At 42.3% G+C, this 104800-nt stretch overlaps 2 protein-coding genes across 5 annotated transcripts in view; one reads left to right on the top strand and one right to left on the bottom strand.

Moving 5' to 3' along the window:
- Window positions 1-5636, bottom strand: part of ATP4B (ATPase H+/K+ transporting subunit beta) — a 6658-nt gene extending 1022 nt beyond the window's left edge. Inside the window, exons 1-5 of the mRNA XM_010394304.2 lie at window positions 5525-5636; window positions 3981-4109; window positions 2709-2822; window positions 1705-1904; window positions 316-378 (exon numbers count right to left, since the gene is read on the bottom strand). Coding sequence (XP_010392606.1) covers window positions 316-378; window positions 1705-1904; window positions 2709-2822; window positions 3981-4109; window positions 5525-5636 — 618 coding nt within the window. The remainder of the gene's footprint in view (window positions 1-315; window positions 379-1704; window positions 1905-2708; window positions 2823-3980; window positions 4110-5524) is intronic.
- Window positions 5637-35909: 30273 nt separating this feature from the next.
- TMEM255B (transmembrane protein 255B) lies at window positions 35910-101483 on the top strand. 4 transcript variants are annotated; one of them, XM_039549577.1, is made up of 9 exons: window positions 35910-36015; window positions 44480-44622; window positions 49229-49291; window positions 66201-66290; window positions 86057-86137; window positions 89932-90017; window positions 92795-92954; window positions 99062-99205; window positions 100882-101483. In XM_039549577.1, exons 1-9 carry the CDS (start codon window positions 35958-35960, stop codon window positions 101047-101049), a joined length of 993 nt encoding a protein of 330 aa, XP_039405511.1. In that variant the 5' UTR covers window positions 35910-35957; the 3' UTR covers window positions 101050-101483. The 4 variants fall into 4 exon arrangements, with proteins under 4 accessions (XP_039405511.1, XP_039405525.1, XP_039405516.1 ...); XM_039549591.1 differs by lacking the exon at window positions 100882-101483 and adding an exon at window positions 100528-100849; XM_039549582.1 differs by lacking the exon at window positions 49229-49291.
- Window positions 101484-104800: the final 3317 nt, after the last annotated feature.

The raw sequence follows: 104800 nt of genomic DNA, 5'->3' as shown, positions 1-104800 counted from the left end.
TAGCAGTTGGGAATTCAGTGAGTTGGACCTGCTGAGAGCCTGAGGGAGCTGCGCTGAGGCATGGACGTTACTACAGGGAGCTGAAAGCAAACAGCAAATGTTCTCTGCTGCATGAAAATACACATTTTCAGATTATTTAAAATAAAGCAAACTTGGAGTATTTTTCCTTAGCACGTCTGCTAAGGAAACTGAGAATATTCAAAGTATTTGGGATCTGATTTGCAGAGTTGCAAGTGTATTTTTTCTGGTCCCCACTGCACTTTCTTGCTCTCTGAGCTGGCAGTGCTTGAAATGTGTGGGACTCAGACCTCATACCCTTACCACATATGTGCAGTTCACCCTTGGTGCAGTGCCATTGCCAGGGAAAAACTTGATAATCTGAAAAAGAAAACACATATTTGGTCAACTTGGAAATTGTTTTGAGATAAAACTGAGCAAGCAATTATTTGAGAACTGAGCTTCAAAAGATGCTTAGTATGTTCTTATGTAAGACTCTGTCAAACAAATAATCTCATTTATGTAGATGAAAAACTGTTGTGGCTAGATACTTAGGAAGCAGGACTCAGCATTACCTGGGATGGGCACTGCAGATGGGCTCTAGCCTGGCCAGAGCAAGTAGCACTGCACCTCCTCCGAGTCCAGCTCATTTACCCACCCATACCACTTGCCCTTGCTGATGCCCAGGCAGCCAGGGGGTCTCTAAAAGCAGTTAATTGTGTGTCAGTAAAGGAAAAGCTGAATCTCCATGCTTTTGATCTTACCCTTCTTAGAAAACCTTGGTTATGGCAGAAAAACCCTTGGGCTGGTTTGATCCTATAGAGCTAGTGGGGTTGCATCCTGTAACAGCAAAGGTGAAAGGAGGTGAAGTGCCCTGGTCACTATCCACGTGTCTTTTCCCTGCTGGGGCTGGCACTCAGTCTTGCTGAAGAAGGCATTTTTGGAAAAAGCCTGTTTCACCTGCCCGAATCAGGGGCACAGTTCCCCTGTCAGTTAGGGCTTGCACAGATTCTTGAAAATGCCTAAGGTGCAAGCCAAACAAAAAATGCAATGATTTTGTCTGTCAGAAACTGGTGGAGAATTCGAGCTCTTCACTTTCTACTGAAATTGAATCAGAAGGCTCAGAATTTTACCCAGAAACAAAGTGCTTATGCCTTTGTCTGTGTCCTGAAAAAAATTAAAGCATTGAAAATTCCCTTTATTCCTCTCCAAAAAACATGTTGGTGGTTTTCCCTGAGAAAAATATCTGCCATTTTTGAATTTTGGTTTTATAGGTTCTTCTAAAGATTTTCTTTGCCACCTGGAGAAATAAGATACCACCTCTCAGAAACCGCATCAGTTACTGTAACATCCTGATGCCTCAGTGGAAGGCACAGGGCTGTGGTATTGCAGGAGGAAACTCTTCTGGTGCTAGTCTGTGGGATGAGAGCCTTACAGAGACACTAAACTAAACTAAACTAAACTAAACCCAAAGCTGTAGAGGGTCAGTTCAGAGATCACTGCCCTATGTTACTTTCCTAGAGATGATGAAAAAGTCTCAGGATTTCCCTGGTGACTCCAGAGGTCTGCCAGGGAAAAGCACATGATTTTTGATTCCCAGTACAAAGCAGAGTTTAGAACCCATGGCAGCAGAGACACAGCAACTCCCCAGTGGAGACTCAAGCTACTCTTAAATTTTTCTGCTCAGCACCTTGAACTTGTACTTACCCTGTTCATTTTTATAATAAAACAGGGTTTTCCTTCTGGAAATCCAAAAGTTGGATCTGTGATGCCGGAGCAGTTTTGAAGCATATCTGAGGTAAATTTGCAGGATAGTTTTGTTTTATTCGGGCCATCAAAGGTGTCCTGGATGAAGTATGTGTTATTGGTGCAGTTGATGTTCAGATGCTGAGCAGCTGGTGTATATGCTAGATGTGTGAAGGAAGAAAGAAAGAATCCCCTCTGAAGCTTTTCATATGCAAATTATACATCCCAACATCAGGCTGGAGATTCTATCTTGGGAGACTGTCCTTCAAGTGAAGTTGGGATTAGACGGAACAAGGAAAGTTTAAACTGTTTAGGGGTTTGGTTCAGTTTTGTTGTGTTTTTTTAGAATATCCAAGCAAAGCAAAAGAAAAGGGATCAAATTGAATTAAGACTGGCAGTTTGTGTTGATAGCTCGGTATAAAGTCAATTTCAAATATAATTTTTCTCAGTATGTGCATGAGAAACATGAAGAATTACAATATTAAGGCTCAATAGTAATATAAATGTGCTAAGACATGGACAGGCAAATGGAGCACATAACCTACTTTGACTGTATTCCCTCATGACACCATGCAACAGCTTTATGAGATATATTGTGGCATTTTGATGTTTCTAGTCACACACAAATTAATTAGATTAATTTAGATGAGACTAGTTTTGAAGACTTTTTGTCCTCCATCTTCCTTCAGACTTTCTATTGGTCTATTTTATTAAGTCTGTTTAGGATTAAACAAAGTAAAAGCCCTGAAGCAGAGCCTGGATTTTAATAGATGTGTACATATGTTTGATTTATAGATTCATGAGGTGATTTGCTCATCCCTTTCAGAAGATGCACTTTCCACTCAAAATCTGTGATTTGAGAAGGACAAATGTAAAGTGGAAGCACTGACTTAAGGTGCTCAGACCTAGTATGGGAGATAAGGCAGCACCTTTTTTCACTTTCATGCAAGAAACTTTATTTTTACCTGTCAGAAAAGTGTGAAGAGTTGTCACTAAGCCTTCCCAGGTTTTGTTGTCGGATACATTGTAATAAATTTGTAGTCCTCTATCCCCATAAACATCGGGTCGTAAGGTTACACCTTCACGAGGAAGAAAAGGGAAGACAAAGCAGAGGAGAGGTGCCACGCACAGATTTGTTTATTTAAATTGACAGTAGCAATTATGCTGCATCAAGACTCACTGTGAATGTAGAAGATCACCCAGGCTTTTTGGGGAGGATTTAACAATGTACAGAAACCACCTCAGCTGTGAGTTGTTCAACCAAAACCCTAAAGCCTGTGCTGCTGCTGAATTATTTTCTTTTCACATATATCCATGCTGTTACAAGAACAGCTTGTAAAATCATTCCAGCAATTGCACTGGATTTCCCAGGACTTGTTAGCAATAACAGTCACATCAGGTTAAAGAAACATCATAGGCAGCATGAGAAACAGCTTTTGAAAAAGTCACATATAGTTTGTCACAGGAATTATTTTCCCAACAAACACCAAACTTGCTGAATACTGGGAGTGGAAACTTCAAAATACAAAAGCATCTGACAGAATAATTTTTAGGGCTATTTTTTCCCCTCCCATTGTGAAAACAAGCCATTGGGGTGTGAAGTTTTAGCAGTGTGCACCGATGGTGTCTGATCATCTCCCCTATCTCTTTTCACGTCTCACAGATCTGTGTTCCTAATCCCGCATCTTTGTCTTATTTTTACTTCCTTGACCACTGGCACAGCACATCCTGCTGGGCAAGGTATTCCTGCTCTCCCAGGGACTCTCCATGGTGCTGGCAAGTGTGGAAATACCCACTCCAGGCTGCTCATCCCATCGCCCTACATCTTGTTGGGCACCCCAAAGCCGTCTGTGATGCTTGGGGGGTTGGAGCAGAACCTAGGACTTCCCCAGGGACTGACCCCTGCCTATGCAGAGTGAAGGTGACCTGCTACAGGCAGGCACTGGTCATCCCAATAGCAAGATGAAATAAATGAATAGATATATTAATTTTTCATATTATATATTCATAAATATATTAATATATAAGTATATTCATATATCAATATGTAAATAAATGTGCCAGATTTATTTTAAAGCCTGAAAGTGTTTTCAGGCAGAGGTTAAACTTTGCAGGGATTGTTTGGGCAGAAGTAACCTGATTTATTCCACGTTGGCCCACCCTAAGCCCTGGGCTCTGCCCAAATGCCTCTCAGCCCAGCCCAGTCCTATGCAGCTGCTGCAGGACGCTGGCAGTACCTGGGGATTTCAGCTGGTCTTGGTAATCCGGCTCGTATGGATTAATCGTCCTCATTAAAGAATAAATGGAGAGTGCAAACAGCCCCGACATCACCACGTAGAAAGCCAGGTAGTAGAGGCTGATCCACACTGTGAAAAAGAATAAGGGCAGAATTTCATGTTTTGAGCAAGGCCCTGCAGTGCTCTTTCTGCAGCCAGGATGATCCCAGCAGCAGCAGCCGTCTCCTTTGCACCCTTGTCCCCAGGGAAGTTTTACCTGTATAGGTGCTTTGGAATATTTTCTCTACACTCAAAGGAATATTCTTCTAGCAAAAAAATTGTATAGTTCTACAAGGATTTTTGAAGAAGCTGGTGCTGAGCTCAGATTATTTAAAGTTTAAAGGTTATGTGGCATCTTGAGGTAATTCCACATATTAAGACCATTTATCTACTTACTACACATGGACAAAGCGACACAGATGATGAGGTATTTCTTTGACAAACCCAAGTTTCTCCTTCTGTTATTTGGATGACAGATGTCAGTACTTAATGTGTGTTGGGTTTAGACCCATATCACTGCACTGTTTTATACAGCTGAAATCACCAACAGCAAAATGTGCCATCTTGCTACTTTATTCTGCTGTGAGATAATGTGAGAGTAATGTTGTGTTTCTGTCTGTATGTGTGTAAAGTGTCTTACACATGGCTGGTGCTGTACAAGCAGCCAGTGATTGTTTTCGGGGGGGTGCTATTAGAAACCTGTCCTTTTAATCATAGGTGCCTTGTAACACCTTCTTCTCTACCAACTGGAAAGCTCACATTTCAGTTGCATTGTCTGTAAAATTCTGGTTTTAGCCAATAAGCTACACACACAGGCTTTGTGACAGAAAAAAATCACCTGGGAACTTGCAGCTACTCTTACAGTCTGTGGGAACAGTATGGATCTTCCTTACAATGGTCCAGGCTTCCCTTCCCACAATGTAGATCATGATACAGATCATCATTGTAGACACAAGTTTGGCTATAGGAAGGGAGGCTCAGCTGGAATACTTGCGAGTATAAAATAGATGCTGGTATGAAATACCTGCTAGTATGAAATAGATGCTACCATACAGTGATAAGAAACAAGATCTACTGAGCAGACAATAATTCAGAAGTGAATTTCAGAAAAACAAAACTTCTTTCCAAAGAATTGGACAAACTCACCAAGTAAGCAAATTTCTCCATGAACCTGAACCCCCTTTTAATTAGCAATGTGAAAACCACACTGTAACCATCACCCCTAGCTATTAGTAAGGTACCTGTTAACATGTTAATTTTTCTCATTTTGAAGTGCTTGGTTCAAAACCACTTTGAAGTCGTACATTTGCAGGAACTACATGGATCAATGTTTTGATCTACTTGATCCAGCTCATAGGGCCACCCAAAAAGTGGTTTAGAAACACGTATGAGAACTGCTGTCTTCAACATATCTACATTGTGTCCCACTCATTAGGATGACACCTCCCCCCCCAGTTTTTAAATATGCCAGAAGGAAGAGAAGAATCTTGCACATGAAAACCTACCCCAGTTAATTAAGGACCTTCCCATGAAGAGCTTTGTTTCTGGATTCCAGACAAAACGCCGGAAATCTGCCATCCGTTCACTGCAGGTCTTCTTTTCATTTAAAGTTGCCATTTTCTTAAAAAAGCTCCCAAAAATGTGTCCTGCTTGGAAACTAAGAAATTCAGCTGGTGCCCAGACAGTTGACCAAGAAAAAGACTTTGGGTTTTATACCTTCTTTTCCACTGAAGGTCACCGAGATTGCTTCCTGTGCCAATGAAAGCCCCTGCTCACCACTATCAACCTGCTGCAGATACAATTCTTTATAAAGGGTGTTGATAATGCTGGCAAGGGAAAGTTTGTTCCTATCAAATGCCCTTCTCCTTTCTCCTGACTGCCTTAGTGGGTCAGCATAGTTACGCATTTTGCCAAGTGCCTGTAGGGTTTGCGATAGACTCTGCGTGATAGCTGCTATCTGAACAGATAAAGCAAAGGAGAACTTGTTTCTCTCTGGTTTTCTTTTTTTTTCTTTTTTTCCAATTAACCTGAAAGTAGTAGATATAGTTATCCCACTACAATGTGTAGCCATGTGTTGGAACATAGGGTATTGCAGGGGGACAGTTAGAAAATAAGTAATTACTTGTTAAGTATGCAACTACTTTTGGAAGCTATTAGCAAGCAGATGGAAGACAAGAAGGTGGTTGGGATTTACTAAGGGTGCACCACATCCACCAGTCTGTGAGACAACTGGACTGGTGAGCAAACATGGAGGCTTTCCAATTCCACATCAGCCAGTTTGACATCAGCAGAGCTGGTGGCACAGCAGCCAGGTGGGGAGCTGTGCACTGGCTTGAGAAGGGCTGGGGCGATGGATGGCAGCTGGATGACAGCTGGGACCACAGTGCAGCACCCAGCACGTGGACATCCAACTGCAACCAGTATGGAGCAGTGTTCCTGAGGGGCCAGTACTGATACTGGGACAGAGCTCAACGCAGTCAAGCCAGAATCAAAATCACAGAATGGTTTGGGTGGGAAGGGACCTTAAAGATTACCTGGTTCCATCCCCCACCCTGCCATGGACAGGGACACTTTCCACTAGGCCAACTTGCTCAGAGCTCCATGCAACCCGGCCTTGAACACTTCCAGGGATGGGGCACCCACAGCTTCTCTGGGCAATCAGTTTCATCGTCTCATCACCTTCACAGCAAATAATTTCTTCCTAGTATCTGATCTATACCTGCTCTCCTTCAGCTTAAGGCCATTACCCCTTGTCCCTGAGCATGCAATAGGTCTCTCCTGTTTCATATCACAGAAACCCCCTGTTGAGCTGCCCTCCCCTCTTCCAAAACCCAGACCTGGGAACACATGCAAAAATATTAATTATGTCTTTGGTGAGATCCAAGTGGCAGCATGAGGGGGCCAGAGGGGACACTGGGCCACATGCTGCATGCTGTGTATATGGACAGCCTGCTCCCAAGCCGTGTCACCTTCATGGACTTGTCCCCTGTCCCTCCTCTATTCTGCAGCAGCAGAGACCATGGAGAGAGAAGGGCCGTCAAGAGCAGCACCTTCTTAAGAGCAAGTGTTCTGAGTGTAGAAGTTTCCCATTGGGAACCTGGGGATTTTCCACCACCTTGCAAACAGGCTGACCTGGAACCTGGTGAATTGCTGGATGCTCGGCATGGCTGAGCCATGGGCAGCCTCCATGTGCAGCTGTGACAAATCTGTGATTCTCTTGGAAAGTTTGTGCATGAGTGAAAATGAGCGCTGCCTGTCTGAAGTGGTTTATCAAGGTAGGATGGAATAATTGCTGTTCTATGGACTCCTGGACACTGCAGTAATTTGTCAGGACACTTGTTACTGACCAGTGGGCAACTTTTCATGGCCCCACAGGAGGGCTGGTCTAAGCTCCCTGTTGCTTTATAGTCCATCAGGATTCATCCAGTGCCCCCTTTCCTCACCTGCCCCTGCAGGGCTGCCCATCAGCGCCCATCTCTGCCACAGTGCCCTGGCACTTGGCCATTGCAGCCAGCCCTGGTCCCAATGCAGTGCCAATCCCTTGACCCAGAGCCTTTTGTTGAGTTTAATGTACCCAGAGCTGCTCAAAGAGGGACTAATGTTTGCTTTTCTTGGCTGGTTTTTAATGCCTGCACCACTGACCTTGGGCTGGCCACCAAAGGGAAGGACGGCTGAGAGGGAAGGTCACACAGGAGAGAGGGAAGGTTCCTCAGGAATCTGGAGTGGCACAAGGCTGGAGGTGAGGCCATGGCCTGGCATCCCCTCCTGCACAGCCCAGGCATGGTGGTGGGCAGGGCTAGGCAGGACCCATTGCACTTTTTCTCTTGCTGACCAAGGCACCAGCAAGATAAAGCCTAGGCTCAGGGAGACCAAGATGCTCCAAAAGAAACCAATGGAGAATGTGCTTGCAAGGGTCACACTCCTGTGACCAGAGGTAGCTGAATTATATGTACAAACAGGGAGGTGAAGCCCTTTCCTCTTTCTGTGGTTTGCACAATTAGGAATTTGAGTAATAAGTTTGAAGGCCACTTTTGGAGCACTGTGCCTAAAACGTTAGATCCAGGCTGAGATGTTACCCCTTGGAGATGTTGTCCTGAGCAGACCTGTGTGCCAGCAATCCTTGGCACACCAGGCTTGGCTTTATCCCAGGCTCCTTCCATGCCATACCAGCTTGAACTGCTCTAAGTTCACCTGGCACTGACTGGGAACTCGGTGTCAATGTTAATAAAACATTAACTTTGTTTACTTGTGATAAGGGCACCGATTCCTCCCTCTTGCGGAGGCTGTGCAGGTGGTGGTGGTGGTGGGGAATACCAGGAGGGACTGGTCACTGCCTGCAGCCTTACTGGAGCATTGCCAGCACCACTCTGGGTGATTCCATGATGCTGCCTCTCCAAGCGCCATGATTTCAGCCTGTCTCCTGAAGGAGGTGTTCATCCCTTGATGCCTTAGTGACTGACTCCCCAGTGTGGAGCATGGACGGCATCAGCTGGCAGGAGAATCCATCCTGGTGTAGCAAGGTGTGGGGAAGGATCCCATGGGCTCCCTCCCTCATGTACCTGGGGCTTGTATGCTAGGCTGGCATTGGAAGTTCATCTTCCTTCCATGGTAGAAGTGAGGTCTATGCCTTTGGACCATGTCTGTCTTCTGTATTAAAAAGTCAGAAGGTGACTGGACATGTCAGGCTTTCTCTGCCTTTCTCATGGAGAGGGCAAAAATCTTTCCTGAAAATTTTCTGAAATAAAGAATTTAGAATGTAAGAGAATCCCAATCCCTCAGATGGTGTAGCACAGTGAAAGAACACTCTTTGCATCCAGCTTTCTGAAACTCCAGTTTCAGAGTTTGAGGCGTGATTTTTTTTGGTGTTTTTTTCTTTTCTGCGTTGTGTTTCACTAACAATCCCTCTCTCTTGCCTCTCTCCTGTATTTTGCAGTTTGACAAAAGAAAATATACTGGCGTTTTTTCAAGTTTGGGGAGAACAGTTATTCTGTGTTTGAAATAAAGACATCTGATCTGCAGCCTGAGCAATTCAGGGAAGCAAAACAGTGAAAACATCTTGAAGTTGAACTGAACTGATGTTCCCACTGTTTTCAGCCTCAGGGAAAGCAATAAGAGCAAGGGAGGGTATTGGCAATAGTGCTGTGCTGGGTTTATGATAGCACAGCATGATCAGGCAGTGGAAAAGGCAAAGCAGCCTTTCTTCAGGGCTTGGCTGGTCTCTGCTTTTCTGTCCTGCTCTTGTTTTGTCCAAGGGCTGCTGACCCCACCATGAGCCTAGCCAGATCCCTCTACTCCCCCTCTGCCTCCTGAGAATCCAAAGGAAATTACTGCTATGAAAAACTGCTAAAATGAACTCAAAAATAAACCTAGCAAAGCCCAATGGTGTTTCTTTCAGACATGGTTGAACACCAAAGCCTGCTGGTTTGGGGCAACTTACTACTGCTTGTGGTGTCTTCCAGATGATGGCAAATAATGGAGTCCTTGGAAACATTAAATGTCCCGTGAAACACCTCCAGCAGTTCTGACCTCATCACCTTCCACAGAAGGGAAGGTGTCTCTGTCTGCACAGGCTATCGCAGGCCATAGCGTTTCATGTGGTGTTGCAAGAAAATAAGCCACATGCCCAGCTGAATGCCCACCTGCAAAGCTGCACCCTGGTTCTCATTACATTCAAAGTCTTGTTTGTGGACAAAAGGGATGCTCATCAAGTAAAGCCGAGAATTTACTGATAACATAGCTGAAATTTTAAGAGTTTAATCATTATTACTCCAAATCTAGCTGTAACAGGAAAGAATAACGCCGTTAAAACCATACACACACTTTTCAGCCTCTGCACTTTTTTCTTGATATTGCATTTCCCCTTCCACTTCTTCTTGGGGTCCTAAGATGGTGGGGCATTGTGGGTGGCAGGGACAGCCAGAGGCAGGGACATCCAGAGGCATCCCTCAACTGACTCAGCCTTCAAACCTGGGCTTCTCCCAGCCTGACCTCACCATGGCTGTTGTGGCACTGTCACCTTGTGAGATATTGCTCCCCTCTACCTTTTGCTCCTTCCTTCATGCCTCCTTACTTCAAAGACTGTTGAGATACTGCTTAGCCAAGGTATTAATAATTGAATAACTCCTCAGTCTTCCTTCCTGAGCCAGTTATCTTAAACTATGTTACTGCCATTTTGTTTTGAACTCCTCCCAGCTTGTCAGTGACTTGGGGGTAATAAGGTGTCCAAAATTAAATGGTGGTCAAGATGTGGCCTCACCAACCTCAATTCCTCTAAAATCCATGGCAATGTGCCCACTGGCTTAAGTTTGCTTTGGGATCTGGCCTAAAGAGAGGAATGCTGCTTTGTCAGCTTGGTAACAGGATGTCTCAGCACGAGCCACTCAAAATTACATATGGGTTGTTTGTTTTTTTTGTTTGTTTTTTTTTGTTTTTTTTACCACAGCCCTATTAAATTGCAAATTCACGTGTGTTTGGAGAATGTAACCTGGTGTCACCCAAAGTGGACACTCCCTGACCGTGGCGGAGCCTTGCCAGACCCTGGTGAGAAGATGACTGTTTTCTTTGTCACATCTTCAGAACCTGGTCCCCAGCAAGCACTGAAAGCTCCTGCCCCACTCAACACCACGGGGAGCCCAACTAAGGTAAGGGAGGCTGGAGCCATCAGGGTTTTCCTGCACACAGCAGGTTTGCAAAGCCTTCAGCAGTGTTGGTTTGGACCTTACTCTGCATCAGACTGTGCAGTGAAAGGTCAGCTCCAACCAGGTGAGAAATCAATACAAGTGGAAAGCGTCGTCTCAAGCTGTGGGTGTTAAAATGCCACTGGGAAAATCTACTTTTACAGATAGCCCTCTTCCTCATTGAAAATTTCCTCAAATATGCATGGCCGATTCCTCCATTGATGTCAGTCTGATTAACACTGTATTTGTTAAGAGCTAAATCCTTATAGGCCTTATTTCTCCTACTAATAAAATCATTTTTATATATATTTAACAGAGTGTTGTTTTTTTTTTTTCCAGGCTGCTATCAGGAAGCAAGGCCAGCTAGAAAATGTAGAATTATCTTCCAGTACAATCACAGTGGCTGTTCAGCTGTTAATGAGCTCAATTTAACATGCACACATTCTTTAACAGTCCTTGTCTCTCTGGAACTGTTGTTACAACAACAAACCAATGCTCTTTTTATTGATGTGGCTCCTGTTGCTGGATAAAAAGAGACTTGGTTGAATAAAGTATTCTGAGCTATCAAAAAGCATACGGAATGGTGTTACGATATAAAGGACTCAAAATTCTGGTTTTTTCCCAAAGACTCAACTCTCACCACCTCTCACTACAGCAGGGCTGACAGTGGAGCTGTGTGGTGCTGTCCTGCACCCATACAAGTAGCAGCAGCAGGGTGCTGGCATGAGCAGCCACTGCAGCATCCCTCTGGGGCTGCCCATGAGGATGGAGTGCACGGGGATCAGCCCCAGGGTCCTCCGTGGTGACCTGCACATCACTGCACAGCTCTAGAAACCATGGCCAATCTCACCTTGCACATCTCCAGAATGAGTCATGCTGAAGGGCATTTTTAAATGGTGTCTAAATGATTCAGGAAACAGCAAAAATAATGCATTCAGTCTTCATCCAGAGGCAAAAATATTTCTCTTGTTCCAGGAAATGTTGGTAAGTGGGAAAAGACAAGACTTTTCCTGATAGAGTGATTTTTGTTGAGAATCTTTTGCTAAGATTCTCAACAAAAAAGGAGGTGAGAGAAATCTGAGGACAAGGGCTGAGAACAAGCAGGTTTTAGTATCAAATTATCTCTGTGTTGTACCTACTTGTAGAGACATTAAACCACCAGCCTAAGCTACACTGTCTTATGAGAAAATCTTATCTTTAGCAACCTGGCATTAAAAAGGTACATGGCTAAAGATGAAAACGTTCTACTTTTGGCTACTTAGCTACAGGATTTAACTGAGTCTTCAGAGAGAAAAAGTGAACACTTTTAATGGAGATACCATTAATTCAAATGCTATCTGAGTCAACATTTCAAAAGAAGACCAGACTGAGAAAAATTACTGTAGAACTGAATATTTCACTAGAAGAGGTTAGGAGCATTTATGACACTGTTATGTTTAGCTGTCATCCTTCTGGGATTGGAACATTTCAGAATATGGCTATGCATTAGAATTTCAGTATCAGTACATCTTTATATTGATCTGAGTGCCTGGGATCAGCAACCATAATGGATAATGAAGCTTGTGATCCCAAGGCACCCTTATGAAATACCACTATTTAGAATTTACTATTGCTATAAACAGAAGTTGTGGAGATACTTGTGAATGCCGGGCCTGGGTCTCAAAATATATTCCAGTTGTTATAAAGAACTTCTTCTGTTTGTAAGCTATAACACCGGCACAAAGATGTACTGGTTGCATTTATCACAGTTGCTGTGAATGTGTAACTAGATTTCCTAGAAATAAATATTAAGATTGGTGAATTTGGCAGGATCTGTGGCACAGATCACTGGCCACCTCAGAAAACAATGAACCTGCTTCTGATCTGACACATACAGCATTGTCAGAAAGCCAAACTTGAACATGAAACCCTCAAACAAAGAGAGAAAACAACTGATTCAGCCTTCAATCTACCCCAATGACTTCAAAAACCCTGAGACTCATGAGAGAGAGTTCAATGAAAATCCCACTCCCATCACCACTCATCCTCCACTCCTGCTGGGTAGGACTCTTCTTGCCAAGGGTATTCAGTGAACTGAGAGACATCTGTATAATGACAGTCCTCAGAAAACTGCAGTTATCAAGGGGAAAAAAAACAACAAAGAGCAGGAACGTGAGAGACCACAGAATTGTTCACTGGAGTCTTTTAAATAAAGGAGCTAAGTTTATCTTTTTAAGTAGTTTATACAAACTGTAAATCAACCAGAGGCACACAGAGATGTGATCCATACCAGCTGGGCAGGTGCAAAGGCTGTCAGCTACTCCTGCAAAGGATGGCTGGGGTCTGAAGCTCCACCACGTTTTGCTGCTCCCCTCCTGTCACCTACGCAGCACCTTTCCACAAGCCAGGTGCGCTCTGTGCTGACCCTCTCCAGCCTGTCTCTCTCCATCCGGGCGTCGTGGGCTGTGCTCCCACCTCTGGTGATGCCAGGCAGGCACCGGCAGCACCCAAAGGTGAGAAGCCTGCACTGGGGTCTCCTGCTGGGATCTCCTGCAAGTCAGGATTTTTGGTGGCCTGAGGAGGGCAGCTCGGGGGTCTGGTCTGCCTCCTACACAGGAACATTCGCATGGCACCCATGGCTTTCTTTGCCCAAAGCAGGGATTGTCTGTGCTCAGGGGAGGGGGCTGAGCTTGCATTTCACAACTCTTAGATAAAAGGGTGCCCTTATGAGTGGGGTTCACACCATGCCAGCCATCTGCTTTTGGTCCCAGGGCAAAGCCCCCCATTACCCTCATAAATCTGTGGAGCACGATTTGGCCTCCTTGAAGTTTCCTAGTCCAATGCTGTGTACTCTTAATGAGTAACAGCCCTGCCTCATGCACAGCAGCAGACATCCACTTAGCCAGCACCCTAAAGCATTCTCAAAGAGGAGCCAGCACCCTTAGGTAGGTTTATTGGGGGGACACAGACACAGCAGGCATTCATGAGACTTGTCAAAAACTTATTTTGGACATGGCCATGTTTGATGATTCTAGAAAGGCTTTTTCCAGTCCTGAAACACACATGCCCAGAAATAGATTTTATGTAGTATTTTTATTTTCCTCCCTGGCCAGATTTTCATAATGTCCTAAAATTCAATTCCAATCTCTCTTCTGCAGCTGTGACAACAATATCATCATTCAGTGCAGCAGTACAACAGAGCTGAGCAGGCTATTCCTTACCATGGCCCCAAGACAGCAGCACCCTCTTAAGTGGGGAGGTACACGGCAGAAGGTCTCACTGATGATCTTTGATTTCTTTGCCCCTGTAAACAGCTGCTTTTTCTTGACTCAGTAAAGTCACTATAAATGCCAATACTGCATAATGCAGTTATTGATATATGAATCATTAGCAGGAGGCTCTGAGGATGGGTAACATGATATGGAGACTTTCAGTAAGAGGTCACAAGACCTGAGCTGAGGCCAGGGTACTCTTGGGGACGCATAGCATTGTGGTCTGTGTGGTTGCCTGCTGGGTCCCAAAGCTGGGCATGGGATGCAGCTGGGCAGGTGCAAAGGCTGTCAGCTACTCCTGCAAAGGATTGCTGGGGTCTGAAGCTCCACCACGTTTTGCTGCTCCCCTCCTGTCACCCAGAACTACTGCACCTGGGACTGTTTCCAAGCCCTCTTATGTCCCAGTGACCCCGTTTACCTCAATGCACTTAATTGCCACTTTTTTCTAACCTTTTATTTCCATCGAGGTGTTTCTGCTGCTGGACTGGGAGAGGCAGTATCTGGCCATTGCTGAGTGGGTGGAGAGAGCGTTCCCCTGACCTTTGGGACAGCAACCTGGCCTGCAGCCCTGACTGGAGCTGTAGCGGCAGCGCTGGGGGCTGCAGCATTTCCTCACATCGCCTTGTTCTTCAGGCAGTGCAGAGCCACAGGGGCACTTCCCCAGGGCCCCCTCACAGCAAGAGGCACCCTGATTACAATGATCACGTTACACACGTGTGGCCAAATAACTGTGAAAATGTGGGTTATTTCTGATTTCACACACATCCTCAGGGACCCAGAGCTCTGGCACTGAGACCTGGATGAAGCTGATGAGTTTTGAAAGAGAAAGGAAAGCTTTCAATGCACCTTGAGGATAGCAAAGAATGCAGTTTTGCTCCCTGATGAGGTCGCTCATGCTTTCTCCTCATTTATCTTTCTGTTGCTCTGTTTCTCTCCTTTGTTTCACCTTCTACTTCCTTGCCTCTCGCTGCTGCTTTTACAGCTGCTCAGAGATCCTGCCGCTCATCCAGTGTTCTCTCCCACCACATATCCCACTGGTCTTTGCCTGTCTCCAGCTGTGTCTTGTGCTGCTGCCAATGGGGTGCTTCTAATAGGGGTAACTGGCCTTGTTCCTGGACACAGCATCCATCTTCACATCACAGGTGGTTGCTGGTTTCTGGGTTTGGGGATTTCCATATCAGTCACATTAACTGTTCCAGGGCAGTCAGAGCCCAGAACACAAGGCAAAGTGCATTACCTGTGCTCAGTGGGCAGTGTTCCCCGTGAGCTGCCACCCAAAAGCCCTGCAAAGAGGATGCACTTGTGCTAAGCAAGTGAGAAAATGCTTGCTGGCAATGCTTATGATAGAAAGTGTTTGCTGTCTAAGTGCCTGAGCAATGTGGGCTCACTAAAACTTTGTCTTATTTAGAAGGTAATCTAAAATAATTTTTGGAAGTATCCAGAATGTTCCTAGTTGAATGTCTATTTATATCCCCAACAGTGCACCACAGGGCCCAGTTACAGATACCAACACTCATCCAGAGCTGCCACATGCCCCAGGCATACTGGACAGAAGCAGGGTAGCTGTGTGCATACATACACACCCACTGCTGATTCCTGTGTGGTGTCATTCCACTGAAATGCCAAAAGTCTAGTTGTTTGGATCCTGTATTGCTGGAGGTACAGGAGGGGGATTATGGATTTAGGCTGACGGCACTTCTCTATTTATGCCCACAAGGAATGCATGCACATGTATCTGGGCCTTCCTAAACATTTCTGCAAATACATTTATAAACCAATGTCATTCCAGACAGACAGACAAGAGGATCAATATTCACTATCACTCAGTATCCTGACCAGCACTGATCCCCCTCATACCCGCACAATAGGGAGTAAAAGCTGAGCATGTGTGGTAGCTGTTAGAAGTTTCCTTTCAAGTGATATGTTTTAAGAGTGCACATGTGCAATTCTACTGATCTGAATAATTTGGTGAATATATACCTTCCTCCTAGACAGTGAGAATGGATGAGACAGCAGGTTGTAATCTACTGTCACGTGTGTTATCTGGCACTGTACTTCCAGACCAACAGCATCAGTGAGAAGGTTCAGGGTGAAGAACAGCAGATGGACAAAACTGTCAGGTAATTTTTGTCAACACGGGAGTAATAGCTGCTGTGGGAGGGCCCACCAGCAAAATCTGACCTGCTTCTGGAGGTGAGGACATGCCTGTACAGGTGACCTGAGCAGGGATCAGAAACACAGAGCTTTTTGGTACTGGTGTGTTTGACCCTAATTATTGGTCACCTCACAGAAAGGACATGATTAATAGAAAAAAATCTGCTTATTAAGTAGATCCTTAGTTATTAAAAATTGTAAAGTCCTTTTTACGTTGAAGCTGCTTTTACTGCTACTTAGAGGACTTTACTGTTTTAAGGATAGGGGAAATTAAATTTCTCTTGAGCCAGATGTGAAGTACCGAGTATCAACGTTTATATGCTTATGCTCTCCTTGGGAACTTTATCCACAGTTTTCCGATTCAGTTGTAAATGGCTTCTGAGCCCTAAGCTATGAGATCACTGTACAAAGACTGGGTAGAGTTTCTCGGCGTGTGTTGTACTGCAAGGAGTAGGGACAACCAGGGTGGCTTCTCTATCCTCCAACAGCAGAATGAAGCCATATGGAAAGGGTGAGGCAGAGTCTTTCAGGGACAGTACTGATAGCACAGCCTCTCAGCATCCCTCCCTTTTGGCTCTCAGAGCTGATCTTGAACAGTTTCCTGTTGCCAAACCAAACCAATACAATCAGTAAATAATGTCAATCTGGCTATTTGAGGAGCAACCTGAGCAGGGCATATAAGATGTCACCAGTGCACACGTATGGGGTGCCAAATGAGCTGAACACAATCACGTGTCATTTGGGTCCCAGGAGCAAGGCTTGGAGGCTGGCATGAAGGGACAGTCTCCCCAGCACACACACTTTGCGTACAAATTACGTTTTGGGGTTTTTTGTACAAATGGTTTGCAGGAAATCTCATCAGCTGCAATGTGGATTTTTCCCCAGCTCTAGCGGCTGAGCCCTGTGGGGACTCTCGATCCAACACCCACGAGACAGGGAACTGCTCTGCATCCTGAGAGTCCTCTCCCAGCAAGAAACAAGAGGGGACCCCTCTGGCCTCATTTAGCCCCACTATGTGCCACAGTGTTGGAAGCCCTGCTCAAGCAGCCACCGCAGGCTGGGCTGGGAGTGAGAGGCAGCCTATCTGGGCATAAGATGTGGACCCAAATGACTCCAAGGGGTAAGTGGACAGAGGGAAACTTTTCCCATCTGAACCAGTGGTGATGACTCTCTTTTCAACTGGTCTGGGTGCTTTCTGAGCCCAGGTGACCTTGGAGCCTACGAACAAAAGGTCTCTGCCAAGTCAGCCCACAAATGACCTGCATATCGTGTGCACAGGTATTTTTCTGTCCTTTGAAGCTTCTGCCTGACAGTGTCACTTGCTGCCCTGTGCTGCTTGGATTAGAAGAGACGGCTGGCAACTGTTCCATGCTGGCTTTCTTACTGCCTCTTGTGGTCTTATTGATCTCCCTGAAGCCACCCCTGCTCATCTTCTCTTCAAACAGAAGAGCCCTCCTGGATTTATTGATTTCTGGTGCAGAGGCCTTTTTGTACCTTTGATTATCCTCACTGATGATGCACTGGTTAATCAGGAGCATCTTTGCATCTTTTCCAGTTCTGCTGTAGCTTTCTGGATGTGGGGAGAAGCACACAGTATCCAGCTTAAGAATCATCTGCCCCGAAAATCAATGTGTCTGGTCACCGCAATATTACTGGTGCCTTTTGGTCACATACAGAGCAGAAAGCAGGATGCATCCAGGAGGGGCAGACAGATATTCAATCCCATTAAATCCCAATAAATAATAAATAAATAAATAAATGGTACATTGCCTAGCAGAGCAATCTGGGCTATCAAATGTCCTTTCATAATAAGGGAGTGTAAAGCCTTCTCTCCTTATGGGAGAAGGTCCCCCTGCAAGCAGCACTAACATGCCTGGGGAGGTATCACCAGCTGCTGTGTGTCACTTTGCTGGGTTCTGATGGGAAATTTTGCCTCTCCCTTCCTATATCTAGATAATTTCTTTAAATGAGTTTCAATTTTTTCAGGACATTGATGAAATATTGTGACACAAATCAGCCTATTTGCTTTCTATTCCGGAAGCCACCCATTATGCCACCACTTTTGCTCAACATATGCTGCTTGTGTACAGAAGAAAAGTCATCCTGTATAGTGGGATAAACAGAGAAACCCAATCCGTGACGAGAGTGGAAGGAAACCAACTTACTTTTTACAAGACATCTCTTTTCTGGAAGTGCTTGGTTGTAAGACCTCAGCAATTGATTCTTGTAGGGACCAGCACCAGGGTTGCCTCCTGACCACTGTCTATTAAAGTTGTTCACAGAAGATCAAAACTGATTTTGTAGATAAAAGAAAACTGAGCTGGACTGAACTATTCCAGGACACCCCTCTGTTTGTGAATCTACTGGAAAGCTGGACAGGAAGTTCATCTACGTGCTGGCTTGATGTTGTCTGTGTGAATGGTCCATCTGAGTTTTTGAAGCTAACACTCCTCAGACAAGCTGCTCCATGATGAGCAGAGTCAGCAGTGGCTGTTTCCCATGTTTCTATCCCTGTATAACTTCTCTGTTGCTTCCCAATGTGATTGACCTCTCCTTGAAACCCTTCTGCAGTGAATGCATTTACTCCCTCTCCCTTCATTGTCCAGTTGCTTTTTCCCCCAGATATGTTATCCTTGAGATTGCCAGCCCTCTGCGAAGTGTGTTTATGTCTGGCCACTGGGTTCAAGTGTTATTAGAGGAGGCTGATAGGCACCACAATTGCCTAAGTCCCAGCTTCAGGAGGAACAAAGATAAAAATCACCTGGAGAGAACAAAAAGGAGAAAAATAACTTCATTTAAGAAACCTTCATGCGTTCATTGGTTAAAAGCAGAGTCTTCCCAGGGAACTTCCACTTAAAGAAGTGGAAGAACATCCCTGCAAGTGGAAGAACATTATCACATGGGGCAAGACCTTCAGATGTTGTATTAACAGATATGTTATCTGCATACCAACTAATAACCAGCAAAAGAAAAGGGCCTAACAATTATTCATAACATAGAGACTCTTAAAAACCCCATGTGTTAGGTGCCTCTGATGTTGATTTTGGAGTGCAAAAGAATGGTAGGCATATCACTTAGTGGGGCCTCAATTTCAAAGGGGCCAAATCTCTCCCAGGTCTCAACAGGCAGATCAGATGTATGGAGGAGTTTCATTTGTAGCTGCACATGGAAACCCCTGTACTTTATTTACCTCGCCTAACCCCAGCTCACCAGTCCTTGACCCTGCATATGTATGGGTGTGCCTGTGCAGATGCCAATGTACTGAATAGTCCTACACCAGAGAGGTACTTCCGCTGGGCACTAGCTCCTCTCAGGGGGATGTCAGGCCTCCTCTGAATGTGTGGGTTTGTTTTCTCAGTTCAGTAAATGTGAGTCTGGAACCAGGGTCCAAAGGACCAGAGCATTTCTGCAGGTGAGCTCAACTTCTCAGTGACTGGCAATCTGGGAGGTAGGTAGCTCTGCTTTCACACAGGAAAAAGGGCAGAAGATCTCAGGTTCCTTCTGATACAGGACAAAAACTCATTTTTTCCATGCAACTGATTCTTGCTTTGTGGCCTTAGAGCCTCTTTCTTCAGTGATGCCCTTTAGAGCATATAATGTACTAAACTAAGGCTTTCTAAAGGAATGAGATATGACCCCAGATAGTCTTAGAGCTCCTAACTGGCAACATAAGCAGACCAGCATTATTTATAAATGAAAGCAAAGTAATTGATAGCAGCAATACAGACTTGGTATTCAGTTTCTCTGTCTGAAATTTCTGGCATTGCTGTACTCAGCACTGCAACTCAGAGCTGGCCGTCACAGGGTATTTAGTGATCTAATAAGCAACATTAATGTTATTTTCATTGAGTATTTGCTATCTATTTGGGTAGGATACTTCCAGTACTTAGGGATTTCGGGTATTTTTGCTTCTCCGGAGAAGTCTTACTCCAGTCATGGTCTTTCATGCTTGTTTCCCAACTTCCAGACCAGTTTCTTACGTGGCAGATGCTTGCCAGTTTTTCCCCCTTCATGATCTGTAATATGAATAGAGGGATTTATTATCTCTTTCATTTATTCCTTTACTCCAGACTCCAAGTGATGGCCTAATCACCTTCCTAGCAAGAAGGGCTGTCTGTCTCCTAGGATTTTAAAAAATAAATGTATTTACTTCAATGACTTTGAGGCTATTCCTGTCTGGCTGTGTGGAGGGTTGATGTGATGGTTTTTAGAAGACAATGACTGCATATATGAAGCATTTCTTAAGAGTGCATTTCATAACCTGTGGCATGCACTGCATACACTATGCCAGAGCCTCTGGACCATGATTCAAAAATCATTGCTTCACCTAACATCTGTGGGCTGGCAGCCACCACTACATTTTGTATTTGCATTGAGGACAGGCAGGCCAATGATTCCCATTTTGTAGCTCACAGCACCTTTGCTGCCTGCAAAGCTGTTTGAAGACTGCCACCACATGAAGGTTGGGCTGGTTCAGAAACCTCATCCCCTATCACCAGTGCCTGTAGGAACTGCTTCTGCTCTTGGACAGTGCCAGCTCCCAACAAAGTCAATTTCAGTCAAGGGGTGAGCAGCACTAAGATGAAGGGAGCCACCAAAATCCCCCAAACAATCTGTTGCACTCAAAGACAATAGGAAATAATTCGTGGCCTTGAGGCAGGTCAGTTGCAATTATAGAGAAGCAATGCAGAAATGAAAAGCAGATAAGGGAAGAGATGGAGCATGATCAGAAGCAGTGGTTAATAATCTGATAGATGGTACAATTAAGAGGGACTGTTCTGTGATGCCAAGTGGAGGAAGGGAGATAATCCAATTCCAGTAGCACTGCCAGAGCACCACAACACTCTGCCTTCCATTTATTTAGGCAGCAGGAGAGCACTACCAAAGACACATCATCATTATAGAAAGAAGTGTTCATTTCTCTCTTGTTCATTGTGCAATTAATTAAAATTTATCCTTTATTTGTAAAGTCATCATAAGGTTGGGGTCAATTTATGTCTTACTGGAGGTACAGTTGCTATTTGAGGAGTTAAAACAGCAGAGCATTTATTACCCATCTCCCTCCTGCTTCTTCCTCAATCATTCCTCTAGCATTCTCCTTCCCTGCCAAGGTCTTGCCTTGGCCTCTTGTCCCATATGAGACTTCGTCCCTCATATCTGTGGCACACCCTCGCACATATACACCCTGAACATGTCAGAGGGTGTTCGGCCACTTGTGTTATGTGTCTGAGCTGAAGTTCAGGCGTCCCCCTTTGGCCAGGGTTCAAAAGTTTTTAGTGAAACACCTCCCAGAAAACACTTGCAGGCAGCATGGATGCTTCAGCCACATTTCCAGAGGAGAAAATCAAAATTGAAACCTCTTGAGTACACAGCACCAAGTTAAGATTTTCACGTCCTATTTCCTTTCTTTCCATTTGTGTTTCTCCTCGGGTTTAGGCTTTCTAGAGTAGACTCTGGTCCTTCTTTTATCCTCGCATGAGAAATCAGTACATGTTGGGTGTGGCATAGGTGAAAAGAATTTTCCACAAACAGCTGTCATATACAAATAGATGAAGAGGGAATATTTAGATTAAAGACCTGGTATTCTTGCTTGGTGGGGGAAATGTAGGATGCTGTGTAGCAGAACATTTTTAATAGAATTAGAAAATTGCATCATATAAATCAACAAGCAGCTTCTAGTTAAAAACCAAAAGTCTAAGTAAGAAGTAAAAAATATAACAAAGTATTCTAGGAAGGAAATTTTTCATGTTAAATGCTTCATGTTTTTATTTATGTCCACTATAGTTGAAAGGGCAAAAATAAGGAAGACATTGATGTCCAAAGTGGAGCTGAACACCCAAATGCATGCACATGAAGAGCTTGATGATAATTAGAAGTCTCTGAAGGCTGGGTTACATTAAGCTTTGCTGTCAACAAGTGGTCCTAATCTTCCAGACTGATGAAGACAGTTTTGTTCAAATGTATGGAAGTCCTCTAGATTAATAAGGATTCTGTAGTAATTAAAAGTATTAAATGTTTATGTACAGAAAGAACAATATAAATAAATCAGAAGTTTTATATTTTTCTTTGACTTCTTTCAAAAGCTGTTAGCATTATAATGGGAACCATGGTTTCATCTCTTGCTTTATTCCTATTGCTCATACTGCTTTAATATAATTTTTCAAATTAAATGGTTTTTTTCCCAGTGAGCTGGAAAGTGGCCTTGTGTTTATCTTAGATAACAACCATGTACATGAGCAAGGCAGGAATCTGATATACACATAAAATTTAAGCTCTAGTTCAAGCCATAGTAAAACGGATGTTTCCCCATGAGCTGAAGGTCCTTCAAATTCTGCCCAAATTGAATTCAGACCTCTGAAACAGACGTAGCCCAGGAACTTTTATTCAGAGTATATGGAGTTAGGCCTTCCCACATGGCATCCCAAATGCTGAGCACACTGAGGCGAAACCATGAAAAGTGATTTATAGCCCCCAATGTAGTTTCAGTTCCAATCCTTAAATTGATTCTCCTCACCCTAAAAGACTATGGCATTTCATACTGAGTACTCAAGACCAACTTAAAATGACCAACGCAACAGAAGGAATCTGGCTTTGCAGGTTGGATTTTGCAGTCACCATAACATAGAAACATATAATTTCTCAAGTTGGAAGGGACCCATAAGCATCACCAACTGCAGCTTCCTGCTCCTTGCAGGAGTACCTAAAACCAAGCCGTATGACTGAGTGCATCACCCAGATGTTGCTTGACCTCTGACGGGCTTGTTGCTCCAACTACTGTCCTGGGGAGCCTGTTCTAATGTGAACCCTTGCAGTGAAGAACCTTTTCCTAATCTGAACTTCCCCTGACAGCTTCATTCCATTTCCTTGTGTCCTACAGTAGAACAGCAGAGAGAGGAGATCAGCACTGCCTCCTCTGCTGATGCCCTTGAGGAAGTTGCGGACTGTGACGAGGTCACGCCTCAGCCTTGTCCTCTCCCAGCTGAACAAACCAAGTGACCTCAGCCAATACTCCCGAGTCTGGCACTCAAGGCCATTCACCACTCTTGGTCACCCTCCTCTGGACACAATCTAATATTTCTCCTCTCTTGTACTACAACTGAACGAAAATGGGGCTGAGTTTCTGCCCAGAGATGCTTGTGCCAGAGACATGTTCCAAAGGCATCCAGGAGAGAGAAGCTCTTGTATTTTTGTATCTCACCACAGTCAAGGGCTACTGAGGACCTGGATCAATTGTGTGCCTGCTGTTAATGGTGAGTACAAACCAACATCCTGTGTCTCTCAGATATCTGCTGCTAACAAGGTAAGCATAAGATTTGAGGAAATAATTGCCAGGAGCTTGCAGAGAGGTTTTCTCATATGCTGATATTAAATAATTTTCACATTAATATCACAGTTTATGAGTGACTTCTGTTGGTGTTCCAGCTTAGTTGTCTCTGAGTGCATTCAGGAAACCTGTGCTCAGTCTGAACTCCGAACGCCATCAATACCTCCCTTGTTTTGTTCTGACCTGTGTACAGCTCTGGTTTCCAAAGCTTTACGCTTACCTCATTTCATTTTGCCAACCTGAACTGTGCCAAATTCTGACATCATGTATAAAAGCTTTAGTGTAGAGAAAGGACCAGAATCAAAATCTTGAATTATCCTAAGTGTACTGCCAGAATAGAGAGCCCTTGGAACTGATGCCTCTTCCCTCATGCATGCCATCACCCTTAGCAGGAATTTGGATGCAAAGGAAATGAAAAATAAAAGCAGACTTGGTTTAGGACATAAATGCTCTTGAGTCACTAAAACGTGACATTGGAAATGTTCATTTTTAACCTATGCTCAGGAAGCCCTCCAGGGACAAGGGCCAAGTGAATCAGTAAATTTGGTTATTTATTACTAAAGGAGTTGTGCTGAGAGAAGAATGCCTTTACTTGAAAGAACCTAAATCAAAATTTAACAGTGAAATGAAGGCCCTTCTGAAAGTTTTATGAAAGGACAAAGCAGTAAGAACCTGTTGCTATTGACAGCTGTGATCACATCTACTGACTCATTTGGACTTTCATGTAAGTATTATTTAAAATGAAAGACAAACATAGCATGTGGAGATCTGGCTATTCAAATGCAGAAAGCAGCTATTTTTAACTAGGTTCTGTCCTCTTTCTGTCTTGTGCAGCCCAACAGATGCAGAGAACCACAAAACTGCACCTTTCCCCCAAATCAGAGCTCTTTATTTGTAACTATTGACTCAATTCAGTTGAATTCAATGATCTTAGTGGTCTTTTCCAATCTAAATGATTCTATGATTCTAATTCAGGATCACTGCAAGGTTCCAGTTTCAAGATCTGCTGGTTTGTTCTTCTTCATAACTGTTCAACATCCATCTTTTGTTACATAACTTATTTATCTTTTGTTCATAACTTTTGTGTGGGTGAGGTTTTTGTTTACACAGGTGCTCAAGAAATGGCTATTCTCTGAATAAACACATATATTGATGAGCGCAAAATAGCATATGGAGTATGTCCAATTGGTATTTGAGTTAGTCTTCAAAGTTTTATTTTCCTGGGCAAGGTGCAGAGGCACAGGGGCAGGAGCAGGTATGATTGTGCAATGCAGGCTGAAACCTTGGGTTTGGGAGCCATCAGGTCTTTCTCCAGCATGGTAAGGAAGTCTTGTGTCTCCTTGCAATCTGGCAGGCATAACATGAGGCTGAGGGTGTTCAACACCACCAGGGGAGAATTCTGATGGGAAGTCCTTCATTCCTTCCTTCTGGGGCAATCCCATGCTGTGACCATAGGAAAGCCTTGGAGGTAGATGACTGATCACAGACGACAAGAAAAGAACAACAAACAGATCGAGTGAATGGCTTATTTCTCCTATTAAACAGTATCCTTAGGATTAATTATGGTAACAAATATAAGTGTAGAGCTTAGGATCAATTCACAAAGAAAAAGTCAAAGCAAATTCAAAGTTTTACAGTTAGAAGAAATTGTATTTGCTCTGAGGCCAACTAAGGACTTATGGTACGGCTCATGTTTTTATGAATCCAACAACACATTTTAATGGGACATGTGAGCATGCCCGTACATACATTTAAATACAAATAGATATGAATATATGAGGGAGTTACAGCAGTGTGGCAGTTTTAGCTGTGTGAAGTTACATTTCATTCACTAGGCATTTTTAAAGCCTCATTTGCACCCTGTCCCACTGATCAGTATCCTCAGGGCCCAATGTGCACACTGTAAACTCCTGACACTTTGAAACTGCTGCTGAGGCTGAACAAGTGAAGCCCTCCCATTATCAGGAGCTCTCAGCAAATGTTCCTTTTCCAAAGATGGATTTTTCACTGACTCCATCTCCACAATGCTTTTCTGCCTGTCCTCACACCCTTCCCCATCCCTGCCAGTGACTCAGGCAGCAAGGCAATATAGAATCCTTTCCTTGAAATCACAACATGCAACAAAGCCAGGACTGAAGGCTTTGTGCAAATGGAAATGGAGAGTCCCACCTTTATAGTTGATCTTCTGACTGATGGCACAGCTCCTAACACTAAGGTACTACTGCTCACAGAAAAGCAGTTATAAATGTCAGGGAAGTCAGAAACTTACCAGTTAGCTTCCCACTGTCTTTTGAGTCTGGTACCTCTGTAGTAAGGCAGATGCCTCTGTAGTAAAGCAGCAAAAACTGTCAGTAGCATAGTTGAAGTGTCTGCAAAGAGTTACCTCTAGCAGTTTTTCTACAACCATCTGCTATAAATACCATACCCTTCAGATACTGCTGGGAGACGGTACATGTTCTGGATGACCTGTCTGGATGCCTCCAGGCCTTTGCCATAGACCAGTAGCTCAGGCATTTGCCCAGTCATGCTAATAAAACTTTATTACTGCACTTCAATCAGTCCTCTCTGTATAGATTGTGAAAATAAAAGCTTGTAAGATTAGAGGACCCAAGTCTGCACTGAGCTGTGTTCAAAGGGCATTTATATATTTTAGACACCCTCTGAAGCCCATTGGCCAGCTTGAAGTCAGAAGAATTTGTGACTTGGTTTGAGGGACCTTTCTTCCTCACAGTACAGTAGAGTTGCTGGGGGGATGTCCATGGAAGTCAAAGGGAGGAATTGTAGGGCAAGATGTTAAGCAGATGCCTACTAGGTTGCTGTATCAAGAGTTTTCAGTATCTATTTCAATGGCTTCATTGATAAAAAAACCATTTAAAAAATAACCCTTTCAGATGTGACCTGAAAAATATATATGGGAAATCAAGATGTTACAGAACTGTGTGATAAGAGAGGTTCTCTGTTTTATCAACTCAGAGTTTCACAGAAGATGAGAAGATACAGGAAAACATAATAATAAAGACATACTGCTGACATGGTATAACAGTTATTTGTGAAAACTGGATAATATCCAGGTTGTTCTTGGAAAGGGAAAGGTTTGTGAATATTAGCATAAATATTCAGTGTTGTATTGTATTGAAAGTGGTCATCATCTTTTTCTAAAAGCTCCTTTGCACAACAAATCCACTAGGAAAAAAAGAAAAGGTGTTTGAAGATGACTTATGAAAAAAAATTGGTTTATTGCAGCTTTATTTTCCTTATCAACATACACAAAAACTCAATTTGCAGATAAACAATCATGGTCTTGTAGATCCTCAGGAAAAAAGGCCATAAATCTACAAATCATCTGCTGCTGTTGCATTTATGGTGGAACCAAGCAGATGCAGTGGCTAAGGGAATCAACCTGGGAAAGGATGTCTTGATCAAAATCTGGGAAGGACCTGTGAGGGACCTTGGAGGCAAACCTGTAATGGCTACTTGCCACCTTAAGTCCACACTTGCTTGAATGAACTGTCATGTGAGTGGACAAAGTTAATGTAATATCAGATGTAAACCACCATACAAGGTCTGCGAGGCAAAAGGAATGTCCCATTTATCATAGCATCTGTTTACTAGGAACAGTCACCTCATCTCCAAATACAATCTACTTTTTCCTTTAGAAGTCTATGAAATCAAGCAGGAATTTGGGCTCCATTTGCACCTTTATGTTCACAGGGGTTCCAGTGCATCCAGCCCACACAATTTCACCTCTCACTCTGCTTTTTCCCCACCCATATTTCAGTGACCTTTTTTTTTCACTGACACTGAAAAAGCACAATAGGGAGACTGGTTTCCTGCTCTCAATCTGTTCCTCTTATGTATCTGCTTTCATATGTGCATAGGCAAAGAATATGCCTCCTGTTTTTCTGCCCAATGCTGTAGTTTGTTTTCTGAGGAGGAATAGAACAGCAAATTAAAAGGGGGCTCTCTTCAGTGGCTGCACTTGGAGAGTCCACAACTCCTCCTATGCCATGGCATTTTGTCACATTTTGAGCTGATCCTCCCACTCCCCTGTGCAGGGCTTTTTTCCAGGGTAGCAGAAAGTTCTCCACGGAGACCAGGCACAACTGAAGAGATTTGATTTTGTCCTGCTCCTTCAGGAGCACCCTCTTCACCTCTGCACAAAATGCATCTGGTGACTCGAAGGCTCCATCTGTGGGGCTGCACAGACAGGAAAAGGGGATGTATTACTGGGGATGCAAGCCTTGCAAATACCAGTCTAACTCATGGACATTTTAATCCAGTCTCAACATCTATTCATGGCTTAAGTCTTCTCAGTTTAGAGAGGTTTCTCTTGGTTTCTTGTGTGTGCTGTCCTGTCCTGTTGAAAATACTGTTTTTGTGGTCTTACCACACCAGGCACAGGGACTCTGCTGCTGCTGAAGTGACAGCTCTGAGGTCAGCAGAAGTGTCTATGACTGAGCCCCAAGGGAAACAAAAAGATTAGGGGCAGAAGAAACATAGAAGTGATAAGTGCTTCCTAGACTGAGTTTATTGCTATTATTAGCATCAAAATATGATAATTTCACAGAATACTTTGGACAATGAGGTCGAAAGGAAATAAAGGAAGACATGTAACATGTTCCCCTTAACCACTCTGAATATGAGGGCCTTAGAGCTGTAAAAACAAAGGGGGGGGGGCGGGCAGGGACGGAGAACACTATTAAAAATCTCCAAATAAAGTTTTCTGCTATGCTTTTTTCCTCTGTGAAACACTTTGGACTGCAATGCCTCTACATCTTTTGTCCTCTTCTTGTATGTCTAAACATCCACGCCAGCAAGCCACAGTCCATCTCCTGGACAGTTAAACCTCCTTGGCAGCAAGTCATGGTCCACCAGCTACTTTTAACTCTTTTTTCTTTATTGACAGCATAGCATTTTACAAAACAAAGTACAGTAAGACTCTGAACTGCTGCTGAATGTGTCTTAGCCCTGAGCATATAGAATACATTTTAAAACCTGTCAGCTTTCTTAATTTCAACCCTACATCTCCTCTTTATCTCCACAAGCAGTCCATGCCACCATATGCACCATTAATTCTGGTACTTTCAAATCAAGCAGAAGAAATAAACCAGGCTGCAGCCCTTCCTTTGTGCTGCCATAATGAACCAAGATAGGCATTGGGAAGACAGAGTGCTGACATTTTAACTTTTAATTGAAGAATTTCTTTCCCACAGAGGTATCAACAGCGAATGGAAGATCATCCTCCCTTTTAAAAGTAAAGGCCAAGTTCCTCAGCTGTTTTTGACCCATTGTGGGTACAGCCACCAGTGGGGTGGTGTAGAAGTGACTCTTACAGGGCTGAAGGCACAGCTGAGCTAAAGCAGTAGCCACTGTAAGTCACTGTTCTGACTGAACAACCTTGAATCTGACACTCAGAATCCACTTGCTGTTTGCATATCCTGTAGTGTATCCAGCTAAATTCCAGTGATTCAGCTCATTCACTGCCTTATTCTGTCAAGTAGCCAGGAATCTTCATTCCCCCCAGCATCACACAATGTCCTGCAGGAGGACCCAGCCTCCAAGTCAGGTTTTATGGTCTTTTGCTGTTACACCTTCACATCTTTATTAAATCCTAAACACAAAGTTTTAAGAATTCCAAGCTGCTTCTCTCACGTGTGAAAGAAATGCTGCAGTTGTGATCTTTCCAACGCATGTGAGTGCTGTGAAAATGCTGAAACACTGGACTGCAGTAAGAGCCTACCATCTTATTCCTCTCTTAATAGGTAGGTGGTTCCTAAGGACCCTGTGAGAGGGAGAAAGAGACTCACTCAATATTACAGGGATACCTCTCCAAGGCTGGAAGATTTCTTCTAGAACAAGCTTCCAAGGTTGACCCACCTGTCTCCGGTCACCCTCTCCTTCTTCTCTCTGCTTTCCAGCTGAGCTACCACATTCTACAGACTTCACTGTCCTCCTTACCAAGACATTTTTGATTCAGTGGAAACAGCAGTGCACATCAGAATATGGCTCTAATTCCGTATTTCATTGTCCAGAGTTTATGAAGAGTACAGTGAGTTCTTGAAGTTAAAGGAGTACATCAGTAAAACAATTACAAGATCAGTTTGACAAATGTTGCGGTACATTACAGCTCTTGAGGGGTTGTCAGCGTGGAACTTGGCTCTTGACTCTCCTCATTTTCCATTAAACTTGTAAAACTGCCTGTCAAGGGAAACGAGAACTTCGTAAGCGAGACTTTAAAACTCAACCAAGCAAAGCTGCTCAGAATATACGGAGGAAACAACCTTGCCTGGATGGGACAAATGAGGTGCAAGGAGCCCTTTTTCCTCACTGAGACTGTACTACACATTGTCCGGTTATAAAAATTTCATTTCTACATCTGCATTCCAGATTGATTTATTCTTTTGGAGATGACATAGTTTTGAAATTTAAGAGGCATTTTCCAGAGGAGTTTCCTCATGCATTCCAAAAATCGATGATCTGTTCCTGTTTGGACTGCTATAAATACCTCTATATAGAGGCTTTTACCTATACACAAATTAATGTAACTATTCTCAATACCAACCAAGTTTTTCAGTTTTTTTCTTCAGTCATGCTTCTGATGTGTTATTGTTGGTACCTTTCAAACACACCTTTATTAAACATTGCAGAGGTACATATGCAGCTTATATAAACTGAGGCTCGAGCAGTATAACAATATTTCAAAAACAGGCACTTCTCTGAACATCTTTGTTTTACTTCAGTTTTCAGAGATTTGTTGTCTTGATATGGTTATGAGCTACAGCACAAGAATGTTCTCCAGTACATCATCCACACAACTTTTCATTATCTAGCTTTATTAACAAATAAGTAACACAATGGCTTTTGGTATCATGTAGCAATTGTTTACTTGTTGTTTTGTTGGGGTGTTTTTGTAAGGGCAATGTACCTTTTCCTCAGGTACATTCTCCTATGACTTTAAATATACCTGACATTTAACTTGACTTTTATCTTGCTCTTTTCAGTTTGCCTCTTGTTCCCATTGGGGTATCCCACCTCTTCACACAGCACACATGGAGCTCCTTGTCGTAACATGTTGTGAATGATAAAAGTTCATCGAGTTCAAAAACTGACTGCACAAATTAGTGGGTGAAAAGTCTACTGAAGGCAATTAAAGAATTTAAACCTGCTTTTGGCAAACATATACCATGAATGAATGTCATTCACTTATTTCCAATGCCTCTGAACAATGCTGTACACACCTATACCTTTTCAAGTTCCTTTTAAAGAAGCCAGACAGATTCTTTTAAATCTTGTGCTAACAAAACACACCCTGGATATTGACTGGCACCAGGAAGAAGAATTTTTGAAGACAATTGCCCAGAAATTGTCTTTTAATAGCCATATTTTAGTCAAATACTTAGTGGCCATTTATCTCAACCTCAAGGCCACTTCTGTTGTTTCTTTCACCTTCTGCCTGATTCCCTTATACTGCCCAGCTGAACTAAGGCAATATACTTCTCAAGGGATTGTACCATGCCAATAAGCACTATTTATAAACTATGAACCAAGGAAATTTACTTGCTTTTTTTTCATGACCCTGTGTGACTGGGCAAGCCAGCTTATTAAGAATCCTGGGTTTAGCTTCAGCAATGACTGGCTTACCTTTCTGCTGGGCATTCAAATAATGAGAGGAGGAGACAGGTCCCAGAGTTTTTGGGGAATACAGTAGGAGTCCAAGTACTGTGGTGAAGAGTTAAGTGAATTGGGGTCATTTAAGCTGCTTCACACTGGTAGTCTCTGTGACTGATCTCTGAGCCTGTAGCAGTCCCTTTGCAGAGAAACAGTGTAAATTACAACAGTACTGAAGGGATGAAATAAGTAGCTGGAGAGTCATACCTGTCAATGGTCCCAGAAGACAGAAAGTGCTGAGGTGCTGTCTGGTACTGTTCAGTATGGTCACTGATGGCCTTGGATATAAAGCTCATTAAATTTACAGAGGATATAAAGTTGGGAGAAACTGTTGAGTATTTTGGAGACATTGTGCTGGTAGACAGATTTAAAATTCAAAATTACTTTGAATAATAATTTTTTTGGTTGTGCAGTCTCCCTCACTGGAGATATTCAAGAACTGTCTGGATGCACTCCTGTGCAATGTGCTCCGGAATGACCCTGCTTGAGCAGGGAGGTTGGACCAGGTGATCCACTGTGGTCCCTTCCAAACTGTGGTTCTGTGAATATTGCCCAGTCATTGTGCATCACCCTTAAAGAAAGATGTGGCCTACACAGAGTGTGATGACACAGAGGCTAGAGGGAATCAAAGGGAATGTCCACTAGCCTAGAAAACATGTCCTGCAAAGAAAGACCAAACAGATTGATTTTGTCTAAAATAAAGAAGAAAATACTTCAGGAACACACAGGATATAAATCTCTTGTGTGACCAACCTCAGCTCCAAAGAATGCACCACCATAGTGATGACATGTAGGAAAAAAGGCAAAATCCTTCAAACCTGCAGTGTGCCACAGTAAAAGAGAAGAAATCAAGGGCATGATGGAAGCCTTCAGGCTTAGTGCTGACAAAGCACTTTTTAGGTGAGAATGCAAAGATTATCTTGACCAATACACCACAACACACACATTTCAAGAACCCTTAAGAGCCCTTGCCAGCCTAACCCTGGAGTGTGGGAACTCATTCTGGGCACAGATCTAGCAAATTATTTAATTTTGACATTTGTACAAGGTACATGAGCCAGGCATCTGAGAGACAAAGATCTTAAGAATACTAATTTAAAAAATTCAGGTCCAAGTTACACATCAAAATGGTGAAAAAACCCACAACTTTTTGGCTTTGGAGACACTCAGCAACATAAATATAAAAAGAAGTACTCCCACACTTACCATGCATTGAACTATTTAACAAGGAATACATAACACATCCAGAACGCACCTGTTGTGCAGAATTCCCATTGGTATCATGCAGTGATACATAGATCCCTCCTCAATTTCACTGAAGTGGCGGGACTCCAAAATTACAATAAAAGCTCCTACTGTTAGTTTTTAACTGTGTAAGCTCCATTTCAACATATTTTTAACATGCTAGTACGCTCCTGTTCCCACTGCCCTCAGTAACAGCAATTGTGATAGCAGTAATAGAATTGTACCTGCCAGCTTTGTGATGGCCACACACGTCATGACCACACATACACTCCTTAAACCCAACAACATCAGTGATTTTGCCTCCAGACTGGTCCTTGTGGTGCACCTCAAATGGCCTGCCTGTATCTTGGCTTCCCATTTGCAATTCCCGTACCTGATGTTGACCCGCACTCTCAGCTGTCCTCTCCATGTTAAGACTTTCCCTCTAAAGGACTCTATTAAAGTGTAGACATCCAGAAAGATTTGCTTCACTGCAATGCTTTTGCCTCAGGAATCACTTACCTTATCAAACATCTTGGGAGTCTGACATGATCTAGCTTTGATGAACCATAATGTAGCTGAACCCATTTTTCACTTACCTCAAAGAATTTTCTCAGTCAAATTAACAGGGCATGGAGTTGCTGCTCCTCTCCCTCCCTCTGCCTTTTTAGAAGACAGGTTTCCTGTTCTCCAACAGTCTCCAATAACAGTGCTTCACCCCCAGCTTTGCTGATTTTTCAAAAGTGTTGCTCAGGACTTGACACAATAGATACCAATTTTTTCAACATTTGGGGTGCAATTTTCCGGGACCTCTCGCAAGAAACAGCCTAACTTATGCTTCCACTTCGCATCTGCTAATATCATTATCTTGGGGTGACTTTATGATGTGTATCCCATATCGCTGCCCCATGCCCAGAAATTAATTTTTGTACCTTTCTATGCCTTTAAACTGAGCCTGAGAGGGGGAAGGAAAACTTGAGCAAAACTTTTTCAAAGCAGTTTGCAGCTTGTTCAAGGTCACACAGAGATAAGAGACTTTTTTTCCCCAGCTGCAGCAGGAGAGCAGGGGAGCACCCGGCTTGCTGCTTTCCAGTCAGCTTTTGGCCAGTGGTTCAGCTTCTTTTTCTCCAGAGAGAGACTGAGAGTTGAACTTTTTTTTTCCTTCCCTGGAATTTCGGATTTTCTCCCTTTCCTGCTCGACTGTTTCTGTATCAGAACACATCAGGAGGACTTTCCACCGGGCACAGAGGGCCTGGCCCTGGGCCAAGCCCCAGCTCCAAGGAGACCAAAGGGAGGACTCTAACACTTTCCCAGGTTCTTTCTCCACAGCGAGAGATTTTATTATTTAGCATTATTTTCCTTCTCCCGTGTGTTTGTTCAATAAATAGTTTTTGTCTCTTTCACTTTCCTTCGGGGAAAATTTGTTTTTTTCCCGAACCTGGTGGGGGAGGGATGGTTTGTAACCTGCCTTCTCTCAGAGGATATATTTCTAAATTTGGCCAAACCAGCACAATCATCTTTCACATTATCTTGCTTACTTTATGCTCTCTGCAAATACCCTCACCCTACTTTTTCTTTTCATTGAAAACTGAGGCAATGTATTTATTCAATATTTGGAGCAGCCTTCATCTCGTCCCTGGCATTTAGCCACCTGTATCTTGCTTCTTTGAATACTTTTATTTATATAGTTGAAGAATTCTTTGCTATCTGTTATCCTTTCTTTGCAGCATCTGGTTCAGCTAGATTTTTATCCATTCTTTCTCTCTGATCCTGCAGTTTCCAACCCAGCAAACTGTACTTCCCCTGTTTCCTGTGGGCTCATTCATTTTCAGGTAGTTACTGATCCACTAGCACCACAATTATTCTTGACCTATTCCAACCTCTTTTACGGGATGAAAGTGGTATACATTGTTTTCCATTTTGCATTTAAAGTAAGTCCATGATTCTTCCACACTCAAATGCTAGGTCCATGCAGCCTCACCAACAATTTTTCATAGTTTCTTAATGTTTCCCCTCTTATATCCAGGACTGTAGGATATTCTTGTAGATCTATTCTTGGTTCTCAAGAAATTTGCAGTAAATAATGTTAGTCATTTATCAGAGATTATTGTCTATAATCAAATTATTTCTTAAAGGAATTAGAAGATCCTTATATTTTACTGAAAATAATTATAGAACAGCTTCCCTTTAGGCTGTTGAGTTGGATCTATGGCTGCTGGTAAATGAAAAGGTTATTGCCCATCACACCCAATAATACATGCTGCATAGGGTCTTTGTCTTGCAGCTGTCTAGGGAATTGAAGTCTTCCCCAACCATGCTGTTATTTACTGCTGATGGAAACCTCTATTCATAGCCATCCCTGAACCTGAGAGTCTTTACCAGATTTTGGGGCATTTCTATCACTCTTATCCACTACCACTTTCAAATAAATTTCTAATCTGCACCATCACCATCTCTGTTTTCTCAATCTATTACTTCATTAATTTCTATTAAAAATAGTAATTAATAGTACAAATACTACCTCTATCCTATTTTTGCTCCTTTCTTCAGCCTCTTTAGGTAAGAGGATGCAAAGAGAAAAAAGTAGCTTTGTGTTTGGCCTTAGCTCCTGGCTTACTTATCTTCATAGACTATAGGGCTAGTACCTGAGAAAATTGCCTCTTTCCATCTAACCATTTCCTGGGGAAATCAGCCAAAGACTGAATATCTTAAATGTATATACACGCATACATTTAGAGGCTGGAACAGAAGAAAAACAAGAATGTTAAGTAGAGTTGTGCATTTTGCAAGTGGGAGAACACAACATAACCAAAGCACTTGGCAGCCTGTCAAAAGCATTATTCACAAAAAGAATTTATTACGTTCTCTGCTATACGGAAGTCAGGCAAAAGGAACAGCGGACACCAAAACAGCACTGTGCCTTTGGCTACTTCTTCTCAGTTGTTGCTAGACTCTTTCAGACAGAAGTCACACAATCCTGCAGTCACTAGCACTAGAAGCAACAGCTGGCAGTTGCTGAGAAGCAGCAAGACAAGTGTCAGAATCTGCAGAGGGAATAAAAACGGAGACAGTGAGATTGAGAAATTAGATAGACACCACGTAAGAAAAAGAACAGTCCTGCAGCGTCTCTTGACTATTGACATTTCCTGTCTCTAGCCTACACCTGCCTTAACCTACATCTCTGAGATGCCTACATTTGTAATTTAGTTAGTATTTCTCGTTGCTGTGGTATTTTATTTCTGATTTTTATATATAAATGCATTTTTTAAGGGAAGAAGAAAGCTGAAAGGGAAGTTTGGGACAATTCTGATCTACACCAGGTGTCAAACTGGCCAAGAAGAGATCCAGAAGCGACGCCAAGGCTGAGACACGGGTAGGACATACAACGAATTAAGCAGCTGATGGCTGCACTAGTAAAGACCTGGCCCGTGCTTCCTCCGAGGGCGGCAGGACCGGCGGCGGGAGCGGCGGCGAGCGGGGCCCGGTTATGTTGGGCGGCCGGGTCCCCGTGCGGCGGGGGCAGCGCCGCTCGCCCCGCCCCGGCCCCGCCGCGCCCCGCGGGGCGGACCCGCCGTCCCCCCGGGCAGCGCCAGCCGCGGAGCGGAGCGGAGCGGAGCGGGGCCGGCGCCCGCGGGAGGTGATGGCCCCGCCGCTCGCCCCCGCCGTGTCGGGCCCGCTGGCCGTGCTGGACCCCACAGGTGAGCCCGGCGCCTGCCCCGCCGGGTGCGTGAGCCCCGGGGATGCGGCGGGGAGAGCGGCAGCCGGCTGGACGGCCGGGCTGCCCCGGGCCGGCGCCGCTGCCCCGGCGCTTCGGTCGGCGGGACGGGAGGGCGCGGGCGGGGGCCGTGCCCGGGCTGTGCCCGCAGAGTGGCGGCGCGGGGGGCTCAGCCCGAGATCATCGCCGCCGTGCGCGCTGCCGCTCGTCCTCTCGCTCGCCGAGGTGTTTAAAAATACCGGCTCTTCGCAGAGCTTTCAGCTGCGCTTGGTGAATCCCTCCCTGTGGTGGAGGTTTAACATTCGGAGGAATGGCTTGGTGCGGGACGCGGATAGGAAATTAATGTAAGAGCCATCGTGCTGTGCTCGATGGCCATGGCCGGTGGCCGTGCTGGAGCAGGCGGTGCCCGCAGGTGCGGGGCGGGCTGGGGACAGGTGTTGGGTTAGTTTCCTTCCTCCTGGTTCTCCTAACTGAATGGTGAGCTGCTTGTGTTTACAGCGTACGTCCTGAAATACAAACACATCGGCAAAAAAAAGGTCAAGTATTTCATTATTCCAGCGGAATTTGTTAAAGTTTAGAAAATACAGAACTTACTGCTAGGAATTACTCTGTGTAGCATTTGAAAGGATAAGAAGAGACTTTGCTATGCACTCAAGGATCTTAACAGCTGGATAAAAAGGTGTATCAGATCTTAATTTTTGTCTTAAACTTGAAAGAAAAATTATGTTGGTGTTGAAAATGTGGCCATGGAAGATGTGCTGTAACTTAAAAACATTTTCAGGTAGTCATTGGAAAAAGAAGAATCTCTATGCTAGCTTTAAACTAGTGATTAGCTGCTCATTAAATTATTTATTGGTGAAACAATTGCTGCCAAAACAATGAGGTCATAGTGATACTGCATGGTATCACTTACTATAGCCATACTACATAGTCTGTCAGGGCTTGTGGGATTGCTTTTTCATTTTGTTCAGTATGAGTATTTTGTAGTACAATTGTAAACTGTTTCCCATGGTCTTGAATATATAATGCACTCATGGAATCTTACTCAACAAATTAATAATAAAAGTAAGAGATGGGCCTGATGAAAGCTGCTGTCTTGAGGCTTGAAATGAATGCTGTTGCATCTGGTTTAATTAGTTCAGCACTCTGGACAAGTCAAGCATTTAATCAGAAGAGGGAAAGTAATCACCAACAGCAGGTGTGAGTATCTCTTTTAAGCATCTCAATCCGTCACATTTAATTTTGGGAGGCAAGTAGGATTAATTCAACTTCTCTGGCATGAAACAGTTTTTAAAATACGCAAAACTGTAGTTGAGAGAGAGATGGCACTGAAGTGAGCTTTGCAGTAATTAAAAATTTATAATTGAGATTCAAAGATCTCCTAAAAATTTTCTCAATAGCAGCAAAATAGCAGATACCTTTGATACAAAAGCCTGTCTATGGTGAATTTCCACTTAAATTATCTTATTCTGTGTGCTTAATGCCACTCTCTGAAACATGTCACAGTTTTTAGTAGTATTCATCACATAATAAAAATGCACTATTTTTTCCTGTTAACAAAAGCTTCCTTCTTTTTCTCATAGTGAGACACTAATATACATTGGGCTGGGCATTATTTGAAACAAGTGTTTCCATTTAGATCACCATAACTAGATCAAAGAAGAAGGTATGGAATTATGTAGTGCTAATATTTAGCAAATGTGATTGTAATCCCAGCTGACTGCTACATCCTACACTGACTTTTTTCCTCACCAAAATCATGCCACACTTTTTGACAGGCTTTGTGATGTCTGAAGATCGATTTTAAAAGAAGTAGTGAAGTTAGCAAAGTGTAGTTTCCTTCATCTAAGTGTAGACTTTTTTAGTTCAGTTGCAGATCGTATGCAGGTTTTCCAAGGTGGAGAGATGCTGTTTCATTCTATTCTTTCTTGGCCTCTGGACACATTCTGTGCCATGGGCATTTTTCATCATTAATTAGTTCATCCTCCTTTTAAACTCACTCTTTTCTTTGTTCAAATCCAGACCCTACTATTCATCATTAGATCCACTACTTTGCAGTCTCCTATGTACCCTCCCCAGAAAGCCATCCATTTTTCCATAGTCTTCCTGCAAATTTAACCCCCATCCGTTGCAAACAGAGCATTGTAAATATAATTGTTTTCTGCAACTGCTGAATGGACAGAAGTTTTTTCTGAGTGCAGCGGAGTGTGGTCTTCAGCAGGTACTTTTTCTTTTTGCTCTCTGGAGGGTGATCTCAATTTCTCTCCTCATGGGCCTTTCTGTGTCCCAGGGAGGCAGCAGTCTGGTGTCTCTCCTCCTTGTACTGGTGATATTTTCTCTCCTTCCATTGTCGAAACAGGGCTGAATGGCTCAAGCAGATAGTTTGCCTGACAGATATTTAGTGAGCAAAGCAGAGAGTGTTTCTGTGACTGTTCCTTTTTGTGCACAATTTAGGTCTGCGCCAGGCAGAGCACAAGCCAGTCATGTGGAAGCTTTGTTGCCTCTCTAAATTATCTGTAATGCCTATTGCTGCAGTTAATACTGCAAAAAACTCAGTGCCCAAGTCAATGCTTCACTGGCCAAAACTGCTGAAGAATATTGCCAACAGATGTTAATAACGTATTCACACCCTCTGTTCACCCCAGCCTCAAGCTAATGCTAATAAGGATATGACAAGGTTTCTTCCTACAAGCTTGGTTTTTGGTGTGCTAAGTATAAGAATTTTAAGTTACAACTAAATTGCATTAAGGTCCAGACTAGGACTTTAATAATATTCATACTGAATCATTGTTAAATAAGTTGAAGGTCATAAATGTCAAAATTATTCTGAGAGTTACTTCAGTACTAAAAAATTGGAAAGTGAATAGCCTCCATTAACTGTTTCCTGCACTCCAGGAACACTGGTGTTGGAAGAAAATTCAGGCTACAAATTTTGACAGCAATGTTTCCTCTGCTCTTAATTTAACTGCTGTTCTTGTATATGGCCAGCCTTCGGTCCAAGCCTTGCCACAGAGAGTGTCACAGAAGAAGGCTGGGCCAGGCACACTGCCTGAGCTGGAGACAGGGCTTCTGTGTCTGGCATTGGGTTTTGGCTGGCAGGTACATTAAAAACAGATCCAAATAAACTGCACGGCAACTGCTACAAACAGCAGTAAACAAAGGCTTGGAAAATCTTGGGACCCAACATGACTGAAAATGCAAAAGGAAGCTAATAGTAGGAACCCTTTGCAGCTGTAGCTTCTGAAGATATTATGCTGCTTTGCAAATATTACATAGGCCTCCCAGTATGGTGGTGGCTTATATGCATGTAATTACACATATTTTGCTAGAGCAAAGATTTTTATTGTTGTGACTAAGGAAAGCCAAACAGCCATGATAAAAACCAATTTAGCCATGATTTCTACCCATCTTCTCTGAGCATGTGGAAGTCTTTGAGAATAAATCTTTGCACATGCCAGCCTCTTCTCCAGAAAGGGCCTTTCTGTGCTCCTGCACATATGTCATCTCTCCTAAGAGTGGAGTTCATAGCTAATGACATGTACTTACTGTAGTTTCCAAACTGGACTATGAAAAAGGGGAGATATGATTGGATATTTGCCACTATTTTGAGATGCAGGTGGTAAAAGATCAATGAATATGAGGGTTGAAGGGTATTGCATTCATAAATTTCTTCTGGCATGTGTAAATTTCAACATCAAAATGTAGTTCAGACCAAAAAATGTCCCTACAAACAATGACGTCCTTTTCTGTTCTGTCTCACTAAGTCCACATCAGATTTACTCCAATGACAAATAAGAACATGCTTTTCCTAAGACATTTTCCAGCAAACTCAGTCAGGGTAATCAAGCTCATGTCTTTCACTCTTCGTAACCAGAACTCAAGAGGGTGGGTTGGACCCATAGTTTATCTCCATGCAATCTGATCAACCTTTGCCAGTACAGGTGCTGATCTGAGGAAAATGTGGAGGCTTGGCTCCTCAGGCGCTCTTCAGAAAGTGCTCTGTGGTTTCAAGAAGACTTGGCTGAGGAGCATCTGCCCCACTGGCTTTGGGAAGGTTTGTGTTCCTATGTCCCTTTAGAGTACCTTTAGAGTTTACATTGCAGCTGCAGTTTCACGTCAGTGGATATGTATTGCAGTGGGGATACTGCAACATACATATACCAAACCAGGAGTCCCGTGGAAAGGAAATATATATGGACAGACAGATTCTTGCTAGATGTTTCAGAGAGATGTTTATTCCTCCAGCCGCACGGCCAGAGCTCTGCCGAGGAACTGTTCCAGTCACGGGACCAAGGGTCCTTCTGCCCGCGCAGGGAACACAAACCAACCAACGGGAACGAGGCTGAGCAGGGACAGGGAAACCCTGTGTCTGTGCCCTCAGGGCCCCTCTCCCAGGGCTACATGGCAGGGGAGGGACCCCAACAGATATGAGCACACATACCCAACCCACTTTTAGTCTAGCTGTCTTGACTATCATAAAACCATAGAAGAATTCAGGTAGAAAGGTACCTTTGTTGAAATTCCAACCTCCTCCTCAAAGCTGGGTTACCTATGAGGTCAGGCCAGGTTGCTCAGTGCTTTTTCTGTTTGAATTTTGAAAACCTCCAAAGTTGGAGGGGACACAAGTTCTTTGGGCAACCTGTTCCAATGTTTGACTGTCCTAATGTTGATTTTTTTTTTTCTCCTTATACCCAGTCTGAAACACTTTTTTGTATTTCAGTTTGTCTGCTGTCTTTTCTCCTCCTGCTGTGCACCATTATGAAAAGCCTGAGTCTGTTCTCTTGACAACAACTCAAAGGAATTGGAAGACTGCAACTAGCCTTGCCAAAAGTCATCTCATCGCCAGGCTGAGCAAGCCTTGGTAGCCCGTTAACCCCCTGATTCTGTGATGCCATCTTCCCCCTGTTCCTTGCCCTAGCCCTGGCCACTCCCTTGGTTTCTCTCTATTGGCTCCTGTACCCCAACCCCACCCAGGGACCGCCCCTGAGCCCCTGACAAAATCATCCTGCATCCAGACCACGAGGTCTCTCTCCCTCTGAACATCACAGGGACAAGATGTGATTAAAACCATCTCAAGCCCTCATGAGAGACCCTTCTCTGCCTTCTTTACCACCAGTGCATTGTAACGCTGCTGGCTGCCGGAGCCAGGTCGCAGGGCTGTCCGAAATGGACTCCGGGATGCGACTGATCGCATGGCCCTGGGAAACCCCCGCTGTGCTCACAGGGAGCTGCAGCCTGCTAGGCAGAGTCCAGCGGTTACAACACAAGCCCTGTTCCCTCAGCCTCTTCTCATACAGAGATTACCAGCCCCTGACCTTCTTTGCAGTTCTCTGTTGAATTCGCTGCAGTTAATTTATGTATTTCCCTATACTAAGGGCCCAAAACTGAGTGTAATATTTTGTGGTCAAAAAAGTGCTGAATAGATAGGTGTAGTTGCTCCTCTGATCTCCTAATGATGCTCCTGTTAGTACAGCCCAGGATTCTGTTACTAGGGCACACTGCTGGTTCATGTTCAGCTCATTGTCTACCAATACCCCCAGGTCCTTCCCAGCACAGCTGCTTTGCAGCCTGGCAGTCCCTTACCTGTTGGAGAGGATGAAAGTTTCGTAAGAAAGTTTCACAGATATGTAGGCTTGGCAGAAAGATCTCTGAATGTAGAAACTGAGGATGAGATAGAAATGAAAGCAAGTTTTGATATAGAATAAAAGATGTTTTGTTTAACCAGTGATCACTGAATAACTGAGAAGGCAAAGGTAGGAGATGAGTTGGAAGGAGATTTTTATGATTAGGACAAAGGTATGTGACTACAAACAAAGACGTTTTTCACCCAGTAAACAAGTATCAAGAAGAGCATAAGTAAATAAAAAACATGTTTTTACCAAATGGAGAGAGATCGCATGCAAACAAGAAATGTCAATGTAGCAAGAAGAAGAGAGGTCTGAGAATTTTGCATTGTAAGCTTAAATTGTAACTTACTTACTCTTGTGATTGGATAATAATGACTATAATATGGTGATGGTAGTAGATATGATAGGCTATAGGCAAATGTAAAGGTATTGTGTATGGTGCTTATTGGTTGTTATGTATTAAGATACTCAGCAAAGAAAGTATATAATGCTTTGTAACTTGAACAGAAGGTGGCTTCAGGTATGCCTACAAGCTGGAGCTGGCAGCTCTGGATACCCATTCCCTGAAATGCTGTAACTTCGCCTGTGCAATAAACAGCTTTCAAGAGAGCTGCCTGAAGTCCAGACATCCTTCGTGAACCTTTCTCCTATACTTACCTGTATCATTGCAAGGCATTGTTCCCTCCTTTGCTCAGGACTTGGCATCATGTTAAAACCTTGCTAGAATTAAGGTAAAAGACAGCCACTGTTCCTCAAGTCCAGTCTTTTTGCCGTAGCAGGCACCTGGGCTGGTCAGACATGACTTGGCTCTGGTAAATCCATGCTGACTATTGCCAATCACCTTTTCCTTTTGTGCCCAGAAATGTCTTACAAGAGGACTTGCTCTGCATTTTTGGTCCCAGCATCCCAGGAACCAAAGTGAGGTTGGTTGGTTTGTAATTCCCTGAATCTTCATTTTGGCCTTTTTAAAAACAGGTGGAGCATTTGCCTTTCTTCAGTTATTAGAGATTCCCTGATCTCTGTGACTTTTCAAAGATCATAAAGTATGACAAGGGCATCAAATATTATTTAAAATCTGGTAGATGTATTGAATGAATCAGTTTATAGGAATGACAGCTGATTTGTGGAGCTGCACATCTGAAATCTAGTTTTCCCTCTTGGCCACGTGAACTGGCTTCACTGAAAGAACTGTCTTTAACCCCATACACTTGGTGAAAAACTGACTGCTAGTAAAGAACCTCTTGGCTTCCATGTGCCCAGTGACCCTCCATGGATTAACAGAGAATTGCCAGAGAAAGACAGCAGAGATGTAGGCTGGAGAAGAGGTGTTCGGAGAGTCTTAGGAATTATTTCTTGATCTTTAGCAGGAAGACTTTGTACATGCAGGTGAAAGAGACTTGTGTAAGCTCAATAGATGGTATTTGTCTTCAGAAAAGTTTTTCATACTAAAAGACTGGAATAATTTTGACTGGTTGTTCTACTGGAGAAATGTCAGCAAACACAGCTTTTTATTATAAATTCTTTTTTTTACTGATTGAAATTATTTGACTTGGTTTGCAAACATCACTAATCTAGTCTGACTTTTGAACTATAACCATTTAACTGAGTTACATGACTTTAAAATGGCCACAAAAATTAAGTGACTCATTGCAAATGGCTTCTGCTTGCTTTTTGTCTTTCCTGCGTTTCCCCTGCTTTTGCTTCCAGCAGTGCCTCCAGAGCCTGACCCACACAAGCCTGCCTTCCCCTCTCACCTCCTCCTTCCTGCTGAGGGCTGCTGCGTCCGGTCTTCAGAGCAACATCACAGTCTCTGCCTTCTCCCAAGGCTGGGCAGTCAGGCAGCTTCATGAGGCTGCAGAGGGAGAGACACTGGTCCCGCTATGGCCAGGCTGTGCTCTCTCAGGAACTCCATCCTGCCCAGGTGCAGTGTATGGTACCATGGTATTGCATGTCCCAGTGCTACAGGGTGATCCTGCACACTCCTGCCTTGCCTTTCAAAGTGAGAATACCAAAAATGAGGACCACAGTTTGATTTACTTGGGTGTCTTTTGTTAGTTAGAGTCATGTATCAATGGCTTTTTAAAATCAGTCTTACATAAAAGTCTGTGCTATGGGCTGGGGCCCTGGTGTGAGTAATGTTTGGCTACAGCTCAGATCTGCCACTGGGATAACAAGGTTGAATGCTTTGGAGCAGGCTGCAAGCTGAAGGTGAGCATACTGGTTTTCACTTTGGGGTATCTGGATCCAAATCCCAGCAAGACTGAATGTATTTCACTGAGCAGCTACTGTTAGACAAGTCTCATGTATGAGTTTCACCTGATAAACTCTATTGCTTTGCTTCAGGGATACAGATTGATTACCCCAGTAAATATGAAGAGCACATTCATTTTCATGATAGTATGCAGAGTGCCTTCTAATCTTGTTTAAAATACTCGTTTTTATGTTCAGGCCAGGTAGAGTCAAATTGGCACTTCACACAGGTAAGAATTTAAGGCCTGCAGGATCCAATTTACCAACAGGAACAACACTTAATTAAATGTTACTGAAGACAAGGCATAATTATCACTGTCACTGACTTACAGTTCAGTTTAATAAAAACTCGTCTCATGCCTGTACCCAATGCGTGTGCATTAAGCCATACTCTAGCTAACTCTGTGGTTTTTAATTCCTTCTGTTGTCTGGCAGCAATTTCCCTTAGTGGGAGAACGACAGTGGGTTATCAACAGAAAAGATTAACAAAAGAAAATCTTCCATCATTTTCTATTTGTTCTGCCATGATTGCAATGAAAGCTATTTTTTTTTCCCCCCCACTCCCTACAGGACAGTTTGCAAAAAGGAAGAAGACTTCACTTTGGTTCACAGTCGCACTGCTGGTGGTGTCTGTTTTCATACTGACCATAGGTCTGGCAGCTACCACACGAACAGAAAATGTTACTGTGGGAGGCTACTACCCCGGCATTGTTGTAAGTAAAAAAACCCATTTTAGAATATTAGGTACATCCAAATAAATTATTACCAGCTGTAAATGGGAAGTTCTGATAGATTGAAAAAAAAAAAAGAAAAAAGACAATTAGTCCTGTTGATTTCACAGGAGAGAGATGCTGCTTTGTTTTGATCTAATTCTAGTGTGTTGTAAAGCAGGGGGGTAACCTACTTTTCTGAAGTGCCCTGAAGGGGAGGCTGTTAGGGGGCAGAAGGAGGTCAAGGTTGCACTGCACTGCACTGTGCTGGTCTCAGGGAACTCTGTGAAAACCTCTGCTGGACTCCTGCTGGTCTCCATTAAAGGTGGGTATCGGCACGACTGGACAGTGGGATAGATTTGAACAACCTTTTAGAAGTTTACTACTTTGATGGCATGAAGAGCCACTCCACTCTGGTGTCCGTGTGCCAGGAATTCTGCTGTGTCCATGGCAGGGAAAGCCCTGCAAATGGACATGTGGAGGTTCTCCGTAACATCCTTTTGTGCAGGCTTGCTGCCAGTTCTCTCATACAAGATCCTGTTTCCAAAATCCTTACTCTTGTTTTTGCCTTGGGAACAGAGTGCTTAAAAACATTCCTGCAGTGGGCACAAGGTTCGAACTCTACCTGCTTTGTCCTGTGGTGCCTCTGTGACTTCTGGGGAGGAGTAGCCCTGCCAACTCCTTGCTGGTTCAGCCCCCAGGCCCTTTCTGATCTCAGGAGGAGGGATTAATTGTATCCAAAAGTGTGGAAATGCTTGGAGTAAAAAAAAGTAATTTAAATTCCTGGGCTGAGTTTTAAATACGAGGAATATAGGCAGCAAATAGAGAAGGGCTGAATCAGCCAAGGGGAGGTAGAGGGTGCAAGGTGAAGAAAGAAACTCACGTGCTTAGAGTCAGACACTGCTTAGGTGTGTGGCTCCACTAGTGCCAAAATGTGTTGTAAGGTACCATTATTTCTTGCTCTCTATGGAATGAAACGCCCAGAGAAGAGGGATATGCATCTTCTAATACTGTGCATACACCATTAATAATTTAAGTTAGAATTGTTCCTCCTAAACAAGTCATCTTAAATCTTAGTGTTACGTTGAGAACAGGATTTCTGAAAGATAATTTTAGGATAATGATCTATAAGGAGCAGTATTTTAAAGATAGAACAAAAAGCAGTTCTGAGAATAAGACCTTAGAAGAATGATTTTCCCTTTCATTAACCTAAAATAGATTGATACAGATAAAGGTCTCTTCTTCTGAAATTTGACATGAAATCTTTTGTAAGACCACATTATCTGCATTCATCCTAGGAAGAAGTTTCATTTTTAAACTGCTGTCTTTAACAAGTGTAATAAGTAATAAACCCATGTGCACAAAACAGGTCATTTCAGCATTTAGTTTCTTGTAGGAATAACACAATGTCTGTTCACTCATCTGAAAAATATCACCTGCTAAAATATTTTTTTAAAATCTTGTTTTCATTAATAACCAGATAGAAAAGCAAGGATTTATTAGAATACTTTGAAAACAAAACTTTTTATTAATAATTTTCTCTTTCAAAATATTATTGGAGCCAAATAATTTTCATAAAATTCAGAATTCTTTTTGTGCACACATGATGGATTATTGAAGTAACTGAGAAAGAGTGATGGATAATTGTCAATGTAAATGTCATCGAGATATTAAATATCACAAACATTTAGCAAGAGTTAAAAGCGCTATGCAAATCTTACATGGTATCTTGCCAAAAGCCTGGTCAAAGGTGTGTGACAGAACTGTTGTGTTTTTGCCTCACTGCCAGGGATGACTGACTCCAGTGCAGCATTGGCAGACGGACTGTCATAGAATCACAGAATGGTTTGGGATGGCAGGGACTTTAAAGGTCATCTCAACTCCCCTGCCATGGACAGGGACACCTTCCACTAGACCAGGTTCTCAAAGCCCCATCCAGCCTGGTCTTGTACACTTCCAGGCGTGGGGCACCCACAACTTCTGTGTGGGCAACCTATTCCAGTTCCACCACCTTCACAGTAAACGATTTCTTCCTAATGTCTAACCTAAACCTACCTTCTTTCAGTTTGAAGGCATTACCTCTTGTCCTATCTCTTCACATTTTCTTGTAAGGCACCTCTAGGAACTGGAAGGCAGTAATAAGGTCTCCTTGCAGCCTTCTCTTCTCCAGGCTGAACAACCCAAACTCTCTCAGCCTGCCCTCATAGGAGAGGTGCTCCAGCCCTCTGATCATCTTTGTGGCCTTGCTCTATACTCACTCCAGCAGGTCCATGTCCTTCCTATATCGGGGGTCCCACTGAAGGCAGCACTCTAGATGGGGTCTAACCAGAGCAGAGGGGTAGAATTCCCTTTTACCATCACCTGTTTCAGAATGTACAGAATGGCCCTCAAAAGGTGCTTCTCTTCTCTGCTGACAGTAGAGGGAGCTTAGAAAACCAGCAAACCCTGATCCCAAACTTTTAGATGCCTAAAGCTAGGGAATGAATTTGTCACTAAATATTTAACTGCTGGGCTCAGAGAAAAGCAAGAATATGAGGAGAGACGGTGTTAATTTCAATTAAAAATAAGGTCTATTTCTCACAGACTTCAGTAGTAAAATATTAATTTCACAGCTGGTAGATGAGATTAAATCTCCAGTGACCTTCGGTAAGAAATTTTGGTCTTAAAAAACATGCAGAATTTACCCTGCCTGAAGACACCTGTGAAGATGAGTAACACTATCCACTGGCATAGATTTGCTTGTATCTAGAAGTATTTGCAGAACAGGTCTTCAGGGTTAGATCCATAATAGTTTGGCTTCTGCCAAGTTCCCACTGGCTTCAAGAAGAGTTAAGTGCCTTGATTTCCCTGAATATTGGTCTCTTGTAATTTGTTTTGAAAAAATCTTTTTTCTGAATATGTCTTTATAGTGCTTGGTATTTCCTGAACTTATGCATCCAAAGTAATTGAACATAAAATATTTCCGTGTGTAGATGAGTTAATATAATGTTACACTTTAGAAGGTGTCTGCATTTAATAGATTACTGCTTGATCATCTGTTTGGACTGTCTTTTTGGAACGGTCTGCAAAGACAGAGTTGGAACTGCTTCAGCCTCATTTCCTTATAAATATTTATACTTAAATACTTAATGTCACTTCTCTGGGACTACTTACTGTATTATTTTTGTTTGCTAGTTTTATACTCTTTCAACAGGGTCCAGTTGTCCCAGCACCACACTGACCTGGCCTCCCAGAGTTCCCAAATAGCCTGTTGTCTAAATGGACAAAAACCTAGCTCATATGACCCTAAAACAGTCTCAGTAATGCTGTGGCTTTCATCATGATCTCTATTGTTCTGCTCCTTCTGATTTAATTGTTATTCTTCTGTCTTTGGTCATTTTTTTATTCTCATGGATATTACTCATTTTGTGTTCCCTACATCAGCCATAAATGAGGCTTTATGGATTGTTCCTGTTGGAATGAAAAATGGGGTTTGGAACCAGATGTCATTTTGATGTAGTTATCTTAATTTACAAAGTTGCTGTCCCCTGAACAGAGTGTCCTTGCTCATGGTTCCAAGTATCTCTACTATTTAGCTGTCAGCATGGGTGCACTTGCCTACTCTTTCAAAAGTCTCTGCTTTTAGTCCTTGTGCCTCCCTTTCACATAAATTTTCCCAAAGCACTCAAGAGCAAATCTCCTTTCCCTACATTCGCTTTCTTGAAACTGAGTGATGGATTCCTCTTGTGATACTGAGCGAGTAAAGTGCTTGCAGGGGATTTGCTTTCTGCTGTGAGCAGTTGTGCGTAACAGCAAGGAATTTACGGGCATTGCTTAAGCCCTTGGCTGGGACATGTAGTCCTTAAAAACTTAATTTGTGCTTGGAGGAGAGGCTCTGAGCTCAGTCCAGTGGCCTCATTACAGAGAGGGGCTGGAACCATGAATCCAAGGAGTTTCTACTGCTCCAAACCTTCACGTGCCCATCATAAGGAGGACACTTTTCCTACCATCCCGATGTTGAAGCAACACTGGAACATTAAGGCCAGCTTACTTCAGTGTCCTTTCCTCCCCTCTTTCCTGTGGCTGTTGGTAATGGAGCTGACTGTACTGATACTTTTAGCATTTTAGCAAGGAGTTTTTCTGGGTTATGTGATAGCACCTAATCATTAAAATCAAACAAGAGTAAGGGTTTGAACTTGGGTCATTTGCATGGTGGGAACGCATCCATTTTTTGAGAAAAGCAGTCTGCAATTGCCTAAAGCTTTACAGCCTTTCAAAATGCTGATATGTGGACTAAAAGTAAGTGGTTTTTTCTCCTACTTTACTTAGTTTTTGCTTAACGGTTTGTAAAACTGTACATGACAACAGTAACAGTAGTCAGTAGTGTGTCTATACAGACTTCTGTTTACTACATGACAGATTTTGCAGTGAACTATCAAAGAGCTGCAGTCCTGGCCATTTCCCATTACATTATATGATTTATGTCCAACAGTAACTTCCACCTTTTCCCTTGACCTGCCCATTTAGCCCATCTGTGTGGTGCATTAGCTCAGATATCACTGTATGTGTTGGTGTGTTGTCCAGATAAGCTGACCTCATGCATTTCTGTTGGTTTTGTTCTTTGCCTTAGCTTGGCTTTGGATCTTTCCTAGGGATTGTTGGCATCTACCTGGTAGAAAACAGAAGACAAATAGTAAGTAACAGCCCTTTTAATTTTTTTTTTCTTTTTGTATCAGACTGTATTAAACATGAAAAGCAGGGATTTCCAGTTAAAACTGCTTCATCTGCCTCGAAATGTTAGTCATTTGTTTCACCACTTCTAAGAAGTTTTATAGAAGCGTGAATGGGCCAGTAACTTCCTTTGAACAAGGCAAAACAGAAGCAGCTTATTTTGTTTTACTTTGCTGCTGGTTTAGTGAGTTGAATTGATAGAGGGCAGAATCACTTAAGTGCCAGAGCCTGGCCAGGACCATGTAACTGGGAAAAGGATGGGAAGAGAGCAACATACCAGTCTGAGCAGCAACAAGGTACATAATCAGCTCCGCCCTAGCAGATGATCTCATCCTGCACAAGAAGTTTAAGTCAGGAACAGTTTCCTGAAACTATATGTGTTAAATAGAAGAAAAAATCCAGAGCTCTTGCTGTCAAGATTCCCTGGCTATGACAGACAGGATCTGAGATACCATGTGATTTGTTTGTAGCTTTAGCTTGGCTTTCCAAATACTTTGCTTTTATTTATGTGAGGAAGTCATAGAAAGTCCTTGGGGCACCCAGGTAAAGGAAGGTGTACTAAGAAGGATGAAGGAATTTGTAGAAATTTTTAGCACTTTCCTTCCTCTCTTTGCGAAAAATAGCAGTCTTGGTTGAATAATAGCATGTCCAATGGGCACTTCACAGTAGACTGATTATAACCAAGCATCATGAAATATGATTAATTTCATAATGCAGAGCTTTCACTGGTGTAAATCAAGAGTGGTATTAAGCTCAGAGGAGGAACTGATGGATTTAGCTTGCATTTTGCTAACAAGTAACTACTTTACTTACAAGTAGTCATAATATCACTCCTTCATAACATCACTCTTCTTTTGCATTACCTGTAAGTGTCAGTAGTGTATATGCAAGTATTCCCTTGCTTTTAACTTCTGTTTATAGCTGGGTTTCACAAAGAAGATTTATAAAGCTGTAGTATTTGTCTTTTTCTGTTCCCTATTCTATGTTTTTTAATGTGTTGACCAATTTCAGGCAAATTCAGGAGGGAGGTAGAGACTTCAAATGTGTGCAATTTCCTCAAGTTTCAGGAAGATTCACAGGTGGGTAGAGGAGAGAATTATGACCTAGTTCCCCCATGGTGGTAAACACTGCAATGTCAACTCACCACTGTTTAAAGTAGAGGATCCAAATGGACATGACGTGTGAGACAAAAATTTGCAGTAGGTCAGGTGTCATTAATTTTGCTAGTAACAAAACAGCTTATTTAAGACAATTGCTCCTGATTTCTGCATCAGGGACCAGGATGAATAGCAGGTTCCTAGTTGCAGGCTCAGTGCTGATGAAAATAGCTTTGTCTTCCACACCATTCATGCTACCTTACTAACAGACATAACATTTTAGGGTTGTTTGATTTTTCACTTTTCTGCCTCATGGTTTTCTGTGCTCTGTCCTTAGCAAAAGTAAAATGTGTGAGAAAGCCATAAGGTGGGTAAGCAGTGGTTAAAGTATGTATTCCTCGATGTGCTGTGTCATTTACACAAGGACTGAGGAGACATTAGTGTCCAGGATGTTTGGGCTTAGTGCCTGCTTGCATTTCCCAGCATGGAACAAGGAAAACTGCTTTCTGCTTGTAACACTTACATATTATGGCTGTTGGAAGGTTGGGTTTCTGGGGAACAGACTAAGAGAATAACTAGAAAGTTTAATTATGCTTCTTGCCTTGGGAACCATCCACAGTGGGTCTTTTAACACTGTCTGTGCTGAGGCTGAGCTGATGGTTTCAAATGTTGTGGAAATGAGATTGAAAGGTTTTACAATGGAAGGCAGTAGTTATTCTCTGGGACATAACTGAGTATATTTGATTGGAAGGGTTTAGGGCAGCTTTAACGAATTTGCAGCCATCAGTAAGATTGTAAAGACTTATATAAGCACATAAATGTAGCATAAATGTTATATTCCTGTACCTAAAAATTATATACTTTGCAGCAGGACAGAAGGCAGTGGAAAGGAAAAGAAATTGCTTACTCAGTTGCTTCTATTTTAACTAGACTACCTTTGAGCAGTTACTGCAGTATAATTTGAATTTAACCCAGTGTAGCTCTGACAATTATCTGGCCCCTGAAATGACTCAATACTTCATTTTTTATTTGTTATTTAAATTGAAACTGAATACAGATGCAATTGCACTAGGGAAAAAAAGTCTATTTCAAATTGACCATTCTACTTAAATCTATTTCTCTTTTTGTCTTGAAGTTCTGTTTCACTGTGACACATCAATTATAAGTCCAGGTTCTTTCATGGTTGATGAAATGCTAAATGCAATATAAAATATATAATAATTAGCAGAACTAGTACAGTAAAACCCCAGCACTCAGTAACTGATGAGCATGGAGTTTGAGAAAGAACAAAAGCACAGTTAGGCAGAGTGGGCAATGGTTTGTTCTCAAAACATGACATTAATAATGTTGCACTTCTTTGACCTCCTTCTTGGCATCCCAGAGCCCGCAGTGGGAGTTCATTGTGCTGACCAAGGTATAACCCTTAATTCAAAGGAACTGCTGCTTGAAGAAGCAGGCTCTGCCTCATTGACTAGCATGATTTCACTTCAGCTCTTAGCATTTGTGCTTGGCTGTGATATGCAAAGCTTGGCACCAGCAGAACAAAATCTCCCTGTGACTAAAGATTTGCACTGATTTGGATGTTTCTAACTGGCAGACAGAAGGCATTTCAAGCATAATGTGTCAGTGTCCCTTTTTGCATCTCCTGCAGTCTGCAAAGCAGGTTATGGATTGAAGAGCAGTGTGTAAGGCACACTTAGTCCAGCCGGATGGGTGAAAAACATGATACTGCTCAAATCAAATGGATTTGATTGTAAGACATGAAGTGTCCTCGCTTGTTTGCTTGCTTGCCATCTCCTCGCATTACAGGACAAAGTATTTCCAGTTAGGAAATGAGATGCTGAAATTACATACAGAAGTGGGGAAGGCTGGGTGTGCGGGGGGGCTCATGGCAGCAGAGTTGAGCTGAGAGCTGAGGGTAAGTAAGTAGTGCTGAGGGAGTGATGTAACAGGTTTCTCCTCAGAAAATATGTGGGGGTGGCAGGAGCTTGCACCCAGAAATGGATCACTCCATAAATGTGCAATGTCGATATGACACCATGCATGTAATTTTAGCTAACCCAATGGATAAACCAAGCACTGGCTCACAGTTTCCACTCACACGTCTCTCCAATGCCAGCCTCACCATTCTGTTTGCAAGGGTGAAAATCAGCACCCTGAAGCTGTGGTGCCTACAAGAGCAATGGGGAGGTGCAGTGGGGAGGTTCAAGGGCACCAGAATAGCTGTCAGGGTTTTGAATGTTTGCAATATCACAGTGCTGCCTGCAAGAGCCCTCACCAGGGCTGTGGGAGCACCACCGACAGCAGCACAGCTGTGGCAGAGAGCAGGCAGGAAGGGCATGGGCAGAGGTATGGGAGAAAAAAGGACGCAGGGAGGATGGGGAGGGGTCATTGGAGCAGGAGTGACCCCTCATGAGATGTGAGTTAGCACAAACCTTGGTACTTAGGATGGAAGCAGTTGTCTGCAGTAGGTCTGACACCCAAATTCATCCACTGTTCAGTCTTCCTCATGTTTTCTTCAGGTTAACAAACATTTAATTTTCTCACTGACATGTCTAGGATATACTCAGATATAAACCTGGTGCTCAGACTGGTCCTTGACTTATTCAGAGAGATGGAGGCATCACCTCCAGCAAAAGCAGAATTTGAAAACATGAGGAAGGTTAAAACATGGAGCTCTGCACACAGACAGAAAAGGCAAAGCTATTTATTCATGTGCCTTCTCAAGGGATGCTAAGTTTAGGTCCCTTAATACGCTTGCTTCGCAATCTCTGTCAACAAGAGTTAGATTTCAAATGAAGTGTTGAAAAGACACTACAGCTGAAGTTGGAGAAACAAAGCAATAATTTTCTCTTCTGTTTTCAGATGATAGACTTCCCTGACAATGCATGCATCCCTGTCCTGCATTGACATTGTGTGAGGTAGTATTTCAATATTATCTCTGATTATTTTATTGACACCAGACTTTACATAAAATGCCCAGTGGGCATTTTCTGATGGACGTAATCTATTTACAAGATAAACTGGTTTTGAAAAAACTTAAAGAGGTTTGGCTCTTCTGAAAGCTGACTCACACATGTAACTGCTTCAAAAAATCCTTTATTCTGAAACAGATGTAAAGGTAATGGTTATTAGTACATGCACCCCCCAAAAATACTGCTATATTTATACCTAATTTGCTCTGTTCAAACACATTCTGTTTCATTTGCTGTTTGCAAATCAAACATTCTGGAAGAAACTGGCTCTAGTGCATATTTTGATCAAAGATATACTAATTACTGATTGATTTCATATCTCGTATTAGGATAATTAAAGCAGCTTGTTCTAATAAAGAAAGACCACTGAAATTCTGTAGATCCCCTGAGACTATCTTTGATGTTCCTATGCAAATAAATGGAAGAAGCCTTTAGTGTGTTGCAGGGGAAATGCAGAAAACATAAAGGCAATCTTTGTAATTACCAAGGTATTATTTCTCTCCTAAACTCAAGCTTCTGACAAAGTTAGAAGCACTTCTTTCTATCAGTGTTGATTTTCTGTATGCTCATATTTCACACAGTTCCAAGAAAAACAATTAATGCTGAGGTAAAAACATTAATGATGGAAGAAATTAGTAATCATCCTTCTCTTGTTTAGTGTCTTTAAAATGATTGAAACTGAAAAGACCTACTAATACCTTTTCAGTCATAAATGTGTGCTAGGTTTTGCAGTGTGATCTAACTACGCATTTCAGAAGCAGACAAGATTTATATAAAGATAATCAGAATAGGTTGACACTGACACTTGCATGAGCTCGAGAGGCTCTTCTTTAGGTGTCTGCATTTTTTTCAAAATATAACAGCATCTTATTAGCTGTTAAGTTCAAGCAGCTTATTCTTTGAGAACATCTTCCTGCTCTCTCATGACTAGCTCTTCAAGACTATAATGAGGCGCTCTTCAGAGGCATCTTGTTCCCTCCTTAGGTTCTGGAAGAGGCCTTTAAGGGTGGCTTAAACTAGATTCTGGAGTTTTAGTTAGCTGAAGTGTGGTAAGAAAAATCCTGTGTTAAGTGACAATTATACTTCTCTTCTGTAATACTGAGGATATTACAAAAGATATCATACTATAATTCTGCCTGGTTTTGAGTTTAGAGCAGAGCAGCCTATGTATAGAGGGCCCATAAGCATGGTGTAGTTTTGGGTATTAGCTGCCTTATTTTGCAGGGATCAGCTTTGAGATATCTTTTTAATCCTTTTTGGGAAGGATTTGGAATGTGGTCTATCCATGGTAGGTCTGGGACATCTGTGTTATTCCTTGTAATGCAGGAGAATATTCAGCAAAAAAAGGAATAGAAGTGAAATGAATAACTGGAGATGTTTTGAAGGCTCAGTTATTTCAGCTGCAGAGGAGGAAGATAGGTGATATATCTGTGGGTATGAAAGCACCATCGAAAATGAAGACAAGGGAAATTAAAAGAAGAAGTTCCATGGGCAAGGAAAATGTAAATAAGTGGGAAAGTTGTTTCTAATTTATTTTAGTCAGTATAATAGTATGAGAGACATTTTGCTGTTATTAATGTTATATATTCCATTAATAAAGACTGAGTAAAATACTTTGGATTTCTTTATGCAGTTCTTTGACCTCGTGCATTTAATGTGGTGATTTCCAATTTATAATAAATGTAAATACCCACTGACACAAAGAGATCTTTTCTCTTCCCTCCTTTGCTCCTTCCTCTATCTTGCTGACTCCTCCTCCTCTTCCCTGCCCTGGCTAAAAATATTCTCCACTGGTTAAGTGAGTAACAAAGTTCACAGCCAAGTGAGCATCAGACAGCAAAAGTTAACTGGTGGGGCTGCATGGGTAAGGGTAAGGGTAAGGTTACCTGATTGGGTAAGGGTAGAGAGGAATCTGTGAAAGGAGGGAACAAGACTTGTCCCTTTTGCTAGGAATAATTTGTTATATCAACTTTCTGTGGTGTGAAACCATCATCTAAGTGTTGTCAGTGAGTTAAATGCCTGAAGATAGATAGCATAAATTTCCCAACAGTGTTTGAGAATTTTGAAGTTCAGGGACTCAAAAATAGATGCTTTCACTGTGCAAATTACCAGAGGAGGTGTGGGAGATGTTTACGCTCTTCCTTGATCTAGTTCCTTATGGACTGGCATTTCATATTACACGTCTACAGGTGTATGCTTTCAGATTTTACCAGCACAGATTCATCAGCTAGACATGCAAATATTTATTTATATGTAAATATTATAATATAGAAATGTACTATGACATTATAACCACATAATACATGATCTGTAATATATGCTCACATATATGTATTTACAGCTGACATGTCCTGCAAACACCTGTGATAATGACAAAGAAGTCTATGCCACTGTGCCACTGACATTTTGTCTTTATTGGGCAAAATGCTTTTTATGCTCTTCGTAGATGTGTGTGCCAGGTTGTTTCAGCTGGCAAAGCTGTAATGGGAAGCACAGTCAGGTCTGTAGCAATCTTTGTGCTCCATCATTAGGGCTGTGTCTGACATACCTTGAGAGATGCCACCAAGTACCTCCACCTGCAGCCTAGCACTGTAGTTCCTTCTCTCCCGCACAACCTCGTGCTGGTCCACTGGTTGTACCAGTCCCAGCTCTTACCCACCTCAGGTTTCTCACCTTGTGACAAAACATAGGATTAGCTCAGTCTCAGATAAGAAATGACCACGTTTTCACTGTTACCATTGGAAGAAAGAAATGGATTACTGATTACAAAGGAAAAATTTTTGAAAGACATACTTTGGGTTCTATTTGGGGAGCTTCCTCAGCAACCAGAATTACTTTAGTTTGCTTCTGGAAGCTTAAATTCTATAGAAACAGAAAGAAGATATATACCTATATGAATGAAAATACATATTACCATCACCACAGCTTATTTTCAGTACTGCAATCTTTAAAGACTGTCACCATTCTTTTGAGTCAGAGACTCAAAACACCAACTCAGTTTAAGTTCTCTATCTTAAGTGGCAGTCTTTTGGGATGTGGTTCCTTTCTGATCTGTGCTTGGGAACAGCACACAGGATTAAATGTACAATAGGGCACTTTTTAACTGCCAGTTTGTTTTCTTGTGTTGTTTATGTAATGAAAGTGTTGCTGTCACACAGTTGAAAACAAAAGTAAACCTTATGACCCATGAAATGTGTTTGGAGCAATAAAGATGTCAATTACTCTTCGTAGGAAGCAGGAGCATGGGATAGAAAGTCTCAGCAAGGAACCTGGGATGAGTTCTGGTGTGTGCATGGTGAAGAAAGTGAGGTGGGGTGTGCCCTGTGAAAAGGACAGGCAGTTGTTGGGCCTCTTGTTGAAGAATTAGCTCAAATTAAACAGCTGAGCATCCCTGATGGACAATCTTCCAGCCCTGTAGGTAGAATTTCACTACATGAAAACTTGTAATTTGTGCATTTCTGATAAAGAGTGTGTGTGTATCTTCAGAAACCAATGCAGTCACTGTGGAGTGAAAGAGGATTTGTAAAAACAGAGACTTTGGTGTAAAAATAGTTCTTGCTGCTAAAACAGTCAGCTCTAACAGTCTTGATCTATGTAAATTCCACCATTTTTTACCAGGAATCATAAACTTTTATGACACGTGGTATCCTATGTATTTTTGGCTTGTTATTCTCATGCTGCTCTGAACAGCTGTTTAAGTCATGAAGTGACCTTGTTCCGGTTTAAGCAATAAAAGACCATCCATGAAAGGAAGTATGTGATTAATTCTGATAATGTCAGCACTGTTATCAGTGAATCTAAATTTATTTCACTTTTGCTCCCTTTCCTTTTAATGCTGTATTTAGTTTTTTCTTCTAGACTAAATTTTGTCCTTAAATGTGTAATCATTTTTAACTGTTCTTACCTAAGTGCTTTTGCTGATGTTTGCAAAGGGGAATTCATATCAGTTTGAAGTGCCTACTGGACTAAGACTTGATTAAGCTGGTTCCAAAACCATTAGCATTTCTTCAGCTGTGAGATCCAGGTGATTACTCTTTTCTGTATAAAGGTGGCCAGAGAACAGCACTATCTGGAAAAGCACACTACACTGAACTGCCATGAGAAGCCCCAGTGCTCCCCTACATAGCAGTAAGAGTCTGAAACAGAGGGAAGGGGGTTGATCATACAGTCAGCAGCTAATTTAATGGGATGGAAGAAAAGTAGAGCATATGTACTGCACCTCCTTGAAGTAGAGAAGGTCAGCCACTAGGGAAGTTGGATCAATTCAAACTTGGGACAAAATGTGCTGCTTGCTAGAAGGAAAATCAGGAACTGCAGTAATGGTTACTGGGATATGATCTGGGGTTCTTAGATGTTGTGGAGGCTTAAAAGAGCAGTGGTAATAAAACTAACCCTGCACCAGGAAAAAAAAAAATTTTAGGTTTCCTTCTGTTTCTTAGAAAATGTAAAACAAGTACAGTTCAGTCTCATTTAAAAAAAAAATGTTTTAATAATATCTGTTGGACTCCAGTGAAGTCTAAGATTCTACCAAAATCCCAGGAGACCTGATAGTGCATCATCAGTGGTGGCATTTTAAGTGAATCAAGACAAGCATTTTACTCATCAGTGAAGGAATTATTTTGAATTTAATATGTGTTCATTTACACATATATCATATTCATTCTCTGATTGCAGTGTAATGGTGACTCCAGTTTCAAAGTCTTAAGTGCACAGAAACTGCTTGATATAGGGTTTTTATTCAGTAGATTGGTCATTCTAGTAGAGATTTGCTTGTAAAACAATTTGAAATAATTTTGTAGCTATTCTAAGTCTGGTTTTGTAGCTGATATTAGATTATGAGAGAAGAAAGAATGTATTAATCAGGTAACCTTTCCCAGTAATTTTGTTTCGTGTTTCATAATGGCTATTGATTTAATTCCCACCAATCTTTAATTTCTTGAAAATAAAAATATAGGAAACTTTGTTTTTATTTCATATTTTATTTCATATAACCTTTTTCACATAAACGGTATCTTCTTATGTTTTATCAGGTTAGAAAAAAAGACAAGATGAGCTACAGAAAGAGTAAAGGAAATGCGTTGGTATAAGTTAAGGATTAATGCTCAAGAACACATTTCTAGAGGGTGGAAACAACAGAGACCTAGACAAGGGAACTGTTAGAGTTAGCATGCAACGTTTTATTTGAACAGTACAATGTTAAGGCAAAATGTTTCCATGCTACTCTTCTAGGTAACTGGAGTTGCAGAGGACTTTTAAGCTGCTGTACTGATCAGCTGTGAGGATGGCACATCTGACAGGGAGCAGGGAAGGAGGACGGGAGGGACGCTCAGTGGTGAATGGCTGGGGAGGCCTTGTGAGGAGCTTAACATCAAGGGTACTAGGGGACAGTTTGGAACTATGGGCTTTCATGCCCTAAAGGGAAATAGCAAGCAAACATGGCTGTGTGAGCCACCTCCAGTCATGGGGCGCAGCCCAGCCATCACACAACCCCGGGCATGTGTCCATGTGGTCAGATGCTGAATTCCCCCATCTCCATAACAAACTGTCACAGCAAATGGCACAAGTAAAGTTCCCAGCAACTCGAGCAGTCTGTTCATTAGTGAAGAAGTAGTCCCTGTCCTAAAGATGTCTGTGTGTGCCTTTAGGAGCTGGAGTAAGCACACTCAGAACCTGTGCTCTCTTTCTTTTCTTACTCAACTGTTCTGCATAAACCTTCTTGGGCTGGGGCAGAGCTAGGACCATGAAGTCACCCTGCTGCACATTTCCCATCCTTGGACACTTGTGCAGCCCCTTGCCTTTGTGTGTAGCCTGTATGATGAATTATCTACAAAAGCTGAGCAGCAATACCACTGGAAGAGAAGAAGAGAAAGCAGTGTGCCTACTTTTTACTGATGCCTACATATGATAAAAATTAACTGTGAGTACCTAAGGTATAACAAAAGGTATTCCAAATCCTGACTTTCACAATTTTGCCCTTCAGGAAGGATGTGAGGCAAGAAAAAAAGATAAATTTTCCAAATGAAAATTCTACCTTAATTTTGAAAGGGGATTTTAATCTTGTTTTTTTTCTTTGGCATAATAATTTATAACTCTCATGTGGTTTCTGTATTCTTTCCCCTTTTTTTATCTAATTAATTCAACCTTTTTATGTATGTGAGGTTGCTTAAATTTCTCATGGGACTTCTCTCTTGCCTGTGTTACACCAACTGGCCTTTTCCTGTTGGTATTTTTCCTAATTATCCCTGACATGATACTGGGAAACAGCAGACTTCTTCACAGGCAGTAAAACAAAAGACTCCTTGACCACAAACAACAAAATAACCCCAGTCCTTATGATTTATTCATTACAGCTAAAACCTAGCTTTTACTTTGATAATCCCTAGGACTGTAAATTACATGGAACAGGTGAAACAATCTATTAGCTGCTGTCAGCACTTCTGCCTCCTTCCCTTCTGTCATGGCTGCATGGTGTCACCTTCACATTTGCACTGAGTCTAGTGCTCATCGCTCTCTACAGTCTTCTGATTTAACTCATTTGAGGGAATAAGTATTTTCTGCCTATGGAGTGAGTTTCATTGGCTTCCTATGTGTTTGGGTAAGCACAGGAGCTGGGATGCAGGGATGCAGCCCTTTGGGACAGAGCAGGAGAAAGGGCTGGACAGCAGGGAACCAAACTAAGGACTGGAGAAGAAGATGCCCTTTGAGTTGACCATGAGCAATCACACAGGCTCAAGTCTCTGCCCTGAGATGCTATTAATAACAGAGGGAAGGAAGAAAATCTGAATCAAAGATCTTTGTTTTTGCTGGTAAAACTGAACAACATATGACTGGACTTGCTGAGTTCAACAGTGAAAAGGCTGTAGTTTTCTTACTTGGTCACTTGATCTAAGAATGAGACTTTAGAATCTAAACACCTGACAACACAGAATCATAGAATCACAGGATGGTTTAGGTTGGGAAGGACCTTAAAGAGAAGATAACCTAGTTCCAACCCCCCTGTCATGGACAGGGATATCTTCTGCTAGGCCAGGTTGCTCAAACCCCATCCAACCTGGCCTTGGACAGTTCCAGGGATGTGGCATCCACAGGTTCTCTGGGCAACCTGTTCCAGTGCTTCACCACCTTTACAGTAAGGAATTTCTTCCTAATACCTAATCTAAGGCTTCCCTCTTTTAGTTTGAAGCCATTCCCCCTTGTCCTCTCACTACCTTATGAAAAGTCCCTCTCCAGCTTTTTCGTAGGGTTCCCTTAGGAACTGGACCGCATATCATGAAAGTCTTTCACCGTTATGAATTTCTGTCATTGTACCTAGTGCACGGCTATGACTGCAGTTGGCGTTAATGAATAACGAACATGGTGTAATCCTATCTCCTGTGGTGTGACAACTCCCCAGCAGAGCCTCAATTACAGCCATGCCATTATTTAAGAACCAACCTTTGGAAAGAGTATGTTGTCAGGCCATAAATTGTGGAGCACATTACCTGGTGTTGTGAGAAACCTCCTAATTAGCTCAGTTGTGAAAACTGTAGGAGTCTTGCCCATGTTTCACTTTCATGACAGCAGCAAAACATTTGTCCTAAGGGAAGGGAAAACTGTTGTGTTGTGCTGTTGTGTGAGAAGGGGCCACACAGGACAGGGCATTCCAAATTAGAGAAAATTAACTCACAATTGAAGTACTTACATACAGACCCATTTCACAAGACAGGCAGTGCTTAGTTGACAGCAGCATCTGAAATACAGTGCAGTGCAATGAGTTTAATTGTCTTAATTTTGTGGGCTATTAATCTACAGACTCGCTGAGGTACCATGGTAACAGATGCAGCTCCTGGCTGAGATTGGTTTTTCCAGTTCCCTGGTTGCACCAGGGTGGAAAATCATTCTCTGTTTTGGATTTGTGATAAGAGTTTTTGTAAACTTCTACATCATCATCCCCATTGAAAAAGTGCAGCAGACTTATTTAAGCCTATATTAAATTCTGATCTTGGGGACATGGGGAAATCAAACCAGTAAAAAGGCCCACAGAATTAAACTGTAATTTGGGGAATGTAATTTTAGGGGCAGCCTACAACAAACTGCGCCATGCATTTATTTTCCAAATACTTGAACCTGTGTGGGAATAAAAAAGGACTTTACAAACCTGTGGCATAACATTTACACAGCGTTTTGCAAAGACTTAACTTTCTAGAGCAAAAAATACTGAGTTACAGTGTTTCTCAATTTACATTGATCAGGGTAATTCTGATTCCTTCTCTGCCTGGAAAAGAATCCCAGAGAGGCTTGATGAACAGCACAATGCTTGGAGACATTAGGGGATGTGCAGTGCAGAAGTAGCCATTTAGCATGAGCAAAGTGAGTCTGTTAGATGTAATGTAACTTGCATCTAGTACCAAGGTGATTTTGAAAACAAAAATCCATGCATTTTTCAGTCTCTGATCTGCTTGGTCTAAATTGAGAGAGTGAGGCCTCTCACACAATATCTGGTGCTAGAAATGACTGTTATTATCTGAGACATTTTGGCTGAGGATAGGTAAGGGCTAAATTAGAATCACGAGGAAACCAGGGATGTGCCGGAACTGAGAGTCTAGCTAGCTCCCAGAAGTATTCCTCAGGGATGTTGGAAACAGCCAGAGAGGTGCCAGCCTGTGGCCAGCATGTGCTAATGCTGCAGCGCAGTGTGGTTTTCTTTGGGTCTGCTGGCAGATGTTGGCTGCAGGTCTCTCTGCATGTGACACAGCAGGGACATGTCACCAGCAGCATGTCATTCAGCACACAGCGTGCCTGGGGACCTGAGGGGCAGTGTTTGTGTGCAGTGTGTGCATGAGAGTGTGGCTGCAGCTGGGGTGGCCTCATCAAACTACCTCTTGGGTCTGGTCTGTGGCCAGCTCTTATCTCCAAAAATGTGAATTGTTGTGGAAGACTTGGTTGCCAACTCTCTGTGCCAGGTGCATTTCTGGCAGCTGAACAAGAGTCTGTGACTAGCATCCGTGGCTACTGTGTATCCCCTGCTGCCTTCACTAGTCTTGCGTGGACAGGAGGGTGACGGTGCAGGCAGTGGTGTTGTATGCCTGCTGAAGGACAGGAGGTTGTCCAAGACAGGTGAATTCTGAAAAAAAATGCATGCCTTTTCTGAAAGAAGGCAGCATGCAAGAATCTAGCAGTCCAGTCGTTCACTAGTTTTGCATTTTTAAGCGTTTTCATATTTCTGTGATACGGCTGAAGATAGATTACAGCTCTTCAGTTAATAATGGTTACAGAAGTCCCTCATTCCATGTGCTATTTTGCTCTCCCTTTTGCTAAAACCCCTCTGTTAAACAACTGCCTTTTGGGTTTGATTGTTAGGCCCACACTGAAAACACAGAGTTTTCAGTGTTTAATAAATGGTTTTATGGCTCCCTTGTAAATAACCAAATTACTGTACTCTATACAAGAACCAGGTGCAAACATGTTCTGGGGGCAATAGCTATAGACAAGCACACCAGTGGAACAGCAAGAGCAAAACTGTTTATTGAACAGCTGTTCAAATATATTCCTATAAATAATGAATAGTTGTCCTGACAAAACATAATGCTGTTGAAAATGGATATAAGATGATGTGATGGATCAGTATTTATTTTTTAAAAGTGCTATTTCTTTTACATGTCAACAAGCATTCTCTATCTTTAAATGAACTCTGTTGCTTTTCTTTCTAGACAGTCCTAGACTGTCTCCAGCAATCCCCTACTACTCAGGAAAATTAGCTTTTGAATTTACAACAGCTCTTCATTTAGTTGTCTTGGCAATTTTCAGAAGTAATTAATTTTGTGCTCAGTTTTTTGTGTTTCTCACATTCTTAATAAGCAATGAGAGTTTTAAGAGAGAATATAAATCTGTAATTTTATTTGAAGGAGGTTTTTTTGTGTTGTTCTTGTATTATTACTTCTTTTATCGTTCAAATATCTATAAGGCAATTTAAGTCATAAAAAGCTCTCAGTGTCACATTCTGCCACTTTGACATCATAATAAGTATGACTTCAGTCAGGAAATGGTATTGATTCTAAAGGGATGGCTCACTGAAGTAGTTGCTAGTAGGCATGGATAAGATCAGCAGCTCTGGCTGTAAACCTTTGACTTGCACACAACTCCTTGGAAGGGTAGGTGATCTCCAACATGACAGAGGAGTGCAAAGCCAACTCCATAGCTCCTGTCTATACTGTGATTTACTGCACCTTTATATGTGGTCCCCTAAGGCTATATGGTGAAACTGAAATGCCAGCACACTCATTAGGTGATTTAAGCTATCTCCATGAGTGGAAAATGTTGGTTTGGGGATTGTAGATCATCAATAAATTGTTCATGTGTGAAATGAAAAGCCACCTTGAGGTCAGCTTCCAGTAAGTTCAACTTGAGCTCAGGCAATTTGGAAACACCTGGCTTAGCCCACTAATTAGTTGATTGACTGCTATGACTTGAAAAACAAGATAGAGGTATCAGACAATAAGGGCTTAATCAGAACTTTTAAACACTGCTGCTTTTTCAAATAAAGAGATCAGGATCTGTAGCAAATGCAGCTGCCACAGGGCAGCACAGCCCACTGCTCTGCAGTGATAGGAGTCCACAGCCTTCTAGATCTGATGAATTGCATGCCAAGATCTTTAGACAACCAAATTCATGAGACATGACCTTCCACACTGGAGAGCTACGGGCTAGCAGAGGTTGAAGGGTGAGGCAGCCAACAGTGCTTTCCTAGGGTTTCAGCCAGATGGAGCTGGCTGCAGGGGGAATGCAGCAGGTTCCCAAGATCTGACGGTATCATCAGCCTCAGCCACGTTTGTGTGCCCCTTTTGTCCCCATGCTGAGGATTCAATTCCACAGCAATCCCTATGGCAGTGCTGATTTGCCTCTGATTGCATGAGACATGAGCTAAGGAGAGATTAAAGGAATGTGTCAGAAACCATTGTGATCCTTCTGCTTTTAAGTTGCTTGTTTTTTTGCCAATTCACCAAGAGCTCTTATCTCCAAATACGTGATGTTGCTTTGACTTATGTGTCCAAGCTGCGGGCTTATATGGCTGTAGTTTTTTACTTGTCCAATATAAATTTTTTTGAGAAAATCACCAATGCTGCATCCCCTGGAAGCTCTACTGACATTGTACTGTGCTTAACCTAGCTCAAGCTAGAGTCCATTTTTCAAGTGAGTTAGTGATGCCTTACAGATTTGTGAAAATGGGATCTAGGTAATGCAGATCTGGATTTTGTATAGGCAAAAGGATATATGAACTGTATGGATGTAATTTTGGTAATTTGTACCTGGGCATTTCAGGAGTACATGTTGTGAAGGAGCACTTAATGACTAGTAAATAACAAAAACATTCCACATTATTAACTGAATCCCTTTTCCATGTGCTCTATCAATAAAAGATGCTGTCCTGTCAGTTTTTAAGAAAATCTTTTAATCTGTTGCTGTTATTAACTATAACTTAATACTGTTGTAAATTAAAATGAACCTATTGTATAGGGTGTTTCAAAGGGTTCCTCTTGTGACTTTGCCTGAGAAGTGCCAGAGACATTACATTAAAAACATAGCCAGAGAGTGCATGTTAGGTTCACCTTATACCCTGCAGGAACCCACTCATCCAAACTCAGGATGCAGAGTCCTCAACGTCACAAAACCCTCTACTCTGGGAGATGAAGGATTGACAGCATCTCTTCCTCTTCTGATGGCATTGGGGCTAACCAGCCCAGGGGATCACCTTGCCAAGTGTACAGTTGGTCTTTCAGGACTTCATCTCACCTGGCTCACAGCACTGCACCCTTCAGGCGGGACCTCAAAATCCAGTGTCATCTCAGAAGCATGTGCCAACAGCACTCTGACTGGTCCCTGGTGGAGATGTATTCCATGTTCTTTCTAAGTCCTGTTGCACTCTCCAGAGTGAATTGGGCAGGAAACTTGCCGTGTCTGGGATTGTTCTAGCCCTGCAGTTGCTGTCAGAGCTGCAGCACAGCGAGCAGGAGCCTCAGCATGCCCAAAGTGCACAGCCTTTCACCCCGAGCCCTCCATACCACCACACTGCTTGTGCCAGACCTGTGCTCCAGCACTGCACCATCCACAATCCTGCTGAGAGAGAATTAATGAATGAAGCAGTCTGGGAGGTAGAACAAGGTCTGAAGCTATGGCTAGTAGGCTAATGAAGACAGTGTGCTGTCTGTGCTGCAGCTGGGACACTCACTGAGCTCTGCTGTGCTCTGCTGTGCCCACTCTGAGGCTGGAAACCCCAACAAGGGCAGGGACCAAGGCAGCACACCCCAGCCCTTCCACAGGTACCAGTCCTGTGAATCTCTGATTTTTTTGTGGCATAAGCTATTTGGGATGACAAAAGATTTTGAATAGTTCACAGGCTAGTTATTAACTTACTAAGGATGTCTTTATCTGTTGGTGTGAAATAATACCACATAGTAAAGCTCTAAAGATTTATGTGATCCAACGGGAACATGACTTTTTGCCATGTCCCTATGGCAAAGCTCTGCTGTTTTATTAAATAAGTTGATTTGGAAGAAATCACCTTTGAATTTAATAACTCTTGCAGCTGACCTAATTTTCTCTTGAAAGATTTAAACTTTTTCTAGTAGGCTTGGTGGTCTGTCAACTCAGCATCAAGAATTTCTGCCTTTTTACTACTGCATGAGTGTCATCCTGACACACTGATCTAAAGTGAATTACAGCAGCGGAAACCATAATTTCAGAATACTTGAAAAACTAGTGTAATTGTTTTACTTAAAGAATTTTACTGAAAACATTGCTCCATCTGTTATTCTCTTCTCAGTTGGTGGCCTCCATCGTGTTTATCAGCTTTGGTGTGGTGGCAGCCTTCTGTTGTGCAATAGTTGATGGAGTGTTCGCAGCACGGCACATAGTAAGTACAGTGATTTTGTAATCTTTCAATTTGGATTATTTATGTCATTTCTAGCAGGAAAGTATTTTCTTTTGGTTTATATTTAGCAGTATATTAGGGTTTTGATTGTTCTTGGTGGAGATTCCAAATAGAGAGGTGATATAAAATGATGTAATGAAAGGCATGCTAAAAGGTATATCTGCTTAGAAAAGGAAGGCATTTCAACCACTACCAGCATTTGTTTCCTATTGCACAAAGGCTTTGTGGGCACAGACAGTGATGAGCACCAGAAGACCTGATGGGATTTGAGTATTCCAGTTTATATGTTAGAAATGTGTTGTTTGCTGTTCTATCTTTTGTGATAGAATACCTGAAAATCAGTCTAAACCCTAGCTTTTAATTGAGCTTTGATTTCCAAAATCATCAGGAAATAAGTAGTTATACGTGTTAATAGACATTAGAGGTCAGATGTAGTATGCTAAATAATACAGCAACTGTGATGGTATATTAGCCTCTCTCTGCTATGAAATACCATGGGCCTGCTCATCTTTCTGCTTTTGTTCATTGAGGGGCAGCATAACCACACTGGCATCAGTGGAACCCTACTTGAATTTCTGTTAGCAAATACCTCAGAATAACTAGGCTTTAGATCACTTGGAACATAAAGTTATAAACTGTTTTATATTTTACTGTTATTGAAGAGGGCTTTGAACCAAACGTGGGTTTCAGAGTCACACATGTATTGCATAAGACAAGAGACATCTATTGGTATAACCAACTGAAGCGTGCAATGTGAGCATGGATAAATGCTCTGGATTGTAGGATTGATGTTTTGTGCTATACAGACCCTGCATGATGCTGAAGTGGCCTGCTTTTTCTTGGATTTACCCTGTAGCTGGTCTGGATGACACCTGGTTTAACTGTCTCTGATTAGCATAGGCCCAGGGAGCCTTTCCATGGGAGCTGCTTAAAAGAGGAGGGGAGCAAATTCCTATTTAGATTCCCTGCTCCAGAAAAATCAGTGGTTGAGCCCTGGAAAACCACTGCCACTTATCGAAATTTTGGACCTGTCCTGGAGTGGCTGAGGGAACTGGGGTTGGGAGGTTATTTATTTGAAAGGAGGTCATAGTGAGGGGAAGGTCAGTCTCTTCTGCTATGTTCCACTTGGAAGTTTGAGAAGAAATGGCCTTAAGTTGAGCCAGGGGAGATTCAGATTGGATACTGAGAGAGTGGTTAAGCATTGGAGAAAAGTTTCCCAGGAAGATGGTGGAGTCACCATTTCTGGAAGTGTTCAAGAGGTATCTGGATGTGTCACTTAGGGATATGGTGTAGCGGTGATTTAAGGTTGATGGTAGGACTGGATGATCCTGAAGGTCTCTTCCAACCTAGATGATTCTGTGATTGTGTAATTTCCCAGGAACTGGACTTACCTCTGTCCTGCTTTAATGTGATCATTAGGAAGTGTTCAGATGGCACTTGTACAGTCTTACACCTTATAACTGCAGTGCAGCTGTGCAGCCACAGCCCCCCACTGCTTGGGGGTAGACACAGCTTCTCTGAGGCAAGGTACTGTGTCAGGGGACAGTGTGTGCTCAATCTCAAGCACAGAGACAGGCGTCCCCCCTCTCTCCTTTCTAGGTGTCTTCAGTAGGAGAACACCAAGGCATAAAGTCATTGCACTCACCCAAGTAAAACACATTTTACAATCTGGGGTGCAGTTCTGTGTCTGGTTAGGTCAGTGTCTGGATATGACTGCATCCCCTATGCAGAGCTGGAGGCTGGAAGGGGCTGGTCACCATCCAGCCATTCCCCAGAGTGCTGGAGATGTACAGCCCAATAACATGATCCTGCTTCAGTCACATCATGACAGGCTTCATGGAAATCCACGTCCATTTGTTTACATTTGGGCTTAGTTTTGTGTGTCACAGCTATCTATTGCTGTCTCCTTCACCTATTGCAGAGCAAAGAAATACTAAGTAGCACCATTTGTTGGAAAACTAATTTACATCTCAGTATGATCACACTCACTTCAACTCATTCTCCTCTGCTTAATAAGGAACTTGATAGGATCAGGTGAAGTAAACGTGTACATCACCAAATTTCTCTGACTAAAACACCTGGGAAAGTCTGTAGGGTTGATAGTGTAAGTGTGCTCCCAATGTAATTTACAGGAATGGTGGGGCCTTATCAAAAGAACATGTGCCATGCAGACTACGGTGTCATTGCCACTGTGTTATGTCCTTTTTGCATCACAGCTCATTTCCTACAGGAAGAGCATCAGCACCACATTCAGTCCATTCCCTACAGGCAGTACCAGCCTTTTTCAGACCTGGGTTGTGCTGTTGCCACTTTGTCCACTGCCTTTGGGACATAACTGCTGAAGAGTTGGACTAAACTGTCCTCCAGTCAGGGAAAGGACAAATTCCTGCCATGTCATAGCAGGTGGCTAGCCTATACTAAAGCCATAAGCTTTTTGTGAGAAATGGTAGCTAAAGCCAAGCAGTCTTCAGAATGACAACAAATATAACATCCTTCACACAAATTTGAAATAAGAAATGTGTCCCCTTCTTCATTTTGCTTTTAGCTTCATTTGAGCTGGGAAGGATGTGAAGAGGACAAATCACATAATTACAGATTTTTCCTAGTATGTGCCTGCAGTGGAGTGGGGACTACCATTGTTGCACATTTTCTCCTGCTCTTATAAAACTTGTGGATAGAATAATAAAATACTTTTCTCTGTTTTATTTCCTTCCCAAGAAGGCATGAAATTGACAACATTTCTTCCAGGAAATGGATGTATTTCAGAAAAGAGATACTTAAATTATTTAAGACTTACTTTGCTTTATAGAAAGCTCTGGATCACACCATTTATAAAATTAAGAGCACTGAAGGAAATGTAGCTTGATTTAAAATAGCAGTAGCTTATTTTAAAAATACTGCAGATGTAATTCACCTTTAAAAAAAACCCAAACCAGAATCAAGTGAAATAAATCAAAGTTGAAATTAAAGTGTAGTGATGTTATTTCCGAAAAATATGGTGATTAAAGGAATTTATGTGCATTTATGTTTGCTTGAGACATTTTGTTATTTAGCAGACAAGAATAGTCCAATTGTGCTATTGGAGATCATTCTACAACCTCCTCCCACCACACCCTGCCACACCTCAGCTACACATTATTCTCTGCAGTACCTGCAACCTATTATTCATGACTGCAAGCCTTGACCATTGCCACATGATCCTTAGCTTTGCAGTTGTGCTCCAGGAAGAGCCTAAAATAGCCAGCAGCAAGAAATCCAGGTATGAAGTGAATAAATTGCCTTTTCCAACCTAGTGTATTCTGTGATTCTGTGAAGGAAAAGCTGGGTGCTATGGAAGTCAGAGTTGCTTGTCCAAGTTAAGATCTAGAATGCACACCAAACCAAGCAGTGTTACGTTGTTCCTCTCCTCTTCTGCAAAGCCACTTCTGTGTAATATAGATTTAATTTAATTTCAGCTGACCTAGTTTCTTCCTCTTGATAGTGATGGCTTAAGGAATTAATTAAAATAGAATATATCATCAGGTGCTAAGCCCTGAAATGAACCTGAGAACAAACCTAGCTGAACTAGAGGATATTAAAACACTCCTGGATTCGGATCTTCGCCCACATGGTTTAAGTGCAGCTTGTGGACTGCTGAAGTGTATCAGCTGGGTAATTACCCACTGATTTGGGAGTTTAGATACTAAACTTGAGATATTTGCCTTCTCTTTATATATGTTAACTCAAAACACTGTTCAATGAGACAGGCATTTTATGTAAACTCACTTTCTGGGAGGCACAGAGACAAGGCGATGGGAAAATGGAGTCTTTGATCTGAGGGATGCTCATGCAAATTGAGCTCTGGTTTGTAGAACTCCAAAGCTTCTCTATTAAGTAGTGTCAAGTTGTCAGCCCCGACCTAGTGCACAAATAGCTGCATTATAAATACATTCTATGTGATGAAGGTCTGCTGGTTTCTGTGGTACGAGCAGTTCCCTGGCAGAGGCGCAGAGACGCCCGCCCAGCAGTGCCCTGTGGGCTCCCAGCTGCTCCCTGAGGCCTGGGCAGAGGATGCTGGTGCTGCATGTGTGCCCTCAGGAGCTGGCAGCACCATCCGGGGCTTGCACACCCCGCGGCCGAGGATGTCAATCCTCTGCCCATCTTTGGAGCTTCTCATGCAGGTTACAGACGCTCAGGCAAGAACAGCAGCAGGGTGACTGGCGGCTTTGCCGGCCACCGCGGCATTTTACTACAGGGTGACTCCATATGCCCTTGGCATGGAACACAGGCCACAGTCTTGCACACTACAGGCCAGATGCTCTAAAAAGCCATTTGAAAATGTTCTGAGCAAGCCTGTTGGCTTTCCCTTTGAAGAAAAAACAAAATAGTTGTATTCCATGTCTAATAAAGTTGTTACCTTGACAACAGTTGGTAGAAAGCACAACTCAAAGAATAATTTCTCACTGGAATTAAGTTAGATGGATTCTCTGGAGAACAGCACTAAATGCATTTTACGTTCTCCATGTTGCCACATGAGACAAAATTACAGCTAATTACTTTTAATTCCATTTCCATCCTGCATGACTCATTAATATAATAGCATGGCATAGCATATACCATAAAAAGCATCCAAAGCAGTGTGGTCAGCTGGTCAGGGGAGGTGATTTGCCCCTCTGCTCTGCTCTGGTGAGACCCCACCTGGAGTGCTGTATCCAGCTCTGGAGTCCTCATCAATACAGAAAGGACATGGACCCCTTTGGGCAAGTCCAGAGCAGCACCACAAAGATGATCAGAGAGATGAAGCACCACTCCTGTGAAGACAGGCTGAGATAGCTGGGGTTGTTTAGCCTGGAGAGGAGAAGGGTCCATGGAAACCAGCTGGGGCCTTATAAGCCCTAAAGGGGCTTATAAGAAAGATAGAGACAAAATTTTTGGCAGGGACTGTTTTGATAGGACAAGGGGTCATGGTTTTAAACTAAAAGAGGGTCAATTTAGATTAAATATAAGGAAGAATTTTTTGCGATGAGGGTGGTAAAACACTGAAACAGGTTTCCCAGAGGGGTAGGTGGTAGGTGCCCCAGCCCTGGAAACATTCAAGGTCAGGTTGGACAGGACTCTGCAGCCTGGTCTAGTTGAAGATGCTCATTGTTACTAGATGGGCTTTAAAGGTCTCTTCCAACCCAAAGTATTCTGTGAATCTGTGAAAGGCTGTGCAGTTGTATTTTTGGTTTTTTAGTAGAGTGAGTACTAAACATTTATAACTGAAAGCTAGTGCTAGTTCAGTAGTGATTTTTATATTGAGGGTCCACCAAGGTAAAATTGTTTCATTTGTGATCTTCCTAAAGAAAAATGATTTATTTCATTTAACACAGGAAAGGTTGACAGGTAAATTGATCATGGCCTCTCTAATGTATCAGTGTAGTCAAAGGTTATCTGATAGCAAAGGGTTTTAGTCTCTTGCAAAAAACAAAGTAAATGCAGTGAGTTGAAGTCAATGCTAAAGAGATTCAAACCATGGAGCAGACATGGTTTTGACAATAATGAATTATGGAAGCAGCTTTGTCAAGGTTATGGATAGTTCTCCATCACTGAAATATTTAAATCCCAAGCTTCTTTTTGTGTAATCTTATGAAGCTTATCCAGAGGTTATGAACTTGAAGCATATGTCTTGGAATGAAATTAGCCTTTGTTATTCAGGAGGTCATTCTAGAGCAGGGTCTTCAAAGAAGGCTCCTGTGAACTATTTTTACAGTCAGGTGAAAACTCTATTACCTCTTGTTAGACCTGTCTGTGTGGTGCCAGGACCTGTTCTCTGCTGGAAAATGTTTAGGATTTGATAGATTAAAAACACTTGAAAATCATTTATCAAGATTTCTGATCTAGGTTTGCTGGTCTTCAAATCAACAGAGGAAATGCAATCTTTACATGAACATAACTGAAGTAATATCTCTACTAAAACCACTATTACTCACATACTGGATAACGTACAAAACAACCCAATGATGAATACATTCAATATATTAATATATATGAATACACATATATTGAATGTATTGGATGCATCCAGGGACTCGTCAACTAAACTGCCATCTTACTAATGTTTTCTGGTCTAGAACACAGATACAGGGTCTTTGTACCCACAAATCTGCAGTTGGATACTCCTCTGTTTCCAGACAGGTAAGTACTATGCATGCAGCCTGAATATACTGACATTACAGAGGAGCTGGTGGTATGCATTAGTTTGCCAGATATTTTGTAGTAAGAAAAATGATGGCAACCCTTTTTTATGGAGTACATCTTATGATTCCCCCTTGAGTTTGCAAAGCCTTTCACCCTGGCAGGGACAAAGCCCCCTGTTTATACAGTGCCTTTTTTTTTTTTTTGTCCCCTGAAATTCCTTTCAGGTTTAGCCAAATTGTAAATTCTTTAAAATCCCTTTTTTCTTCCCCACTGTGACTTGTTCTCCCGAGGGAAAACGGCTGGTATTGTGCCAACCAAACAGAAATGTCTAAACCATTAGGCAGCACACACACTGTGTTTGAATATCAAAGAGGAATTCACTTGCTGTGAGAAGGAAGAAGAGAGGTTCTGAATTCGTTTCCCCTCTGCCCCACTGTATAGAACAAATCCCTTCACTGCTGGCAAAACCAAGGGTTGGTCCAGGATTCCCTAGGCCCCTGACATAAACACGGGTCCATTGGCTTCCCTCTTTGAGATGTAACAGCCCAAATTGAGATCTCTCATTAATGTCATTACTTTGGTCATTCAAATTGCAGCAAGGCAGCTTTGAGGGAAGAGTTCTGTGCAGATGCAGTAAGACCATCTTACTACAATTACATGCAATAGGGAGGGAGGAAGACTGCTCTTCTGTTTTAGATTGGGAGTTTGTACTGGGAGAAAACGTTAAGGGAATGACCCACATGTTTGACTGTTTGAAAGCTAATGATTAAATGCCACTGCCATTTAATGGCATGATCCCGTTGCACATACCACAATGTCAGTGTACAACTGGGCAGAATTTTTAGCACAATGGGATAGTAGCAAATCTGGCACTTCCAGTTTCTTTGGCTCTGAAAATTAATTTATTTTCTTTTAGCTTTGCTTCTAATGTATTTAGATAGGTACAAACTCCACTGAGTACATTGTAAATCAGCTCCAGAGATAAGGAAATAGGATAGGGAAATTCTACACTGAAATTTTAGTGATATTGATAATCATATTATTAATGCAAGAAATAATATGAGATGTGAGAAAGTGAGAAGGATTTGATCCAAATTTAAAATTACACTGGTATTTTAGTTTCCATGGATTATAGTCTTCTGCATTTGTACATAGACTATAGTCTTCTGCATCTGTGTGGTTTCTATATATCCAAAAATCAGGTGAGTGACAGAGACGGCAGAATTTGTTCAGCAATGTAGAATAGCAGCTTGGGTCAGGGGAGATTTATTGTCTACTTCCATCTTTACTTCATTACTTTGCAAAGCACCAGCCATGATGGAATTTATGCAAGGCATACAAAGCAAGTTAATTACACTTTAATCCTCAGAAAGGTGGGTAACTGGGGCAAAGGGCTTGCAGTCTGTTCTGAAAAGCATAATCTACTTCACTCTGATGTGCTGCCAGCAGAAGATAATTTCCTTTATTGTTTCCTATTCTCAGAAATGTTTCTAAACTAACAACAGACATTTCTTTTCTGTGAAAAAACTGCAAAGCTTCTACACAGATATATAGAGGGAGAGAAAGTAACCACCTGCAGACTTCAGATTGCAGCAAAAATACTTCACAATTTTTTTCATTGTTTCTCAAAAGAAAAACTGTTTTCAGTTGCTCAGTGCAGAAAATAGTGGAGTTAAAAAAAAAAAAAAAGGAAAAGGCATTGTTTATTTACATGGATCTGAAGTCTTTAAATTCTACTAGAGTAAAAATTAAGGGTGTTTCAGTATGCTGCAATCTGCCCTAGCAAAAGGTTTTATTTGCTTCACCTTTAAGAAGAAACCATGATTAGTATGAATAATCGTATCATGTAGCAGGAATTTCTCTCTCTGTGGGTGGATGATTATTCAGTTGCATATAACGTCCATGGAAAGTATGTTCCCAGGTATTCAACAAAGTTTTGATAGACAATTATTTATGGCTCTGTTAAGAGCTTATTAAAGTGTATTGCATCACCACTGCTAGATTATGGAACTTCACACTTGTAATATATTTATTCAGTCTCTTATGATAAATTCCAAGGAGGTAACATAGTTAAGAATTTTTTTAGCCAAATCTGCCTAGAATTTTCTTGTGTGTATGGCTCAGTGCAGTTCTCTCCACATTCCCACCCATCAGGATATTCAGTGACTTCTTTGCCTCTGGAGCAGTGAGTGCCATGTATTTCAACATTTCTGATCCTCTGAAATGCATCTGAGCTTCAAAATGACAAGCCAGTGGAGATGGGGAGAAGCTAATTGTACCTGAGCAGTCAGGGCATTCATGAACCATTTCACTAATTGTTTAGACTATTTTACTTTTATAACTCATGTCTTTCCGTTCCTCTTGAGGCTTCTCTCATGGACTTTTTCCTCTCTTACATTTTGGGGCCCAGTCCTGCAGTCCTTCGCATTTGGATGAGCCCTGTCAGCCTGGCTGATGTGTGTCAGTGGGGGTCTCTCTGTTACAGGAATGATAGGGAGCTTTGATGGCAAATTGCTGGGCATAAACACCTGCTTTCTGTCTGTTTTCTGCTCAATACCTAACATAAAAATTTCATACATGAAGTTGTTATTACATTATTTAAAGTATAATAGGGATATGTTGTGCCATGCCCTGAAAATTAAAATCAACAGTGCAATGTTAATTAAGCCTCCAGCATTTAATTTGTAGATGTAGATATTAAAATACATATCTATTGCTCAATTAGATGTTTTTAGTGCAGCCTCTTTTCCTTCTCTTTGCTGTAAAATAAATCCAAAAGAACATTATAAATGAAACCCCTGTACATTTCAGTCAGCAGGATATTCAGTATTTCAGATGTGTAAAGGCAATGTCTTCCAAACTGACATTTTTTCCAGTAGTGTACTTAGAGATTTATATGAGATTAGCTCAGTTGGTTAAAGCATGGTGCTCATAATGCCAAGGTTTCAGGTTTGATCCCTGTGTGGGATCATTCCATTCACTTAAGAGTTGGACTTGATGATCCTTGTGAGTCCCTTCCAACTCAGAATATTCTGTGGTTCTGTGACTTCTTATGTATTCTGATGGCATTAAGGCAAAAGGAAGGAGATGGAGCAGTTTTTCATGTATTTGAGTTACATTACCAGAAACAGAATAAACAGTTCTTGCATTCTTGTGGAAACGTTAATTACTCACATGGCACAACATCATTACAATCAAGACAGAGCAATCAGTTCATATAACAAACCCTATAATCAAAGTAATGTAATCAATGCAAGTAATCAACTATAATAAGCAATTAAATACCTAACTGCATCAAGCAATAACTAAAATTATAGCCTTGAATAGTATCAGCTAATTGCATCATTAGAAACTTGTGTAAAAGCCAGTGGTAAGTCTAAGTTTTTAACTACACAACATAGCTATTGCAGGTATTGTGGGAAGGTCTGTAGCCTCACCCTGAGAGACGTTAGTAGCAAGACTTGACTAAAGAAAAGCAGACCTATTCCTGTGCCTTGGATTTGTATTGGCTTGGATTTACTGTATTAAGGCAGGAGTAGGCTTCCTCACTGGAGCCTTGTGTGGCCTTATCCCCAGAGCAGCCAGAGCAGCAGCCCCAAGCAGACAGGCACTATGTCACTCAGCAGCTCTGCACACACATCTTTCCTTCTTGCCACCACCTGAGCCTGCATCAGCTAAAGGCACTGGAGCCACTGAACCTCCTTGGGAATGTGCAGGGGAGTCAGTTCTCATTTCTTCTGCCTGTTCCACTGCACTCCATCTGCTTGTGAAGGCTGATGGGCCTTTCCTCCCACCTTCGTGCCACAGAGAGTGTGGCCAAAAGTCACTGGGAGAAAATCACCTGTTTGAAGAGGACTTAATCTCTTCTAATCGATCTATATCCATCTGAGCACAGACCTGTCAGTCCACATCAGAAAGTGACCATTGTCCAGCAATGTGGCAGCTCCAGCATCTGGAGGCTTCTCATTTGAGTGTAGCGGTACTACAAGACCACAAACCTCAGCAAAACAGAGTAAGACTGAGGCTACCACTGCAAAGTGTGTGTTTTTCAGCCATGACAGTGTACAGGTACTGTGAATATTTACTGGTTTGAAAGACCTGAAATGAATATCTAGTGCTACCAAGCATTAAGAGAAGAGGATTCTGTAGGATCTAGTCTTTCCGATTAAATAGAAATCCTAAAAAGAGCCTCTGGAAAGCACAATGGGAAGTAAATCTAGTTTGTGAGAGTAAAGGTTTTAAGCCCTACCAGCTGCTTTTCCTGTTTTCAGAACTGAAAATAGGAAATAGTTGGGTTATTTCAGAAATAGCAGACAAGATAGGCAGGGTCTCTAGGCTGCAGTGCAGCATTTCTGGAAGAAGATTAGCTCTTAAATTCATGCAAGGCAGATGTAGAAGCGCAAGAAAGGGTAAGTGCTGTCTGCAGACTGCGGTGGAATTGCTCTCATGGCATGACCTCACCCAGAGAATGTAACCAGATACTGTGGCGGCTGCCTCTGAAGTGCTTAAACAACACTGGGAATGTATTAATTGTATTATTTGCACCAGGGGATCACTAATGTGCTGTAGTTACAGTAGCAGTATGGCATGGACAGAAGCATGTCTCTGTCTCACTCTGCATTGCTTTGAAGGGTTTGATCAACTGTACATTTGGGAACCCTTGACTCTTAAGGCAAGGGCAATATATGTAGAAACTGAATTAAACACTAGCCAGGTCTGCACCTTAGGCAAAGAGAACATGTGAAAACCTAATTCTAGGGCTTAAAGTTTCTTAATATACCTCACTAATTATTGGATAAATTTTGACAAAAATAGCAAAAAAATTGAAAATATTCTATTCCTGATGGTCTGATCCACTGCAGCCCTTGGCAGTAGCATAACCTTGGGGCTGGGCTGCTGCACTCACACAGGACTGTGGGAGTCCAGAAATGGTTCACTTTTATTAGCACTCACCCTCCCAAATCCCAGCCAGCATGCACTATGCACACCATGACAGCCTAGGACTTTCCATGTTGATAGTCAAGGTGATGCCATCAAGAGGACAAAACATTAGAAAAAGTAGGAAACAATCACTAGTATCACAGGGGAGGAAAATGGCTGAAATGCAGAAATGGAAAGGCTTGGAAGCCCACCTGATGAAGTGAAACTGAACTGACACATTTGGATTCAAAAGCTGATTATGAGCTTGGTGACTATGAGATAAAAGTTGTTAATAATTCTAGAAAAAACTGTCTTGGTGCATGGTCAAAATGTGAAGTAGGTAAGGATTATCATAGAATGGTAGAATTATTTAGGTTGGAAAAGACCTGTAAGATGATCAAGTTCAACAAAAACTTAACACTGCCAAGTCCAGTAGGACATTTAATTTTCTTCCCATAACTGCCCTTTCCCAACTTCCTTAATTTAAAATAAAAAAAAAATTGTTTGTTTGTTTTTGTTTTACAATGCCTGTCTTTCAGTCATCTCTCCATAATGTCCAGGGCTTTATTTTCTAGCACCTGGACTTGCAGAGTCACAGTGGTTTTAAACCTGAGGTTTTGTAGCAACCACAGCATTCCAGATAGCTGCCAGCCAAATGCTTACAGCCAATTTATTATGTGGGTTGAATTTCTTAGTGCGTAAGAGAGATGGAGATGCAATGGCAGCCTCCTTAGAATCCCTAGCACTGACTGAAAGAGCACATCCTGGCAAAAGCCAGGGGCTGATGCCTGGCACTCCCATAAGAGCAGTCCCAGATATTGAAGGGGGAGAAGAGAAGCCCACTGAGCCCAGTGGTGGTGGTGGGCAGCCCCAGGACAATGGCCTGTCCAAGGAAGCAACATTTCCTGTGGGAGAAAATGATGTGTCCTGCCCAGAGGCTCCTGCCACACAGTGAGCAGTGACCCCTCTCTTCCTCTCTGTCCAGCTGCTGTCTGAAATACAGAGGTTTGAAAATAATGGCATTAGTTACAGAAATAAATTTCAATGAGGCATATGAGGAATGCTATGTTAATAATTATATGTAAGCAAATCGTTTACAAAACAAACTATATGTAACTATATGTATACAAAAATTTAACATCTCATTAATTATGTGTAAGGCATTCTGTTGGACTACCAGAAAGTTACAGATTCTTTAACAACACACAAGAAGATACAGGTCTTCAGGAAACCAGGCATTTTAAAATTGTTATTTTACTTAGTTTTCTGGCAGTTGATGTGGGTTCAATAATTGGAAATATGGACTTGGAGATTTCAGGGGGTATTGATTCTTCTTTTTCCATATAACAGTGAAATTCTTCAAGATAAATTGTTTTCTGAAAGCTGTTTCTGCTTCAGAAATTATAAACTGAAAACTGAATTGTAGGTTTATCTGCCAGTGAGTAAAAGCCCAAAACCGTTCTCAAAAAAATCCACCCTTGTTTCTGATTCTAGAGGGTATGGTCATGTACTCTGTGTGGGAGTTGCAAGGCTGGGGAGCAAACTGAGGTATAAAATGTTTTGTTCCTTGAAGCTGACACCCCCCCACTGCAGTATTGGTAATACTGACCTTGGACTCAGAAGTTCCTAATACCCAACTGGCCAGAGCCAATATGGAAACTGTTCATAATTTTTTTTTAAATGGGCATTTTTCATTTGTTTATGATCGAAAGCACAAAGATGTTTGTATTAATCACTCCTGTGAATCCCTGCAATCTTCTAGCAGTCTTCCTCAGGAGACACCCATCTCATTGGGAGTGTTGTTGAAAAAGATGGAGAAACAGCCCTTGGTCAGAGAGAGACAGGAATTACAAAAGACCTGTAGCATTTCCTCTCGTTGTTTGTACAGGGTAGGATCCAACCAACTCTAGCTTGGGCCCCCAGACAGTGATCCAGTCTGCCTGCTTTCCCAGGCTCCTAATATGTTGGGCCCTTCTTTGAGGAGATTCTTTTATCTTTGGTCTGAAAGCTCTCAGGTTTTTATGCTCCCATGTGCCATGTGCTCTCAGCCAGTGTGGAGCACAGATACCTGTGCTCCATCTAGCCCTCCAGAGGAGCATAAAAGCTAGTTGCTAATAACTTCTATTTGTTCATATTTGCATGCCTGTTTTCAGAAAGTTAGCAGAGAGTGTGATCTTGAAGGGAGTTATAATCTCCAGAACACCCAGCTGTTGTCACAAGGCTGAGCTGGCACTGAAGGGTGATGTTTCAGTTTGTTTTTAGGATTAAACTTGAAAAATTTTGGCAGCTATCCCTCTCCTATTCATTGCTAGCTTTGCTGTAGATGAAAACAACTGAAAACAGAAAATTAAAACTTGATGCTAATGAGACACCAAAAACATTATTCTGGTTTTGGACTCCTCAGTTTTATCTATATTCATCTTTTACATGTGACCAGGACAGTTCCATGCTCCCCAGGCCAGCTGGCACGGTAAAGCCCACGTCCTCACTCTCAAAGTCTCTTGGAATGTAAATGGCAATGTCCAAATTACTTACTGGGAATGGTTCTTGGCCCATAATAGTTTACAAATCATGCCCAGAAATTATTTTGGAAGAGTGAGAGTTTGCCCAGGCCAAAGCCATCACCAACACAGTTCGAACAATTTAATGGGCTTGATGCTCGAGTTTCAGCCCTGGAAACATTCCCTGGCACTGATTAATCTACACCTCTATCAATGCAGCTATGGAAGCTAAGAGTAAATAAATACTGTAACTGCAAAAAATAGCCCTCACTATATAATTATTTCAAAAAATTATTAGTCATGTTTTGTAAAGTATGGTGTACATTTCATTCAATAAAGTTTAAGCTATATCTCCGTTTTCTGAAAGTGAGCTTACACATAATAGAAACAGAATTTTCCCTATGTTATCCAAAATATATCTGTTCTCCAAGGAAACAAAAACGGGCATAGAAGAAACTTCTTTCTGTACCTCAGTTAAGAGCCCTTCAACTTCCTCACAGACATTCACCAAAGATACTGTTAAAAGAATACTTTCCTTACACAAAAAACGTACTGCAATGCTCCCACCATCAAAGAGAATGTGGGGTTTCTATTGTATGCTCTTAAAATAAAGAAATCAGCCAAACCAAAACCCTCTGTATTTGGACCAAGTCTTCTCTTCCTTGGCATAAAGCCTTCACTCTTGTCCGTCTGTCACTCTCAGGTTTTAATACACATACTGGAAAACTATTGAAATAAAAAATTCAAGAAGAGGGAAAGCTAGAGCTTGCCTTGTAGGGTGCAAGGCTGAGCAGTTCTGATTTGTCTCAAATTAAAGGGAAGTACTGGGTGTCCTGGTTTTTTTTTGGGTGGTGGGGGGGATTTTTTGGCAAATTAGAAAATTTTCTAAACTTAGCTTGATGGCATTCTGGCTGTACCTGCCCAGTATACACAAACTCAGTCATACATAATTAGCTAAGAAATCATCTTTTCCAGTGCTCAGAAGGATTGAATAAAACTTGTCCATTTTTCCTTTGCACCAATAAATAAACAAACCCAAGCAGAAAACTACATTTTTGTAGTTTTCCTCTTTTTACCAGCCTACATATTTTGTCCTCTGCATGTATCAACAGAGCTCTAACCAACAGAACTTTCCCACCTGCCCGTTTCCACTCAAAGGGACTTACTCGAAGCAGAGAAAGGGAATGCATTTTATATTATATATTAATATTTTAATGAATTAATATTACACCTTAATGGGAGGTATTACATAGCTCTGTTTCAATAAAAGTGGTTGAGGAAGTTCCTGGTATCAAAGGATATTAAATTAGTTAAAAAGAATATTGCTGCTATATACTTTAGAATTACTCTTAATAGATGAAATGTATATATATACATACACACATATATATAGTATGTAAAACTAGCTCTGTCTCAACCAGTATTGCTATAAGCAGTAGAATCAAGAAGAATCAAGGACTGGTAAGTACATACTATATTCATATACAATCTGTTGTGAGCAATATGAAGTATTTTAAGACCTGTCTGTCAGGAATATTTTTATAGCTTTAAAGTATGTCTCATTTGCCTTTGGTATTAGAGACTCCTGTAAAGTCCAGCAGGTTCTTATGTGGTGTGACGTACTGTTGGATAACTTTTAAACTCTTTTTAATATCTGTGTGGTGCCTTATTCATATAAACACCTTAGCAGACAGACAGACTAGACCACCTCTGTGACAGGAAAATGGAAGCTTTTACCGATGCAACTTCTTGGCATCCCCAGAGTACCTTTACTTAAAAGCTGTGTGCTTTAGGTGTTAAATTTTGTGTGTGTCTGGACAAGGCCAATGTTATCTAATCTTTGTTATTTTTGTACATTTGATCATCACTCATTTATTTTGATTGCACATAGGGATGCATTTAGAGAACAGACTGAATGCAGAAGGCTGGCTGTACTAGTGTAGCAGGCTTGCTGTTCAAAATTAGGTGCATGAGGGAAGGTATTTGCTTGCCTTGATTGTGCATGCAAATGTAATAACTGTATTCACTGTGGTCGCTTCCACGTCACAGCTCTGACCTTTTTTCTGCACAGCAATATCAAGCCATAATAGCTGGTATGGATTAATCAATCACCTCTCTCCCAAGGGAGCAGTGCTGCTTCCAGTCACAAGCACACTTGGATGAAAAGTGTGCTTGTCTTCTCCACCAAAGACCAAACCAATAAAAGGACCAGTTTATTTTTTAAGAGGAAGAAGGTATAAGAGGTAGAAAAACTGTGTAAGCCAAGAGATGAGGGCCAAAAGTGAGGGTCTTCCTATACTTGATGGAGGCAGATTAGACAGCTCTCTCACTGCCTTTAAGAGATGCCTTACAGAGGTGTCTGAGGGGAGTATCTTAGCATTCAGGATCAGACTCAGCCTCATAGTGTGGTGTGGTGATATCACTCATCAGCAACCTGTAGTAAGGATATGAATGCCCAGAAGGTAAGCCCAGGGAGCATCTGTCTCCAGGCACTAAAGTATATCTGCTAAACTCGTAACCTATGTCAGTTTGAGAGAACTTGTTAGTGTGCTCATACCCTGACATAGACTCTGACCTTCTTCACAGAATCAGAAGATTGCTGAGACTGGGCAGAACCTCTGGAGATTTCTAATCCAACCACCTGTCAGTGTCAGCTAGTACAGGTGGCTCAGAACAGTGTCCAGACTGAGTATCTCCAAGGCTGGAGACTCCACAACCACTCTGGGAAACCTGTTCCAATGTTTAATCACCCATAGAATAAAAAAGGTTTCTTCTTATGTTTAAATGGAAATTCCTGTATTTCAGTTTGTGCCCACTGCATCTTGTAATTTTTCTGGACACTACTGAGAGAAATGTGGCTCCATCTTCACTTCCCCATCAAGTATTGATCCATATCAGTAAGGTACATGGGAACCTTCTGTTTTCCAGGCTGAACAATCCCAGCTCTGCTTCTCTTATCACAGATACTAAAGTTTGTTAATTCACAGACCATGTCCATGGTCTCTCTCATACTGGGGAGTCCAGCACTTTACCCAGTATTCCAGATATGTCTCACCAGTGTTGAGGAAGGATCACCTTCCTGGGCCTATTGGTAATGCAGTCAAGGATACTGCTGGCTTTTCCTGCCACAAGGACACATTGCTGGTTCATGTTTAACTTGTTATCCACCAGGACCCTCAGGTCCTTCTCTGTAAAGGCGCTCTCCAGACAGTCAGGCTCCAGTCTTTTCTGGTGCATGGGATTATTCCTCCACAGGTGCAGGATTTGACATTTCCCTGTACTGAACTTGTTGAGGTTCCTGTGGGCCATTTCTCCAGCCCAGGTCCTTCTGAACAATAACACGGGTCTCTGGTGTTTCAGCCACTCATCCCAGTTTTGTATCATCTGCTAGCTAGCAGAGGGTGTACTCTACCCATCCAGTTCAGTAATTAAGATGTTACACAATATTGTCCCTAGTATTAACCCCTGGGGTAGACAACTATTAAGTCACCTCCAGATGGACTTCATGTCACTACTCCCAACACTATGACCTCAGAAGTTCTGCCAACTTTCAGTCCACCTCACTCTCCATTTATTTAGCCCATATTTCATCAGCTTGTCTGTGAGAATGAGAGACTGCCAGAGCGATTAGTGAAGATAAAGATCAGAAGCAGGTGAGCAAGGAGCTCCACTCATCCACCAAGCCAGTCACATCCTTGAAGAAGGTTAAATCCATGCTGACTACTCCAAATCACCTTCATGTCCTTGAGATGTTTGTAAATTGCTTCCAAGATTATTTGCTCCATCCCTTCCCACCAGTGTGTAGTTCCCTTGATTCTCTTCCTTGTCATCCTTGAAGATAGGATGTATCTCCATTCTGTTTAAATGTTCTTTAAACTGATCCCCCTTCAGCAAGGGTAATCCTTTCTTGTGCCAGATTTTCCCACTGGTCTGCACAGTAGAGCAAGGCAAAGAAGGCACTGAATACCTTGACCATTACCATGTGTTTGTACCATGTTGCCTGCCTTACTCAGTAATGTGCACGTATTTTTCTGATCTCTCTTTTGCTGCTAATATGCTCATAGAAGCCCTTCTTCTAGCCCTTTGCAACCTTTGATGGATTGAATTCCAGGAAAGCTTTGGCTTTCCTAACCTCTCCATGCATGCTCATATCATTTACCTATTTTCCTCCCTGGTGATTTCCCCCTTATCACACTTCTCATAGACTTCCTTTTCATGCCTGAGTTACATCTGGAGCTCCTTGTTTATCCACAGAGGCCTCATGCTGCCTTTGCTTGATTTTCTGCTGGTTGGGATGAATTGTTTCTCAGTTAGGAGGTGGTGAACCTTGAATATCAACCCACTTTCCTGGACCTCATTGCTTTCCAGTACTGTATTCCATAGGATTCTTCCAAACGTATCACTGAATAAGCCAAAGTCTCCTTTCTTCGAGCCCAGAGTTGGGATCCTGCTCCATCCTCTCCAGATTCTGAACCCCACCATATCATTAGGGGCAAAGCTGCCCCTGACCTTCACATCCCTGACCAATCTTTCCTTGTTTGTAACGATGAAGTCCACCAGAGCTACTCTACTTGTCAGCTCCTTGTTCTGGCAGAGAAACTGCAATCTTCTTAGACCTCCCAACCAGAACTGTCCCTGGAAGTCATGGCTGAAGGCTAATGCTTTCCCAGGACTGTGGAAGAATGTTGACCTAGTTCAAGATATGGCATGCTGTTCATGTGGTATTTGCTTTTCCTCTAGAGAAAAAGAGTTACTGAAGCATTTTTTATTACACTTGTGTAGTATAAATAAATTTTTTTGGATGCAGGAAGCTAACCTTTCTCTAACCCTTGAGAGCTGATGTTCAAACTTGCTTAAGTTTGCTGGAGTAATCAGAAAGGCAAACAAGCTGACGGAGGAGCTTTATTCATTGATCTGTCTGCATTCCTGCCTAGCTCTGCAATTTGACTAATTATGCATTTTGGATCAGCAGATCTATACAGTTCACACTTCATTATCCAACAAGCAGAGAATACTCTGCTTGTGATGTGAAGTAGTGCAGATCTTTCTGCAATTTCTAGGTTATTCCTGGATGGATCTTAAAGCTTTAAAATGCAGTGAAAGTTAATCAGTGAAGATTTCTGCTAACAACTTAAATAGTCCTTTGCTTGTAAGTTGGCATGGAAAGAGGGGATGGCAGATAGTGGGTTTGCATCTTCTGTCTCGTATCTGGTCTGACTGACATACTGAGGAGCAATGAGCACTTGAATGCTTTTGAAGGCACAGATCAGGACTAGATAAGTGATGGGAAGTTGAAAAATTCTTCTTTTTTTTGCAAACTTAAGAAATTCCAACACTGCTTTGGTATAGACATTGGATCACAGGGGACTCATGTTGTCAAATCCTCCCAAAACAAATATGGTCTAGTCCTGAAACTGACTGAGGTATGCACCCTCCAGCTTTCAAAGTGGCTGTTTGCCAAGGTCAGAAGCACACATTTTCCATCTGGCCAAGGATATTTCATTGTGTTCTTCCTTTATATCAGTTTGTGGGAACTGTAACAAGCAAAATATGAAATATGAGCAGTGAATGCATCTTTTGCAATAGCATAAATGGAAAATAAGGCAAAACCAAACAATGTAAATTGCTTTCTCTTTCTGCCTTAATTTCTTCATTATTCTTTGTTTTGCTTCTGGGGTTTGAAGTGTGTATTGTAAGTGGAATATTCAAACTCTTATATATTTTACTTTGTTCTCACCATGAATGTTGTTGAAATTCTTTAAAAACAAAGTCCCATATCTTGAAAACAACCTGCAAAGTAAATCTTGGTGCTAGATAAGAGACTGTACCAGAAAAAAGAGTGACTGGACCATTCTCATAGAGCAGTACTATTTAGCATCAAGTGTGGTTAAATGACATCAGGTGGTTAAATGCCAGGGGTGATGTCTTTTAGAGAAAAATAAATGATACTCACATAGCTTAGTGGTGGAGTGAGGATGGAAAATGTAGCCCTGAGGAGAGCCATTCCAGAAAGAAAGCCAACACGGGGGGTGTGAGCTGTTTACCCAAGTGACTGCACTAGCTTCAGCTCCACAGAGCTGTAAACATTAGGCATGGGGAGATGGGACATGGTGCCTTCCACTTCCTCCAAACCAATCCCTTTTTTTTTGGCTGTTTTTCTCTTCACAGGAACCCAGACCTTTGTATAACAAAAGATGCCAGTTTTATTCAAGTGGAATAGGATTCCTCTATGATGCCTACCAGACTGAGGTAAACAAACTCACCTCATCATGTGTTCATTTCTGCTGTGCTGGGGAGGAGTGAGGGAGATGTTTGAGAGCATGTCTGTGCATGTAAGTCATGGGTAGACAGAAACCCCACTGTTTTTCTCCCACAAGTGACTCCCTGCTTGTCCAAGCCTCTGATCGTTGCAAATCACTACAATCAGTGAGGTTTTGAGTCATCATCAGTGTTTGAATCCAGTACATTACTCTGGGAATGGAATGATTCCTAGTCCATCTATGCTGTATAATAACTGTCTGGAATGTGTTTGTCACACTGGCATCTTCCTCTAAGAAGGTCTTTGTAGACTCCGAGTGGAATAGGAAATACCTAAATTAATCCATTTTTATCATCCAGAAGACTTCAAATCTCTGTATTTATCCAGCAAAGGCCAAGAACATCAGTGGTTTTAAATGCAGCTTTTTCATTATCTCAATGACATTAACATGGTCAGAAAAGTTCCCATATCCAAATGGCTAACCTCCTGAGAAGTCCAGATTTAGTTTCTTTTCCTATTTTATTACTGTGGTAAATTGGTGGGAGTGAATAGAAAAGCAAAATGGAGAACAGCTGAACAGTGGTATAACTTTCAAGAAGCCAGTTGTTCTCTATCACCATTCCTGGCACGGCTAAGAAAAGGTGTATGGGGAATGTTACCACTGATATTTCTAGAAAGCTTAGCGAAGTATACTACCAGGTTAAGCACTACTTAAATCTTGCTGCTAGGGCACCCTGTTGTTGATTTCAGAAAATGTATGACAAAAATATTTCACTGATCTGCTCATGTAAAGGCCTACCTAGACAAACTTATGAAGTCTGACAACACCCTTTCCTGTCAGTTTTACTCCATCCTTTTCTACAGTGTGCATGCACACTCAGACACAGACATGGCCTGAGAAACGCTTCTGGTTCCTGTAATAAGCATGTGGTTGGCGTCACACTGACCACAACTCCTTCCAGGTGACCCCAGCCTCAGGCTTCTGGCCAGATGGTTTTCCACAGCTCTGCTGATTCTCGGAATGTCTAAACTTGGGCCACCCAGAACTCCTTCCTTTATTCTGGAAAAAACACAACCCCCATATCTGTTAAAAGTGTAGGTAGTTTCTAATAACATTCTTGTCTGGTTGTTCACTGATTTAGAGTCAGCATATGCTAATTCAGAGTTAAGGATCCGTGGCATTTATACTTGGTTTTTGCTTTTCCAAAGGTAGCCAGGTAGTGAGCAGAGGACATGCTCTGCATGCCAGGCAAACACTTAACTAGGAAAGCAGATTGTTTATGGAGTGCAAGTTTCCTTTTGATTGACATTTCTCACCTGTAAGTGGTCTCCAGCTCATTTGGTCTGCCTGTTTCAGTTCTCTTTGCTCAAAGCAGAAAGAATTTGATTTTCTTGCAATTACCATGAGATGAGAACGTATCTTCAATTGGTGCTAAGGAGATAATCAATCAGAAACATCCAGGACATGAAAAAGCTAAGTGTCTGGTCACTGAAATGAAATAATAGGTCTTGACATGCAGAACACCCACAAATGGCCTGTTTCCACCACCCTTGCTCACACCACACACTAATTTGTTTATTTTGGTTTGTTCACTGTTCTCCTAAAAAGGAGTGTCTTGTTCTGGGCATGTTTTAAAAGTGCGGTGATAAAAATAGATAACTATAGTAACTTCCTTGGCCAATAATATGTGTCTTGTAGAGTAGAAGCAGCTAAAAATGTGTTTTAAGATCATGCTGATCTCCCTGTTTTGTACTTCTAGCCTTCTACATTAAAAGGGGCAGACTGGCCTTATTATTGCTTGGAGAGGGAAAAACTACTTTTATTTCCTATCAGAAGTGGTCCCCAAACCATGCATCAGAACAAACCACTTTTTAGTAACCCATTCCATCCTATAAAGCCCTCCTATCCCAACTGTGCATGCGTAACGGGAATTTTAACTCTGCAGGTCCTAGGCCATTTTCACTGCATTCAGGAGATCGAAACCAAAGTCTGAAGATCCACTGAATGCAAAAGCATAGGGCATCCCACAAATGGCTGTGGTAACACAACTGTGCTCCAGGATTGGTTTTCAATCTGCTTTGAGAAGTGCTCCTTTCCTGCAGTAAGCTGCAGCTCAGGCTGAGGACAGCTGGACTTCAGGCCAACCAAGCCCTTAGGTTACATTCCAGTAAGTTCAGATACAATAGAGCAATGGTGATGAAACAAGGTTCTGTCTCAGGATGAGATGCCCTTGTGACAAATGGGATGTGTTTGTATCAAGCTGTGAGCTCCATTTCCAGATTGCAACCTAGACTGAGACTGTCCTTTTATAATCTAACTTCCATTTTGGGATAGAAGAGCTGATTTGTATGAGGCACTAACCACAGATACAGCCTTGTCCTGAGCAGCAAAGAAATCCCAAGGAATCATTCTAACATTAGTTTTGGCACCCGTCTTCCACTGCTCAATCAAATCCTGCTAAGGACAAGTGCAGCAAGTCTGAGACCAGCTGCAAGATGAACTTTCTCTGGTGCTGGGTGTGTGTGTTTAAGGCTTTCCTTTTTGCCGGGAACAAGCACGTGAGGAGTACAGACTGATCAACAGTGACAGTTTTCATACTAAAAAGGATGCACAGATCCAGAACTTAGGACGTGAGAAACCTCTGGTTTGACATCTCTTGTGGACACTATTCCACTGAGTAACACATTCATGGGTAAGCCAGAACTGTCTGATAAACTTGTCAAAAGCAGGCATGTATTCCTAAGCATGCTCCTTCTACTTTTTCATTATGAGGAGTTTTCCATTCAATAGTACATTTTAATTGCATTTTGTGAACAAAATACTTCTCCAGTGGTTACAGAGACTTTTTCCTATCAAATCAAAGCTATAGAAAGAATGTATTTTCTGACTGCTAGCTTTTAAAACCTGACAGCTCTCCGGGATTTCAAAGTCAATAAGGTAAAAATCTCAGGGAAAAGAAAAGCCTTACATATAAAATATTTCAATTGGCCTGTAGTGCCAAATAGAAGTGATTAATGCTTACCACACTTAAGGAGTCATTAAAATGATTTTGTGTCTGGATGGAGAGGGGCTTACGTGTGCCTGCCTTTATTGTTCTAGCATCTGTCCATCCCTGCAATTCCTCCTCACATAAATAAACCTTTTCAGTTTTATAGTCAAGAGCCTGCAATAAATGGCACTTACTTGCTGGAGTGCTTGGATCTTTTCTGAATTATTCTGTTTGTGAGTTTGAAGATTGTTCTTGTTGTTGTTCATAATTACTTCCTTCCTCAGGAGGGTTTCACTGAAAGTGGAGAGCTCCCATTTGTTGGAAGCTGTTCAGATAAATTGGCTCCCTAGCCATTTCCCCACTATAATAGACTGGTGCTCTTATCCACTTCAGTGTTTGTTGTAGTGTATCTCCCCAGACCCATGGTCACTGCATCACAGCTGTAGAGATCTGGGTCTCCTGGCTGCAGACTGTGGGTCTCATCAGAATAGCACCAGGCAGTGCAGCAAAGTGCTTGAAAACTCTGGCGGCCCTGGCTTCAGGCTGGTGCTGGGAGCTCTGTGCTCCATAGTGCAAATGCCCTCAGACTCAGGGGCTGTCATCCTGGTTAAAGCTCCTAGGAGCTCAGGGATGTCCTTCTGGCTTGCAGTCATGAATTTTGAAATCTCAGGATCTTTCTGCACAACAGGTAATACTACTTGACAATGCTGTAGTAGCTGGGTTTTTTTGTGGTCAGTAGGGTGATTCACACAACACTGAAACATTGAGGATAAAAGTTTCTACTTTTTTGGCAGGTGACATGTCACACCTTAAACAGCAAGTGCCAGCTGAAAATAAAGAGTAACACATGCTATTGCTGTGATCTGTACAACTGTGAGAAGTAAGTACCTGTGTGCATTCCATGGCCTCTGAGAAATTCTTGGTAAATGGTAGGGCCTGAAGAAGTAACACAAGGAGCTTGTATGATGAGAAATCCAGCTCCTCTGCAGTTGCAGTCCTGATGCCAGCATAAAATAGGTCAGGATTTGTTCATAAGTGTTGGTATTATTTCAGTTTCTTTTTCTTTAAATAGATCCATAAGCTTTTTGCTGCGTGCTCAAAACTGATCACTCAGTCACATCCCTGTTCAGATATACTGTTGGTCTGGCAATGCATTTTTCCCATTAGATTTGCTGAATGTTTTGCTTGACTCACCCTTTGCACGTCTCACTGTCATAGAATCACAGAATGGTTTGGGTTGGAAGGGACCTTCAAGACCATCTAGTTCCAACTCCCCTGCCAGGGGCAGGGACACCTTCCACTGGACCAGGCTGCTCAGAGCCTCCTCCAATCTGGCCTTGAACACTTCCACAAGTGGGACATCCACAACTCCTCTGGGCAACCTGTTCCAGTGTCTCACCACCCTCACAGTGAGGAATTTCTTCCTAATATCTAATCTAAATCTTCCCCATTTTGGCTTAAAACCACTCCGCCTTGTCTTATCACTACCTGCCCTTGTGTATCATCTTACCATACACTCTCATGCAACCTCTGCAACCCTCTACAGTTCAGCCACAGTCACTTTTCTTTCTTTCCTCCTGTGTATTTCTCATCTTTCTTCTTTCCTACATCTTTTTTTATTTTGGTTTTGCCTCCTCTTCACATGCTAGCAGCCCTGAATAACCCCAGTCGTTTGTAAGCCTCAGCTACTGTGATGCCAGACATGAACATTTTAGGCATAGGGAAACAAGGGTGGAACAATCAAGCTTCTACATAAGGCTTCTGCATGAAAAAGTAGCTCTTAGCCAGATGCTAATTCAACTAGAGAAGTAAAATGACATTTGGGACTAGAGGGAAGTGATCTATGCATGCATATTTCATATGCAGATGGGAGACACAAAGTGAGTGAAGGTCTATGGAATGGATTAAAATCATATGTAGAATCTTTTGCTTATGTAAGAAATGTTAAATCTGGACATGATAGAGGTATACAAAACAAATGGGAAAGGTAGACAATATTCAACTTTGGTACCTTTTCTATGACAGACAAATGATGGAACATCATATTTGCAATGCAGTGTGTATATAGTGAGAATGCTTCCTTCCATGGTACACAGCTAATGCCTGCATGTTAACACTGAACCAAACAGCCCAACTCAACACAGAAAAGAACAGGGGTGTTAAAGGGGTGAAAGTATTCAGAGTTGTCAAGAAAGGTGACTGAGACTGTTGCTTAAAGCATAAAGTAACCACAAGGAGAGATCAGGCATATTCCCCTTTCAGATGGAGATCCTCAGTGCCATTTTTCTAAGACATTGAGTTTGTTTGAAACACTTTGGGACTGATCACTGCTGCAACATTATTCAGCGATATAATTAAATGTGTATGTTCTGCTATTGTCAACATTCCGCAGTGGACAGCAAGATCTTATGGCACTAGCATGGACAAATCCAGGGTAAAGAAGCAGTCATGCTACTCTGAAGACTTGGCAGTTCCAGTTCACAATATGGCTAGAGAGAAGTCGGAGGAGGCACAGGCCCAGAAAGTGGTTTGTTGTCAGCCATGGAATAGACTGATATGAAGGCAAATCCAATTTCCTCAGCCTCATGGCAGCTGAAGCTGTAGGTTTATTTGGTTAAGATGGGCTCATGACAGATGAACTCAACCATAGTGGTTCTTCAGTGCCAGAACCATGACCTGAAGCCATTGATTGGATATTTTCAGAAGTTACTGTGCCTGGCTTGGTTCTTCCCAGAAATGTTGTGGACTGCTCTGCAGAGCTTTCCCTAACCACCACCTCCACTGCTGCGCCATGCAGTGGGGATGGAGGAACAGAAGAGTGAGCACAAACTGCTCACTTCTGGTTTCCACCATGATCTGATGGCAATTTCCTAACAGTGAAAAAACAGGCTTGGCATTTAAAAAAATCTTTCCAATTCTAATAGCTGCCCTAGGAGCTCATTTGTGGGCTCAAATTGAGGCAGGTACTGGAAAGAACTTCAGGAACCTGTGGTTTCAAATTCTGCAGTAGGGTATTTCTGGCTTTTGGCCAGACAATGAGGGGTATTTTCACCACATGCCTGATTTACAATAACCAATGTGGTGTAGAAATATGAACAAAGATTTCTGGATAGTATAATCCAGAGTGTAAAGACATATCTTTATACTGTACTGTGTTGCATTAATCTGGAACCACAGACACCATAAACAAATGTAGCCAGCTGGCAATATCTCCCTTCCTGTGGTTGAATTAATGCTTAAGCAACTTGTCTTCCCCAGTTTCTGAGATGCCAGCAGATTTCTAGGTGAGCTGGGAAAAAAAAACAAAGCTAAGCAAGCTTTATCTGGTAGCTAAATGACAAGGGCAGCATCCATATACCAAGGTAACACTTCTGTTTAGAGACAACTGAACAAAAACTAAAAAACAGTCCATGCTGGTAACCACCACCAATCAGCCAAACTGGGGCTGGTATTAGTTGGACTGTTTGATGCTGGCCTTAGCAGAGCCAGTTTTTCAGCAGAACTTTCTCCAGTTCTTCTGAGCAGTTTTTGGTGGGGGCATAGATATAGTACTTTGCCAAAGAGGAAAGCAAGCAGGAAGGAGTCAGATCCTGTAGTGTGCTGTATTATGTGCAAAACCATTCCCACAGCAGTGATGTTGTCTGCATTCTCTTTCAGTTCAGACCAGTCCTCCAGCTACTATGAATTTCTCGGCGTGAGCAGCTGTCAGGACGTGGTTCACCTGTACAGACTATTGTGGTCCTCCACAGTCCTCAACATCATTGGCTTGTTTCTGGGGATTATCACAGCAGCCATTCTTGGGGCGTTTAAAGACATGGTAAGGCTCACAGTCTTTTGCCTTATGCGAGGGCTTCTCATAATGCTAATGCTTGTTGGCATTACCAAGTGAGTTAAAACCAAAGAAGTATAAATATATTAAGGAGATGCTTTAAATGTGTTTCCTGGGTGTTGTGGGAGTCTGGAGTATTATGAGCCACTGCAGAAGTAACCAGTGAGTGTCACCCAGGTTCTTGTTAATAGCTCCCTTGGGGTGGATTAGAATGAAACAACACTGAATGATCTGTGCTTGCAAGTAAACAATGTAGGGTTTATTATAGAACAGTTCTGTTGCAAAGGAAAACAGGTCTGGAGCCACTGTGGTGGTTATCTAGAGTAATACAACAACAAAAAGCATTGCAATGTGAAAGCGCAACAGCACCCAAGGACAGAGAAAAGGGGAAAAAAAGAGAGAGAGAGAAAGGACAAGAGTGTGAGGATCTCACTGCCCATGGGTGACAAGACTTGGCTGCTGCGCAGTCTTGGTCAAAGTGGTGATTGCTGACCACGTCCATCTGGTGGTGGAGGAAATCCCGAAGAACTGGTGGAGAGAAATCCCCGGAACAGATCCACTGGGTTTATATTCACTCTGGTTCAGGTGGGAACAGGTCAGATAGCTCCTGCGAGGCGGGAAGCTTGATATAATAATGAGAACCGTGGGACACTTCTGAGACAACACAGCTGCCCATCCCACCAGCGCAGTTGAGTCAGTTATGTCCCATCAGCAGAGATAAACATGCTGAGGCCACAGGCAAATGTCCTGAATTCCTTGGTACTTTCCCTGAGGGAGGAGGGGGAGCCCCACAACCCAGTGGTTTGTGCAGGGAAGCACAACTTAGCATGACAAGGTGCACAATCTGTCTCCACAGGATCCATCTCCTGTCTCACTCACAGCCCATCATTCACCCTGTGCCTTATCAGATCAGAGGTTTAGCCATTACACAACTAAAAGTTCACCTTGTCCATCTCAACCAAGCACCCTGGGGTCTCTACAAATGGGGGAATATTTTGAGTCATTGTCCTTTAACAACTCAGCCTCTCTCATGGATTTATACCTTTAGGCAAAGCTGTTGCCAGCTGTTCACAGCTAAGTGGGTCAAGCCTGGTCAAATACGTGAATGGAAGAAAAAACCACAACTATGTGAACAAATCCTGGCAATTCACCAGTTTTCCCTTCTAATTTGTCACTGAATATGTGGGCCAGCATGGAGTCTGAGGATGCTAGTTGGTAGCTAATGTGTAAAAGTCAAGTCCTAGGTGTGACTGTTCAGCCTTGTGTAGCTCTTTTCCCCAAGAATGGGGATGAATTCTGAAGTACCAGTCAAGTTTTTATTTAAACAGTTGTGTACTCGGGACACTTCAACATCCTCTTTTGTTTCACTAAGGAATGCCTACTCCCTGTGCCACGACACCATGTTCTGCTGATGTGCACCACAGCATTCAGAAGAGGCTGTGTGGTGGGAGGGATTCTCCAATAAAGTCCCCCATTTGCCTAGACTTTCTGACACGTTAAAGGGTGAAGTTTCTCTTCCTGGGATTATCACTGTCAGTGGCCATGTTTGCCAAAAACAATGGCTTAAGACCAAGCAAGGGGTTCATGACTTACTAGGCTGTCAGGAGAGTAGTAGAACTAAATGGGCAGAGACACGGAGATGGAGGTGAAATGCAGGAACCAAAGGGAGGTGTGATAGCAGCATGGGTCATCTTAGACCCATGATGTGTCTGCTGACTATTGCAGAAGATAAAACTGAATAGAAAGATGGGTAAAATGAAAAAAAAAAAAAAAAAGCAGGGAAGAGAAAGGAAGAGAGATAGCTGAGATGTACATCAGGACAGGAGGAGGAGCAGACTGGCAGGAAGGGACTGCTCAGAACTGGGATCCAGGCAGACTGGAGGCCATCCAGGCCCAGCTCTGACCACCCAGCATTCCTTAGCAACCATGGCCAGGCTATCTACAACATATGTTGGGTGCTTAAAACCATGCTTAAAATAGAGCAGGGTCATATGAATTGTTTGAAATTCACCTTTGTTAATAGTTGCAAAATTTCGAGGAAATATTCCTCCGTCTAGCTTAAGCCAAACAAGCACAATGAGCTATCACATGTAAGAAATGTGCAGCTGAGCTGTCCTTTGTGTAGGGGACTCCTGCAAGGAACTGATGACAGATCGCAGCCAGCCAGTAAAGAGTTGCAGCTGCCCAAAAGGAGTAGAAGAAGTTTTCCCATCTTAATTCATCCCCTCCTTGTGAGAGGAGCAGAAGGGGAGCAAAAACAACCACAGTGGGAAATGAGGGGAAGAGCAGCTTGCATGGGAAGTGAAGGCAGCCATCATCTACAGTTAGCCTTTGGGAGAGCACTGCAGCTTAGTGTCCCTAAATGTTTTCTCCTGCTCAGCAGATGGGTGCAGGTGCGGCTGTGGGAAGCGTGCAGAGAGCCAGCCTGAGTCCACCTAACCTGTCTTGCTCAAACCTAAGCTTATATGAGATTTGGGCTGATGCTTTGATACAGCTCTGCACTTTGCGGGGCCATCGCTGCACTGCTTGTGAGGAACAACAAGCCAAGGAGATGTTCCTGGGAGTACTGCAGTCTCTGTGGTCTGGCGCATTCCCTTGCTGGGAGGCAGAGCCTGGGTCACAGTCTGGGTCTTCTGACTGGGTGGCATAGAACCACAGAAGGAAATCACAGCAGCAGTGGATGTGCAGCTTGACCCCAAGCTTAGCTGAGTGAGTCTGTCAGGGCTCCAGCTAAAAACCTGATCTGAGTAAGCTGTTCAGTGTCTCAGTGTGAGCAGGAAAAGGATGTCATAGTTCAAGGGAAAGATGACTTCGTGTCAGTCACCTCAGCTATGTTGTGAAAGTCTTACTAAAGCAGCAATCCAAAATGCAATGACCGCCCCTTGCTCCTGTCTGTGCTTTTTCAGGGCTCTTTTGAGCTGATTTGCTAATCTGCTTCTTCCTTTCCTTACAAAAGGAGTAACCCTTGGGGGAAGACAGGGGCGAAGAAAACATCAAGAAGAAGAGGAAAAAAAAGGGGCATGGGACTGAAATAAAAAGAGCAAAAAAACCCCATTAAAATATGTGGGAGAACTATTTACTTTGTTTAGGATGTCACCTTCTCACATAAATGCTCACTGGCATTTTGCAGGGAGCACTGCAAAGCCCCCTGAAATGCCTCACAGCATTGCTTTGGGATTGACTTCCAGAAAACACAAGGCCAGGCTGACTAGTCAAACAAAAAACATCATGTTTATCTCTGGGGAATGCTGGCAGCCAAAACATGTTACAAAGGGGAGAGTTTGCAAAACAGTGCCCTTGCCTTTAAACCCATCATATTTCCTGGACAGAAAAAAAGTGTTGTTTTGGTTGTTGAGGGTTTTCTTTCTTGTGACAAATTCCCTGCAGACCCTGCCACGCTCCCTGTGGTTCTGCTGCCTGCCTGAGGGCTGTGCTGGCTCAGTGGGAAACATTTCATTCTCTCCTGACCCCCAAGGTGTCAGCTCAGTGGCTGCTGTGTCACCCGTGGGGCTGCCCTCTGTGATCTGCAGGGTGCTGGGGAAGCTGCAGTGATTACAACAGGAATTCTCCTTTTGAGATCTACAGCATGCTTGGATATAGGACATGGAGGCAGTTGCCTTAAAGTCACTTTTAACAAAAAGCAGATTAAGATATTACATAAACAGATGTAGCTGAAGTACCCAAAATGATAACACACTGTGATTATTTCTTACAGAAATAGCAGGTAAAGAATTACATGGAAAACTTCACTTGCTGGTGCTGAGTTAATCTAGAAACTCCCTTCCCTGTCCCAGTATTCATCTGATGAATTCTGGATGTTTTTCTGACACACCTTGCCAAGGAATCTGCCTGCCCTGAGTTTAGGGCTGCATTAATCTGAACTACTGATAGTCCTGAGGGGAGGATGGGGGGGGTGGGACGGGGCTGTCTTTTAAAAATTTTTTAAATTAGTCTCCTTGCAGTCCTTAAAGGAATCTTAACAGGTTAAATAGCATTGCTTTATCCTCTCTCCTCGTCCCTCACCCTGCTTTAAAAAGGAAAGCAAAATTAACCCCTAATTACTGAGCTACTTGCCATGGGTTTATGTGTTAGCACTCATGCAACTAAAGGTGCAATCAGATGTGAAAAGTAGCTGGAGCTCAGCCATGAATTCTCTGGCAGGTCTGTGTGAGGCCAGTGAGCTGACACTGGCAGCACTCCCTGGCTAGTTCATAGCTCCTTATCTCTTTTGACTTGGGTGTTAGTGCAGTTCAGAATGTCTCAACCTACCCATGTATTTTAGCTGAGTAATTTAACATAGAGTAATTACTGGAATACTTGATAAAAGCATCCTTCCAACCAGCTTCAGTACCTGCAAATTGTTGCTGGCCCTGGGGTGAGACCAGATAGCCTGGTTAATAAGGTGCTTTGATTAGTATATTTGGCGTGGATGACTCCCCAAATTTGTCTTCTAGGACTGTTGAGATGTTCATCCTTAGCAATTAGAGAGCATTGCTCTAAGGGGGGTGGAATGTGAGAGGACTGAGAGAGGTTCCTGAGAGAAGAAGCCAAAGAGGGTCAAATAGCAGCACCCGAAGAGACCCACACCAGAAAGTTGGTGACAGATGCAGAACAGGCATCTGTATTTCACATCTGTGGGTGAAGCAAGTGTTTCTTGATGCATTTATGTCAGAGGGATCTGATTTTATCCCTCCTCTGAGGAAGGAAGGGCACACTCTGGGGCTGTGGTGCTGGCCCCAAACCTTTTCATCTGAAGCAAGCAGGTTACCTGCTCCTCCCTACTCCTGAGACAGTGTTTTTTCGTTTCTCCCCACCATATCACCCAGCAGGGCAGGTAGAAAGGAGGGTACCTTGCAGGTGAGAGTGTTTTGAGGAGGGTGCCTTGAAGATGAGAGACTTCCCTTCTCTCATGAAATAAGCTCTCTGCCTTTGATCCCAGCCTTCCTCCATGCCAGCTCCTGGAATGCCAAATTTCTCCAGGAAACTAAGGCCTAGATTGTTAGATAACCTTATGTGGTACATCAGTGACCTAGATGATGTTTTCCTTGTAAAAACACAATTAATATACCTCTTTCTCAGTCACAGAGAGATCTCACACTGTCTCCAGAGGATGCAGTGGTTTATATCTCGCACTGATAAATCTGAAAGAAAATGGGAAAAAAAAAAAAAAAAGAAAAAAAAATCCTGGCCACTGCTTTCTGCATTTGTCTGGCAACCACCATATTTTATTATTTCAGTGAAAAGAAAATTCCATGCTCTCATGTGGAGGAATCTGCTAACAAAAACAAAGGAAATAAAAGAAACCGCTGGATTTATATCATGAAAATACTTCACAAAGCTCTGTTGCTCTGCTGTCCTTCACAAATTGTTACATAGCACAGGGGTTTAGGGTTTAACACAAACCCTGTTTCACATTTAGCTTTTGTTCTTTTTTTCCTGACCAAGTTTTTTTAGCTGGTTTAATATGAGCTACTACTTCCTGCAAACTTTATTTTGCGTTGTCATTAAAAGACAGGCCAATAAATCCATGGGAGAAGGGTTTTATTCAGTAGGAATGAGGTATGCACATCAAGAGTGATGCTGGAGAGCCAGCAGCAAACTCCATTTCCCAAGTGAGAGGGAGTTGTGAAAGAGGAGCAACTGGTCTGGAAAGGGAGATCTAGGTAAACCTGTGTAGGAAAGCAGAGAGAAAAGACTTGAGGGCATCAGGTGGTTGCTATTGAAAGAAGTCTGCAGCAAATAGTGAAGGACTTGGTGTTTGGTGCTGGAATGAGTAAGAAGAGGCAGCCAAAGCTGTGCTCTTCAGGATGTCTCAGATCTGGAGTCCTGCCAGCACTTCTGTAACTGTTGCCAGGGATGCTCCAGCAGTCTTTTTCCAAGGGAAGAAGATTAAAATAGCTGTGTATTTTTACTCAGAAAATTCATTCTGGATACACCCTCCTCTCATTCTGTCTGCTCCTTGGTTTTTTGTACTACTGGTGTTGTGTTGGAAAATGGAAAGTTGTTAAATTGTCTTGTTGCTTGTGTTAGGAGCAGTTCCTGCTCCAGACCCCTCTACACTGTGCTGATATATTATTGTCTCCTATGCTCAACAGGTACCTCTGTCCCAAATTGCTTTCAGTGCTGCACCTCCTCCTCAGATCCTGTACAATCCTGCCCAGCAGATCCTGACATATGCTGGGTTCTGTCCTTCTGCGGCAACAATTTCTACATATCCATCCTACCCGTTGCCTCTTCAGGTACAGTACAAAACCACACCCTTCTTACGCCATCAGAAAAGCGTAGGCTGCTACTCAGTACAAAATTTGCAGAGGTAGGGCTTAACTGGACCCCAGCTCCCAGGTTTGTCACCGGGATGATTTAGTCTGTGCCCAGTTTTCTGGTCTGTTCTCAGACCTCAGGCTTTCTCTGGTTGTCCTTTGGACTCTTACCTGCTGATTAGGTAAGAGTAGCCAAGAGTAGAGAGAGAAGGGGATAGAAACACAAGAAATAAGGCTGAAAAGGTTCATGTAAGTAGTCATGAGGATCTGTTGTGATTGTTCAGTCCTGTGTCCACTGAGAAACAGAAATGCATTGCATTTACCCCAAATTTTTATCTGCATTCCAAAATAAACACAGTTATTTCCCTAGATTTCTACTTTTTAAAAAAAGTGTGTTCATTTATCTTCCTTCTGCTTCATAACATTCAGCGTCAGACCCCACCAGCTGTCCCCAAGCCAGGAGAGGTTAGTAAGAAACACTGGGATCCAAAAAGGAAAACGTAACCCTATTCCTGGGAAAAAAAAATAAAAGCAACCCACCTCCCTGTATGTATGAACTCATTATGTTCCAGTTTGGAGAGAAGTAATTTCTGCATCAGTACATGAATTTAAAAGTCATCATAAACTTATTCAAAGGTACAAATGGTGAATGATGGAAGCAGGAATGATTAGGAACAGCCAGAAACTTAACTGTCGTCTGCTTCCATTGCTTGAGAGCTGGAGGCTGAATCCATGGGGCTGGAGGTCTGAGGTCTTCATGTTGCATCTAAGGGCTTCAAGCTGCTGGATTCAGACCTGCTCAGATGGTTGTAGTCCTTAATTCCAATCTCTCATGAAAAAGATCCATGATTACTTTATCTTGTTTTTAAATTCCAGACACCTAAAGTTCACTTAAAGCCTGAACCTGAGGGGAGCTGAGCCCAAGTCTTCAGCTGAAGTCCTTAGACTGGCATGTGCTGGGGAGGAGTGAAATCCTGACCCTTTTAAAATCAGTGACAAACTTGGTTTAAAGCAGTAGTAGGATTTTATCCTGAATAGTATTCCCTACATGCATTCTTTTGTTTTAATGAACCCTGCTTGTTCCTGAAGATGGGCTACTTCCTAAGCTCTATTTATTTTTCATGCCTATTTCATGCAAAGCCCCATCATAGCTGAGACAGCCAAAGAGGGAGACACATGCCTACCTGTGAAATTTTCTCTTAAGAGGAATCTGCATTTGGCAAAGGAATAAGACCTTGCATTTATGCATGCATGTATTGTAAGTGAGATTAATTACATCTGAGGTAATTTAAATTTCACAGTGATGCCTGGAAACGAGCAGCTACACGTAACCTAATCAGTCAGTCAGGTGCTGTGCCTCACCCAGGAAGCCAAGCATCTTTTCCTGCAGAAATTCCTGTTCTGCTCTATTGCTTAGCTGTCTGCGCAATGTCTGTTAAAAACGACTTGGGTTCCAGGTGGAATCTGTCTTGTTCCACTAGACACCATCATTGCTACACTTAAGCAGGTACTTTAGAACTAAAGTTAATGTTGTGCTGCAGCGCATGAGAAATTTAATCATGGGGCTTATTATGTAACACATAGCAAACAACACAGAATTTCAATGGGGTTGTAATCCTTTACTGAAGAAGGTATTTTTCTTTGTCTGATAACAGCCTGCCAGCAATTTTCCAGGAACATCATCTACTGACATTTCTTTATCAGAAGAAACTCAGCCTCCATCTCAGTCCAGCTCCAGCTATGGTCTTCCCCCGAATGCTCCAGCCCTCTATACACCAACTTACTGCTTGCCTGGAGAAAAGCCTCCACCATATGCACCGTAGAACAAATAATTTATTTTAGTAGGTGGTAAGCTTTTATTTTGTTTTTAAGAAACCTCTGGAAACTGCGCTCCGCTTTTACCCACATCTCCCTGTGAGCAGGGCAGAGCCCTGGAAGTATAAGGGCAGGCACATCACCACTCAGTTTGCCTGCAGTCAGATGTACTAGAGCTTTCTGGCTACCATAAGCATGAGGTGTTTCCCTCTCAGTGCACTGTAGAATAGATTTTCTTCAAGAGGAAAAATGAAGAAAACCCTCTGGATACTTGTTCTGCTTTCATAAACCAGTATCGAGGGGTTTTAGCCTGTGTTGTCTGAGTGGGTAGCCGGGAGCTCTCCAAATCAATCACTTTGGGTAGTAAGAGTTTGTTTGCTTGTAGTGTTTAATAAACTTTCTGGTGAAAGTGTTGTACCAATAAAGTGTGGCAATTATTTTACAATAAAGTTCACTATGTATATTTGGACAGAAACAAAAACAAAAGGAAAACAAAGAAACAGAGGAAGAAGTACCCTACCAAATAGTTTCCTTTTTCAAGTTTCAGATAGAAAGGCTAATTCTATTGGGACTGTTTCAGCTGAACTTTGTGCCAATCTAGTCTGCACAGTAAAATGTCACATTATTGCACTAAAAATGCCATTTCCAGATGAGTATTTTAGGCTGCACTTTAGTGTTCAAATTAATTCCTTTCTAGTGAAAAGAGCACCACAACCAAAACCATTTTAGGTTAAATGCCTCTTATTTATTTTTAAATTAATCCAAGACCTGATGCAAGCATTTTACAATGACTGAAACAGAGTGAATGAAGTAGCCTAATTCCTTTTTTTATTTATTTATTTTCTCCAAAGGCTAGGATACAATACCTTTGGCAGTGCTATTGACAGGAAAAAAGCCATGTCCCTGTTGTCTGCGCCCTGCCACCTCACTGTGCACCACATTAGCTGGGATTCCTTTAGGCACACACCTGCCATATTTTGGAATAGGAGTACTTACAACAGCATGAAAACCTGTTTAAATGCTGCATCCCTTCACTGCATTTTGCTCCTGCAGGAAGGGTGTTGGTGCTGCTTGCTCCATAGATCGTACAGTCTAGACAGCAATGAAGCTCTAGAAATTTCCTGAAATGCCAAAGAGTAAAACAGGGACTGGAAGGTATTTCTCATTAACATTTTAAGCAGCTGCTCTGTATTATGAAGATATTGAAAAAAACTATATAAACAAAACCAGCTTACTTGACAGTTTCCTTTGAAAGGAAGTGACACCATCAGACCTGCTTAAAATAGAACAAAGAATGATCATCCTTTTACATAATACTTTGCAACTTCTAAGAAAATTCTGTTAATTCATGTGTTGTACCTTTATGGATAAAAGCAGATTCACTACTAATACACGTAAGAAGAGAGATTAATTTATATGGACCATAAAAGGCACCTTTTGTTCAATTAAGTTTTTTCTGAGATACAAGGTTTTAGGCCAGTGATCAGTGATGAGGTGCCTTATGTGTATTGTTGACAAGGTGAGTTATGTGAACGTGGCTGAGAGAAACAGAAGTCACAGAGAGACCATTGGTTTTGTTTTAAACATTAATATAATGCATCCAAAATGCTTAGTTCTTGTGCAAATCCATGCTGTGAATAGCACAGTCACTCTGATTGTAAGTGAAGCTACATATTTACTTCTTTTTACTTGCTATGAATACTACCAGGAGAACCACCTGGGTTCATTTTGGGGACACAAAGTCCAGAACAGACTTGATCCTTTTGGGCTGAGCACCTAGACTAACTGAACAAGGATGAAATCAGTGTTTCTCTTGGGTTGAAGCAAGTGACTGAGAAGGAATGAATGAATGCTTATTGCAGCTACTTCTTCCTCCAAACATTTCTCCAGTGTGGTACTGCTATAGGGTACAAAAAAATTTCACCTTTACACAAAAGACAGGCCCCTCCTCCCCCCCCTTCTGTCATTCTCCAGACTGAGAAATTCTGAGTTTCTCTTCTCAACCACGTTTTGAGTCAGGGTGCATTGTGATCTATGCAAAATATCTTCACTACATGCACACATTATGCAAAGTCCAGGAGCAATTTCTGCTCTGAATTAGAAAATTAAATGCTCTTGTACAAGTAACATTTAGTATGGAACTGCAGAGTACCATAACGTACCACAGGATTCACATTTCCAGGACCCAGAATAATTCTGGCCTCATAAATAGTGTCACTTACATTAAGACAAAGGTCAGACATGTTTGTGATTAATTTATGCCATGTGGTAGTTTTTTGGGAACTACCACAGAGATTTTACAAAAATACCAGACACAAAACTATTTTGCTAGCATGCTTATTTTGAAAAGAACAAAGTAAAACAGGGCTTGTTTCAGCTTCTTGGTTTAAAAATAGGTGGCTTCTGAGTCTGTACTTTTTTTCACTAGAGCTACTCCAAGTTAAAAAGGTGGGAGATTGTTGTGGCTGAACCCCAGCTGGCAGCTTACCCCAGGCAGCCCCTCACTCACTCTCCCTTGCTGGGACTGGGGAGAGAATCAGAAGGGTAAAAGTGAGAAAACCCATGGGTTGAGATAAAGACAGTTTAATAAGTAAAGCAAAAGCTGCACACACCAGCAAAGCAGAAGAACAAGGAATTCATCCACCACTTCTTGTGAGCAGGTGAGCTATCTCCAGGAAAGCTGGGCAATGTCATGTGTAACATTGGGAAGACAAACACCATCACTCTGGATGTCCCTCCCCTTCCCCTTTTGTCCCCTAGCTTTATGTGCTGATCATGAGGCCATATGGTGTGGGATACTCCCTCTGGTCGCTTGGGACCAGCTGTCCTGGCTGTGTCCCTTCCCAGCTCCTTGTGCACCCCCCGCCCCCTCACTGGTGGGTGGGGTGAGAAACAGAAAAGGTCTTGACACTGTGCAAGCCCTACTCAGCAATGGCTAAAACATCCCAGAGTTACCAACATTGTTTCCAGCACACACCCAAGCTACAGCCCCATACTGGCTGCTGTGAAGAATATTAACCAGAATAAGCACAGAGCTGTATTTTGGTAAAGGACTAAAACAACCATGAAAAACATACAGAAAATAAAACACTGAAGTGTGGACATTCTATTAAACAGAGTATCTTCAGGATTTTCGGCTCTTACTGAAGATACTAATTAATCTTTCTTGGGTACTCCATCAAATCACAAATTGATCCAGAGTCATCAGCTGTAACGTAAAGCACTTTCAGAAACAACATGACTTCCCTTGTTCAATTAAAAAAAGCAAAACCATAGAACTACTCCTGGTTTTTCCTATCCATGCACAGTCTGCCCGTAAGTTATTACTGTCTAGTGGGATCCTTCCTTTCAAACTTGTGTCTGGTCAGACCTGACAACACATCCTTCTCCAAGTATAAATGAGTAGGTTGGTTGAAAGTGATAAAGTTCTGTTCTTTTCTGCCCTACTGCATTACTGCTGATTGATTTGCTCATGATAAGAAGCTATGATGCCATGTCTAATGGCTAATAGAGTGCCTTCCTCTTCTCTGCTAAACAAAGCAGGGATCCTCGCCAGAAAATATGCTTGGAATAGTCTTGCCTCTCTTTCATCTTTTCCTCTGGGACAGTTGTATCTTCACAGTTTGGTCACAGATGTTGCCACACATGCAGATTATGAGACTAATGTGTCATCTCCTTATCTGCTTAGGGAAAACATAACATGACTGGCCAAGAATAATTTATAAAAGACCTTGGAGAATTGGACCTTTTTCATGTTAG

Source organism: Corvus cornix, chromosome 1, assembly GCF_000738735.6.
Source record: "Corvus cornix cornix isolate S_Up_H32 chromosome 1, ASM73873v5, whole genome shotgun sequence".
Classification (NCBI taxonomy): Eukaryota; Metazoa; Chordata; class Aves; order Passeriformes; family Corvidae; genus Corvus; species Corvus cornix.
This window is presented reverse-complemented; position numbering and strand designations above follow the sequence as displayed.

What these genes read in the sequence shown, in the direction of transcription:
- TMEM255B (XM_039549577.1), top strand. Translation starts at nt 35,958, where the DNA reads ATGGCCCCGCCGCTCGCCCCCGCCGTGTCGGGCCCGCTGGCCGTGCTG. An exon ending in GCTACTACCCCGGCATTGTT is followed by an intron (nt 44,623 to 49,228) that starts GTAAGTAAAAAA and finishes TCTTTGCCTTAG; the next exon opens with CTTGGCTTTGGATCTTTCCT. An exon ending in TGTTCGCAGCACGGCACATA is followed by an intron (nt 66,291 to 86,056) that starts GTAAGTACAGTG and finishes TTCTCTTCACAG; the next exon opens with GAACCCAGACCTTTGTATAA.